At 38.1% G+C, this 144179-nt stretch overlaps 10 protein-coding genes across 11 annotated transcripts; 5 read left to right on the top strand and 5 right to left on the bottom strand.

The window, feature by feature from the left end:
* Positions 1-637: 637 nt before the first annotated feature.
* LOC145767492 (uncharacterized) lies at positions 638-6146 on the top strand. Its single transcript, XM_082579326.1, has 5 exons — positions 638-804; positions 2404-2468; positions 3196-3343; positions 4113-4300; positions 5667-6146. The coding sequence occupies exons 1-4, from the start codon at positions 738-740 to the stop codon at positions 4262-4264; spliced, it is 432 nt and encodes a 143-aa protein (XP_082435452.1). The 5' UTR covers positions 638-737; the 3' UTR covers positions 4265-4300; positions 5667-6146.
* A 3026-nt stretch (positions 6147-9172) lies between these two features.
* Positions 9173-15693, bottom strand: LOC145766392 (ras-related protein Rap-2c-like). The gene is made up of 4 exons (XM_082578100.1): positions 15464-15693; positions 13496-13724; positions 13033-13280; positions 9173-11287 (listed from the first exon to the last, which is right to left on the bottom strand). Exons 1-3 carry the CDS (start codon positions 15583-15585, stop codon positions 13089-13091), a joined length of 543 nt encoding a protein of 180 aa, XP_082434226.1. The 5' UTR covers positions 15586-15693; the 3' UTR covers positions 9173-11287; positions 13033-13088.
* An 8570-nt stretch (positions 15694-24263) lies between these two features.
* LOC145766094 (dolichol kinase-like) lies at positions 24264-27089 on the top strand. Its single transcript, XM_082577752.1, has 2 exons — positions 24264-24480; positions 25021-27089. The coding sequence occupies exons 1-2, from the start codon at positions 24264-24266 to the stop codon at positions 25728-25730; spliced, it is 927 nt and encodes a 308-aa protein (XP_082433878.1). The 3' UTR covers positions 25731-27089.
* Positions 27090-27157: 68 nt separating this feature from the next.
* LOC145765964 (DNA-directed RNA polymerases I, II, and III subunit RPABC5) lies at positions 27158-29507 on the top strand. The gene is made up of 2 exons (XM_082577619.1): positions 27158-27273; positions 27906-29507. Exons 1-2 carry the CDS (start codon positions 27179-27181, stop codon positions 28012-28014), a joined length of 204 nt encoding a protein of 67 aa, XP_082433745.1. The 5' UTR covers positions 27158-27178; the 3' UTR covers positions 28015-29507.
* Positions 29508-29611: 104 nt separating this feature from the next.
* On the bottom strand, positions 29612-37069 carry LOC145765963 (protein MON2 homolog). Its single transcript, XM_082577618.1, has one exon. The coding sequence runs from the start codon at positions 37067-37069 to the stop codon at positions 32168-32170; it is 4902 nt and encodes a 1633-aa protein (XP_082433744.1). The 3' UTR covers positions 29612-32167.
* A 12255-nt stretch (positions 37070-49324) lies between these two features.
* LOC145767039 (uncharacterized) lies at positions 49325-50156 on the top strand. The gene is made up of 2 exons (XM_082578773.1): positions 49325-49808; positions 49934-50156. Exons 1-2 carry the CDS (start codon positions 49589-49591, stop codon positions 50050-50052), a joined length of 339 nt encoding a protein of 112 aa, XP_082434899.1. The 5' UTR covers positions 49325-49588; the 3' UTR covers positions 50053-50156.
* A 7747-nt stretch (positions 50157-57903) lies between these two features.
* Positions 57904-82482, bottom strand: LOC145766462 (protein ECT2-like). Its single transcript, XM_082578178.1, has 21 exons — positions 82324-82482; positions 81445-81540; positions 78597-78779; positions 75553-75750; positions 75191-75356; positions 74534-74691; positions 73798-73912; positions 73128-73249; positions 70797-70935; positions 69978-70262; positions 69497-69775; positions 68886-68992; positions 67868-68056; positions 66775-66982; positions 66209-66401; positions 65885-65981; positions 65413-65563; positions 63984-64096; positions 62930-63126; positions 62458-62737; positions 57904-61262 (listed from the first exon to the last, which is right to left on the bottom strand). The coding sequence occupies exons 1-21, from the start codon at positions 82480-82482 to the stop codon at positions 61029-61031; spliced, it is 3669 nt and encodes a 1222-aa protein (XP_082434304.1). The 3' UTR covers positions 57904-61028.
* Positions 82483-95865: 13383 nt separating this feature from the next.
* On the bottom strand, positions 95866-98298 carry LOC145766090 (uncharacterized). Its single transcript, XM_082577748.1, has one exon. The coding sequence runs from the start codon at positions 98296-98298 to the stop codon at positions 95866-95868; it is 2433 nt and encodes an 810-aa protein (XP_082433874.1).
* Positions 98299-102734: 4436 nt separating this feature from the next.
* On the bottom strand, positions 102735-105443 carry LOC145766089 (uncharacterized). Its single transcript, XM_082577747.1, has one exon. It carries the CDS (start codon positions 105441-105443, stop codon positions 102735-102737), a length of 2709 nt encoding a protein of 902 aa, XP_082433873.1.
* Positions 105444-116519: 11076 nt separating this feature from the next.
* Positions 116520-135919, top strand: LOC145766269 (lysosome-associated membrane glycoprotein 1-like). Of its 2 annotated transcripts, none has more exons than XM_082577944.1 (5): positions 116520-116642; positions 125632-126017; positions 131111-131276; positions 131844-132005; positions 132520-135919. In XM_082577944.1, exons 1-5 carry the CDS (start codon positions 116600-116602, stop codon positions 132654-132656), a joined length of 894 nt encoding a protein of 297 aa, XP_082434070.1. In that variant the 5' UTR covers positions 116520-116599; the 3' UTR covers positions 132657-135919. The 2 variants fall into 2 exon arrangements, with proteins under 2 accessions (XP_082434070.1, XP_082434071.1); XM_082577945.1 differs by lacking the exon at positions 116520-116642 and adding an exon at positions 120747-120822.
* Positions 135920-144179: the final 8260 nt, after the last annotated feature.

Below are 144179 nucleotides of genomic sequence, written 5' to 3'. Positions count from 1 at the left end.
TACTACCACTTCACTGCAGAAAGCAATAAAAATGACATTCCTGTTCGGCGTGTTCGCACTGTTAAACAGTGAGTTTGTATTGTGAAGCAGTCTGCGCAGTTTGAAGCAAAAGATAACTAGCTAGAAATGTACGTTGGTGTAGCTGTTTTTGTGTAGCTTAATTAGCCTACCTGCAGTTGGTAGGCAAAGAAATGCTTTTCAAAAATGCTAACACAGAAAGTAACATCGATTGAGTTGAAAGGTTTTGCTACTCGTCTTAAAACTTTATTGTGGAGCTATATTCGAATGTGTGACTTAGAGGCCAATGAAGTTGTGCCATGGATCACTGAATTAGATTCAGTGATCCGAACTCTAATTCAGTGATCCATGGTTGTACACACAGCGACAATGACCATTTTCCACTTGTCAATGAAAATAAACAAAAGTTACAAATGAGGAGGGGGGAAGAAGGGACTTCCTCTGCACTTCTTTTGTGCTTATATATTGTTAAAAATATTCCTTTTTGCATCATAATGTGTAGGCCACAATAAGGTCCTTTTTAATATGTTCTTGACATTGGTACCGGTACTAACCTAGTTACACTGCTGCTTACAAACGAGACTGCATAGATTGTTCTTTGTTGTTAGTGTGTGTATTGTAGTCTATCAGTGATTAAAATACCTGCGTAGTGACTTGTATTGTTGGATACACCTATAGCCAACCTGTGCGAGATAAGCTTTTAATAGGCTTACTCTGAAATGGAATATAATAACTCAAGAAGACACAGTTCGACTGCAGCAACTTTGCATCATGAAAGAGACCGAGGTAAGAGAAAGACCTAAACTAAAAGTCGCTATCATTGAATGCAAAAATTACAAACATAAACCAATGCAAGAGATATGGAAATCTCAAAGCCAGAGAATTGGAGTCGGAGGAATTTTATGCTTTTGCAGTAGGCTAACAGTCGTTTTACTAAACCTGTAAATTTGGATATTTTGGTCCCTACTCTACAACCATCTTTGACACTGTGCGTCACATGCCACTTATAAAAACCATAATGATTTCAAAATTCAGTTGAAATGGCGTGGTATGTAAACAAAGTTTAGATCACGGAAATGCGAAGCTACATTCGCTTTTGACTTATTCGCAGCAATAGAAGAGTTACGTTTTTTTCTAATATACAAAATAAAGTAGCCTACTTTTTATGAGTTATATAAGAGTGGAGTTGATTTTAATTAAAGTAATTCAAGGTTTTCAGTTGAAAGCATGCTAATAGCGAGGAGTAAAATTATCAAATTGGCAATTGACCCACCTAATGTTGCCAGAAAAGCGGAGCTGCGCATCTCGTAGACATGGTAGTGTGAAAAAAACACTTTTGAGTTGCTGTTTTCAGCTTTTGGTTTTAGTAGCCTATGAGGAGAAAGTTTTGTCATATTTTAGATGTTTTTTGTGAAGTGTGTCTAGTTGATATGTTTGCTGATGTGGTTTGTTGACTTTGCGGTGCAATAAACATTTCGAAACGTTGTCGTAAACCATCAATCAATCGTAAACGTGCAAACGATTTAACATTGCACCACATTTCAATCTTTAACTTATCAAGTAAATAAGCTAGGTAATAGTTTCTCTTTGATGACCTAAATTTGAATCACAACCATTTGAAATGTCATAGCTTGTTTAAAACTATTAAAAAAGTTGCTGAAGCTAGTTTCATAGGACAAGAAGTAAAATAGCAGCCTACATAAAATAACTAAAAAGCATAACTAAATAAAAACTAAACAGCAGGAGTTAGAAAATAGACTAACTCCTTGCTACAATAACTCGCAGATACAGTATATTGATTCTGCTCTGACAAATATCTTGAATTAATTTAAATAAAATTACGCCGGTTAGCTCAATGGTTAAGCGCCCATCTCAAGACCAAGCGCGCTGGTTCAGCTCTACTGCTAATAACAGAGAACAGCTTTTGTGACACACGGATCATCACCGTTTTGTTTAGTCGGCTGCATGGCCGAGTGGTAAGAGCGCTGGAACAGCAATCGAAAGGGCCCCGGTTCGACACCGCTCAAGAGCACGCGGCTGTGTCTTTGGCAGGACACTTAAAGGCATGCCTGAAGGTGGACATGAAGATTGGCTTCCTTTCCTTCCCTATCCACTTAATCTAAATCCTTAACCACCAGATGTAAGCCTGAACACGACCAACAAACCGTTTGCTGTTTTTCTCGAACCACAGCAGAATAACACTGAATAGCACTTTAAATAATATTTAGAATAACACTTTAAATAATATTTAAGGCAGAATTACCTAGTCTTACCATTGCTTTGTTGCTAATGATCGCTAAGCTTATGCATTAACAAGTCTCCAGCAACTGTTGAGTGGCTCAATAAAAGCTTTCATAACCTCACTAAAGTTTGATGTCAATTTAGACACTTCAGAAACCCAATCAACAAGACGGATGTCTTATGCTGCACCAAGTCATTATCACAAAGTGGTAAGCACAATCTGGCAACAGTTATTGTACAGAAGAATAGTAGATTGTATATTATACAGTAATTCCCACTTCTGAAGCCCACCGCGGGCCCCCGGGCCCGGATGATGTAGGGTTTATTAAGCGAGGGATGAATTCTATTACAGGAATGAATGGGAGTAATGCCGAACCAGACCAAATTGAGATTAATAAGCTGGTGGGATCATTAACCGTGGCTTAGCAAGCGGGGATTACCATAAATGAAAATCATTGCTAAGTCTATACAATTACACCAATAACAACAGTCATAAGTTAGCTAATCCCATCAGCAATTCTAAACTATTTATATCGTTATTTCTTTCTTCACAAGACAACTCAATGCGATGGCTGCATTTAAATTAAACACTTTGCCGGTACCGCATTTCTATTGCACCGATAAGCTTATAGGCTATAGGCTACCACACATTTTAACTCTAACTCTAAGGTTCTCTTCCAAAGTTTGATATAATGTTTTAAAGGGGTCCATAAATGCATAATTTTAGAAAAAAAGTGCTTAAACACTAGAATTTATATATTTATCATTTAATTTTATTTGCTACACGCCACTCTAAAATGTTCACTGCTTTTTAGTTTAATTTACTGTTAACTGTTCCCCACGCTTGATAATAAAATGAATCCTTTGAAAATGGTTCGTGATAAAACAATAGTTCGGGAGTTGTGATGTAACTATTCTCGCTATTATCTTACGCAGAAAGTCTCCGGCGGGTCATCACAGACAACCTGGTGCAGCAGTTCGGACAAGCCTCCCGCCTTCATTGTGAACAGACCAAACAGCTGGAAGCCACAACCAATCATCTCTAACAGCAACTTTCAACACAAGTGTTTGGAGAAAAGTAAAGGTAGAAAGTTTGCAACTGTCATCGTTTGATACTTCACCCTTAAACTGTGACTCTTGAGCTCGTTCAAGCTTTAAACTTTATAAATTTGTATTATAAAGTGTATATAATCTTTGGTCGTTTTATCAGAGGTGGTAGTGTGTAGTGTAGTGTTTTTGGGAATGAACTTATTGTCACTTTCACCTCCAAACTATTATCACCTTTACATCTGACTGACATCTTTAAAGCAAAATAAAACCTTCTGGTAACATTGAGGCCATATGCAAAGTAGTGCTTTTGTGAACTGGGCAGACATTTTCTTGTTCCTGTACCTCCATGATTACTACTGCACTTACAGTACGTTGCGGAGTTATTTACCCTTGAAGCCAAAACGTTTTGTTATTGAAAGATCTCAGTAAAATTTGCGGTTTCTACAATGATTCAGTATCTGCAACGTTGAGGATTGATTACTGTCACCATTCATGCTCGACTGTCTACTAATTTCATTACCGGTAGAGGGCGTTAAATCCATGCATATCGTTTTTTCGACGTAGTTATAAGTAGCTCAAAAGTTTCCACAAAAATAAACAATTTATTCAAAGCAATGTTGCCAAACATTCCCAAGAAGGTCAGCTCAGACTCAATTAGTTTTTAAGGGTATTTTACTGGAGTTGCCTTAATTTAGTTAATCGATTGCCATACCATGTCAAAATAAAATGATATGAAGATGTCTACAGTTAATCAATGCGATGCCAAAAGCTTTATGAATAACACATGCTCTTGTCCAATTTAGATTCACAAGGCCATAAGCAAAGTATGGAAACTCGGAGAAAGAAAGAGACTTTTAATTCTACAAATCGCGATGAATCTGAATCACAAGTTATTCCAGAATGGAAACGAAAATTAATTGCAAGAAACACTAATGCGAAATCTGCTCACCCGTAGTACATCAGCGTCCATAACAAGAAATCCGTATTCTAGGCAGGGGCGCCGGAAGCGGGGGGGCAGGGGGGGCGGATGCCCCCCCTGCCCTCAATTTTTCTGCAGATGGAGGGGCAGGGGGGGCAATGATGCTCTTTTAAAGTCATGTAAGCTATTGCACATTTTGCAATATAACAATTTCTGCTGTTCGCTTTTAGCCTATTTATAATCTTTCATTTTTGCCTTAAAATAATATTTACGGCACAAAATTTTGCAACTGCAACACAGTAGGCCTACAGGCCTTAAAACTCGTTTTTTTTTTTCGGCAGCCATTGTGGCCTACCGGGAGCTCCTTCTCGGCGGCCAAATCTGCGTGCTTGGAGGCCAAAATACAAACTAAAAATAACGATAGCACAAGTAAATAAAATTAAACTTGCAACAATGCTTAAATGATCACTTAGCGTTGTTGAAGTCTGGGCCTGGGCGACGTCCTACAATAGAATCGTTGCATCACGCAGTAACTGCTTTATCGGGATTGTAATCCAGTAGTGAGGGACCACCTAACGACACTCGCACGAGTGTCTCCAATGTGGCTGATTTTAAAGAAGTTCGCCACTCCCCTAGAATTCTTTTTAGCAACGAAAAACAACGTTCGACATGTGTTGACGATGACGGCAAGGTAATAAAATAAGTATTTCAATGATGTGAAGGACATTACTAAACAAAGCATAATTTTTGCAAAATAACTTATGATCAAAAATTGTTTCCCCTTGGATGTCAACTAACCTAGTTCTCCTTTTTAACAACGATTCAATGTCCGACAACATCGAATCGACATAAAAACGACAATATTGCCAGTCGATGTAAATTAGCACTTCGGATTAAGACTTTGTTAAAATAAACGTCGGGAATTACAAACAAGACTTACAGCGCTGGTGATCGCAGATGGATATATTTCATCAATAACAAATATGAAATATTCCCGCACAATGCAACAGTGGCGATTATGACGCGCTGACCTAATTCTGCGTCACTCTTTGATACTACATATTTTCGAAAGTTAATCCACGATCATTCTATTGCGAAATTAAATAATTGGCTAAAAGAGACCGGCGGCCAAACTTGACCGATTGAGAAGGTAGCACCGGCGGTCATTCAAGCACTACTTAGCGGCCATGGCCACAGGCTGCTTTAAGGCTTAACAGTAGGTTACATCATTATAACATGGCATGATGCCTTTTTTTTATACCGGACACTTGTAGGCTATTATTACTCAATAGCCTACATAGTGAGCTGATAGATTAGCATTATCGCTATAGCTTATTTTAAAACTTGAAAAAAAAATTGGCCTTTTAGTAAACAAAAGTGCCCTTTTTTGTAAGTTTGCCCCCCCAGTCAAAAATCGTTTCGGCGCCCCTGATTCTAGGTCTTCTGCCGGGCTATTCAGAGCAATTTTTCGGTAGTAGCCTAGGCCTAACCAGTTTTTACTGTATCAAAATAACCAAAGGATGTACTAACTAACGTGATTTAACTGGGTCGGAGAAAACTTCAAAAACACGTTTCGAGCAGCCCTATTGTCAATGCATGTAGGCTACGATGACTGTCTCAAGAAATTCTTTGGTAATTTTTCCCACTGTTTTAGACTAAATGCTAAACTTCCAGCTGTATTTTTTTCATGCTCTTTTGTTCTGTCCTGTTAGCCACGTTTTTACATTGTTGCATCTGCTGAGCATTTACCGAAATGGAAAATACAGAAGTGCTCAATGAATTAGCCAGCCGAATGATCACGTGATCAGATAGCAGGCTATTGGAGGTCATAGTTAGCAATTCGTTTTTGCGTGGTTTGCTAAAGTTTTCCGACAGGCGTTGGTTAAACGTATGATAATGTTGAATCAATACATGTGCAATGCGTCATTTTACACCGCGAGTATTTTAAGCGTTTGTTATGCCTTGAGAAAACTAGCTGAGTGGCCGAGTGTTCCGCCTTTGCTTTGGTGCAGGTAGATCTGAGATCGATTCCAGGTCGAGTCAAACCAAAGACTTAAAAAAGATACCGATTGCGTTCTTTCTTGCATGACGCAATGAAAATCAGTCGGGTAATAATGTGATGACATCGTAAACCTGATACAAAATGAAAAATGAGCCTTGTCGCTAAAAGGCCTTTGCTGTTGTGGAGCAATAATGATTAAAACCATAGCATTATTGTCATGAGAGCTTTGATAGAGGAAATATTTCTGCAAATTTCAACTAACAAATAAATATTAATTGAAATGCTTGGTCTACCTGATAAAAAGTAGGACTGTAGAGTCGCGGGGTTTTAGCGTGTCCGGAACTGAAGTTGTTGAAAAAGGCAGACCCCGACTTGTTACAAATACCGATGAATAATAAAATTTTTGTTGGCAATCTTTCTTCAAAATAGTGTTTCTTGTTCTTGATATTGTGCTCTAAACTTTACCAGAAAACAAAAGTGTTTGTTCATGTCAGCTTTTGTGAAAGCCGCCGTTTCAATTTTGATCACAGCTTAAGTGAAATTAGATTTAAACAAAAAAAAGTCAAATTTATGACAAATCTGGTAACCCTACAAAACCTAACAACTCTAAAGCAGTAGTCTAAACACTAGAACATGGCCATAGAATCGACAAGTAAAAAAAATTAATTTCCAGTTTATGAAATCTATAGGCTACCTTTTTTCTTATAATTCATGCTTTTCTTTCTTTTTTGTTAATTTTGTAATGGTTTATCTTTGCAAAACCCACAATTTTTTTCTCACAACTCATGCTTCTCTTTCTTCCTTGTCAATTCTATGGTCATGTTCTAGTGTTTATCTCCTGAAAGCTGGAGTCGGCCAATTGTAAACCGAAAAGTCAGAGTTGTAGGCCTATATTTTTTGCCCGACTCCACAGCCCTCAGTAAAAGTACAAAGCCCAAAAACTAAACTTATGTTCAGAAAATGTTTTTGAAAACTACTGGTTACTGTTTTCGTCTTCATTGCTACAAATCAAAACTCTACAATCAGCCTAAAGTAGGTTAATGGTTTATCATGTTAATTTACAATTTAAAACAAAACAACATAGCTTTCAAAAGGTTCATGGAGCATGAATTGTTTGTTTTTGTTTCGGGTCATGCACGTTTTAGTAAGATCAAAGATTCAAAGGCGACTCCCAAATTACGGACGAGATTCACGCCGAACAAAACAAAACTGTCTTCAGTATAGCCTACAACCATGAATACAATTTCTGGTGTAAGCTAACTTAATATTTCAACGTAATTTGCTGATGCTTCACATTTGTCACATTAATTATGAACAGGGAAGCAGTTGACTTGACGACTGATATAGTCTTTCGTTGTTCCCGGTCTGTTGTGATATCTAGATTATTATGGTGCTATTTTATTCGTACCGTAGCCAATTGTGTATAATTGTACCGTACTATTCTCACAACCGACGACATATATGTTTTCTCTCTCTCGATTAAAAAAATCTAGTTGCCCGAGACTTTCACCAAAGATTTAGTTAAATAACATGTGTTGCGTATCGAATCTCATAAACTTGATGCAACTTTCGAAAATTACTGTGGTACAAATTAGTCATGATGATGATGAAACCACATGAAACTTTGCTCGGAACGTCCTGTTTCTAGCCAGAACGCTGTCTCCGATGCATCACTACAAAAATAGGTGGTTGTAAACTCCAAACTCAACTAAGCTGCACATGTACAAGACCTTTGCAAAACAAACCCTTTTTTCCTGAACGTATAAGGCCAAATGTAGCAATCAAAACACTAACTCTAGATAGCAGGGTCTGATTTCCAAGCAATCTTTTAACTGCGCGCGGTACCTTCCTGGTGCGTTCTTGTGTAGACCTATTTGCCCTAAAATGACCTTTTTGGCTTACAAGAATTAGGAATCTTCATCTTATTTTCGACCTCAAAACATAATAGGCCACGTTCCAGACTGCAGAAGCTGGTAGTGTGACGTCAATAATTGTCACTGCACGTCAAATTGTGAAAGAGTGAGGTCACCAAACCAAAGTCCTCCAGCGATTACCAGACACGTCATATACATGAGCATCTCCGTAACGTAGGCCTACAGGCTACAGTACGTGTTGATATGTCAGTAGACTTTTACTACATCATTATGACATAGCTAGTGTTGTTTCCAGTAGCCATAACAGGGGGTCCAGGGGGTAATTTTGGACCCAGAACCGCGATAATTTAGGGGGTAGTAGCTTTTCTAAGGGGCCCGGAACCTAAAAGAAACTACGGTGTATTATTCTAATACAGTGCCTTGATTTGGGGCCAAAAGATCTTATTCGCACCGGCCCAATCTATCCTCTCAACGGCCCTGGTTGTTTCAAATGCAAAATTGTTTTGAAAATTGAATGAGGCTGTTTTCTGGAGAAGTCAGTCGTGTCTGATTGACGCAACGTCGGAATAAAAGCAGATTGTCACTTTACACATCGTGTGATAGTTTAGCTTAATTTTCGCCAGTACAATGCATCAAGTTATTTAGCAAGGTTGTTTTAATGATGGAACCTTGTTTGTATGTGGGCTACAGTTAGCGATGAATGTGTCAGTTTTCTATACTGTATTTAACGGGTCTGCTACTATTCGGTGAGTCCGATTCGGTGAGTCTGATTCGGTGAGTTCCTAACCTCTAACCCTAACCCCAAACCCCTAACCCTAAAACGGCAAAGATAATTAGGCTACGGTACCCGATAATTTAAAAAAAAAATTGAAAAAATCCCCTGTTAAGGGATCGGACTCACCGAATCGGACTCACCGAATCAGACTCACCGAATCGGACTCACCGAAACGGGCCATTCCGGTATTTAACAGCGTTGCCAGGTAGAATGGTGTTAATAGATCAAAAACCATTGCAGAAAAAAAACTGACTTTGTTTTCATTGTTATAAAAGTCAAACGCACAATTCCTCGTTGTCTTGATTTTGGTATTAAAATGATACAGCACAAGAGCTTGATAAGGCTGCGGTTGTACTAACAATGCACATTGCAGACAGCTACTAAGCAACAAAAACAATGATATAAATAATTGGTACATTCAAAAAAGTTAATAGTAAACAGAAAACAAAATAATCAAAAAGTCAACGGTAGATTATACAATAAGCAACGTTTTCCCAACAAATTTTAAAACATGATGGTTTCTACACTCCTGAAATAAAAAAAAATTAGCTAGAAATTACTTGTCTTAAAAACGAGTGCCAAACACGATTATAATCGAAAGGTAACGAAAATCTTCTTATTAAGCAACTGCAGAAGTCAAACGGGAGCCAGAAGCACAATAAGATAGGATTGACTATTTCCATGATACAGAAAAATCCGTCCTTTTTACATTGATTCAACGTCTGCAGACGTTGAAACAATGTAAAATGACCGATTTTGCTGCTTGGCTTAGTTCAACTGATCACCAAGAAAGAAACGACTTGCTTGAAAAACTTACTTAAAATGTGGAGATACTTTAAGTTCGCCAGGTAAAAAAACAGATGCAATAAACAGTAAAATGATTTCTGATGACAGTACAAAACCGTTCATTAAACGACGCCATATGTGGAAGCATGGAAGCAAAGTGAAGTATGTCATTACACGTTTCGATGAATAAATTGCTTTCATCATCAGTGCTATAAATCAAATAATGACTGGATTTGTAACACTAATGATGAAAACAGTTTAGTTTTCTTAACGTTTGCTAACATAGCTTGGTTTCTGTCTTTTGTGCTCTGCATTTTTACTTAAGTTAAAATATATTCTCATAGAATGCATTAACTTATCTTAACAGTGCTGAACACTTCAAACGTCTGTAGGCTACTACCGGTTACACAGCTCATTATGAATTTGTATAATTTCGTAACAATACAGTTTAAAAATTTGAAACATAGCAGCGCCATGTTTGTAAAGTGTGACGTCTATATTTGGCGACTGAACCACTGCCTTACCTATGGCAATACGAGAGGAAGTGTTTGTGTTTCGGGTTACAAACGAAAAAACAAAACAAAAACGTCAGCTACTTAGCAGTGTAGCCTAATACATTTAGAAAATCTATTTTTTAACATTAATTTAACGTCTATGGACGTTGAATCAACGTAAAAAAGATAAATTTTGCTACTTCGAAAATACGTCTGTTGCGCAGTCACAACGAAAAATACCTTCACCTCAAAGCGAAAGGCTTAAAAAAACTAAACAGCAAATTGTCAAATCAGTTTGCTGCCAACCGAAGCAGGAGTCCATGCTCGATTGCCTTTCCTGCTCACTGTCGATAATGTGCTAAATAGCTGTTGTGTTACTAAATTTATGATTTTCAATAATTTTATACAGTCAACAGCAAAACCATAATTGCATTTGATGACTTAAATCCTTTTAAATATTTGATAAAATGCAACTTGAATGGAATTTTTTTCCTAAAATTAATTTTTCGATTAACTGACAGCAAATCTCATTGATTTAGTCCATAGGCCTATACAGTTTTGCAATCACCTGACACAAAATCACATATAACAAACGTTACATTAAGTGAACCCAATTGACCAGCGAAGTTCACAAATGAAGATACTTCGCTAGAGCGAAAAACCTACAACTGTGGTCTTCCCTCAGTTATTTATCATTAATGCTGCCACATATCATCTAATCGGTGCAAGCACTCGCATTTCAGCCAGCAAAACCTGCCCTTTTTAATATTGATTCAAAGTCTACAGACGTTGAATCAATGTAAAAAGGCAAGGTTTGCTACTTGGGATGTCCATTGCAACATACCAGGTTGATCAACAGCAGCTGAACTTGAAGCTGACACAAACTTATAAAAAAGGCAGTCAGTGAAAAATGAAATACTCTTTTCAAAGTCAATTCAAAAGTTACTACTTTAAAATACTAATTTTTAATTCAGAATATTGCGATGACAGTTGTTACTCTTGTCTTGCTACCTCAGGGAGAATTTTCTTTTTTTTCATTCTACAAAAAGATTAGTGTACTTCTCGTTTGTTATACGCATACATACACGTAGTGGACTACTTGTACAAGATGTGTTGAAGTCTTCAAATCTGTAAAAAAGAATTGATTAGAACTGTATAATTTTGTTTCCAGGATTGCGTGGTATCAAGGTGTGATTCCATGAAAAAATAGGTTGAATAAAACAAAAAATAGAATAGTTTTGTAGAAACCGAACGTTGTTTCAATGTCAACAGGTTCTAATCGAGCCAAATAGGTTTGTTCACACTGGCAACATACGTATAATTAATGTTTGATGGTGAACAACGAAAAGTTAACATCCTGTCGTAGCTCCAAGCTGGGACTTTAGCGGTTTACTAATTAACCATAATTAACCAATTTACGCTATACACCGACAAACTATGAACTAAAGTGCCCTGGGGGTCTGGACATATGACCAGTGAATACCACCGGACGAGATCTTATTCTTTGATAACGAAGAAAAATTACTACTTTACACAATCTTGGCAATAATTATCAGCACAGGTTGATTGCCACACCAAGTTGAAGGTTTCAATTAACTGGCAATGCTACAAGAAGTGACTGTATCTTTTCAGCGCTGAGTACATGAATCTAATGTTACTGCATCAAAGCTAATCCCAATAACAATTGAAATTGTCTAAGTCTTATACATAGTTTATAGAAAGTAGCATAGCGTTTATCATAAAAACTAATCAACTTTGTTATGTTTATGGAGGATTTCATACGATGTATTGATTAACATAGTACGTAAAATGGGTTAAGCTTGACTTAAATCGGCATTACGTATAATTTTATTTTAGATAGCAATAAGAACGTGCATATGATGGTGTTTTTCCAAGCACTAGAAAACACTCACATAGTAAACGGAAACGAGACAACGTGCTTTAAAAGGTTAACCTAAAATACTGTTTCTCTGACATCAGATAAGCGGGATTGTGGTTGAATATAGTTGTGACAACAAACGCAAAAGTAACAACAGCCGAAGACGCGGTCGCCCAAGCACCTTATTTTGACCAAAAAACACATCGTTTTTTTGACAATAAAACGTTAAGTTAGGTTGAAAAATTCCGTCATATGACAAACGATTAACGAATATGACAGTAGATAGATACAAAGCAGAAATTTATTTCTCAAAATTTCAGAAACTAAAGCAAAATAGAATCATTTGATCCAAGTTTGACATGTTAAAGCTTTGGTAGAGAGTTCGCTTTGTCGAACCATAGACAGACAAAACAAAAACTGTTTATTTGACATGTTTTCACGAAAATAGTGGTGACCAACAAATGTTGCGCCATCAGTTGCAAACGATATGACGTATGTGGCAAGCGAAAATAGATTCGACTCAATTTTTTTATTCGGTTGAATCGGCCTTGCTAAGATGAACCTACTATTCCCTTCACACAGTTATGTTACACCAACATTATAGGTTCCAAAAGATATCCCTGAAAACAGATATTTCGAGTAGCATCTACATGAAAACCGTCACAAAGCGGAAATACGGTGCTTCCGACGCGTAAGTTCACTAATACTAAACTACAAATGTGGTGCAAGTGTCAATACATTGACCCTTAAGTGTAATACTGCAATATTAATTAGGACAAGATGACTTTTATTCCCCATGCAAGAGGATATTAAGTAGTTAATTTCCATGTGAAATTTACAGGTGAGTGGCCATTCATGAAGTTCAGCAGGTTAGCGCGAAGTGCTGGAATGATCCATCAATTCATCGATCCACAGCTGTGGTGTGGAAACAACTGAAAGTCTTACGACGGAGTGCAGTTTGAAAGTAGATGATAAACTTTACGTTAAGTCATACCTGCGGCACGGAGTCCTTCTTAACAAATCCCTGGTTCACGCCAGGGGACCGCTTAGCTATAAGATAGCACAGCATCCACCACCTGAACGGGGCTGTGACATAAAGTTTGTTTCTCGAACGATTTCAGCAAAAAGCTCGTCTACGTTGCGTTTGCTTTTGGCAGACGTTTCCAAGAATGGACAACCCCATGAATTAGCCAATGTTGCCCCGTCCACAGTACGAACCTCTCTTTCTGGTTCCAGGTCAACCTACACAAAAGAAATGAGCCTTGAAAGACAATGAGCGGAACCAGCAACAAGAATGTACTAAGAAAAAGTACTCTCTACATGGAGTGACAATATTGCTTGAATAAAGGTACCTGTGGCAAAGCAAATAATAAAAATATCTCAATAAGTTTATAAGTTCAATAAGAAACAATACAGCATATATTATGCAAATTAATAAAATCATTCATTAGGCTCACCTTGTTCCCAACTAAAACAATAGGAACTTTGTCAGTTCCTTTTAATCTGCATATTTGCTCACGCATGGGTTTAATATCATGAAAAGACTGTGCATTCACAAGTGAATAAACCAAAATAAATCCTTGGCCATTTTTTATGTACAAATCTCTCATTGATGCGAATTGCTCTGTGCCAGCAGTGTCCAAAATTTCCAATATCGATGGCGTCTGGTCAACTTCAATTTCCTTTCTGAAAATTGCAAAATTATATATATATAGTTGAGAATGTTTATTTGCCTTTCAAATTTCAATTAGTTCAAGCCAAATGATTTATGAGCAAATACAGGCAAGTTCAAGAAGTATTAACAAACTATATGGTTTTTTGAGTAAGTTGGTAATGCTTACGGTATCACATTATAGGCCTAACCACAGTTGTGCCCATGTTACAACATGCATTCTTCGTCATATCAAGCTTTATACTTTGAAATCGAGTATTTGTATCAAGTCCAAACCAAATACAGCAGACTTTACTGGCTCATAACCGATATACACTAAAATATCGGGTCCGCTACTATTCGGCGAGTCCGATTCGGCGAGTCCAATTCGGCTAGTCCAATTCGGCTAGTCCGATTCGGCGAGAGCCCTTTTCGACGAGTTCCCTATTGGGCAATTTTTTGATTTTTTTTTTAAAATTATCGGGTACCGTAGACTAATTATCATTGCCGTTTTTTACATCGTTTTAACATCGCTAAACGTTGAAATAAGACCCTAAGCCCAAACTCTAACCCCTAACACGTACCCCAACCACTAACCCCCAACTAGGTCTTCCCGAGGTCTTCCCGCTGTGAGACAATTATGATTCAACAGAACGCATTGTTTTCTTTGCAATGTGTGAGAATTAAATCAAAAACCGATAAAAGAAAAGGTGTTTAATGATCTTGGTCGCAGATATTGCCTGCATTAACAACGTCTCTCACCGCTATTATCACCTAGCTAACCTGACATCATTGTTTTATGCAGCCGCTAAGGTTTGACATCGACTTTAACAATCATGGAATATTGCATAATAATAAGAACGATTATATCCTACACGCAAAAATAAAAAAATGATCTCTTAAAACAGCTCTTTCTGTTTTGTCTCGTGAGCTTTGCATATTGCTCAACAAGTGCATAAAGTTTAGAATTGACAAGAAATCATTGAATTTGAAAATTAAGTTTGAATCACTGCAAATAAACGTATTCAAAACTTTTACTTAGGCCGACGCGATTTCACACTCCGTAATCTACGTCGACAATGATTTTTAGTGCGTTCATTTTGAAAACTGCCGAGCTGGAGACAACAGCATGTCCCGTGTTAGTTGAACTTGCCTTGTTGAGGTGAAAATTACTTGCGAACATCTCAAACTTTACTCACGTATATAGCCTACTGTATTCAATAAAAGACTACAAAAACTATCGATAAAAAACAGAAGAGAAAACACTTCGCCGTTGTCAAAGCTTTGAAAGTCAGTAATTAGCGAAACGAGGTTAACAAAACTTTTCACTCTGCTTGAGATCATGATTTTTTTCGTTTTATTTCGATAACTTCACTGTCTTGATCGTTGTTATTCACTCGCACGAAAAGGAAACGAATTGTCTTGTTTTCCAACTGTTCCAATTATGAGCTAATAATATCAAAATTTGTAAAACTAGGTGTACTGCATGCGTAAAACTAATCCTTTCAAGCAGCGGTTCTAATAAATTCGGTTTGCGACCTATTTGTCAATATAAACAAGACACTATTAAGCTTAATCAAAGACTATTTTAATTAAGTAAAATAGCGTTACGGTTATGACGTCATCACCTTTCTCGCCCCCCCCAAGGTTTTTTGAAAAGTTGGCGCCTATGTTACAAGTATTATATATATCATGTGAAATTGCCAGGATTAAGTTATCAAATTAAGCTTTCTTGATCCAAGGAAAATATTCCCACAAGCAATCAGAAACTTACCGATAAAAATCTTCTATAGTTGGATCATATTTTTCTGCAAATGTGCCAGTGACGAACTGAACTGTTAAAGCACTTTTTCCAACCCCACCAGAGCCAAGAACAACTACTTTGAATTCCTTCATCGTGTTTCAAGTTTAGTATAAACAAAACACAACTTTTCACAACTTGCAGTGTGCTTTTTAACAGAACATAACACTAATATATTTTTAAAGTTGATTAAAGCTTTTTAGCAAAATATCTACAAATCAGAAATATATGGAAACAGATGTACTGTGTCTACTTACAAACAAAAGAACTACATACAAAATTCAGTTGCTCAAAAAAAAAACATCAAATTATATTGCTGATTATTAGGAATTGATGTATTGTCAGAGATATGACTAGTTACATTGGTAAACAATATAATACTTTATCATTTTTTTAATGAGACAAACAAGTCAACTTGTCTTGACAAAGTTTTTGCACTAATTTCAAATTTCCAAGCGACATTTTTCTAGCACATTAGGTTTTAGAAACATTTGCACTTCATAGTTTCGAGAGAGAGTTTGCTTTTGTACCAAAGACAGGCAAGGCACAACAATACAATTACAACAGTTGAAAACATTCGATAGACTATGTATAAATAAGTATGTAAATATATCTTAATAATGCACAACCCTGTTGTGTTGTGCCTTGCCTGCCTATGTACTTTAATATTTTATGCATGACCTAAATAATATTTACAAATTTAGCAAAACTTTGTTTCATATGTTTTTTCCGAATATATTCCATATGAAATCTCATTTTATAGGTTCACAATACTTACAAGCTGAAGCAATGTTAAAAATGAAAAACTAATAATAAATTCCATGTAGCACAAGCTTTTATAGGTTTAACATACAAAACAATAAAAGTGAATATAGGGAATAGGGATGCTAAAAAAGTGATAATCTCAGAAACAGGTGAAGACATTTTTAAAATCAAGGCCAAAGCTACAAGCTACCGGTATTTAAGGACATGTAAGGTCTTCATTGACACAAATATTCTGTTAAATAAAGTTATCACACAATAAAACATGTTTTTATAAACACATCTTACCATTATACATTTTCATTACACTATGACATCTTTAATAGGCTAAAGGTTAATTTCAAAGATAAAAATTATTTTCAAAGTTAAAGGCTAATGCCTGGAACAGAGTGAATACAAAATGTGGATGTAGAATAGAACAAACCGAATTAAAATGGGACACATTTTACCCCGGTTTTCCCTAGTTTGTTCACTTTTTGCTTCTTTAAATAAGTGTAACTTCGTAAAGTAAAGACGCATAACTTCAAGAACGAAAACGCTTCAAGGGCAAGCAGGGCTGGTTCGACTTTCGGGATGTGTGCTTAAGCAACGCATTCTAAGGACTGCTGGTATCTAATGAATGGAATAATTCCCCGGCAACAGCACTTTAACAATCGGTAACTTCACTCTATCAATCTTGGTGACTAGACTTGCGTCAGTGATTCAAAGCCTCTACAAGTATGCGAAAATGCCGGGATTAAGCTCTCAAAGAAGCTTTCCCAGTCCAAGGATAAAAATTCAATCAAACAAACACTGTTTTTAGAACTTTATAAATCAGGTACCAGTAACTTAGTTGGAGCACAGCTGACTGACAATCTCATAGAGAGGCAGTCAAGCATGTTTCCATTAATTCAACTCTCTCAATGCACAGAAAGTGTTACAACTTAGTTGCTTCTACCTTTTTAAATACTTTTGCTCTGTATTGTTTTTGCTGTGATGATTATCAAAAAACAGGTAAAGCCTGAAGGTGGAAATGTGGAAAGGCAACTGATGATTGATGTAAAGCTACAGTAGCTTAAAAATGTTCAACGTAAAACAATTATGACCAGAGACTGCGTTAGGTAAGTTAGTTCATTAAAAGTACAGAGATTTCTCATTACAAGCTTGACTTGAACATGCCTAACTTCTTTGGTTATCAAGAAATTAAAACACTGGGTATAGCTAAAAACAAATTTTTATTCAATCATCAAAATTGGTTGCATTAGAGATATGCCTTTCAATGGTCCTATTCATTAAAAAATGTTAAGATGCTCAATGACTAATCTAAGTACAAATTGAAAAAGCTTTGAAAAGCTAAGTAAGAGCCCTTGGAGTGTGACAAAGACTAAAGTCTTGTTTCCCAAATCCTAACAATAGAGACGTGACGTAAGGGCGTCACCGTCATAACGGTTTCGCATCACTGCGTTTTTGAAGAAACGATGTTGCCAGGGTTAATCATTGTGGTGGAATGTTCAATTCAATTTTATTTTTCCTTGCTGGCGTGAACATGTAAAGAACGATAAAGTAAACACACGAATTTAACACCAACCAAAGGGAAACATGACAAAACCAAAAATTTTAAAATATGCGATAAAAAGCGTTTTGAAAACAATATCTTAAAGATCCACAGCCACCAAACCTAGAAAAAAAACCCAAAAAAGAAAACTTTTATTTCGACGATTGTAAAATAGGCGTACAATTAATACTTGCAATGGCATCATAGGACGATTACAAGCAAAAGAAATAAAAAAAAGTGACAAGTTTATGACGAAAAATAAATAATTGATTAATAAATAATTAAAAATGATTGATTGATTGTTTCCCGAAGTATTTACTTTGAGAGTCTTCTATTCAAAAACTTAGTTGTGATGTCATAAAAGACTCAGAAAGGTAAATATTGCAGGAAACCAGCTGAGTGCGACCGTGCAGATGCAGAAAAAAGTAAATAAAGATAGATACAATTAAATATAACAAAATACTGTCATACTACTTCTGTTCAAATAAACTTTGTTCTTCAATCAATTCTCGTTTCAATTTCTAAAGGCTTTACAAAAGTTACAAGTAAAATATTTTTCTGACAATTTAAATGCAAGTATTATTTCAGCAGACAACCAAAACGATGGCAAGATAACATTCAATCATGGACCGGACTCCACTTGACGACACTGGGCGAGTTGGCTCAAAATCGCCACTCTTGGAAGCAAATAAGCCACGTTGATGCGCAATCTGCCGCAGGCGGAGATAACGACTGATGATGATTATTTCATCAAAAAGGTTGCCAAAGTGATAAAAATGCGAAAAAATGTATTTAAAAGCAAATTAAAGATAAGGATTATAATTGTAACAATTTGTATAAAACACTAGTTTAAAGCTACAGAACTAAAGTAGTTTTGATAAGACGAATTTTAGTACAAAGAATATAAAAAGTATCTGGCATTACTGCTAATTACTAAAAATATAGTTAGGCTGCCAGTCAACTTATAATTTGATGAACAGATTGAAAATTTGTGCAAAGTAAGTTCATCAAAACAAAAATTTTCAAAGTTTATCTAATATTTATTATGTAAGAGTAGATTCAAATTCAAACAAAACCAGCCCACAACCATCAACTCCTCATATTTTCTCCCGACTGAAGCAAAGCTATGCCAATTTTGAGGAAAACCGCAGAACTGGCAACTTTCGTGAACGCTGTCAACAAAGTTGCCAAACAAAAATTTAATGGCCACACAATATCCAAATTAATACAAATTTGTTGTGCAGCATTTCAAAATTACTTCTAATTTTACTCTGCTCACAAATTTCTTCAAAATGAGATATTTTGGTCGAATTTACGAAAAATTTCTGAAAGATTCAATAAAATATTGACAAACGTGGAAAAAATCTGCCAAACATTCAAACTGCCATATTTGTCAAATTTGGAAACTGTTTAACTGGCAACTTTATTGACAAAAGTGTGCTTGTCTGCAGTTGGTTCTGAATTTGATCGCCTCTCAAAGTTTCAATTCATTCAATTCAATTTATTTTTTGCTGCTGGCGCAAACAGGTACAAAACGGCAAAGTAAACATACGAATTGACACCAACAAAAGGGAAAGATGGCAAAACCCAAAAGTTTAAAATATACATCGATAAAACAGTATTACCACTATCTTAAAATTGCACAGCCACCAAACCTAGAAGCGAAATATTCAGTTTCACCAGACTACAGTAGCCTAGATGACAAACTTATGTTTGTATTTCTGGGAGTGAGGGACTGAGGGGTAATGACAAAAGCATTATATACATGCCAGCCTAGCACAGGCCTAGGAAAGGGTAGAATTTGCCACAGCTGATACCAGTAGACTTAGATTGTATATGTACCCACTCATTATTCAGTAAGTATGAAAATGTCATGTGTCTGATTTGGTTAGTCTTATTCAGTGGGGTTTCCTGGTTGATCTTCCTAGGCAAGCTATGGGGGGAGGGTCATTCTTGGGGTATGCCCCGGTGCCCCCCCAGAAAAATTTTGCAAATTTGCCTTAGGTTTTATAGCTTTTCTAGCAATCTGAGTCTTACTTCAAAGCTGATAATTGTTGAGCTGTTTTGCAAAAAATGAGGTTTGAAAATTACTCAACAGCTGAATAATAATATCAATCATTTTATTTTTCGTCATTAACGCGTCCGGGACGAAAAAGATACTAACTACAAAAATCGATATAAACCTACCAGCACGTTAACGAACGGGAAAAGGTGGCAAAACCTTGAAAGGTTTAAAACGTGCCTGAATGAAAAATTATGTAGTAGGCTATATATCAGTAGTTAGCACGGCCACAAAACCCAAAAAAAACAAATAGCAAAAAATAAAACAAAAACAGAGAGAAGCACACATGTAGTAATGAATGACAGCCTAATGAAAAGTGTTGTGGATTAAATTTGCCAGTTCCAATATTGATGTGGAATTGTGGATGAGCAGTCATAATAATAATAGGATGGAGAAAGAAAACCGGACATAAAAGAAACCCATCCTCAGGCAAAAGCCCGTTTCAATGTGGCCCAAGAGAGCAGGTGTTGAGCTCTTTCTATGGTTAGCCTGCACATCACACAGTAGCGTAAGACGATTGAGGTTTGATATCCAATTATCCAGTTTAAGTTATTGTTTCTTGTCCTGGTGGGTGAAGGAATGGATGAGCTGGTAGATGATGATGTCCTGATGGTGTTGATGAAGCTCTCATCCCCTTTTGCGACGTGTCGTGTTAATTATGGAGTATTGCGTTTGCTGTTAATATCTACAAACATAAAAGTACAGCACAAGCAATCGATAGTATTGTTAGGTAAGCCTAATCTTTTGTAAATAATTTCAGATTTCTACTAAAAATCTTCACAAGAATGCAAGAAAGCCTTTCTACGTTGTCTTTCTATTGCGTGTCCGTTTTGCTTAAATGTTGTTTTAGTTTGTGAATAAAAAGTGGCTTTGTATCAGTCTTTCTAATTGAAGAAGGAAATTCGTTCCATGTTTTTGCACCTGTGAATTCTATTGAATGTTGAGTAAGCGTTTTTGAGAAGTATGGAATGTTTAGAGAATCATTATCATATCATTATCAATATATTGTGTGATGATTGTTAAAAATTTGAATTCTATGGACTTTGTGTCTGGTGCAAATAAATAATAATAATTGTTCATAGTAGGGTGGGCTGAAAAAACTTTTTTTTTGAAAATTACGAATGGGGGGTCCTTATTGTCAAATTTTTTCATTATTTTTCTGGATCTAATTTTTTGCTGTATACGCCCATCACGTCACTCAAATGTTACAACTGCTGTTGCTGCTTCACTGACAAGCTTAGTGTGGCGCTCAACTGCTTGATTGTGGTATAGATGTAGCAGCTTGTGAGGGTTGGTACGAATGTCATTTACTTCAGCAGAGGACTTCTTCCTAATTGCTGGTGGTTCAGTAACATCGCCCATGTTCATGTCCACAAGTTTGTAATAAACTTTGGTCTTTACATTAATTTTTGGGACTCTAAAACGGCGAAAGGTTTCAGAAGATACGTCTTCATCTGGTTCATTTTCTGGCCAATATCCTCCTTCATAACTTTCTGCTGAGATTTCAGCATCAGCACTTGCCTGCAGCTCACCGCGGATAGCCAGAAAGATGATGAAAAAATTTGACAATAAGTCTCATTTTGCCACAGATTAGCCAAAGTAATAACTGCAGTGTCACTTTTCTGTGGGCTGCATCCTGCATTATTTCACTGTTTTTTTTGTTTTTCACTGCAACTTTATATTACTCAAAACAAGATGCCAGTAGTGGTTTGATTGTGAAACGTCTTAGGGAAGGTTCAAATATTACATAACGCTGTTTTTCCGAATTTTTGACCCCCACCCTCCCCCATGTGACGCCAACGTAACGTTTTGTCAAGCCAGTTAGAATACAGGTAGGCTACAACATTTCAGTTATACACTGCAGAGTGCAGAACATTATACTGTACAGTGTACAGTGTACACTGCTATGATAACTTTGCAACTGAATGATCTTTCATGTGTGCAGGAGTGGAGACGATTTTATATTTATATTTTGCTAGTATATCGTTTTGCATTCGTCTTTAATGAACGCTCTTAAGACGTTCATTGGTCTAATTCTATGTCTACAGTAATTGTCTATTGCACACAATTCATCAAAAGAGATGCTTTGGTGACAAGTGCTGACTGCTGAAGTTTGCATGTCAGCAGTTTTAATAGCGCAAATCTAGAAAGGCTGATGTGATAAGCACATGCGAATGTACATAAGAACATGAAATACCAGTTTTTTCTAAATATCTCAATAAATATATTACTTACAAAGAAAAGTTGTTTTAGGACAGATAGAATTATGACTATTCTGCATCATTTGAGTGTAAGAACAGCTTTCTACCACAAGCGGTTCTCGAGTTACAGCATTTTCATGAAAGTTGACTCCCACATAACCTTGATGGGGGAGTTGGAGGCTGGTTTTTGCCCCAACTCCCCCAAAAAATTTTTGGGATGTTTTTGGATCATTTGCCAGGCATTAGGACCCCCATTCGTAATTTTCAAAAAAAAAGTTTTTTCAGCCCACCCTAGTTCATAGAATCACAGATTGCCTCTTAACACTTGAATATTAGTTTATCAGTAAATGAGATGAGCTGGAAGTTAACCATATCTACTTAGTTAATGCCACCTTTATCTGTTTTTTAATTATGACCTAATACTGGAATAGTCTAAAAAATAAAATTCATTGTCTAAAAGAACAAACACATTAGTAGTGTAGGTAATAACTTACAACTTTCATAATAGGAATATTCCCATACAGTATGGTGATTTTTGTTTTGCATCATGCAATTATAAATCAGCATGCCTTGGTCCCATTTACGCCAGGGTCTGCTACTATTCGGTGAGTTCCTAACCTCTAACCCAGTGGCTCCCAACCTTTTTGACCTTGCGGCACCCTATCAAAGAGATAAATAGTTTGCGGCACCCTGGTAAAACTGGATCAATTTTATGAGGTTTCTTTATTTCAAATAACTGTATGAAATAAACAGAATGAGTTGTACAGTATAGCGCGCATAAATAAATGTATTTATTCAAAAGTCAGTGTGAAATTTGGGCTTGACTTCCTGCACAAAGTCCCTTAATATGTGGGGGCACATTCGATAAAGCCATCCGCATTTCTTCCTCGACTATAAGCAGTCGTTCTCGTTTTTTAGTTTTTATGTCCATTAATACAGAAAATCCACTTTCTCATAGGTAGGCTATGATGTAAAAACTGCAGCAAAAGCACAATAGCTTTCTTTCCAACGCAAGGATATTCATTTTGAATTTTTATGCAGAACTCGTCGAGAGGCATCTGCTTGTACATAAGCTTAAAATTTCCATCGTTACGAATGTCAATTAATTCTTCTTCTTCTTTAAGATTCAAAACAATATGAGAGTCCAGTAAAAATCGATTTCTCGATTTCTTCGCAAAATAAAATCATGAAACCTGGCAATAATGATGCGTTTCAAACGTTTTTATGGAAAGAACAGCAACGAGTCAAAATCTTTTTCTTGCTGTTTTTCCTGGACGAGAAAACATTAGGCTACCGCAGATTATCAACTTACCGCCAGCGACTTCCCCACTAAGCGACTCTACATAAAGGAGCCGGGAATAAGTGCGAGATGCGAAACTTAATACGCACTGAAACTCGGTTAGAAATAAATAAATTCCACACTTAACGGGTTAAAGTTAAAATAAAGAATGGGCCGTAGTATTGCAATATCTCGCGGCACCCTTGAGCATTGCAATTGGCACCCCAGGGTGCCGCGGCACCCCGGTTGGGAACCACTGCTCTAACCCCTAACCCTAAAACGGCAATGATAATTAGGTTATGGTACCCAACAATTTAAAAAAAAATTGAAAAAATCCCCTGTTAAGAGATCGGACTCACCGAAACGGGCCTTTCCGTTTACGCCACACTGTAGTAAAAGAGCGGCGAATAGGCAAATTGTTTTATCAGCGCATGCTGAGCTCTCCTCAGCATGCAGGGTTGCCAGGGTCAGCAAAGTTGCCAAATTTTGAAAACTAATAGTTGTTTCGAATATTGAAATTAAAATAGCGAGGAGGTTCTGCTATTAACATTTTCAATTTCTATGCATATATAAATTCGTTGTTCCTGAAAGATTTCTGATTTCATCAGAATTGTAAGGCATGCAGTGCATGCCTTACATGCATGGAGAATATGCCACTGCTTTTACCCTGCTTGGTAGCTGTGGGTATATACACAAATCATGGAATAAAGATTCTAAATTCAAAACTATATATAACCAGTCATTTCTTCAATGAGCTCAGCACGTTGTGATAATTTTATAATAATTTATTTGATCACCAACAGCTTGGGCAATTTCCTAACCCATGCAATTAATCAGATTCTGCTTCACACTGTTCTTGTATCTTAGTATATTTATAAAACTTGATGATTTGATTTGTTAGGCAATAGGCATCTCAAAGTGCTATCCCCAAAATAATGGAAAGTATTTTTATTACTTTATCAAGTTTGTTAACAATTTTGACTTGGAAATCTATCCATGTGCATCACTTTTACACCCTCTTGTTAAATTGCCTGGTTTGTCTTGTATTATCAACTACTAAATTTGAGTCTTCATCCAACTGGCAAAGCCTGTCAAGACCGGGAAGTAAACTGACATTGTGTTATGGCTGTGTTGTTGTTCCTGCTATGTTAAGTTTTACTTGCTATGAAAACAAGTTATCTTGCCTTGACGTAAATGGAAGCCTTTTTATTGCTTCATTCATTTTTCTTCTAATTTTTAATACAGAAAGAAAATTAAACTATGGATATGCTGCTGCATTTTGTTTAATTGTCTATTTTTATTATCCACAATGGCAAATTCATGATATGCTATGGATAGGAATAAAACTGGTTATGTTTGCAGCTTTAATTTCTGCTTGCATGATCGGTTGTCCGTATAGTTTTTCTGTTGGTGAATGTGTTATAGTTTGTCAGCTGGTTACTTGCTTGTGTTCGGAATCCTCCCTTAAAATTTTTGAAATTTCAAACTTTGTAGCACGTGTCACAATTTTATTTGGGTTATTAATTTTACTACTAGTTCTAATAATTGCTTTTGATTTTTTATTTATTCTATCACATCATAATCGTGTGATGCACTTTTATTTTGTTGTTTTTGCTTTTTCATTGATGGTTTGTTTGATTATGGGGCAGCAACTAACTATCGAGATCCAAAATCTGCTTTATTTCTCATTAGACAATTACCCTTTACGCGGAATTTTGTTATTGTACTGGTTGTGTGTCATATTTTTGTGTTGGTTGTTTACTTTATTTAGTCAAAAGCAGCAAAAAGCATCCACTGTAGAAAGGAAAGTGTATCATATTTTCATATTATTAGTATATATTCCTGGTTTATTGTATGACATTTCACTTTTGGTATTATTGTCAGTGTTTATGTTTGGACTATTTGTAGTCATTGAGATTATCTATGCTTTCAAAATAGAGCCTTTTGGTGAAAAACTGCATGATGTCTTAAATTCTTTCACCAGTAAACAAGACACTGGGATACTTGTCCTCACTCCTGCATACTTACTTCTCGGCCTATCTTTGCCTGTTTGGTTGGGCTGCTTGCAAAACCCAGCTTTGCTTGCAAATACTGAAGCTGATATACCGATCAAATGCTTTAGTGGTATTTTGTCTGTTGGAATTGGTGATGCCTTTGCTTCTGTAGTAGGTTCAAGATACGGCAAGCTGAAAATACCTGGGACATATAAAACTCTTGAAGGGACGATTGCTTCGATATTTTCACAACTTTTATTTGTGTGTGTGCTAAGTTACTTGTCTTCAGTAGAAGTTTTGTTTACTCCTATAGCTATTGCGATTATAGTTGTTGCATTTGTTGAAGCATTTACAAGTGAAGTAGACAATCTTGTTCTTCCCATATTTATGTATTTCTTAATCATTTAACAAAAAGTAATATACAGTCAGGGTTGGAAGTTGTTTATCAAAAAGCAATGACTATTTCACAGTGAAATTTTCACTATTTGATAGTGCCCAAAAAAGCAATGAATAACAATTACTAAAATAATTAAAATGAAAATTTCAATGGAAATAATTACTAACAGCACAGATGAAACAAAACTGGCAGTTTAACTTTATTAAGAACAGAAATAATAAAAATATTACTTATTGGTTAATTCTTACTCATTTCCATACCCTTACTCTCACTGGCAGGGTTTTTCTAAACTGTGTTGCTGCAAAATTTTCCTTAATTTGTTAAAGTTTGAAAACTGAAACGGGACTAGGTCGGATAGTAATCCGAAAACTAAATCTCGTAAATTCGTTTTGACGACAAAGTAAGTGAACAACAAAAAATGATTCAGCAGTTCTCCTAAATATCGATTAGTGAAAAACTAATAATGATTTCGTTGCTTGCATAAAAAAGCAGTGAATAACACGCATTCAATAATTATTTCAAAGGAAATGGGTATAAGCATTCGATATTCAGAAAGTAACGAATAACGCTATCGAATAGTGACAACTAGTTACTTCCAACCCTGTATAGTGGATACAGTATAATCTTTTTTTCAAACAGGCTTCACCTTTTTAGTATATATTCAAGACCAACATGTTCAAAACACTGTCTTCCTTTCTTTGTAAGATGCTTTGCAAAAGTTGTCAATGTGTTATCACTGTAATAAAATTAGTTTGCGTTCTTCTGGTGACTATATACTAGGTTACCTCGTGATGTTAATGTTATCTCTCTCTGTTTTTGTTATCACTGTGTTCACTTTAAGTTATTTTGGAATGATGAGATTGAGATACGTATGAACTTTAAACAATAGTTCCAAATTTGGCTTTTGTTATTTGATTGACACCACCAGTGAAGATGTTTTTGCATTTTTAAATTATTACTGTAAATTGCATGTTGAAATTGGTGTTATTATCACTTAGCCAAAGTTTTAAAACTGAAGAACATATTAATTAAGTATAATACAGTATCTAATGCATAACTTATTATCAAAAACTTTTAAAAGCTTTGCGTGACTGCACTGTAGCACGATTGTTTTCCAACAACAAAAAATCACTTTGTAATTAATTTATTTTAACCAAGCTTGAATCAGGTCAATGATTTTTCATAAACTTGATTTTTTTGTAAACTCGCTAGGTATGCACTGTCACTATGTAATTAGGGTACACTATGCAATAGCATTGAAGCAACAGCACAATCATTATTTTTTCGTTAATTTTTAAAGTGGCTTTTGACAAATTGCTCACTTCTTAAAATTGGTTCTGCGCTGTGCCAAGAAAAATTCCTGGTTAGGACTACACTTATTCTTTAGTACAGTATATTTAATTTTGCTAATACTAAACTTGTAAATGATTTTAGACATTGTTTGAAACTCATAGCAAATATGATTATTCCAATTCGTTGCTTCACTTGTGGTAAGGTAGTTGGGAACAAGTGGGATGCTTATTTGGGCTTGCTGCAAGCTGAGTACACTGAAGGGTAAGATGAATTGCAAAGCAATGTTAAACCTTAATTGCGTACCTACCCCTAAGCAGCAAAAATATATCCGATGTGCGTTGTACAACATACATTGTCTCCTGACGCAGCCAATGTGCTGCTCGGGTCATTATAATTTGAAGATATTTACCTCCGTTAATTTTATGATATTGTCTAAATTGTCTCGTCCAACGTTCAGGGCCGGGGCACTTTTAGATCTGGGGGGGGGGCCTGTGCAAAAACCACCTCTACGTCTACAGTACCATTAATCCAGCACTGCACAGCATTTTGCAGAAACATCAAATGCTGAAAGTAAAAAAAATATTAACACAAAATCACATTTTTTCCATGTCGGAGAGCCCAGGGAACCTGCACCCTCTGCCCTCCTAAATCCGGGCCTGCCAACGTTAGATTTTTAATTAGGCTGTCGATTGTCTTCTAAATTTTTTGTGTAGTTTTGTTGTAGAGTTTCGCTGTCTACTTCACATTGAGCATGCCAGTTTAGTATGACAAGTGGGTAACACGTTTTTGTGGAACCTTTAGAATCGCGGGTTTACGTGCAATGCTCTCTGTTTGATTAATCCACTTTGATATTGCCTGCGAGTGGATTTAAACGTCGAATCACTATTTTTCAGAGATGCTCTTGATGCTTTGGGACTCAAGCGATATTGCTGCAGAAGAATGCTGTTGGCTCACGTCGATCTCATAGAAAAGCTTTTGAATTATGCCCCATTGGAGAAGTAGAACACGGATCATAATTGTTTCACAATGAATTTTCTTTGCGACACTATGCTTGATGATTGAGAGTAGTTATTTCAAGCAACTACCACAACACTCAAAATTCAATAATGTGTCATAACTGAACTGGACAGTCGTATTCAAAAAGACATGTTTGATCTCCAGCTGTTTTTTAATGGTGATTATTGTTTTTGTAATGATTTCCGCATTTGTTTAATATCGCTTGTTGCCTTGCTGTATTATTGTCACACGTAGCTACCCGTCAATGGTTGCTGTAACTTGCTGATCGAATAAGCGTGAGCTGTCCATCCAGCGCCACCTGACGGATCAATTTTTACAAGCACCACCACAACCTTGTTTTCAGTGCAGCCATCTTGTCTGCTCGAGACTTCCCGCTGCGTTTTTTCGTCATAAAGCTAACTGCGGTATCTTAAACACGGCTTGACGATTGACTACTTTCATAGCATGGTTGTATGCAGTTTAACGACTGCGCAGGTGGTTTGAGGAAAATGCTGAAAAGTTTGGGCGTCCTTCAGGATTATTTTCTTAGCAATAGTTGCAACGTTGTTCGTCCGATAACAGTAGAATGGTACGAGTTATTGCTTCGTTGACATTTCCCGCACTATCATAATGCGCATTCTCAAAGCAAACAGCGCAAAGACTAAAATGTCAAAATTACATGTAGTGTGTTTAAAGCAAGTGAAAAAAGTAGAAAAGATATACAAGAACGGTTATTTTATACGTTGGAATAACAGACAAACTTTCGAACAATTCAGTACAGACCGAAGCAGTTAATCCAAATAAAACATTCGAGACAAACTTAAATTGCGATGGTGTTCAATCCGTGTTAGAATAGGCGTGAAGCCCACTCATCAAGGTAATAAAGGCATACCGTAAGTTATATTTTTATACGATGTCGGTGACAGATTTCAATCCGTACGATTGAGTGCATTGTTTTGACGTAATGTAACTTCTTTTACTTTTGTATTCATCAGATGTACCTTGCAACTATTGCGAGAAAAGAAAATGTTTCAGCAGTTGTGGATTTCTTCACATGCTGCAGCAACACTGCAACAGGATTGTCCTGGAAGAGTGCCTGCGCAATACCCGATAGCTCAGTTGGTTACCGCGTGACTTTTTGTGAACTAAGAAGCTTTAAGATCAAGCAGCGCTGGTTCGACTCTCGCGGTGTGCGCTTGAGCAACCTATTCTAAGGACTGCCCTCCATTCAGCGGCTCCTAATAGAAGGAATAAATTCCCCGGAAACTTCACTCTGTCAAAGCTCGGTGACCGGGCTTGCGTCTGTGGTTCAAAGTCTCTACAACTATGCGAAACTGCCTGGATTAAGTTCCCAAACAAACTTTTTTGGTCCGAGGATAAAAATTCACACAATCTCTCAGGACGTTGTATGATATAGCGTTAAAGAGTTATTGCATGCATCTGCCAAACCACCGAAGCTGTTTTTTTTTTTCTACAATACAACACGTACAACTACTGTTTCTACTCGTCATGTTGTCAATATAATAGGAAGACAATAAGCTAATGCGGTTTTCATCAAACAGCGACGAAAGATACATATGCCGGTAATGCAAATGAAATACGTCAGTACATAAAATTTTATACATCTTGTAAAATGAAACGATATAAATTTCTCCAAACCGAGAGATGTTTTTTTGTTCAATGGATGGATACTTTTTTAACATGAGATTGTGTGCACAAAATACGCATGCTACTTTGATGGTAAGTGATGACAACCATAATTAAAATAATAATAACTAAACGTCAATGATAACATCAGTTATTTAGTGGGCAAACTGAAACGCTGAAAGAGTTGTGAAACTTGATGCCTCCTATGCTTTGTTGGCTTAAATCGTGTTTCCAAGAAAACTCACCAAAACGGTGGTCATTGACAACGTCATAGATCGCTGATGAAGCATTCTTATTGCACGAACCCATTGTGATATTTTTTGACGTCTTAAACACTGATGAATGATTGAGTAGATTGCCCAAATGTCACAGAGCTTTATATGGTACTGTAACATAGGCTATCCAATTATTTGCATCGCCTAGTAGGTATACTGGAGATCCAAATACAGCAGTGCACACCAGGCTACTTACGGTAATACAAATAGCCAAGGTTAGTTCAAAGAAAAGTGTTCTTATTCTTAACCATCAAAGACTTTGATAAGAAATTTTATACTATAGTGAAAAAGTGTTCACGCTAAAGGTACGGCTATGATAAAACAGCTTCAGCGGACACAGTGCCAGCCGTTGCTGAAGTATAAAATACAACACACCAAAATTTAACTACAATAATCAGATAATAAAACTGGAAACATTTCAAGACAAGTTAGGTTGGCAAAAGCAAATTTTTGACTTGGGGTTTCGAAAAGTGGCTGTTTTTTTTCTGCGTTGGCAAGTTGCACCCATTACTTGACTTTTATATACACAGATGCTTAACAAACTCATAAATTAAGATTTACTTTGAAACTTAAAACGGTTCAGCACAAAATAGGTTGCGTAGCATTTGGCACCTGTGGCAACTCAATTCCAACTAGGGTACCTTAATGTTATTTCCCTTAGACATCCATGTCGGCTAAATAGTTAGCAAAGTACTTCGGTGATGGTGATACTAAGCTTTACAAAATAATATGTAAAAAGGTCTAGCCATGACCTACTGGCCGTGGTCTAGCGTAAAAAATCTGCATACTAGCCTACTTCAAAGCAAGTAGTCATTCACGCATACTTTCGATAAAGTAGATTCTGTTTCGTCAGAAGTCATATTCAAATGAAAGAAAAACCAGCGTGCAAAAAAAGCTCTCCATTGCTTTAAGATTACGGTTATACATCTTTCGGATACTAGTGCAAGCTTCAACGTTCTTTACGAAATTACTGTAATTGCTATTTCTGGTGAAATTTGAAAAGTTCGTGCATGGTTATACAACATTAACACACATACTGTATATGACTAGGGCAACCTCGAATGACACAAAGCTACAACCCCCACAACCAGACTAATATGAAGTCGACTGCTGCTGTATTTTATCACTGAAGCTCTGAATTCCACACGGTGATTATTATACGAAATACCTGAAAAGTGTAAGACTGTAGTAAGGGTTGCCATACCGTCTTTGTCCTTATTTCTAAGAAATGTTTTTTTTTTTGAAGTAAGTCCTTGTTTTGCCTTATTTTCAACAATTACAAACTTCTAGAAACAGACTTCGTGAAATAACAGTCAAATCCCTGCTATACAATAAGTAAAGGTAAACCTAGCCATAAGGTGTTGTAAGATGCACAAAGTACTTTCTATGAACACGGAGTTGTTGGAACAGATTGTTTATGGCAAAAATATGGCATATGATAAGTCATAGCTCGTAGCCTATAAATGCAAAGATTTGTTAAAAATGTTTGTTTCGTATGAAAGTTTAAATTTTAGGTTGTCCTTATTTTGGGTCCATGTCGATGGCAACCCTGACTATAGGTGATGGGTTCATACAGCCAAATTGCATGTGCTGAACATCAAATACAAAAAAATCATCTGGTGAGCGAAGCCAACACTACTACACCAAAAACAGATCTTTTAACACAAAATTCATTTAATAATACAGCGTTTTGTTTGTTTTTTTTACACTCGGCAGTTGAGCGAAGTAAAGAAAGATACATATTTTTTTCTCATTTAGAACTATGCAATACATTATGCATTAAAATACAATCTTGCTGCAGTGGTGTAAACTCCACCTAACCAAACAAAAAATAACTTCATAAATTCTAGCACGGCTACAATTCATCAATAGTTGTAGGCTAAGTTGGCATAAATTTTCCACTCGACAAAACTAAGAAATGATAGGCTACAAACTATGCCATACCAAAATTGCCTGATGCTCTGGACATCGACCTTTTGACACACGAACAAACAGACAAAAAACCATACAAGAACGCTTCAACGAAATAAAGTAAAACGAGATGCAGTTGCCGATAGCTTGGCTGCACAATGTTCCCAATAAGCCAGGTATATATATTGTAAGTAAAAAATATTGCCATTACAGCATAGGACAATTTGCACAAAATTTCCTGGGCAAATGAAATGCAAGGTAAACTACAGACACGTTATGCCAGACATGACCTGGTACGATTCGCGTGTATGTCCGATACGATAAAGCTAAGCTGAGTACTTTAAATAGGATTGGAAGTGCCCTATGACTTGAGCAACACTTTTACGTACTTCTGCAGAGCTTGTGGGAATACATTCAACAAGAACGGGATATATGTCAACAATATGATTCCACAATGTTTGATCTACCTGCTTCTGCATTTTTTTCAAGCTTTGTAGCAGAGCATCCAAAGCCTTTAAAGCAAAGAGCACCTCATTTAATTGAGATTCAGGAAACGGAAAATGGGTTTTAAGCCTGTCGGCGCTAATGTATTGAGTGAGTGCGCTCCTACATCGTTGCACTAAACTAGTTACTGTTATCTCATTGATTTCTGACATTTTTTGATCGTCAGGCGCGGATGAATTTCCATTGACAGAAGGTAGCATGGAGAATTGAAACAGAGTGTTAAAACATTGTTTGCTCAGCTCTTCTCTCGAACGGCCCTTGCCAACCTGGACGTCTATGTCTCTTGTGGAAAGAGGAATAGATCCTTTGTTCATAATAGCTACCAAACGGGCGAGAAAAGATTTTGGCAGCATCGAGCTATAAGGAAGAATGTCTGTTCTAATTAACTCTATCAGAAGCACGTCATAAGACTCATGCTGGCGATGGTCTTCAACTGTTAAGGTAGACGGAGCAACAGTTGCAGGAAATAGGAAATCTTCCAAGCAACTGGCCAACTCATCCCACAGATTTTCAAAAAGAGAAACCTGGGAGTGTTGACGAACAACAGGCAGTCCAGCTTGAAGCACTTTCATAAACGCTTTCACAGCCAACTGCCACGTTGAAGTCGATCGTGATCCATACTTTCTTTTGATAGGCACATGCAACGTCTTGATGATGGATGTTAAAATGCCGTGCTGGATAACGGCTTTGTGACTAGCTGTTATCTGAAACAGTTCGACAACAACCTGCATGCAATACTCAGCAAAGTTAATATAATTGACGCACACCCATTTTTGCTTTTCACGGAGATTATCGTGACTTTTAATATCGCCATAGCTGGGTGGAGTTGAAGCAAAATCAACTACAGACAAAAGGAAGTCAAAGATAGCTGGATACATGGTGCTGTCAGATCGTGAGGAAACAGATTTTTGCACCATATCAACGGCATTAACAACAGATTCTTGTAAAGGAGTTAAAACTTCATTTGATGTTGGAAGGATAAAGGCAGTGGAATCTGACTTGACTGGAACACAAACGGTGCCTTTTAATACTTGAGCTAACTTCTGAAAATCGGAGGTTGAAAATTCGTCAGAAATATGTCCGTGCAACGTCGGAAACAATAAAATTAATGAAGTGAGATAAGTTTGCGAAAGCATATCCGCTGGAGATGTTTGACCTGGGGGTGGAGGCATGGTTGTCTTTAGCCCAATGTTGCACCATGCATTCCAAGCTTTTCTCCATAGTTCTACTTTATCCTTGTTGGAATCATTAGCATCTGTTGGATGCAAAACTTCTTCGAAACTACAAAGGGCCGAGCGAGAGACTTCAGTGCTGTCGCTTGTAGCAGCAGTTTGAATGTAGTCCAGAATTCTCTCCCAAGCGGAATCAAAATCAGACATATTCAGTAAAATAGAGCGTTTGAGTTTAAAGACTCTCGCAATCCCAGCTAAAGTCAGTACACTTGTTTCTTGCCACTGTTTTTCTTCTGTATCTCTGGAATGATGCATTAAAATATTTGCATGTTCTGTTTCACTTCGATCGGTTGGCGCAGTGCTGCAAGCCCTCTGAACGTCATCCATCAGACAAAACAAAACTTTCCATATAACCTCATGCCACGTAGATTTAGACATTGTTGACCAATGGGCAGAAATGGTTGAAAACAACGTTTGACCAGCACTTTTTCTAACGGCAGGTCTTGAATCCATGCATAGTTGGCCTATCTTGTGAAAGAGACACATCCACAAGACATCAGTAGGTGGGACAGCAGCATGCTCCTTGAAATATGCACTCTCACTCAACTTCACCAACTCAGGTTTAATTTTATCTTGATTTTGGTGCATGAAATCAGACATACTCCAAAGAAGCCCGATTGCAGTTAAGCTGATGTTAAAATCTTGAGTTTGCTGTGCGTACAAAGCAACAACTTCAATACACAATTTTAGAGAAGAAACAGGCAATGACAACATGTAATCCGATATCACCAGTTGAACACTGCGAAAACCAAGTCGCACTAATGTCTCTGTAGAGTCATTCGTAGCAGACCCAACAATTTCCAGTATATCAGGCCACCCAGCATTCAAGGACTCGCCACAGCTGTGTAGTATCTGCAATATTGTATCCAACTGCTTTTGGCGAACATCCAAAAACACGTTGGTGCATACTTCCTTCAATGGCATCAAAAACATGTGCAAAAGGCGGGAATTGTCAATTAATTTTTCACCATGATAATGTTTCAAAGCAGCTTTTACCAGAGCTGTTACACCTTCAGCTCCCCATTCTCTCAAAAGTGCATTTGGATGCTGACAAACTTCAAGCAAATGTCCTGTTACAGGTCTCCAAAGAATTTCAATCCGTTCCATGTTAACTAGACCTGTTTCCAAAAGCTTTGCCACAGCAAATAAACTTGGTTCTTTGATGCTAGTGTTGTAGGCGGTATCCATTGCCTTAACTGATAAAGAACAAAGAGCATTTATCAAGTGATGCAAGGCAACGTCATCTAAGTTTTGAGAAGCTTCAAAGAGACGAGTCAACATATTGGATAGTACAGGAAGGTCACTTAATACTGCGGTAGTTAAAACAGTACTTCCACCAGAGTTTCCACTATCCCCACTTGAACGAACGCTCGATTTGAATTGTCCACCTGCAGCAGGTTTTAAGCCAAGAATCCAAACTAAGTGCTGCAGTGTTGTAAGAAGCAACTGCCAAGCTGTGTTGATGTAAGCGCCGTAGCAGTGAGCAAGGTTTAAAATTGTCCTCATACACTGCATATTTTTGGCAGTTAAAGCAACTGACCCTACAGAAGATGGTTGGGAAGAATTTGTATTGGGCAATGACTGACCAACTGCTACAACGTGCTGTTGTTCTGAGTCACTCATTTCTTGATGATCATTCATATATATCTTTTGCGGAAGCCGTGGCATCGATGACACAAGAACAGGTATCATATAGTGCAATGGCAAAGATGCTTTGCACAACACAATGATGAATGCATCGCGTGCAGCATTCAGCTGCAACTGTCCACATATACCCGCAAAAGACTCTACACATTTCAGGATGTTTTCTGTGCAAGACTCATCTGTGCTGGCATCCAAAAGCAAGGAAAGAATTGACAAGATCCCACACCATGAAGAATTGACCATTTCCACCAGTACAGGCTTGACATCGGCAACAGGTAAAGGACTTTCAGACTTCTCTGTTTCTTTGGCTAAGTCAGTGTCAATAGTAGCAGTTAGACCACGAATCAGATCCAACATGGAATTGTATGCCATTGTTAAAATGTACCCATCTGGTACGGGTGGAGGGTCACTTTTATCAAGCATCTCAAGATACATATACTTAATGCAGTTTGAAGTATCTAATAATAAAGGCACCAATGGTATTATTACACCATGATACTCAAAGTTGTATTGTGAAGGTAGTGAGTTGTGCATTCCAGTGTGCATACCAGTTGTGCTTTCCAACATAGAATTTAAGGTAATTGCAGTTCCAGCATTAGCTTGGGCTTGAAAAAAAAGATTCTGTATAAACATACCCAATGATGATACCAAGTTATGAAATATTTTAGTACTGTGTGCTTGCATATCATAAGCAATGCAAAACGACTTTAGCAAGCGTGGTTGGGCACAGAGTTGGCAGATGACTTCAATAGCAAGTGCTCTTTGCCAGTTCGGCTTGTCTGTGTCCAGAAATTTTATGAGCAGTGACAGAAAAATTTCACTTTCGGTAACAAGAGTGTGATAATACTTTTTCAGCAAGATAGATACAACACGCAATAATCGCATTGATATTGGAAAGTATGGTTTTTCCTTGCTTGGAGTTAAAGAGACACCAGATGGTGGTGGTGGAGCACCTTGTCGGTGCTTAATATTTGGGGAAAACAGTCTAATGACTAGGGCACAAACTCTGTCTTTCAAAAGAAATTTAAATTCTGCATGTTTTTTAAATATCTCTTCATAGTCCAATAAAACACTTTCCAACAATTCCAAGCCAAAAGTTCTTGTCATTTCTGTAATTCCAGTAAGCCAGTGAGGGGAATCAGCATTGACAAGCTGACAAAGATCTTGAAACAAATTGTAAGCATCTTCAACAACTGGTGTGAGATCAGGCGGTGGGGAAAACTTATTGTTTCCAGATTTTGGGACATATTCATCTCCAGTCCAATCCCTGACATTGTTAGCTGCATCCTCTTCAATGACACGATCAAAAACAAGAGCTACAGCTTGCCGAACAGATGCTTCAGCTGTGTTGTTGGTAACCTCATTTTTAGTAAAATGCAGTCGAAAACACAAAACTATTGCACGAGCCAAAGAATGACCATGTAAGCCACTTGCTTTTGTAGTAATCAAGACAATGACTGTCTGCAAAAGTCGCAACTGTAGTTCATCTACATTTTGTTCAAACACTTGTTGCAAAATGTTCACCACATTTGTTGCTGTTGATTCGTCAACGATTCCATGGGTAACCATTCTTTGTATTGCTGTCATGCATAGCTGGACTATTTGTACACATCGAGTGTCACAACCCATGATGAAGGGCTGCATCAAATCACCACAAGATTCCCTCAACAAAAAGACAACCTTTGCTGAATTGAGAGCATGTCCCGATGGTAACATCGTTCGAATTTTCATAACAGCTGATTCTGCAGCTTCTTTCACAGGTGGATACCTACGTTTCGTTTCATTGGAAAGCTGCCGCAAGTCTGATTGTAAATCTTCAATCAAACGTTTTTCTCTGGCTACTGCCATGACTCAGAAGTTATTACCTGAGTATAATTCAAGTTTCAGAAGGGAAGGAATGGATTTCTTTATATAAACTTGTTGAACTGTAAAACAAAAGACATAAAACCACATGTCAGAAAACAAATACAATAGAGTTAAAAATAAAATACAAACAGTGCAAAATCCATATACAGTAGAACTTGGATAACTCGTCACCCTAGGGGGAATAGAAAAAGTGACGACTTACGCGAACTGACGACCAATGCAAACAGCTAAATTTTGCCATTGTTTCACGTCGCATTAATTTCATGGTGCTCCGTGACCTAATTAAATGCGATAGTGGTAAAGTGAGACGAAGAGGAAAGCGAGAAAAGAATTTAATTACGGTACACAATAAAGCAGGTTACAGTAGCCTACAGTAATAACGCACTTAACAGCTTAACTGAAGAACACAGATATTTTTGACTGCGTTTTGCTTGCAAGTGTCTTGTCAACCAAGTAGTCATGCATTTTTGATAGTGAGCTTGCGAATTCACCACTGTCTTCTTGGCATAATATATAGTGTTGGAGCTTTCCAACCATCTGCAAAGCTTCTTTTGTAGATGGAGGTGGCACAGGCTCTTCTTCCTCTTGAGCCACGCACGTGCTGAATAGCGCTTCTCTTATCGGCAACAGAGCACGTGCGTCGTGCGCGCACACCGCAATCGACCAGACCAACATACTCCATGCATGTGCGTCTGGCCCGATAAAGTGTGTGCGTGCACACGTCTTAACGCAGTAATTTCTTCTCGAAAGAGTCTGTAAATGCCACGTCAGCATTTGGGTGAATGACAACTTAGACGAATTTTACGTCCCAGGGGCAGAAAAACAGTGACGACATAATCGAATTGACGAATTATGCGATGACCACTTAACCGAACTTGATTGTGTACAAAAGATAGGCTTTCTGCCGGGACCTGGCAATCATTGACGACTTGGGCAAACTGACGAGTTTTCCAAAGACGAGTTATCCAAGTTCTACTGTACATAACAATTTTACATCATAAACTGTTGCCTTGCCTTTATTCTAACTCCAAATGCAAAATTTAATTAACCAGCCATTATCAAACAACAAGTACTGTCAGCAACATTATTATTTAACAATGATGAAAAGAAGTAATACAATTTGATACGTTGGCATTTAATAAGGCAGAGGCTATATTTATCATATATTGTGAAAATAACCTCTGAGGCTATATTTCCCAGTTATATCAAGCAAGACGATGACCTCAATAATGCACTCAGGCGTGTTGTTACGTAAGCACCGTATCTTTTTGCGCAACCATAGTGCCAAGTGCGAAACATAAAGTTGCACATGCTTTAATATACCGGTACGTATCAAGGCAGCAGCATTTAAGAAAATGGCAAAACTAAAATCCTTAAATAATACAGGTGATAAAACTATTTTCTTGAAATAAGTATCATATTGTTAATTTTTGCAACCACCAAACTTACTCATTGACAGTAAAATTAGAATGCATAAAATTATTCATTTTTGTGAACTTGGCTAGCAAATAACATAAAAAAAATTGACTCAGTGACCGGGAGCAAACAGATGTACAGTAAAAAGCACATGCAAATTCATTCAGCAAATGTGGTCAACCCCTTTTGTCAAACGAAAAATTTACCAAGAAAAATTCTCCAACTGCAACAAAATTAAAAAAATTCTAACAACTAAACTTGATTAGCCTACTTACAACAGGAAGCAGCAAAAAAGCACTATTATCAATCAACTTGTAAAAAAAAAATATTACTGGGCAGTATCAAACTGGTGCCCTTTGGAATCTGAGCTCGATGCAGTCGCTACGACCCACAGACATTCACACTAAACTCTTTCATGTTTAGTGGTTATAAATGTACCGTAAACCGGGTGGCTTTGGCCCTTGAGGGTGACTTTGGCCCAAAATTTATAAAATTATTTAAAATGATGTAATTTTCTAGTTAACATGTTCATTTTTATATTCAGTTTTGGTGTCAAATGAAAGATAATAATCTGTATTTTCAATTTCAGGTACCAGTACTATGAATACAACAAATATAGGAAACTTTTTAGGATATTATGTTAGGCAGGTTAATAAATATCAAACTTTTGACGAAGAAACATTCTCAAACTTCTCTGCCAAAGTATGGGAAACATAATTTTCTAATTATTTTTTTCCATTTAAAATGGGTTATTGGGATGTTGTGATGGGATGTATATAGGGGTGTTCAGTTTCGATTATTTGAATATTCGAAATTCAATTTATTTTCGATTTCCGAATTTCGATTTCGAATATCACAACTATTCACCACACTGCAAAATGTGATTTTATTGAAAGAAACGACATGAAAATTCGCTAGAAAACGCGAAAAAAAATCATAAAAATTTGCGAAAAAAGAACACAAAATAACGTCTACAGCTCCAGGCCCATGTTGGTGTTTATGAAAAGCTGATCGACATGGTCACCCGTCAGTCGGGATCTCAGCTTTGTGACGGTTAGGCCAGCTTTTGAAAACGATCGCTCCGCTGGAGCCAAGGTCGCTGGGTTCCCAAACACTTCAAGTTCATTTTCACTGCCGCGACATTTCACTGCAGAGTGCAGAGGTTTCGACTCGAAAGCGACATCGAGTATGTTTGCAAGCGCATAAAGCTAAATGCACGCTCCGTCTACGTAGCAAATTATGTTGTTTTTGGGTGCATTCAACATCTGATGACATTGAATCGACGCAAAATGGTAGATTTTTGCTATGTCCCAGGCAGCAAAATCAGTCATTTTTACATTGATTCAACGTCTGCAGACATTAAATCAATGTAAAAATGACAGATTTTGTTGTCTGGTGTTGGATTGTAGCATCGCAACTCGTTCTAGAGATTATTTATCGCGAAGCTGTTGCGATTTGCATTCAAAAAGTGTTTTCCTGCTGCCGATCGCTAGTTCATCTATTGTTTTATGTATCAATACAGCATAAAAAGTTGTCCCCACACAGAAATATGCGTGGGGGCCTGGCCCCCACGCAGGCCCGTAGCCAGCCGGGAGTCAGGGGGGCCTTGCCCCCCTCTTGACAAAATCTCAACATTCTCGAGCAACAGCTACAATTATAATGATTTTGCCCATTTAAATTTTTTTGGCCCCCTTTAAAAAAAGTTGCCCCCCCCTGCTCTGCGGTCTGGCTACGGCCCTGCCCTCACGGCTTAGGCGCCTATGGATTTGGTAAAAAATGGATAAAACTGCGACAAAGCTCAGCCTACACTTTCTGCTATTGCACAACCTAGCTATCTTCATTCTTGAGAGAAATTTGGCATTAAAAATGCCAACCTGGTATCCCTGGTGCGGGACTGGCCGTTGGACCCGCGAAAGCATGTGATGATCACGTGATCGACGATGCGCATGCGTCGAAGTCTTTTTTCGCTTGCAAAATGCGACAAGACAGATTTCGCGCCATTTGCGTTACTTTCAACCGCGTTCAGCCGAAAGGGCGGCTATAATTTCGAATATGTCCGATACGAAAAACGAATTTCGAAAATCACCTTAATCGAAATCGAATCAAATCGAACATCGAAATTGAACACCCCTAGATGTATATATATACTTTTTTTGTTTCCACAAATCTTTACATCTCAGATAAATGCCAAATTGTATAATAGTGTATAAAAATGGTGCTTTACATTTTCAACAACTTTACCACTGATGTTGTATAAGCTTAGACGAAGTATGATGAACTCAACAACAATAATCAGTGTATACCTATCCAATCCATGTGTACAATATTGTATATATATACATTACAATATATTATACATGCTGCTAATCAAATCATAATCAGATTAGGCTACATAGTAATTCATTCATAATTTCATAACTTTAAAAACACGTACTCACCCTACCTGAAAATCCATGAGAAAAATAAATGTATCTGTATGCCTAATTGTCAGTGTATTGTGACATGCTGTGTATTGCCTTTTAATTAAACACGTGTTAGGGTCAAAGCCACCCGTCCTGACTTTGTTACAACTTGTTTAAAATTAAATTTGGGTAGGATGGGAAGGCAAAAGCAGACATGGGCCAAAGTCACCCCAACCACGGGTGACTTCGGCCCATGTTTTATTTAAAAAAAAAACACATTAAATTGTAATAATTTGAGAATTCTTTTTGGGTTATGATAACACAAGAGCTCTGTCTGCAATATAATCATATAAAATAAACCCTAGGTCACTAGGAAATCAGAATATAACAGAAAACATAAAAAATAATAGTAAAATTGGGCCAAAGCCACTCTGGTTTACTAGCTTTGTTGTTGATAATAGAGACGTTGTTGTTGTAGTAGACGTTGTTGTACTGCCATTGAGGCTATATTCACAATACGAAGTGGCTATTCTTACAACATATTGTAAAACTAGCCTCTGAAGCTATTCTTACAAGCACCACTCAAGCAAGACGTTGTTTACTCGAGCAAGACCTTAATGCGCTCAGGCGTTTCATCCGACGACGCTCATACGTAATTTCGCGCGCATGCGTATTGGCTTGTGCTGCACACTTGATCGTAGAGTGAACCGCGGTAGTTGCTGATTTTGCTGATCGAAACTACACGTCAATGAATCCATCGTCATCATGATTACGAAGGGAGCATTATATTACAGTTTTGAGACACTTTCTTCGGCTATTAAGCAATGGGAAAAAGAAAACTTTGTCAATGTTTATGTGAGAAATTCCATAACAATTGAACGCGCAAAACGACGTCTAGCACTTACATCCACAAAAACCTGGAATGAACAGTTGAAGTATCGTACAATACAGTATGCTTGTGTGCATGGAGGAAGAACACCCAAATCATGTAGTCAAGGAAAAAGACCAAATCAAAGGTAAGTAATGATGGTTTTGTCCTTGGTGCCCATAGGTTGAGCTACTCATGTAGCCTATATGCATAAGTTTTGCTAATAGATTGAGTTTTGCATAAGTGCAAATTGCCTACATTCCTTATGAATGCTAAGAACTTAGCAAAATGCATATATTCTGCTGAACCATTCCCGCATGCTGTCTATTGTAATAAGTTTTGCTAATAGATTGAGTTTTGCATAAGTGCAAATTGCCTACATTCCTTATGAATGCTTAGAACTTAGCAAAATGCATATATTCTGCTGAACCATTCCTGCATGCTGTCTATTGTAATTTCCATTGAATTGTCATGCCCAGAATTATTCCTAAGTTGCATTGAATTACCCATTAGTTTTGTCAATTTACCCATATGTTACGTCGAATTGCTCATTAGCACAATTCGTCGAATTACCCGTAAGTCTCATGAAATTATCCATAAAGACATGCCTTATGGGTACTTCAACGCAGCTTTTTGGCAATTTGACGTCACTTATGGGTAAATCGACTAGATTTATGAGAATGCTCGGCTGAACTTGTGGTAATTCAACGTGACTTTATGGGTAATTCAGGTGGGCTTATAGGTAATTGGATGCAACTTATGGGCAATTTGACATGACTTGCAGGTAGGCTACTTTAACGTGAGTTATGGCTAATTCAGGTGTACTTATGGGTGATTCAACACGGCCTATGTCACCTCATCTTTGTTGTTTTTCAGTACTTTTATCAAAGGTTGTCCATTTGGAATCAAAGTAAATGCAACGTCAGATGGAAAAGCGCTATGCATCACTGAGATTAGTAATGTCAATGATCATAATCATGATTTCAATGAAGTAAGTGGAAATAACCCTTTGTAGTAGTCATAGCCTTTGAGCTATGGTCACACTAGCCCTGTATATGATAAGGAGGCTTTCATCAGAAATTATGTGAAGGATAAAAAAGAGCGATAACATTAGGGGGGGGGGTTAATCGGCTTTTTTTTCAAATTCAATTTTAACCCAGGTTTTAGGATACAACAGTACATTCTAAGACCACTAGTAAAAAAAATTGAAATTTCCGTCCAAAACCCCCTCTATCCAAAAAATTACTTTTCGTGTATAATTGCATTTTGATTATGACACTTGAAGTTCAGATATTGTTTGCTACTGTACTAAAACACGTTAAGAATGTTGCAAGACAGTTTTTTCTGATCTTGACTTCATCGTAAGACACGGTAAAGTGGTCATTTCACTTTGCGCGCATGACTACGCACATGCTGAATATGACCAGTTTGTGCGAAACTGGTCATATTCAAGCCGCCGATTCACCAAACCTGGTGATCTTGCCCATCTCTGTGGGTTGGACACCTGTCAAAAGATATGTCGTTTTCTTGATTATGTGCATATAAATTATTTTTCAGAATGCATTTAATTTGATGCCTAAACAACGAAGATTAAATGAAACAGAAAGCAGTGTGATCGGAGAAATGCTTGCCACCAAGGCAAATAAAAAGTTGGTACAAAAGCACATTGCAGCTTCTACAGGAAAAACAGTTATTCTTAAAGATCTGCATAATATTGCCGCAAAACAGAGACCTTTGTATGAAAACACCTATGATGAACTTATTAATGAAATGAACAAAGAAAAAGGTTAGTCGACAGACAAAACTTTTTTGTCTGTTATACAGTACAAGATATGTTCATGCTAAATAGTAGAGATGACTTTCTAATTTCTATGTGCAGTATGATAAGTAGTGATAGAATGAGCTCCGGTTCCGGTCAAATTCTGGCTCCGTACTGGAGGTGATGTGACTCCGGCCTAGAGCCGGATGTGTGTGTGCAAGCTGTGGTCAGGGTCATGACCTTGGAAAAATGTAATTTTTTGCATCATTGTAGTACTGCAGCAATGCAAGAATAGGCTACCAGGTTGCCTGTAACATTGGTCAACACCGTAGGCGTATTTGCAATCTACAGGTCGCTGCTGCAGATTGAGTGTCACATGATATTGTGAGCATTCTTCTTGAACCATTTCAGATATAATGTCAATTAATCAATTCGCGATTGACCTCTTGCCGTAATGGTTTAGACTGCAGATGAATTATTTCGATGACGTGGGTTCAATCTCACCATTGCCAGTTCAATTTAAAGTGTTGACCGCCTGGTTTATCGGTCAATAGACTCCGTCTACTGCAGCAAACTGCGGATTACCAGTACGCACATCATAGTAGGCTACACAAGAAAAATATCTAATTTTCAGACGTTTTTCTATTCAGAAAACGTTTGTCTAGTATAACCAACACAGAACATTAGCAGTAGATACAACGTGTGGAAAATTTGCAACATTGAGCTATAAAGGGTCAATTGAGAGTATTTTTTGCTTCATTTTCTTCACAAGAATTCATTCTACTTTCCCAAACTCATGCTCCAAAGATTTTTGTTGCAACATAAGGCGCTATGGGGATTGTAAGATTGAAAGCGGGATCAAGGAATTCAATCAAAGGTCTTCAATATCTTGAAACAATTCTACTTTGAGTGGATAGAAATAGAAAACATTGCTAAATTTGAAATCTACGTAAAAGTTTACTCCTAATGGATCCTTTTAACGGACCCTAAGCATTGCAATGTGGCATCTTTTAGAGAATGGGGTGAGAGTGGTATACAACCGCTCAGTTGGAACATTGATTATATGATGTAAATATTACCAAAGGCCTAAACATCCTTCCTCTGGCCAATAATTAAAATAACATAGAATAGAAAACAAATTTCACTAAAAGTTGATGTTTTTGCTTTTAAATCTGATGGAGTGCCTAATAGGCCTAATTGTTTTGCGCTATTTTAGTCTGGCCCAGGATTGTCAAGATTCTTGCTTTGTAGGGTATACTAATCCTCAGTTTATTTTCATTTTAGGTGCTGCAGTAGATGTGTTTGCAGATGATGACAAACAATTGCAGGCGATATACTTTCAAACGAAAGACATGCGGGAAACCTTTGCGGCATATCCCGAAATGCTGCTGATTGATGCAACCTACAAACTTAATGACTTGAGAATGCCATTATATGTGATGCTGAATGTTGATGGCTTAGGTCAGAGTGAAATTGTGTGTCTGTGGCTTGTAGCCACTGAAGACAAACTGACTATCAGCAAGCTGTTAACTCAGTTTAAACTCCACAATCCAGCTTGGGATAAAGTGGAGGTTGTAATGGCTGACAAAGACATGACAGAGCGGGATGCCATGATGAAAATGCTGCCTACTGCAGAAATTTTAATTTGCTATTTTCATACCCTTCGCACTTTTCGTAGAGAAGTTTCCATGGAAAAATTAGGCATTTCTTCAGCCCAAAGGCAGGTATCACTGGAAATTTTAGGAAAACTGGCAAATGCCAAAAATGAGTCAGCTTATAATTTACTGTATAACCAATTCGTTGACACAGTCCCAATTGCTGTCACAACATATTATAACGATAACTGGCATGCTATTCGACATCAATGGGTGGATGGACTGAGCAACTTGAAAGCTAATTTTTTGAACAGAACTAATAATCGACTGGAATCCATCAATGGAAAGTTGAAAAGTGTCATAACAAGATACTCAGGAATGACCATGTTTTTTAAAGATCTGATGGCATGTATCCAATCTCTTTCCACCGAACGTGACCACAAAGCGTCAAATGCTTTCCTTAAGGTTCCAATTGATGCGATTTCAAGTGTGGCGGAGAGACAATACCAACAGCTACTGACACCATTTGCATATATTCATGTGCAACAACAATTCAAGTTAGCGGAAAAGGTTGTCATGTCAGAGATTTTGAATGATTCTGCCATAGTAAAATCTCGTGTCCATGGGGAATTGGCAGTCACAACAACAGCATGTCCTTGTGGATTCACATCATCAATGCTGCTACCTTGTAGGCATGTCTTGGCAGTTAGAAGGCAGCTCCATATGTCAGAGTACAATCCCAATCTTTGTTCAGAACGGTGGACAATGCAATATTTTCTTAAATCCCATCGCCTGACAAGAAACTCACTGGACAACGGTCCTGCATCCACATTACCAGCTGTTGAGATTCTTAACAAGCCTCAAAGAAGATGTGTTTTATCAGAACAGCAAAAGTATTGCCGTGTTCAAGATATTTCCCAGAAGATTGCGTTAATGATATCTGAACAAGGAATGGATGAATTCCAATACAACCTGGATAATTTACGACAAATTGCAGAGTTCTTGCAGGAAGGAAAGAAATTCCAAGTTGTGAACTTTTTGGGTCAAACTCAGAAAGGTAGGCCTATATGCTAGCACTATTTACTAAATCAGAAAAACTAGCCTACTGTTTCAAATATCTGAAGAGATATGGGTTAGTTACTGCAACTTGCGTCGTGATTTTGCAGTCAATTTTTTTTTGAGCAATGATTTTTATGGCGTTGAGCTATCCAATATGTGGGCTAATATGTACTGCATGCGCAGTTGCGCACTAATTTACGATTATACAAGGTTGCAGATGCTCAGTAATTCTGCTTTTGTGAACAACTGCATGATCCTTTTCAGGCACTGATACTGGAAGTGCTGCTGCAACATCTTCCAGCAATGATCCTGGAATTGTATTTCCTACGGTCTCAAACAGTACTTTACAGCACACACCCGGTGACGTCTTGTCGACCGTTGATACCAGTGCGATTATGATGCAGACTCCGTCCAGTTCTGTTCAGTCTTTTAGAAGTATGCTGTTTCTGAAAGCTTCGTTTCTGATTAGTTTTTTTTTTTTTTCTTGCCTTGCATGCTGCGCTTACACTACGTTTCATGTTTCTTAAGATTATAGCACGGTCTGCATTATTTGATAAGTAATGAGTTTATTGGCAGGTGATGCAGCATTGTGCAAATAATCATCGAGAAACACCTAGCAGATTTTGATAGATACTGGATTGGTTGGCATTCGGTAACCACGCCAGAAGCATGTTTTGGCTGCAACAAAATCTTGTTTTCAAAAGGTTAATGTAGATTTGTTGACACCTCAAGTGCTCGCTTCCAACTCAAAATACGGTATATCACAATATCTACTGCCAGTGCACGTATTTACGATTATACGACATTATGTTCCGCCCAGGACCGTAACCTCGTCAGTTTGGCCCCCATTGCAACAGTGCAACACATCCAATAATTGTCCAGTAAAGACTCGTGCGACGCTTCTATTGTTTCTTCATTGCTCAGAGGTGATCCTTTTCAGGCACTGATACTGGAAGTGCTGCTGCAACATCTTCCAGCAATGATCCTGGAATTGCACTTCCTACAGTCTCAAGTAGTAGTTCACAGCACACACCCGGTGACGTCTTGTCGACCGTTGATACCAGTGCGATTATGATGCAGACACCGTCCAGTTCTATTCAGTCTTTTACAAGTATGTGCTGTTTCTGAAACATTCATTTCTGATTAGTTGTTTTTTCTTGCATTGCATAATGCATTATGTTTATTAATTTTTTAATAAAAACGTTGAAATAGTGATGTTTTCTACGTTGTAGCCTATATTCGATTCTCGTTGTGTTTATTAACAGATGATGCAGGATCAATCAAATTTCCACCGAAGATGATGAAACGTGGCAGGCCAAAAGGAGCTGGATTGACAGTCATTGGGTTACCACGCAAGAGACAAAAAAAGAGCGGACCAATTCCATTCAGACTGAAGTCGTCTTTTCAGAAAGAAGCAGGTTTGTTGCATTTATGTTTGTGTGACTTCATTTTTGTTATAGCCTACGTTAGTTTAAAAAACTACACTTTGACTTCTGTGGGTCTGCCTAGCCGATAGGCTACGTCAAAGCGTACGTAGGCTACATCAAACAAAGTCACCCATGGTCATATTTTTCAGCAATACTCAGTTGGTTTGTCGATTCTGAGGTAGTAGAAGAGGTCTTGCGTCCATTCAGCGATCGACTGATCGAAGAAAATGAAATTGAAACGTTGCCCGAAAGAATTCCAATGAAGTGTTTAGATGAAAACATTGCCATTGCTTCTGTGCGAAGACATTTTTCTTTTGACGGTTGGAAGTTGATGGAGAACCTACTGACCACTTTGCGAAATAAAGGCCGCTGGTTGTGCATCTCCTGTTATTTAGATCTTGATGCAGGCGACAGCATCATGTGCGACTCGTGTCTGGATTGGCACCATCTGAGATGTCTTGGTAGAACAATGCCGCCAAAAACGAAGTCTTGGTTCTGCAGGAAATGCAACCTTATGGAGAAGTGACATTGAATGTTCAGGTGATACTGCAATCTCGCTTTGTCAATTAAACCAAGGTTATGTAAACCGTGAACTACGAAAAGACTTATTGGCCTTGACGCGTTATGCTTGAAACTTGTAACATTTGATAAAAATCGTTTCTTCAATGGTCCTCACATAAAACGCTAACGATGTGTTCTTGAATGACTAATGAGTCCAATCCTGGCATTAAAAGTTCTGATGCATTTAGGACATTTAACATTCTTTGGGAGAGCTGGCTGAAAGTCATGGACTAGTACAGGTTTGTAATGTAGTTGCTGCAATATACTACGGTCCAACAAGACCTTCAACAGTTCATCAATATTCAACTATTTTACTGTTTCCAACTTAACACAATTAGTATACGTATGTTGAACTCTTTCATAGCAAATGGTGCTACAGAACTTGAAAATAGCAAGTAAAAGGTAGCTCGAAGCTGCAGTTTTTTTTTTGACTGACTCATCAGGAGCTGTCATCAAAATAAAACAAACCTAAATGTGGTGAAGTACTTATAGTAGAAGGAAAGAAGAAAAACTGGAGCTTCAAACTATCAGCTACCTTATACTCGCTAAATCCAGATTTGTTGCATGTGTGTAGTATTTACATTTCTTCACTGTAATCTTAGGCTATGGCATAAATGCTTTGATTTCTTATGGCAAAAAATGGGTGATGAAGATCCATAAGTTTATAACAGTAAAAAATCAATTGTTTATTGTTGAAAGTGGTTGGCTTCAGTTGAAGATGCCATGAGATCCATTGAAGAGTACGAAGCAAAAGCAGGAACGAAGCTTGTTGTTGTTCAGAAACGAGCATACGGTGCCATGTTAATGTTGATTTTTAACATCCTGTCATTGTAATTCACTAGTGTACTAAGTGTTGATATTCATACTACAATAATAAGCCTTTTCTTTGTTGACAAAGATTCTGAAAAGGTTTCTGCAAAGCACAGTGTTTTCACCAAAGTGGAGGTTAGGCATCATAAAAGAGGAAACGGTTTACTAACTGCAAAAAATGCTATAAACATATGTAAATGTGTTCTGTTTCATCAACTTTTCATCTCGTTTCTTAAAGACACTCAGTTTTCAGGTGTAAAAGCTTTGTTGATTCAAAGTAGCCTAGCCTACTTCACTGACCTCTTTTGTATTTTTTCCATCTAGTGTGCCAAATCCATACGCCTATGTGGTGTTATTGATTGGACCAAGTGACATGTCCAGCGGTAACCAAAGGCAGGGTTTGGGTCATAACCAATCTTTTTGAGACAATTTATTTTTTACCATATTTACGTAGTAGGCTTGGTGGTTTTCAATGTTACGTACAGTACCGTATATTATTTCTGTAGGCTACTATCATAAGATGAAAATTTAGTTGATTGTAACTCATCTTAGATGAAGATAATACGATTGTTGCATCGTTGCGGCCAAGGCATTTGCCTCTTGGATGCAACTTACAAGACGTCCAAGTATTCCCTTCCTCTATTTTTTCTTTGCGTCAGAACGAATGTTGGTTACCAGGTTGTTGCTACGTTTAAATGAACAAGCTTCGGACATAGCAGAAGCACTTTCTGTTGTAAAAGGGTGGTCAGAAAACTGGAACCCTTCGTTTTTCATGACCGATAAATGTGAGGCGGAAATCAAGGCCATCGAAAGCGTTTTTTCAAGTTAGTGAATTGCATTAACATTTTCGTTGCTTGTGTGCTGTCTCCATTGCTCATGCATTTGTGTCGTCACTGTTAAGTTGCTACTGTACTTTACCACTCAGTGCCCACGACTTCTTGTTCCGCAGATTGCTACGTGTTACTCTGTGCCTTTCATCGCGAACAAGCCTGGGAAAGGTGGATGAGGAAAAGTGACAATGGCGTTCGCGATGATAAAGCAATTGTGCTGACATACTGGACGCAATGAGGAAAGCAACTACATAGAACAGACTTGTTTGCAATCAAACCAGGCGACAATGAGCGAATGGCAAACGCGATACCCCCCTATTCAGGGATAATATGCGTGTCTGTGACCGCAGGGGACCTGGAGCCGAGTTGTTTTGCACGTTGATAGCACCATGCAGTTGCAAGCACAGTAATAGGCTACTGAGCTCACATTTTGAACAATTCTGTGATCTTCACACCAAGGCTTTTTTTCAGTTGCTAACACGGCCACAAATCGCAGCGCATATGCGTGCTTAGTGTTAAGTAACAGCCTAGTGGAAAGTGTTGTGGATTGAATTTGCTAGTTCAAATAAGTATATTAATTCCGGTACCCAAAGCCTCAAATGAATTCACGAATATCGCAATTGTTAACAATGGCATATAAATTAGGATGTTAGTGCACACAAAGTAGGGAAAGTATTGCTTGAAGAGTTGATTCCTGGGACAAAAATTGAACACTGTAGGCTATGTCGAGCAGAAACTGGTTTAGTGTTTTAAGGTGGTCAAAAATGTAAGCATGCGTCTATTTGCATCCAACAAATAACGAAACTCTAAACTTCTCAGTTTGGTCGGGAAACAAAAAGGGTTGCGAGGACAAATGGCAGGTCTCATCTAGGCAAGGAGAGGAGGGACACATGGGTGATGATCTGGCCTAACAGTTACTGTGCTGTGCTCAAAATATGTACAGTTTTTGTTTAACATGTGCGGTATTCACTTTTTGTAAATAGCCTAGCTTTTCGGAAATGCAACGAGTCATCTGGCGCTATTTGCTTGTGTTTGAAGCCCGGTTGCTCGCTTTGTGAAAAAGCTATCAACCTCAACTTTTGCTTGTCAATAGACAGAGATATGTTGTTTAGATTAGCGTTTATTAAATGCTGTTATCTTTAAAAATATTTGTGGGATAAATGGTTAAAGTCGGTCAAGTTCAACTCTTTACCTAAGAAATATTTTTAACTTTTAGAGTCTGGCTGACCTTAATTTGGATAGACGATAGCTTGTGCTTTCCAGCAATGGTTCAATTGTTAAAATCGAAGCAGAAACAAGCAACTTACAACTAATTTAATAAAGACATGTAATGATCGCAGACCGGGGAGACTTGTATACTTGCTTCGGTTGCTCGCTTTGTGAAAAAGCTATCAACCTCAACTTTTGCTTGTCAATAGACAGAGATATGTTCTTTAGATTAGCGTTTATTAAATGCTGGTATCTTTACAAGTATTTTTGGGATAAATGGTTAAAGTCGGTCAAGTTCAACTCTTTACCTAAGAAATATTTTTAACTTTTAGAGTCTGGCTGACCTTCATTTGGATAAACGATAGCTTGCGCTTTCCAGCAATGGTTCAATTGTAAAAATCGAAGCAGAAACGACAAAGATATATTATTGATTAAATGCTGGTATCTTTAGAAGTATTCTTCGGATAAATAGCTAAACTTTGTCAAGTTTAACTCTTTTCTAAGGAGATATGTGGTGTTTTTCGGGCCTGTGTTACATAGCTATTAGGTAAAAGCGGACACTTGCATGCTTTTTTTTGTCATGGTTGACTAATTTCACCCCACTTTTCCACCATTTTATGGTGGATTCCTCCTGTGTGACGTCATCGCCTTTTTAACCAGGGTGGCGACTTGTATACCAGTTCCTGATCACGCATGAGCGCATATTGATGTCAAACGTAATGCTTGAGTGGTGCTTGTAAGAATAGCCTCTGAGGCTATTTTTACAATATGTTGTAAGAATAGCCACAGCCTTCACAATATATCGTAAGAATAGCCAAGTTGCATATTAATAAACAACATGCACTTATTTCATTCTAGACAAACAATATTTGATCTATTTAGATATTTCAAAATACTATAACTAAGCTTTTAAAGCAACTATTTTTACAAAAAAAAAAACATTTAAAAGAATAATAAGAAAGACAGTACGGTTTATAGCCTAATAGATGAGTTTAAAAACTGCGCATCAGAAAAAATTCAGCCTTTTATTTGTAGCTTTCATGATTTTGCTATAGGACAGAAAATTGCAATCAGTGTAAAACTCTGTATAAAAAATTAACACTTTCATTCAATGCCAGGCTAAACTACGTCAAATTATGCTTACATGCTTTTTCAGTGCATGGTGTGCTTCCTTCCAGATTTACATAAAATATTTTCATGGATGTGTCCAAAACTCAACAAATGGATCTTTGCAGCGATTGTAGCATGTCAACAACATAAAGATAACAATATCTGTCATGAATACATATCATGCAAGTCAAAATCACGCAAACATTAACCTTATCTCAACACAAACATCCCTTGTTGAAGTCATTGTACTTATAGCAATATCAATCAGCGTTGCCAGATGCTGGAAGCTGCTTGGCACCAAATAGTAACTAAAATTTTACCAGATTGCATACAATTTCACCAGATATTTAAAACACCCTAAATAAAGCAATTTCGCCTAAAATACAATTATTTTTTGAGACATAAGACTAAAATGAAACGAATATGCAAAAACACATGTTTTGTCACACATTACATACACGGATTATAACTGTAGCAGTCATAATTATCAGTAAACACCAAAAGTTCTTAACCCAAAAAGTTGCTGTTTTTACTTTAAAAGCAGCAACTTTTACTGCCAGGGTTAAAATGCACTCAAAGATGCAACAACATCCCAATGAAAAAATTTGAAAGACTTTTGCATATCCTGCTCAGGATATCCATGAAAATGAAATAAGTGGCCACTGTACGCATGTAGCCTATGTAAGGTTACTGATGTTGATAAATTTCTAGTTTTTGGGCAAAATACAACCTTATTCACTAATTTCAAATATAAAACTTACCAATTTGGCCACTTTTTTGGTAAAAAAACTTTGCAAAAAGCAGGGGCTCGCCACTGTCTGCAAGTATGCAACCATGTCACTGGCAAAACCTATACGATTGCTGGTACAATGCTGCCATCAGATTCAAAAGATTGATTGAAGAGCACAAATTGGTCACTTTGAACTTGCAACACACTGCCATCACGCATGCGAATACCTCTTGCAAAACGTTTTCTGTACGAGCGGAGATTTTTTGATAAAAAGTTTTAAAAAATTTGGAAAAAGTTGAGTAGGGAAAATTTCACCAGACTTCACCAAAAAGTTGTCTGGTTCCAAGGTCAAAAAGCTTGGCACCAAAGACCTCTAAATTTCACCAGAATTTTTTTATTTGGTATCCTATTTCCCCATCTGGCAACGCTGTTTATCAATGTATTTATACAATCCAAATATCACAAAAGCTTCAAAATCAGCCTTCAACATAAATTTTGTTATGCCATTAAGTCTGGCATAGCCTAGTCTATTAATGCAGCAGTTTTGTGCCTTTCATGTGACTGAAAAATTCTTTCTGATGGCTTACTTTTTTAGGTATCCAAATTCAAAACGTAGGAAGTCATAAAATTAAAATCGAAAACCAAGTCCAGGAATTCTTGAGTTGTCAATAAAAATGTTGTGATAAAATGGCATCTCTGATGATGTGGCGTTTCCATTCTTGTAATTTAAAATATTCATAACCTGTCGACTATCAAATCGATGGATTCACTGTTAAACATGATTACATTTTTTTCTTTCATTGTAAAAGTACCAATTTCGACTACAACAGATTATGCTAGCTCCAACAGGCTGGCTCAGTGAGATCAGTAGATACTGATTTTGAGAACGGCTTTGAGAACAATAAGTCAAGAATCAATGGTACCGTAGTTCAACCGTTGGAGTTTGCCATAGGCAACAGATCTGAAAATCTCTTCTTTGAGCGGAAGTCTACTGAAGTGAGTTGAATAATTTACAAGCAACAGCATTTCAACAAGCGGAACCTTCGATTTGTCGACCGGGCCCGTGGTTCCAAGCCTTTATGAAAGATAGAAAGCAGATTTGGACTTGGCACAAAAAGTTCGAACAAGAAGGTTCCTGACCTGTACAGGTAGGCTAAAAGGACTAGCCCTTTTCTTCCAAATCTTTGCGCAAATGCACGCTGCACAGTAAGGCGATGTGAAAATCAAAAAATTTTGAAAAATCAAAAATCGAATTATCACACAGGGTGACTATTGCTATGTAGAGTATTTCTGTAAAATTTCACGCAAAAATATTCAGTAACCTTAAACATGTAGTCGATTTTGTCCTTGGCATTTGTTGCCAGCACAGAGTTGCCAGGTACAAATTTTTTGAAGAAAAAACTTTGTTTATTTTTTTTAAATTGTAAAAATTTCCAACTTTAACAACCACAACAACAATTACATATGATGCCACTGCTAGTTGCCCTTTTAGGTAAAGGCTGGCGGTGTACGGTAAGATATTAAACAATCACCTGGCAACCCTATTTTTGCTTGGTCAGCAAAAACTGATGATATTAAAGCCTTTTTCACTTCTATGGCAAGAGTAGGAATGCACTGTGCATAAGATGACACTTTGGTTTTGTTGTAGTAATATGTATTACATAATCACACAACGCACTGCATTAATATTCGATTGTTTTCGCCGATTTACATTTGTTTTTTGACAGATATAGTAACTGCAACTCTCCAATGGTAGCTTACACATCAACCAACCAACTTTATATGTGCTTGTAAAACGTGCACAAACGTATGAAGAATACAGCCAATGAACAAGAAACAATGGTGAATATCAAAACATTATAAGTCAGATTTCGTGTCTGCTTTCGGCAAGACCCTACGCGAAGCAATTCTCGCCCGAATGAAACCATCCAGTCGTTGAAGGCCAGCAACACTTCCACAGTCGTTAGTGACTTCCCAAATGAGACGCTGCACAGTCTGAGTATGGGCAGGAAAATGAGGGCATTCAAATTTTGTGTTTATCAAACCCTTTAGTTCATCTATGGTCAAGTGTGAAGCAAGGCTAGACTCAGTAAGCGTGGCATGGTCCCAATCAAAGAGCACAGTGAGTTGGCATCCAAATTTAATTTTGGTTGGGTAAAAATGCGGACAGAAACATCACAAGAGTTACTGCCTTTGCGAATATTTTCTAACATGTTCACAGAAAAAGATCACAGAGCAGGATCATCACTGGATACCGGGGCATTGTCACATTCAGATGTACCAGGTGCAGCTGGTTCGAAAGGAGTCAATTTCTTCATCAATTGCTGCAGAAAACTGCTGTTTTTCTCCAGTTCTCTTCCTCTATCACTTGTGACTTCTTTGCTGCAGCGAAATCATCTCCTCGCTGTTGTTTGAGGCTCTTGAAAAACAAGTTTTTTGTGTGAATGATAAATGTAAAGAACACAAAATAATCCATGTAAATCAGTTCAGTTTGTTTTTATTTCTGACTGTCACAACGAAAAACAATATATGCCAAACATAACAGATAATACTCTTTCGGACAAATGGCAGTAAAAAACAGTGATACGGTAGTCAAGAAAAATGTTCTCGCCATAGCACGACTAGCTTTAGTGAAAGCACATGCCTGCCTTTACAGACATAGAAATCAGAACATCTGAATCACTTTCCCACGAGGAAATGCTTTAGGAAAATGAAAAATCCTTAAACCACCTACTATCTAGAGTTGGTTGCACTACATCTGCAATGGTGAAGTGGGGTTGTAGAATTGGCAGTAACCCATTCTCCTTCTCATATGGCTCCATTCAACAAATGTTGTTAGAAGAGCCATGTCAATGACAACAACTGACCAACCCCAGTACACAACATGGGACATGTCTATGCATGACCCTGTTATCAAAGAATATACTTATAAAGCCTTAGCCTACACTTCATAGAAAATTACTAGCCAAAAAAGTTTGTAAAGATACCGTATGTAAGAACTTACCTTTTTGTTAACTCTCTTTTGAAGCGTTTTCGTTGTCCTTTTGTCAAGAAGCCCAATTTGGTATAACGGTGCTTCTACTCCACGATAACGTTGGGAGAGGAGAAACCTCAATTGTTTTAGGAATGCGATCTTCATTTGAAAAGAGAATAGTTAGCTTTTTTTCCAGCTTCCTGAAAAATTAATTCCTTGTGAGTGCTCTGTCTCTGTAAACGTGCAATTAATTATTTCAACACATTAAAGTTTTGAAGTGTCTGCTAGTTGGTTATTGTAGCCTACGTGTACTGTTCATTCATGCAAGCTACGGTATATGTTAGTATTTTTAACAACTACCCTTCATCCATACAAAGGTATACGAGTTGGTCTATGTTTTATGTCACTACCAAGCTTAGTTAAAACCTGTCAGAGAAAAAGTTGCAGTAATAAAGTACTTGAGTATCACCTTTAACAAAGTAGGCTGCAGAATGCAAGAACATATCGTAGTGTTGGTAAATCAGCAGTGGGAAGCTCCTTGGAGGGTCCAATGACAGAAGAGCTTTCCAAGCTTCTTACTCTCTTTTTAGAACTTTTAGGCATGATTTAACAGTAAACAATGCTACTCACAACAAGGTTAGCTTTATGAACTAAAGATAATATGTGAAGAGATTATTGTATTTTTTGAAAAAAAACATAGCCCACTTACAGTACACAGAACTAAGAATTTAAGTGCTGAAAACTTAGTTGTCTGAGCCTTCCGTAATACTATGAACTTTATTAGTGTCATTCTCAAAGCTACATATAAAAAATGCAGAACCACAAACAGCAACTTCACCTGAATAAGCAGTTCTTATTCCAGAAGACCTGATAATTACAGACACTGCCTCTTAGGCCTACTTTACACAATTTGGAAAACCTAGCCTAAACTGACTTTGAACCGAAGCCTGAATGATTTAACAACCAAGCATAAAATCATAGCAAACATTTCGGCTGAACACAACTTCTTATCTGAATTTTGCAGCCTTATCTTCAATAATATATAATCAGCAATTCAGCATCTCAAGTTATAAATCTCTCAGCAGCAGACAGCAATCGCTCGCGTGTGTGCGGCACACAACGCGTTTTCCCTAACTAGCCATTCAGAGCGCGCCATCTGGATCACGTGGATTGATGCGTTGTGATAGTATGTTTTGTGGAATCACCTTGCAAGAATTAGAAAATACTAACCTTAAAACGCTTACATGTTTACGGATACTGGATTTTATTGCATAAAACTTCACAAAAATACTCTACACAACAGTAGTCACCCTGTGTGATAATTCGATTTTGTCCATTCAAATTTCACATCGCCTTACTGCACAGTCTTATTCGACTGTGTTCTAGTATCTACTCCAGTAGCCTACACAAAATGCTTTTTCTACACTATTGTAGGCCTATAGCATTTCTACATCTAAAAAGTTACAAGGCTGTAGGCTACAATGATGTCAAATTTTCTGAAACACCCAGTATTTAGTATAATTAATATATCATTGCAAGTTTAATAACGTGGTGTTGAGATCGTGCCATATTTTGAACTGATTATTCTGCTCTAGTACCGTATCTTGCACGCAATAACGTCTGCGTTTTGTCGCTTCTACCCTTTTCTAGACCTCTGCTATGTTTAGCATATAGTTCTCGTTGGGATGGTAATAAAAACAAACTTAATATACATTTGCAATGGAGTTTCATATCTGCATGGGAGCGTACAAGCAGTAATTTTCTAGTAGCCTATTAAGTTTTTAGTGAAACTTCGAGCCACTGCTTATTTGCGTTACCTACTGAGCGTGCATTTTCCTATCTGGCCCTTGTGTTAAAAAGGTTTCCCGCCCCTTTTACAATATCTTTGAATTACTGACGCAAGGCTGATCACTTAGATTCTCAGCGTAAAGTTTTGCTGGTCAGTAATTTCATCTTCGAGATAGGCTACAACACCGTTTTAAACTTGACACAGAAATTAGTGTTACATAAAAAAAAGTAGCTCGAATCCTCTTAGAAAACTAACTGGACTGCACTCATTGGATGTAAAAATGTTGATGAAATGAAAATACAACACACAAACATAAGAAACGTACAAATACAATAATTATATTTGCAGCACTCCACGCTATTAAAAAGGTGAATACAGTAACAAGGCCAAATATGGAAAAGCGTGGGTTCAATACATAGTATTAGTAAACTATGGGTCAATATAAATAAATACGTTGTTTCAAAAAGGTACCCGGCGGCAATAAGTGTCATTGTTTCTCAGCAGACAAGGCAAAACCTTCAATAGATAAGCAATCTTTAGATTCAGTGGAATCATGCAAAATTTAATATTGAGTTTAAAGGCACAAAAACAATAGTGGTCTATTTTTTTAGCGCCATTGGTAAGTGTGAAAAATGATAACTGAATTTGCGATTTAAAAGCGGAAGTTTCCTTCAAAAGCACGGTAGCGAAAAATAAAGTCTGTTTTGCCAACTGAATGGCGGTGAACAATTTAGGCAAAATACAATGATTTCTGGCAGTGGCTTTACTTCTTTCGTCAAAAACAAGACATTGCTAGCATCCTAAATGATAGAGCGGGAGATTTCAGTTCTCCCTAAATTATGCTTTTATTTTAATGTCAATCTTTTATCTCAGGCGTTTAAAAAATACTTATATTTTAGCGCACAGAAAAGCGTGAATTGGTTTGAATTATGAGATATACAATCAAGACAAGAATACAACTTAGCCCAAGCTACAAACTGCAGTATCAAAATAAACGTCATTAGGTCGGTTTAGAAAATTGCGAAGTAAAACTGGCCTGTGACATTTGGGGCGATATTCTGAATCTAGTCCATCGGATATCACTTGTGATAAAATAGCTATGCCAAACTTTCAAAAAAATGAACGAAAACAATTTTCCTGTCGTATTTATTTCAAATGTTTCTACCAAGAACAGAAAGGTAAGAATAGCCTACTATGTAAGATGTTTCAAACATGGATGCGCTGTTCGTCAAAAAATTCTCAGGCAATTATAAACGTTGAAGCCTGCAAGATTCTCTTCCAGAATAAACCTTTCTCACACAAACTGGGATGTCTAAAGAACAATTCAGCTGTCATTGGCTACTGACTGCACGAATCAATGTGAAAATAAAAATAATTATACTAAAGCCGTATAGAACAAATGTAAAGGAGAGTATGTCACTGTTTGCGCTGCGGAGTCCAGGGTTGCCAGGTGGCCTAAAATTCAAACAAAAAATGATTAATTGGCCTAATCTTACGTACGGTGTCCGACGGCTAGCAAATCATTTTTGTTAAATTCTTTAGTTGTCCCAAAATGTCCGAATTTTTCCCAATTACCTGGCAACCCTACTGCGGACTATGATTGCGGACTAATACTTGAAATCACGCTAGAATGCGCTACAAGTACCTAATTAAATTTCAAGTTGGTTCTATGTGTTTGCACGGTAAAATCAATATTGTGCAGGTGGCGACATCCCCTCCTTACTGACCATGAGGCTTCTACAGCTACAACACAACATCAAAACACCAAGGAAAAGATATCAATGAAAGACAAACCACGGTGTTTGGTACAGTACTCGAAGTAGTGCACGAGCAATATGCGCAAAACACTCCCGTCAATTTATCGCTCAATGAAACACGTGCAAGTGCAAGACAACAAACGTACGTGGAGGAGCAGTGGAAGCTGTCGCTTTGACGTGTTCATGCATGGGTAGCAGCTACCTGATATCCATAGCGACCTAAATACACAGTCCTTGCCAAAGTGTGAAGCCATAGTAATGATTAGAGGCCGATGTAATTTGGATTTTGAACTCTAGGTTAAATATGACTTTGAATGTTTTATATCACTTCACTATGTTCTACAGTATATCACTTTGAAATGATAGTTGTGAGAACCCAAATCTCCAAAGTGTGTTAATAAAATCTCAAATCACTGCAAAACTCCTAATCTTACGCTAAAAAACAACTCTTTTCCTATTAACAGTGTTGCCAGATGCTTTTCGGATTTCCTACACAAGTGACAAAGTTTAATCCAATATTTAAATGGTAGAAATAGCGGAAAATCAGACAAAAATTAAATTTATTAACTACTACTCCAAATCAATTTCTGCTTGTGATCATGACAGCTATCAAACGTAGCAGATCGGCCTCCAGTCAATTCGAAGCTTGCACGTTGTCATGGCATGTCAAGCCTTGCTTCTGTCAATCTAGCTGGTGATTGAACGATCAAGCAGCAAGTCTCGATTCTACTGTACTGGGTCGACGCCTTGATACGTTCAATCAAACGAAGCAAATCCAGAGAGTAAAATTTGTCCTTTTTACATTCGATGTGAAAAGGACGAATTTTGCTTGGAAAACTACGTATCAAACGAAACTACAAGCTTGAATGTGCAAAAAAACAGCGAAGAATAGCTGGTTATTTCAGACCTTTAAAGAAGTCGCTAGATGAACCCAGGCAGCAAATCAACCGTTTTTACATTGATTTAACGTCTGCAGAGGTTGAATCAATTTAAAAAAGTGATTGATTACTGTCAGGAAGGTTTATCAACGAAAGCAACACAACAATACTTTAGTAATCACTTGCAAATTGAGCAGATGCACATCAAAACCAACCATTTCCGGGTAGCAAAAGATTCTCATTTTTCATCGTTTTAACGCTTGAGCGACGTTGAAACGATGTAATAATGCCAACTTTGATCAGCTGGGTTCTGATCAATTAATGTTTAACGTGATACAGAAGAGTATGAAGGAATAACAACGTGGTTCATCAAAGCCCGGTAGTTTGAAGTGAAAAGAACGCCACCTCAGTTATTTAGCTTAATTTTGCGTATCGTTTTATAGTTTTTTTAATGTTTCATTTTACATGAAAAAATAATAAATAAACGGCAGTGTAGGCTACAGCCTTGATTCACTTATTTTGCCTCCTTTTTGCCAAGGTTTTTGATATTAATTACATTTGAAAAGATATTGACAGTGAATGAGTTTCGTAAAAGTTTAAACACTCTTGTTCTTCACACCAGGAATTGCTTCTGCTACTGTTTAACGTAATAGAAACAGTTAGTAACGAACTACAGCACAAACAACAACAAATCCCATCTAGTGGGTGTGGCCGCAACAGAACGAATCGAAGAACAAAATTTGCCGTCAGTTAGTTCCAAATGTTCATCACAAGGCCGTCTCGTGTTTACGACGGTGCCTGAAAGAACCTGTCCGACCAAAGGCAATAGTCGCCGCTTTGATCGACGCTCCAACTTTTCTTCTGCGGGCGGGAGGTGTTGGAATTGCCGGAAAATCACTCAGATCGGCCGATGTCGGAGGTCGTGCAAGTGTCATCGTGCTAACCGATGGCTTCAAGGCCCCGGGCGGGGGATATTGCAACTCGGCAGACTCGTCAACACACTGTGTACGTGGCGCCATCACGCGGTGAAGAGAAAACGTGCCCGAAAAAATACAAAGTGGGTTTAGAAAAGTGCAAATGCAAACTGTATGTGAAATACTCCACAACTCTTATATTCTACTCAAACCAGAGATGTACAGGAGCCGGAGTTTTGGAGTATTTAAGAGGAGCCGAAGTTTGAAAGTCTTGGAAAAAAACAGGAGCCGGAGACTGGTCCTTTGCCAGTTGATAGTTTTTGCGTACAAATATTTGTCCCGGAGTCAGAGTGGAGTTTGGAGTCAATATTCTCAAAATATTTGGAGCAGGAGTGGAGTCACAAACTTCGGAGTCCGATTGGAGCAAGAGTCCAAACACTCTAACTCAGTACACCTCTGACTCAAACCTTAGGCTAGTGCAACATATTAAGTCAACAAAAACCAGTGAATGGCAATCAATCAATAGATTTATAATGTGAAATAATAATATATATATCAAAACTGCACCCAACTCGGTCAACCCATGTCTATGTGATAGCATCACGGTTGACAAAAGAATAAAACTAAACATCTTCAAACATTTTCTAACATGGTGAAAACAAAGACATTAGACAGAAGAAGGTTTCACATAACAGTTACGCCATCAACAAGCATCACACAAACCAAGTATTTGCAAGCAATCTTTGGAGATCAGTCTCACAGGGCTTTCAACCAAGATCACATTCACCAAGGATACTAGTTGAACTCCTCTATAAGCAACCCAGCTAGCAAAATCTCATCTTTTACGTTGATTCAACGTTTTAAAACGGAATACTGCTAGCTGGGAATGATCTTGGGCTGAGCAGTTGTTGCATTCTTGAAATTTTCTTGAGAAATTTGTTTATGTAACAAACGATAGTTTGGAAGTGGTTATCTATATCTAATCTATCCAGAAAACGGCTTCAGAAAATGCGGTATAAACTTAGTTGCTACTTTTCCTTTCAAATGGTTATTAATTTCTTGTGCTAGCTTACAGCTCGCTGCAATACTGGATGAATGGACTAACAGCGACTAGAAAACAAAATCGAATCACTAATGGTTATGTGGTAACGGTCAAGTCGTTAATTCTATTCGTCAGAAAGAGAATGGGTTACTTCTTGAGGGCTGGCGAACTGGTATTAGCAGGTGTCAGTTCAGAAAAACTACTGTCATTAACATGTATCGCTTCTTCAGATTCAAGCACCTGTAAGCTGGTCGTGCTGGGAACACGCTTGAGTCGTCTATCTCGCTGCGGGGTACACAAGCTAGCAACACTCATGCTTGGGGTAAGACCAGAACCCTGGCTCCCTCCGTCATCGGTGTCCATGTCTCGAGAAGCATTGCTGTCTGACCGTTTGAGATCGCCGGATGATTTGTTGGGTCCTGGGCTCAGCATGTTGGACACGGCTCGCTGCGCAGCACGGCGTGGGGTTCGAGAGAACGAAAACGCGCGAGTCAGTTTGAGACTCGATTTCTTGGCAGCCCTGAGAACAAAAAGCATGCAGTGAAAATGTGAAATAGGAAAGGATGAAATGATTTTTATATTCGTAAAAACTTGTGTCAAAGCCTGTGATAAATACAAAACTACACCCTTTAACATTACGTTTGAAGACTATAAAATAACGTACATTTATTGTACAAAGGTGTACTTTTGCCAGTTGAATATCACATCTCACCTTACTGCCCTTCCAAGCGTTGAGCCAAGATCAGACGTGGAAACATCCAACTCGTTCGAGTTGACCACACAAATGAAGTTGTCGTCGCTCGCTTTGCACATCGTGTTGGTTCTGTGCCTTGCTAGGAGATGCAACAGCTGCTGCTTGGGGCTGACGCCATTCGGAGCATTCTCTTTGTTGGAAGATGAAGAAAGATCCTGGTGACAAGTTTCAATCCGTTATTATACAATCGAACAGTGGTGCGCAACTGGGTTCTGTGAAAACTTTCAAGAGTTGGCTTTTATTGATTTAAAAAAACAGACTGAGATTCATACATTTTTGAGTCAATTTGAAACACTTTCGGTCACCATTTAATCCTAGGGTACATAGAACTGACAATACCTTAAAAGGGACTTGTGGCTACAAAATGGTTTAGAACCACTGCAGACTGCAGTGGCAAGATAAAACAACAAAAAAGACCTGATTACCAGTAATTACTTCAGCAAGCGTGGCAGTCACTTGGGCAATGCCTAAGTCCTTAGGACATTCGTAAATTTTCTTCAACGCATTAAGTATGAAATAAATCGCAAGATACGGGAACGCAACAGTTATACTTTATTTCTTTTATACTTTACTTGAATCTCTTTCAAATGCATAATCCAAAGACATATGCACAAAAATTTAGTACATTGCCTATTATGAGGTTAACCCAAGGTAAGCACATAAGCTTTTCCTGCAACAGATTAATCAGGTGGGGCCTATCTTATAAACTCCCTCAATTTTGTTTTATCTTTCATGCATGTTAATAATTCCGGCATGCTTGTCATCCCTGTAATTGCTTGATATTGTCAAAATATTTCAATTTTCGTCATCCTTCTGTGCGTTTGCCTTGCACCATCTCAATTAACATTACATTCTCTAAATAATCAGTCTAATGAGATTCAATGTGTCCCAAGCATCGTAGTCTATTTCGGTTAATAATGTGAATTAGATTCTAGTTACCATCTATTCGTTAGGCAACGAATTTATCATTGATTAATTTTTCTAAACTCTTGAGCGACGTAATTCTACATACTTTATCAGCTTGGCAGCCGCTGGTGTTGGTGCACGAAATGACCTTGAAGGTGTAGAGCCAGTCCTGTGTGTCAGTGGGCGTGCGACAGTACAGCGCCAATGCGTGCTCACAATCTGGACAAAATACATCAAAATAAGAATTATTCTTTGATTGGTAGCTACACGCCATCAATATGCTCCATGTTATTGAATAAAGTTTTGGATGAATGCAAATTTAAGAGCTAAGAAGAACTTATTGTACATTCAACTATTTACGCAATCATTATCACACATATGAGAAATTTTTTTCGAAAGTTGTTTCCAGAAAACCAAACAGGCAAAACCATGATGTCACTGTGGTGCCAATCAGAGTATGTGTTGCTTCTGCTGTTGCAACTTCTGCTTGATTTAATTGACAGGACGAGTCCTTGCTTGTGTCTGTGGGAAATGCAGTAAAGAAAGGAATGAAGTGGAAGGCCATGATGATGAGTTCTGCCATGGCATCGAAATAGTGACAGACTTCTGTTATCTGGGTGATCGGATAAATGGAAGTGGTGGATGTGAAGCAGCGGTGACAACAAGGGCAAAATTGGGCTGGGCAAAGTTCAGGGAATGTGGGGAAATGTTGCATGGCGGAAAATTTTCACTAAGGATGAAAGGAAAAGTATATCGGAGCTGTGTGCGGCCTGCAATGCTATATGGTAGCGAGACATGGGTATTGAGAGAGAGAGTGAACTGGCAATCCTGAGAAGAACGGAAAGGTCAATGGTGAGAGCAATGTGTGGGGTTAAAACGAGAAGGGAAAAAAGGACTGAAGAATTGTTGGATATGCTAGAGATGAGAGAGACCATAGACCAACTGGCAAGGGCAAATGGAGTAAGATGGTATGGACATGTGATGAGGAGGGAGGAAGGAAGTTTTCTTAGAAAGGCACTAGATCTAAAGGTGGATGGGAAGAGGAAACGCGGTTGTCCAAGAAGAACGTGGAAACAACAAGTGAAGGATGAATTTAAAAAAGTCGGACTGAAGGAGGAAGATGCAAGGGACAGGGTGAAATGGAGAAAAAGGATTAAAACAATTGCTGCGCGGAAACAATCGGCCACCCCCACTAGTGGGGAACAAACCGACGATGGATTATGATGATGATGATGAGTCCAAGATTCCTTCCCACTAAAAACCCAAATGGCAACACCCTTCTCTTTTGCACTGATTCAACGTCTGCAAGCGCTGCAACGTCTGCTACCAGAGATGAAATCAACGCACAGTTCTGGAGAGTCCCAAAAACAATAGCTGAAAATGACTCCACTTCTATATCAAACGAAACACAATGCCTATCCCAGACAGGAAAACCCGTCATTCTTACAATGATTTTACGTATGCAGACGTTGAATCAATGTAAAAATGACGGGTTTTGCTGTCTGGGAAAAGAAAAAATACCATTAGTTACAAACCTTCTGAATCATTGATGTTGACAACTTTTTTGATGTGCAGCAGTGACATCAGTTTGATGTGTTTGAGCGACTTGGCATTGGAAGGAGGCCTAGCGTGGACGTTGGGGCTTTTGAAACTACTGCTTTTGGCACCTCGGCGTCGCTTTGCGATCTGACCAATCAAATTGTGATCAGAGGAACTACGTCACATCAAAAGGTGTGCAACCATTGCAACCGATTAGTTTATTCACGTAAATAAAACTTAGAAAACATTAAAAAAGACACTTGCAATCAAACACAAGATTAAAGGAAGCATTGATACATAACTGTACAGTGTACAACAGCGTAGCCGTACGTACATGTGTACAGCGCACAGTACATGTGTGAAGAAAAAAAGTTATAATTTGTTTCAAAATCGCTGGAATCAAGATAACATACTTTTCGAGTTCCACTCACGGTCCATCAATTGAAATTTCAATAGTTAATTAGTTACCTCAACGCAATCAGAAAAGACAAACAGGCTAATGTGGTCTCCTTTTCCGCACAGGTTGCCGTCTACCGCTATCATCTCAGCTCGGCCGACAAAATGCCTGAAACGTATCAAACTGATGTGAAATCTCTCAAAAAAGAATCGTGGGTTTGGCAGTCAATTTCGGAAAGAAAACCCGTGGGGTACAGCTGTCCCCTGCACGCCACCATGTGGCAAGATTACTCTTTCGAGATCATTATATGAATAAGAGTCTAACGACCACAGTGTAAGCTGCACCGATACGATTAACAAAAGCTTACTGTACTGCTGAGTCTGCTTAAAACCAACCTGTGAGATGAAACAATGGTAGGCGGGCACCCGTCGACCTCGTACACGATGTCAAAGATGTGACGCTGGGATTCAGTCTTCCTTTTGTCTTCGTTGATGTGCGTCATAACCTCTTTCAAAGCATCTATGGAGGAGTTTATTTCGCTTATGTCTGGATGAGAAGCGTTCTCTCTTTCGGTGTGTTTTTTCACATCTGTAAAACATGGATCCCGTGCATGGATGCAAAATAACATGAAGTGATTGGAATGGACTGCGAATGAGCGAGGGAGAGGAATGATCCACTTAGTCTACCTCGACTGAGTGGGGTATGAAATTAATTGATTTGGGTCCGTTACAATATTTCCGTTCAAGATTCTTGAAGAAATCGGACACATGCCAAAAAATCAGTTCCCAGAGCATTAGAAACTAACTTGAATACAAGCGATGGAACATAAATATTTTCAGCACTCGAACAGGTAGTTGTCGACACATGTAAAATGTACTACAACATTTCTTTCAGAAACAAACACTTTCTTCTTGGCAAAAGCAGCGACCACTTCACTTCAATTACTACTGTAGACCTTTACCTTGTAAAAGCAATATAATCCTTGGAAGACGCTGCACTGGGTTGATCAGGAGCTCAGCCAGTGTCTGACGACCGCACTCCTTTTTGGCTTGGTTGATCTTGAGGAAGGCGTGAAATCGTGGTGACCTCGTTTCGCATCGAGAAATGGTCTCGACGCTGACTTCAAAGAAGTTGACAAATGACGGGTAGCAGCGACCGAAATCGTCAGCCTGCGGGTGGGAATAACATAAGAAATTTTGTAGCAAGAACTGACAGCGATAGACACCATGTAATTCGCACATGAGGCTGGACTCATCAGTATCGCATCACTAATCCATACTACACAATTCTTGACCACTGGTTTACCTCTCATGAGAGAGATTACCATTAAGCTTAATCGGCGAAAGAAGTTGACCCTGGATCAGTGTAAAAACGGTTTGTTAGTACTTTGAGCATCCCTCACTCCGCTATCTCAACTTTGTACAAATATCAGCAGATTGATTTTTTTTTCAAATTGTCAGCACTAGATTGAGCAGTGAGCAGCCATCAGTAGAGAAAGCATATTACGTTTCGCTTACCATGATGGTGTAGCATTGAAAAAATCGCATTAACAAAGTACAGCAATTGAGCGTGGCAGAACTCAGTCTCACAGTGGTTAACAGCTTCCCACCAAACAAAATTAGTAATTTGTACATTGATTCAACGTCTGCAAACGGTGAATCAATGTAAAAAGCACCAACTTTGATAGCTGGGTTTTCGGTCATTCAGCAGACATCGTTTGTTCCTCCCTCAAAGTTAATTACACGTTTTTGAAAGTGACACCGAAGCAGTGGTCGATGCCGTTGTATCCAGATTCAGTGACACACTGGACCATAGAACAGTCAGCTACTGATTGCAGTCCGAAATAAGATGAGGCAGATAAAGTGATGTAACAACACTGAACAATCAGAATTCACTGGTAACATATTGCACTATATGACGGTGAGGCTGAAAATTATACCTTACAAAAGTAAAATGAATCCAAAAATAACTTGTTTTTCACTTTTCTGATATCACTTCACTTAAAAAATTAAATTTTAACAACTGCTGCTTTGCTGGATAGCTTTTTGACTTACGTATTTTCGGACCAGTTTTCCAACGCAAGAAGAATCGTTCCAAGAGTTAAGAGCAGTTTGTAAATCATCTCTCATCGCTCTATGCACGGATTCAATCTCCGGAAGAGATCCAAATATCGCTTTGATGTCTTCGCTGGCCAGTATCTGACCACCTGCCTGACTGGGGTCATCCAGTTGTCTTTTAAACAGCTAAATACCAAAGTAATTGTATTAAAATATTGCTGCAGTTGCAATAGTCAAAATTGAGACAAAGAAGTAGCTTTAACTTTTATAACCAATATAAGCATTCCAGAGCTGAGCAGTAGAACGCTCCCTTTGTAGCGCTGCTATTTTTTGGTAGAAGCGCAGCTACATTTTTGTTGGAGCAGCGGTGCTACTTTTTTTACAATGTAGCGGTAGCGGAAAGGCGCTACATTTCTTTCAGTCGCACTCCCGCTACAGAAGCGAGTCCTTGAGCTTTTCTAGTGCCGATTTATAACGTCGCTTTATTAAATTTAGCACCCCGATTCCTTCCAGTGCTGCGGGGAAGAGATTTTTCTCCGTTGGAAAAGACGTGTTGAAGTCAAAGCGGGCAGGAGTCAGTGGCTCGTATTTTGAAATGCTTGTGCGTTTGAAAGATGAGTAACAAAAATTTCACCTAGAACGTATTTTCTATACCGACATCGAATGATATCATTTGTTTTCAACCACGATTTCCTTCATTTGAGACAAAGTTTCATCCACTTTTTTTTCAAGACTATGTTGCACAATTTTTTGGTTGCGTATAACTATGAACTTTTTGAGTATTGCTGAGCGCGGTGAACCAAGGACGTTCCGTCCCAGCGCCACCACGTGAACACTAAAACTGCGTCGAAGAACCACTGGGTGTTCCTTTCACAAAATATAGACGCGAAAGGTTTAAAACGGTTGAAAGCTTAAAAACCTCTTTAATTTTGCAACTTCTTTTACAAATAAGTTACAACAAAAAAAGCTTTAAAAGTTAAATTTTAAGGACAGCTAAATGTATTCAACGCCATACGTTGAGTATCGTCTGAAGGATGTCAACATAATTCTTTTCCGTTTGAAGAAATTCCATGGCGACTTGGTACCGGGCAGACAAGGCAGGTTTGAGGCTAGTAGCTTTATCTGAAAATCAATACGCATGTTTTGCCGAGCATTCGATTTAAAACATGACAAAACATATTGCAAGTGATTTCTGTATTATTCTAACATGACTAATTTGAAAATTGTGTAAGATTCGAATACTCACTGTTTGGTAAATACACGACAGAACACAGAAATACGTTGCAGTAAATAACTAAAAACTGCAACTTATTTTTAGTTTTTCGGAGTTTTTTCGTTGACAAGAAGCAATAATTCTCTTTTCCTAAGAAACGATAAAAGAAACAAAGGCAGACCAACAATGATTTCGGCAACAAACATCACTAAATGGACAAAATTAAATTTTGAAAGTGCAGTGCGAACAGCTCATGGTCGAGAACAATGGCGCATTGTATCCAACCATCAATACGAGGAAGAAACATTATGATAATGAGATTTGCAGTAAATGAAAAGCTGAAAATTATCTTCAAAAGACTTGGCAATGACGAAATTATCTCCTGCTACCAGCTTTTTCTTTCTAATACTGACCTAAGAGTTTGCAACTGTTATTCTCGACGTCATTTTCCATCATCACAGGCCCATTAAAAATACTTTCATCTGCTTCCCTATCCTCAGTAATAGTCTCATCTAAACCTCCAACATCATGCTCAGTAAGTGATGCTTGGCCACTTATTGGCATCAGACTCAACCTCCTACATATCTCTGGAGGAGCACTCAACGTAGGTGGAGGAAGAGGAGTTGTTGCTAAAGAAGCTCTGCGCTTTTGCTTAGACAGTGATCTTGCTGACAATTTTTGTGAATTTGTTTCTGAAAAAAATTACAAGCGATAGAAAACATATAACTTTTGTATACAGGGTTATAGCAGTGTTGCCGAAGCACTAATGTGAAAACTAATTCAACAGCTATTCAATACAACTTTGCTAACGACAATAACTGAATTGCCCTTTACGGCTAAACAACAGCTAACCTTTAGTTGCATAAGATGAGCCAATTTGACAAATCGCCAAACCTTTCTTTTGTTTTGTTAATTTCTTTGACCGCAGGTTCGAAGTTGCATCATCAACGTGTCCTGGCTTTGGTTGTGGGAAAAACGCATCTGTCACATTGTGCAAAGAACCTGGACTCCCGCCAGCAAGTTCTTTGAAATGCTCCAACAATGCTGGAGGCGTAGCAAAAATATCCGGTTCATGTTGGCTGTGGCAACCCTGATAGCTGCCACGGTTGGATGTGAAACTAGAATTGGAACCTCGTCCCATCTTCTGCCTGCTCCTCAACCTCGCTGATCTCCTCCTAGCTGTATAGGTGACGCAAAGATGAGACATTAGCTTCTCAAAACTACATTGCTGCTGCACAAGGATTAAAAGGATTTGAAAACCTTAAATATGGAGATAAATGAATTGACACCTGCTTAGAATTGTCTAAAAGCTTTACCGGCTGTCACTGTAAAATTCGTTGTCTAAACATGTCTAAACTGGCAAAATCACCATCGGATTAATAAAGTGTGTAAGAGATTGCATTTACCTGACTCTGACTATTTAGATGCCAGATCTAAAACAATTTCAGCTAACTCACATAAGTAAAAGAAAAAGCGCAGCTGCTATTTGTAGCCTTATCGAGTGGTTGAGAACGTAGGTAGCAAATGATTACAAGATGGCACTTTAACTTGCTAATCACTTTCTTCATGAAGCTTTTTCTACACTCTGGATACAGCATACGGTTTTCTTACAGGAATCTCAACAACCCGTTGCCCCATCACCTGTACCCGACAACGAAATTTGTAAATGAATGCTTTGAATACTTATGTAGCTGCCGATGGAATCCCACTTACGCTTAAAGATGTCGGGGGTGCTAGGAGACTTGCCACTGCTGTTTGTGTTGCCGGACAGATCCATCATGGAATCCGGCAGACATGCCGACGTGTCGGTGGATGGCCGTTTAGAAGGACGGGATTGGTCACCGTCACTGTACTAAAGACCAAAACATTTATCACTGTCACCACACTGAAGACAAAAAACGCTAATTCGACAGGGCAACGTGCATATAAATTATCTGAAGACGTAGTTTAATGTGGAAGTTGGACGATGTTTGTCAGTGATTGCAAAACCAGTGATACCATTGTACGTTTTGCAGGTATTCGATTGTCTCGCACTCAAGAATTACAAGTCTGTAGAAAGTTGAGTAATGAGTACCACTACATAGCTAGTCAGTAAAGCCGTCCTTTTTTCACATCAACTCAACGTCTGCGGTTGTTAAAGCCATAGGCGCCGACTTTTATTTTTGCACGGGGTGGCGGATAGCACAATATGGCAATCTAAAAACTTTCAAACTGCATGTTTTTGTTTGATTTTTACTAAGCGTGTTTCGTAGATGCAATTGTCTTTTCACACCTGATTTGTAGCTCGATAATTTACAAAGCAACTTTAAAACAAAGCACAGGAGGTATGTCGTGAATTTTATTGTTACGTTGCTGCTCTGACACTTAACATTTGGCAAAAGTATTTTTGCGAACAGCAGCTCTGTCAATCCAACTGTTAATCAACTGGTCAAGTTGTAACCGTGAAGCTTCAGCTTGATAAACATTTAAAATTAGGACGTGGTTCAATCGCTGTTGCGTCATGGTAGATCGCAAGTAGGTTTTTATGCGCCTCGCCCTGAGTGCACTAAACGATCGCCTCGCAGGTGGTGGAAGGCAACGATAAGTATATTTTCACAATGCAGACCACGTTTGGAAGCATTAATGAAATTGTTTCATTGCTTGCAAATAGATCAAGCAGTTGCGACATAGTTGCAAATCGGACAGAATGCTCTATCTTTGCATCTATCGTATTCTAGCCACAGGAATTCGCTCTCCTACGATTTTTGATATAGCTCCTCCCTTCAACAGCGATTCTCGTGCTCGGTTCTTCCACCTCCCTGATAATGCTAACGCCTTTTGGCAGTGGCACACTTTCGTTTCGTTCAGGCGTTTGGTCACTTTCATGCTGGCTGAAATCCTGACTAGACGGTAGACGCAACAAAAAATGACTCAATGGAGGGCTGCAATTTTGAACGCTTTTTCGGTGGCATCTTTAAGCTGAATAAAACTGGAATGTCGGCGAAAACTTTTACTGGACGACTTTTCGTAATTTTTTCTATGATGTAACAAGCAACTCCTGTGTCAGACCAATAAATTCCCGCCTCACAGTTTGTCACGCATTGACACGGTGACGCAATATTACTGCATGAAGTAGATAACAAACTAGAAATTAAAGCATGAAGTAGATGACAGTACACTCCAATTGAAATCGGAAAATAATTCAAAATGCAAAATGTTGAGTAATTGAAAAAGGTTGCTTTTATTATTGGGAATTGGCAGGGGGTGTAGCTTTCCTCGAATAGAATCATGTAAACGTGTAAATTTGCAGAACGTTAAAACTGCTACGGTACTTTACTAAGTGTAATACTTTTTAAATATGCTAAAACTCAAAAAGTTTCAAAAATTGCATTTTTTTAATGAAATTTGAAAATAGATATTCATTTTGGGGGTGGAGCTATCAATCATCGAGATAATTTTATTTCCAAGTATTTTATAGCTGGCATAATTTATAGCGAAATTATGAGCAGTTTAAAAATTTTCAAAAAATATTTTTGAGGGAGGCAAGGGAAAGGTCGTATTTTATTGATTGATAAATCACATTGTAAACCTAACAAATGTAACAATGACTTATGACAAGTAACAAATAAAACGATCGCAACAACCACAAGGAAAAAACTCGTAGCCACGTGTTGCGTAATCTTCACGTAGCTTGCTTGATGTTACGCGAGTATCATGCTTGTGACAAAAACAATCATTTTCTTCGCAATACTGTATTGGTTCACCACTTGCTTTACGTTGACTTGAAGAGAAAACCAATGATCAAAAAAAGATTTAAACGTCCGTTCAAATTACATGTATTTGCAGTAAGTAATGTAACCTAAACGGGGTGGCTGCCACCCCGCCACAGCGGTTACGGGGTGGCGTGGCCACCCCGTAACCCCGTAAGTCGGCGCCAGTGGTTAAAGCGATGTAAAAAAAAAATGATAAAGTTAAGCAATTGGAAATCAACGAAGTTTCCTCGTATGAAGCCAGTCAGCAACACGTTGATCTAACGTCCGCAGACATTCAATGGCTGTATGGTACCTGGGCAAGCCTGGCAAGGGTTTCTTCCCGCAATCGAGAACGCTTCCGAGAGAATGATCTTCCGGCAGATGCTCTGGTGGTGGTGGATATTCCGCTGGAGGAGCCTTTCCATCTTGGTGTTCCTTAAATTTAACAAGAGGATGATGTTGATGATAACAGAAAGGGCAAACACTCGATTTCAGCGATAACTACAAAGTAACTGTACATAGAGTGGCAAGAATTGATGGCAACAAGAGATAAAGTTTTATTGGTACATACAGCAGGGGGTCTTTTATCAAAAACATAACTTATATATAACTGTTTTCTCAGCAACATTTAACTTAAAGAATTGACGTGCAGTGAAAGCTTGAACGTGCAGTTCAGCAGGCCATAGCCTTGAAAAGGACCGTAGGCATTTCTCTCTAGAGCAGCATGCAGTTTATAATCATGAGAGAATTAAGGGCTACAGTCGAAGGGGCACCAGTCTGCAATCGACGGCATGGCTTCAAGTGTCTTGCCAAAGGCACAGCCACATGCTCTTGAGTGGTGTCAAACCTGCGCCCTTTCGAACGTCAAACCATGGCTCCGGCTATGCAGCACACGAGTCTTGATTGATTACATGTACTTTAAAAATTTTAATATTTATTTCCAAAAACCAACACACATTTATAAATGTAATGAACCACGTTACCTAATAATGATGAAGTGGTAGAGCTTCTGGTTAACATCTTCGGATATTCAACCAACTCGAAAAGGTACATGGCCTCAGATGCCTTTGCTTCTATCTGGATGCTGCCCCAGAACCACTAAAGAATGTAAAACGAATTAGTTAGTACCTCCAAACATAACCTCAGGATTTCTCAATAAATTTTGAAGTTACACTCGGAATTGTTTATCTATCAAGAAAACAGAATTAGAAAAGGTCGATTGAATGACCAATGCCGCCCCAAGACAAATGGAAAAGGTGAATTTACAAATTTAAAGCCTGTGTGTGACTGTGTATCCAGCATACAAAGAAAGCAAGAAACGGATGCTTTGGTACAATCTCCTGTCGGCGAAAGTAAACACAGCACCAAGAACGGGTCTGCTACTATTCGGTGAGTCCGATTCAATGAGTCCGATTCGGTGAGTTCCTAACCTCTAACCCTAAAACGGCAATGATAATTAGGCTACGGTACCCAATAATTTAAAAAAAAAATTGAAAAAATCACCGGATAGAGATCGGACTCACCGAAACGGGCCATTCCGCCAAGAACAACATGCAGACAGCAAAAATTAAAAATACAATATTAAAGTCTTTGAATTTGTTTTGTTTGCTTCTGATGGCAAATGATATAGTTTTCCAAAATTTTCCTACTTTCACAAGAAACGTCCGATGGCAGTAAAAAGTGTTTTTAGCTTTTCACAAAAAACCCATCCTATGTTACCTCCTGCACAACAATGTATATTCGTCCTTCAGGTTCAAATGGGAGGGACTTGACAGTGGCTTCTTCCACGACAAGGTGAGAGCATAATGGGCTCCCGACCTCACACACAGACCCACCTTGCTGGTTGGCTTGCTCCTCCATGTGCTGTTTTTCTTCCTCTATTGGTGTTTTATGAAAGCGTGTCAATTAACGATAAATAGACGTACAAGCAAAACTTACGACACATGAACTCACTAAGATAAATAGAGAAAATCGTGCTTGTTCACACTGTTCAGTGTTCACTGAGATTGACATAAAAAGATATACAGCCAATGCGTGTAAATTTAGTAGTATCATCATTCATCAACATTTGGTTGGAATCTTTATCCTCAGACTGACAGAGCCTCTGATTTAATACTGGTAGTTTCGTATACTCGTAGAGGCTTTGAACCACGGATGCAGGCCCACGGCCCAGTCACTTGACAGAGTTTCCTGTTGCCACTGAGTGCTGAAGTGTTGTTATCTTTGAATTAATCCATCCACTAGGTGCCGCTGAATGGAGAGAAATCTTAAAATACGTTGCTCAGGCGCACATCTCGAGAGCCAGAAATAAGTTGGCGCAGTCGAGTAAATACACTTGAAAAAAATGGATCCATGCAGTTTCCACTCGCGACTAACTTGAAAATCCTAAGAAGCTCAAGGTGCACCCTTCAAATGGCTTTGATTTACAGGGTGTCAAAAACTCATCATCAGTAGCTTTGTACAAGTTCTCTCGTTGCCGTGCGGCCCAGCATCTATGGATCCACTCTTCCTTCATAACAGGAGTTCCCAAGCTCACAGCAGTCTAAAGTGATGCAAGACAGTGGGAAGAAAAATATGTTGACATCAACAAAATTGTGAAACTTTTAATACAATAGCCTAGCGCGATTGCTTAATAGTTTGACTGTGTTACGGGATTGTTAGCCTTTTTCAAAATCAAGCATAATTTACGAATATCAAAGATATATACAACATTCAGTTAGCATAATTTCAAGACTCACCCTGTATTTTGGCCCATGCAGACTGTTGGTGATGAGAAAGTCAATTTTAGAACTCATCTCTTTTCGAATGCTGGCACCCATGTAATGACACAGGGTCACCAAATTTGCTAAATGTTCTTTTGTTTGGAAATTTGTAAAGCACAAATTGATGCCTTGCATACACGTGCAATACAATGGTCGGGAGTTGTACGGCAGAGGCTGAAAAGTTGCACATGCGTCATGAGTAATGGAGGACAAACGACAAGAGATGCTTTTTTAGGCTACACAAGTAATACAAAAATTATGAACAGGTTGGTGGGTCATTCCATTATATTTCAGGTCAAAATTAGAGGAAATGCCACCCACCCTCTCCGATTTGGTTGATTTTGACATATGTGAGAGATGGCAACCCACTGAGCTCAACAAAAAAAAATTTCAAGATTGGTCAAGGGGTTTTAAAGTCACACTATTTTCAATTTTAACCGCATGGTGGCAGTATTTCAGCTCCAAAGAGTAAAAATGCCCCAATATTTGTTATACTGAAGCTAGGAAGTTGATGAAAATATGTAGAATACCATTTTGGGGGATGAGGAATCCAAATTTGCAAACAGAATATAAGAAAAACATGTAGTTTTGGAGTAATTTGATTATAAATATTTTTTGAGGTATATATTTTGGGGAGAAATTTGCCCATGTAGCCGAAGAAAAAAAAAAACATTTTTTTGGGGGCGATGTTAAGTTGGACTTATATTTTGATAAACACACTCCAATTTTGTTGTTCCATATTGTTCCTTGCTTGGACTGGTGGTCAAAATTCTTTATAAAATTTTGCAAATTCTAAATGCCTTTTTAACATTGTACAGTGGGGCATTCCATTTATAATCATCCGATTTTTTCAAATTTTGTAACCACTAGTCACAAATTTTGCGTATTTTGTACATACATACTAAAAAATGATGACAATAGCAAAAAAAAGTTTTGAAGTATCTTAATTGAGGCCGAGATAGAGCACTTTGAATTTTCGGCCACTAGTAGGATTTTTGAAGCTGAGCACAGCCATTTTTTTCATTTTGCACCTTGATTTTTTGACAATCACTCTGTACCTTGAACGATTTTCGCACTGAAAACATACATTTTACCAATTTAAGATCCAAGGAATTCATTTAAATTGCAATTAAAAATATGCCAAGATGAACATTTCAAATGATAATTTAGTTATTTAGGTTTAAAGTTTTTCTTAATTTATTTTTGATACGCTAAGTTTGGGGAAATATTTCGGAGCGTTGAGAAAAAGATCGCAAAAAAATTTCTTTTTCTAACAAAGCAATTAAGTATAATATTTTCACGAAATTTGATTGATGTAAGTTTTGCATAAACCAAAATATTCAACTTAGAAAATATCAACCCATACATATCAAAAAAATGAAAATAATTGAAACATAATTGATGCTTTGTCACAATATTTGCAGGGTTCAGCCATATTATGGTCCATTTTTTTAAGAATTGTTTTATGTGTCAAACTACCAATGTTTTATTATTCAGCTGATATCACACAGCTAGTCTGATCAAGATTTTGCTACCGTACCGTTTCTTATCAAACCAGCACATGCACCCTTATCATTTCTGAACTAACTTTTCATTGAAGTAGAAAACTGCCTGGCTATGATGTTTTTATTATTCAGCAGGAAAGGAGTTGTTAAACAGTTTGGTTTGGAAAAGACCGTATATGCTGGATGCCACCCACTTCTGCACTTTTGAAACTAACTCCACCTTCTACATCCAATGGTAGAAAAGTTACACTTTTAGCTCAGAACTGAACAAACTTGAAAAACTTTTTAACTAGACTGATGTGCAATTTGGTGTATTTTTTATAACTTGATGCTCACTCAATAATTTCTAAACTGTACCTATGGGATTTAATAATAATTTTAACTTTTTTGATCATATGGATTGAAACAAATCACTGTCAGATGACAGACATTGCAATTTGCTGTTTCAAAAATGCCAAAACTTCATGTCAAATAAATTGGAATTTTGCCAAACTGAGTATCAGTTTTAAACTGCAGTCCCTCTCAAAAAACACATGAAACAACTAAAATAACTCATCATAAAGACATAACATGAACAGGTAAATAATTTCAGGAAAAAAAATTTTGAGTTTGGTCATGGCTACATGGCCAAAGCACCCCCCAAAGTTATTCCCCCCCAAATTTTTGAAACGTTGTTTTCATCTATAAATGATATCTTTTCACCAATTTTGACTGGAAATTCAGATTCCTTGCCCCCAAAAATGGTATTCTACATATTTTGGTTGTTTTTTTAGCTATAAATTAGGAGATATTAGCAAAATTTGAATTTTGGGGGGGCACAATGCCTGGTCGAGTGGTGAATTTCAAACCCCCACAACTTCTAAACCACTTGGTCAATTTCAAAAATTTTTTTTTGGTGTGCTCAGTTAATGATTGTGAACTAACTGCCAAAGTATGAAACATTTCCAAGAGTATTGGTTTTTTCATGACCTGAAATATAATGGAATGACCCTGGTCGCAGTGTGTGAATTGCTTTCACAGGAATTCAACTTATTTTTACTGCATTTAAACACAATTATCAGTAACAATGCTTTGAATATAAATGGAACGAAACCTTTCCAGTATTTTTGTTAAAACTATTTTGACAACAAGTAAACTAGATTATTTCCAGCACTGACATTCGGTGGTTCAACTTAGTATTGGCGTTGACATACAGTGAGGAAATTTTAAAATAGAGCAACTTAAGCTGCCCCAACCAACGTGGAGTTACCGAACATTGTTTGTTTCAATTTCGGTATTCTATGACACACAACAACACTTAACAGCCAATAAACGACAAGCACAAAACAGGAACATCACAGTTCGTTACCCATAAACGACGAAACATGAACTGGGATAGTTGTCAACTTGCCAACCACCATTAAGGGCAATAAAAAGTAAACTAGCTAAACAAGAGCGCTGAATGAGGTCTTCACTTATGAGATCAATTACCGTACCGGTAATTGAATGTCAATTTCATGTTTTAAAGTCTCTCACCTTATTAGTCTCTGCAACTGAAAAAATGACAGGAGGGCCTAAAATTCTGATATTTCTTGGTTTTAAACATTCAAATAATTCTCCTTCAAAATCTTCTACAATAAAAACAGTTTCATAATAAGGATCATCCTCTTCCATGTAATCAGTTCCATCTTCTGAAGATATGTGTGGAATATTAATATCCTGTAAAAACAGTTTAAAGATAAATAACTCAATACAAATGATTATTCTAACAGCAACGCCTGTTAATGCAAAAATGACAAAATTTGCTGTCTGGGACATAAATATATATTTGAATAAGATTTTGTTGTGGAAATTGTAATCCTTGAACAAAGCAAACTTCTTGGTAAGTTTAACCCCGACAGCGTCTTGTACTCGCAAAGGCTTTCAACCACAGGCCCAGTCACCGAAATTGACAGAGTGAAGTTTTGCTTATATTGTTGAAATGTTGTCTGTTGTCGTCGAATGTTGTCGAATCGTTCCAACTCCTAGGTGTCACATTGTCACAAGATGTTAACACAGAATAAAACAAATATATATATATGATTGTTTAGCACACATCTCAAGAAAGTTTGAATATATATACAAAACTTTAAAACATTTGCAAAGCATTAGAGATATTAAATAATATGATGACAGAGTGTGTGAAAAACTTATAAAAAGGTGCAAACATAATTTGCTAAAATCATGGCACACAATAGGTTATTATACTCACACAAATTTAAATTAACTAAAGCAACAAAGTAGAGTAATATATATATACATAATACATTACATACATGTCATAAAAATTACAAGTGTTTAGCAAACACTTATTATTATCATCACTGTAGAGCAGTAGTTCTCAAACTGCGCGTCGCTACGCCCTGGTGCGTCGTTTCACTTTTCCAAGGGCGTCACAGAATAGTTCAGTTTCTTGGCCAAACTCAGTTTAAGATTATAAAAATGAGGTTAACCCTTTGAGGACCGCTGGGACACATGTGTCCCATGCACTTAGCCAATTCAGGGATTCATAGTATAGGGATCGCCAAATAGGCTGGATTTCTGACAAGCGGAGTGTAAAAGTGTTGTCAGATATTTTTTAAATTTTTAGAAAAACTAATTTTTTGGTATTTTTAAAGAGTAGTGGTCGCCCAAAGCTTGTCTATCTAAAAATTAAAACTAACCTGAAGTTTAAAGTTGCACAAGATCGAGTTAAAGTAGTTTGTAGTTGTGTTACTTTGCAATAAGAATGTAAATTTATGCACAAAATTTAAATAAAACTTAAAAAGAGAGGTTAAATTTGCAAAAAATATGATAGTTTAGTTACAAGTGAATAATAAATTTTCTTTAGAATGATTTTAAAATAGTTATTCACGGGCAAGTTTTGGGCGATTATTACTTTAAAAATACCAAAATAATATTTTTTCGAAAAATTAAAAAAAATATCTGGCAACACTTTTACACTCCGCTTGTCAGAAATTCAGCCGAGTTGGCGATCCCTAGACTATGAATCCCTGAGCCGATTACACTGCAATTAACTAAAAAAAATTGCCACTGCTGATACCCTAACGCAGTATTGGATGTCTAATTGTCTATCCTTCAAAAAAAAAATTGGAAACTCTGAATCATTTTTCTTGGTGTTATTTCAGTTTGAAAACAGTGAAGAGTAGAGGTTACAAGTGCATTTTTTCCCTTCAAATTTGCGAAGCATAGACCTATTGATTTACATTTGTCCGAGCTCGAGTCGAAATTTGAAATATACTTCCCGGAAAATTTTTTAAACTACGAATGGATTCGTGATCCTTTCGTGGTAGGAAATCCGGCAAATTTTTGGATTCAATAAATGACGATTATCCAGGTTTGGTGAAAAAAAGCACTGCAAAATATTATCCCATTCGTCACGTCGTAGGCTATTTATGTGAAGCAGGATTTTCTGCTTTGGCGGTGATAAAACCAAATATCGATCACGAATAAACAGTGAAAGAATAATGCGGGTGGTTATTTCAAAAATTCTCCCAAGATTCAATGAACTTTGTAAAAACAAACTAGCCTAGCCCACACCCACACGTCACATTAAATAATACGCATTGTATTTTGTTGTTGTATCAATAAACAAACTTTATTAATAAGTTTCTTCATTTACTTTTATTTGCTGGTGCATCGCAAGTCCAGAAAACTTTTTCAAAGGCATCGCAACAAAAAAAAGTTTCAGAACCACCGCTGTAGAGGATAATCTCATTCTTAATGTATGTATATATATACTTCAAATTAGACAATGAATATAAACAAGGCAATAATTCCATAAATCAAAGATGGTAAAATAACCGCGAGTGTGCAAGATACCTTTGAGCATTGAACATGCAGTTTAAAACTGTTTTGGAGCCAGACAAGGTTAAATCAGCACCAAGATGAATCCTAATACTATTAATACAATCCGGCAGAACTGACAAATTTTTAAATCATTTACAACACACTTGTAATCAGGAATGGCCTGTTTCGATGAGTCCGATTTGGTGAATTCGATCCCTATTCGGTGATTTTTTCAATTTTTTTTTAAATTAATGGGTACCTACCGTAGCCTAAATATCATTGCCGTTTTAGGGTTAGGGGTTAGAGGTTAGGAACTCACCGAATCGGACTCACGGAATAGTAGCAGACCCCTTGTAATCATAGGAAACAAAACAACCATACTGTTAATTAGCCATTGCCTTCAGACAACTATATTATACATACTACAATGTGTTGACAGTATAGTGCAACAATTAGTTTGCAATTATTTCCAACTAGATTAGATGGGCCATGCAAAGCAGAATGAGTTGACTAATTATTAGGAAGGTGGACCACAAGCCATTCTTTTAAAACATACCATCTGGATGAGGAAGCGTTGGTACTTTTTCTTACCACTTTTACCTCGACAATGTTTTGCAACAGAAACCACTAGAACCTCCATTTGCTTTATAAGCTAATTCAAAAGGAAATGAAACATGACAAAGCATTCTTCAATGATGGGTTAAAGGTGAATATGAAATAGGCTATATATGCTAAATTTAATGGATGGTTGATACCAAATAAAGTTTTTAAAACTACAATTCCCAATTGAAATACATCGATAAGTATTTAACAAAAAGACATTGTCAGAAGACACTGGTCAAAACAGACAAAATTTACATATACATATATACCAAGAAAAATATGAGAAATATTATCCTGCTGATGCATAGCAACCTATGATGACAATAGGCTACTGCATTTTGCTAAAAACAAGTAACATGAAATTTAGGCTAATAGGCTACTTCTACAATAACTTACCAGTAATGAGACAGAAACACAGTTAACAGTATAAAAACTAACATAAATTTTGTACAGTACCGTACATAGCATACAGGTCTCAAGTTGATACATGGGAATTTTTACTCTTTGTACTGAAGTTTCAATTAAACAATTCAAACTCTTCAAAATAGAATTAAAAATTATTCCACAAAATGCTCATGTAACAACGTAACACTTTCTATTGTTTTGTATTTCTTGATGTTAAAACTTGTTCAACATTCAAGCATGCATCTATTTAACCCTCACATTCACAACAACTACACTTTATAATATATGTCAAATAATGATTTTGAAATCTCAAAAGCTATAGAAAACGTGTCCAAATATAGCCTACAATAGTAAAAGCAACTTGCTACTCTTTATATAAGTAGTGTTTATGATTCATGGCAATGATAGAACAATCAAGTGCACAAACCTTTAATTTGTCTTTTAATTTTTGATTGTTGCTTGTTGTACCAATTAAGCATACTCTTGTTTCAATAGAAGGGTGGCGATCTGTTTCATTGCTGGTGTCAGAAGCTATAGTTGAAGACAACTTAATACTTTGTATCGATGGTGCTCGATTTAATGCCATGCCAAATAACGTTAAACATTTCACAGTAAATCTGAAATCATACCGAGTATATATACTACAGTATATACCGTATAATATATACCGTAGCCTATGAGAATGATAGCCTAACCTTTCTAATATTGGCTGTCAGCCTTTTTATTATATTAGGGAACGTTCAAATATTACGTAACGCTTTTTTTTCCGAATTTTTGACCTCCCCCATGTAACGCCAACGTAACGCTTTTTTCAATCCCCGTAACGCTTTTTCACTACGAATTCAGCATAAAAAACTACCATTCCGTACTCCAAAGCGTTACGTAACGTTTTGCTTGAACCCCCTCCCCCCGATGTGACACTAACGTAACGCTTTGCATAAACCCCCCCTCGAAGGCGTTACGTAATATTTGAACGTTCCCTTAGCTTGCTCACTGTTCAGGCCTAACAAACACAAGTGTATCTTTAGCAAAATGTAAATAGACAAATGATAATGAAAATAAAACTAGGCATACGCAGATTATATACAATTATAAATGTTATGGTTAATCGTTATTAATTAGCTGCAGTAGTGAAAATTGTAAATCAAAACTCCAGAACTCGTAGCAAATATCCATAATTCATGTTGGTGTAAACATAGTAAAGCATTAAAAATATCATGAAATTTTAACATATTTGAATGGTTGAAGTGTGTGACATGCTGTTCAAAGCATGCAGTCTCAGTGGAATACCGAGCTTATCCGCAGGTGTGGTACCGTACCCTAAACTGCAAGTAGGCTAAGCTATTCCAAAAACGTTTCTTCGCTATATTTCAGCAGTCAACTCGCAGTAGTTAAAGAATATCTTCTGAACGCCATATTGTTTAGTTTTCGAAACTTTTACAAATGATACCGTCTAATTTGCGCCTGAACGTTTCAGCATGAGGGGAATTAAATCATGATATGTTCAATTTCAACTTTCAAATCTCGAACCTAAATTATCTCGCATACAGATTTTGGATTGGTGAATTTAGTCACGTGAGCTAAATCAACTGAGACTTTAAAACAGTGGTCCCCGACTAATTTTTGAAGTTTTTCTCAAGATGAATTAGCTCAGATTGTTTTTATTTCTGACCATCACAAAAAACAATATGTGACAAACATAGCAGAGGTCTAGAAAAAGGTAGAAGCGACAAAATGCGAACGTTATAACGTGCATGATACCAAACCATGACAATCACTTTTAAATATGGCAAGGTCGCAACGCCTTTTGATCGCTGATAAAATAATTATAAAATATATGATTAAATTCTTATTTTTAGTCAAAAATAAAAATAACGGAAATTCAACTTTTTGAAGGTTGACAAAAAAAATCAGTAAAACTTGCTAATATTCTCAATTGCGCAGCAATAATCGCCCACTGGCTGCGCTAACATTGTCTGCTCTGTAAATCCCTGAGAACAATAATACAGATTTGCGATGGTTAGAAGGCTGTATAAAAACGCATTATTTTTATGATTGGTTTAATTGTGCTGAAAGTTGTTTACTAAATTGTGACAAATCCGTTTCAGGGGAATAAAAAGTTACTGCCTCAACAAACCATTTCTATATAGCCTACTACCTATCTGTGCCCACTTTGTAGAGAAAAGCTTAACCAGGAGTGAGTTGAAATACCTACAGTAGCCTAATAGGCCTATCAGGTATATCTAAAGAAGGGGATACGAAGGCTTTTATTACATTAGACAATAAAAAAGCTTCAGTATGTATACTATAAATAATCTCTGTTTTTGGTAAAATGATAATTGACACCAGTAATAGTTTAATCAGGGATCTCTGAAGGTATTCTGAGGTCCCAGAGTTTAATGAACCTTGTTACAATAACTTGCATTGAGCTATTATAGCATCAGGCCTGGATAGTAGATATTCAAGGCAAGCACATGGTTACTTGTTAATTCAACTACTCGCCCACTTGGATTAGGCTACTTGTTTTACATCTAGCCTACTACAAAGATTTTGTCAAAAAAAACCGGCTTACTGGTAACTTTTTAACTGTCTTTCCAAAGATTATTTTTAAATATGCTCTATCCGCTCTACTTAACATTTAATAACTGTCTTCAGTGGGTGTTACGGACAATTTTCACCAAATCAAACGTCATATAAAACCGTTATGGTCTACTTAACCTAGCTGGCATCTTACGTCATGAAAATTGCTAGAAAATGTCATGAAAATTGCTGAAAATTGCATGAAAATTGCTACGTCATGAAAATTGCTAGAAAATGTCCAAATATTGCACCATCGTTCGTAAGACCTGATGAAACATTGCATCATCGCCTTTGAACACCTGTTTGAATTGTGTGACAATGTCTTTCATTATTGCGTCACAGTTACTGTTTACGTGAGTTTGAGATATCGCAAATTATTCTAGTCATTCTTAAAATTGTTACTTGGAAGTTGGTCGCGTATTTAACTGTTTTGATTAGTGCTTGTCAGCTGGACGAAAGTTCCGTCGTTTATCTAATTCTAAGTAGTTTGTATCGTAGTGACAAGTTTTAGTGGTGTACGGTGTTGCATTCCAATTTCGACAGCCAGGTGGCTAGTTTTACAGAAATACAATTCTTGAAAAGACGTTTTGGAAGAGTGTTTCTTTTTCGGTCATTACATACAGACGAACGGATGCGGGAATCTTATGTTACAATTTTCCCACGAAGAGATTATGGTTTACCGCTGTGACCATAAATAATAAAAGACGTTACTCTAGTTGGTGTTTGTACGGAAGCACATGCAGCATAAATAATAAAAGACGAGTTCTTGTCAGTTGGTAGGCTGCAGAAGCAAAATAATAAAAGACGATCTTGTTGGTTGGTAGTCTACAGAAGCAAAAGATTAAAGCCGTTTTCTTCTCAGTTGGTGCAGAAGAACTAAAAGCACAAGAAAATTAAAGACTTTTCTTCTCAGTTGGTACTGAAGAACTTCAACCAAAAAAAATTAAAGAAAAAACAACATTGACATTCATTTGAAGAAAAAAGATTAAAGACAATCGATCTGTGCTTGAAAATTCAAGTGAACGAATCCAAGCAAGTTTTGTGGAACTTTAGGACTTCAAGCGACTATACCCGTACAACTACGGTATTGTGCATTTAAATTCTTTTTGTATTTTTACGGTTTTTGCAGTTAAGTTTTTTATAACTACTGTAATAATAATTTGTGTGTTTGTGTAACTTAATTTTTTAATTGTTAAATTAATAAGCCACAATATCTAATATGTCTACACTCGGTGGCGACAGGGACTCGACCGCCGTAGACTCGACTGAGTTTAAGCCTGATGATGTTCTTTGCGGTCGGGCAGGCCATTCTGGGGAGGGACCCAGTAACGATGAGGCTAAGTCAGTTCGAGAGGCCCGGCATCTTAGAAGGGATATTTTGACTCAAATTGGGGAACTTTCTGTGGCCCTAGGTTCTTTGAATGATAAGCAGGAACTGTTAATTTTTCGATCTAACTTATCTACTTTAGAAGAGGAATTACGGCATTTCCATGCTCTTTTGAGTAAAATTTTTAATTCTGCAATTTTGGCAGAACTTCGTGATAGGGTAGATCCCGAATTTAACTCGTTAAAAAATAACTTCAAACAAAAAGAAAGTGAGTTCTCAGATATGTTGGATGCTGACATACATCCTGAGGATAGCGCCTCAAATGTAAGCACTAGGATGTCTAGGAGCTCGTCACGAATAATTGCACAAATTAACCTACAGCTAAGACGAGAGGAGCTCCAGATACAAGCCGAGGCCGAAGCGAGAGCTGCTGAGGCCGCCGCCAGAGCTGAGGCCATACGAGCTGAGGCCGCCGCGAGAGCTGAGGCCGACGCGAGAACTGCTGAGGCCGCCGCGAGAGCTGAGTCCATACGAGCTGAGGCTGCCGCGAGAGCTGAGGCCGAAGCCAGAGCTGCTGAGTTCGCATTCAAAGACGCTCAGTTGAGGGCTGAACAACGTAAAGAAGTAGTTTTAGCTGAATATCGTTCAGAGTTGGGCTCCCGGCGTAGTTCTAAAAAGGGCTCTTCTGGCCATTCCAGAAGTGAACATCCATCGCAGTTTAATTTACATAACCTTTTCCAGGCGCCTGTTCAGTCCGTGAGTGGACCAGTGCAATCCACACGTTTTCCAGCGGTTTCAGGAGGTCTCGGGGCCGCAGCTAAGGGTGTTACGAAGGCTGTAGAGCCAAGGCCTGTGAATTATGACCTAACTCCTCCCCCAGAGCGTACAGGTCACGGGGTCGCCAATTAGCAGTAATGTTTTGCCCTCTTCACAGTTTTCTGCGCCGCTAGTTTTTGATCGCCCAGCTTCATGTAATTTGGGTGGCTGTGAGAGGCGTATCGCGTCTCCTGATTTTAACGTGTGTGAGGATCGTGATCGGGCTGTGCATGTGACTGAGCCCACTCAGCCCCTTAAGGGATACAGCTTGTCTTTTCCCGCTAAATCGAGTTCTCAACAGCAGGATTGCTTTTTTGAATACCAAAATAGTAGGACGTTTTTCGATAAGGCGGCCTTGATTGGTTACGATGGTAATAATATGCCATTTATCTTCTTTAAAAATCGTATTACGGCCTTAATGGCAGCTTCGCCCTTTAAAGAAACTCGTTTGACTTTGTTACAAGCAGCTTGTGTTAGAACAGCTGCGCAAACGATTGCTAATTTGGTTTCCGACACTCCTGGCTTGTCAGAAGAAGACAGAATAGAAATATCGTTGGCTCGCTTGTCCCAGCGTTTTGGGGTTCGTTGAGGTCTTTTTGCCGAACCAGAAATTAGAAAGTATCGCTATGGTAACAAATTGACTTCGATCTCTTCCAGTGATTTGAAAGAGTTTAAAGATGAATTGTCGCAGTGTCTGCTTTACGCGCAAGCTTATGGTCAGCGCGACAAATTGGAAGGACGTTTTGTTTTGGATTTGGCTAAGCGACTCCCGTTTGACGCTAAGCAGCGTTATCTTGACTTTTTAGGTGATCAGTATGGTGGCACTGATGAGCCTACTTTTCAGAGTTTGTTTGAATTTGTAGTACGGGAGGAAACGCGCAAGTCGACTGATTTTAGCATTTTGCTAATGGGCGATTCTGGTGAGTTGCAGCATTTTAAAAAGTCTGGCAAAGGAAAATTGCCTTCATGTCCGGTTAGGCAGACGTCGGTAAAACCCCATGATAATGTGATTTCAAGGAGTTCGCAGTACTCGACTACTGTTGGCGCACCGCGTGGTGGTGTGGCCAGACGTAGTGACATACCGGCATGTTTTCATTGTTTGTCACGTGGTCAAGTTGAATATCATTTTTTGTTTAATTGTAAAGAATTTTTGCGCTTGACAACTAAAGATCGGAGAGATGTTATTGCAAAAGCTGGCAAATGCTTGAATTGTTTGCGCCAGCATATGGTTAGGGATTGCGTTCATGCAAACAACTGTCGTAAGTGTGGGCCTAACAACGATAGGAAACACTATTTTCTTCTGCATGATTTTTATGTGACGTCACGTGATTATCTGGATTCGATTGGCAAAGATGATGCTGGTACCAGAGTTCCAGTGCGAATGTTAAGATTGGAAATGTTAAAGCAGCCTTTAACCGCATTACTGCTGCTCGTGTTTTGAATCCAATGACTGGCAAATCGAAGTTGGTGTATTGTCAGCATGATCCTGGTTCGCAGTTGACTTTTGTTTCGAGTGATTTGGTCTGCGAACTTGGCCTTAGACCGTACGATAAAGCGTCGTTTAAGATGGATACCCTGGTTGGTCAGAAAGCCACTTGTGCTGACCTTGTTCAACTCAACATCAAGTCGTTAGAGACGGATGAATTGTTTTGTGATATAACCTCGGTGGTTAACCCAGCTTGGGCTGACGATGTTAAAACTTTACCGCATAAGCAAGATTTAAATGGTTTCCGTCATTTTCATGACGTCAATATGTTTCATTTGAACGATTGTAGTACTGTAGATATACTGATTGGCAAGGACAACACTTATTTGATGTGGGCTAAAGAAGAGTGTGCTGGTGAAAATCGTAGTGAACCGCATGCTTTACTCACTCCTCTCAGTTGGTTGGCTTGTGGTGGTAAGTCACCTTTAGATGAATACGTTGCTAATGTGTGCAGAGTGCAGACGTCTTCAGAGTCAGATGTCATCTCTGGCTTTCAGCGTAAAATTGAGTCTCGTGATATGGAAATAGCAGACCTGAATAAAGTCATTCAGGATTTGACGTTGCAAAATGAAACCTGTGAAGTGTCTCGCAATGACATTTTGGCTAGAGAACTTGTTGAACCGAATATTGAGTTGAAAGATGGTCGATTTGAGATACCTGTACCGTTGAAGGAAGATATTGATTTACCTAACAATTTTGTGTTGGCGTCAGATAGAGCTGTTGCTTTAAGAAAGAAATCTTTAAAAGAACCTGAACTTCGTGATTTTCTTACTGACACCATGAAAGATCTTAAATCTAATGGTTATATTTTGTGTGATGGTGAAGCAGGAAATGTAAAGGGATTTGAATGGTATTTACCATACTTTGTGACGTCACAATTAAAAAGCGTATTGTTTACGATGGCAAGTCTGAATTCCGAGGAACTTGTGTTAATGATGTAATGTTTTCGTGTCCTGATTTGTTAAACCCTCTGGCAGATGTCTTGGCCAGATTTCGGCTTGGTGGATTTGGTTTCGTGGCCTATATGACTAAGTACTTTTTTCACATTTTGGACACTTCAATACGTAAGCCCAATTTTATTGAACTGCTTACGTACACAGGCAGTGCCGTTCGGATCGTGAACGAACGCCCTTTGGTACCTTTGAGTGACGACCCTAGGGATTGTACTGTCATCACCCCTGCCTCACTTTTGACCGCATACTTAGACCCATACTGTGCTGTTGGGAAATCACATGATCGTGACCAATTAAGAAGGGATTATCGGTTCAATCTGTCATTTTCTCAGCAGTTTTGGAGCAAATGGATAGATTTTTACTTGCCAGGGCTTCAGGGCCGGAAAAAATGGTTAAAAATGGCCGAGAATTTGGAGCCTGGTCAACTTGTAGTGGTGGGTTCTCTCCAAGACATTGGTAAACGTGGGAAGTATTAACTTGGGAGGGTGCATGAGGTAGTTCCACAAATTAGGAAAGGGAAGCCTGTGGTTCGTAGAGCTAAAGTTGCTGTCTGCAACTATGATGAGAGTACGGAGAAAGTGAAAGTGGATTACGTGTTGAGGGATATTTCGTGCCTCGCCCCCGTAAAGAACACTTAAGTGTTAGGGTTTGAGCCTAGTTTTGTCTGCGGTGGCCGACCCTTGTCTGAGCCCGGAACAGTCGGTTATTATCGCAACCATTGTATATAGCGTCATTTTAGCGCGTACCTATGGTACCTATTTCATGTATTGTCGTGTATTATTCTTATTGTTCATTCTTTGCATGCCCTTTGTATTTACGTATTAACTTAAACGTGAGTGATTCAAACAATTTGTGTATATATCGTGTGTTTTTATTCATTGGCTCAAAATTGTCCTTAAATTCTTTTTTAGTTATGCCATGTCAGACTGTCATAACTAGGGGCCGCTATGTTACGGACAATTTTCACCAAATCAAACGTCATATAAAACCGTTATGGTCTACTTAACCTAGCTGGCATCTTACGTCATGGAAATTGCTAGAAAATGTCCAAATATTGTACCATCGTTCGTAAGACCTGATGAAACATTGCATCACCACCTTTGAACACCTGTTTGAATTGCGTGACAATGTCTTTCATTATTACGTCAAAGTTACTGTTTAAGTGAGTTTGAGATATCGCAAATTATTCTAGTCATTCTTAAAATTGTTACTTGGAAGTTGGTCGCGTATTTAACTGTTTTGCTTAGTGCTTGACAGCTGGACGAAAGTTCCGTCTTTTAGGCTATCTAAGTAGTTTGTATCGTAGTGACAAGTTTTAGTGGTGTACGGTGTTGCATCCCAATTTCGACAGCCAGGTGGCTAATTTTACAGAAATACAATTCTTGAAAAGACGTTTTGGAAGAGTGTTTCTTTTTCGGTCATTACATACAGACGAACGAATGCGGGAATCTTATGTTACAATTTTCCCACGAAGAGATTATGGCTTACCGCTGTGACCAGTGGGTGACTTTACCAACTAGGCCTTCAATACAAAATTTTCGGCAATTTAAAAAAAAGAACCGTAGGCCTATGTTACTAAGTTACAAATTACTGCCCTGTTAGTGTCGTGAGAAAAAGGCAATCGTAACCAGCCTTCCTGTTCCTATCACCTTTTTTAGATATCCCTGGATTCGATATATCTGATTTTGCTTGCCAGCTGGTATAAGCTAAGCATTAAGTAGGTCTAACTATTGATTTTCTCTGATCATTGGGCCTAAGCCTACATGCTCAAGGTTGATTGATTGAATTTTTATCCTCGAACTGAGAAAGCTTCTTTAAGAGCTTTGGCAGTTTCGTCTTAATTTTACTTAATTTTAAATTTAAAAAATGGTCTTTTGCGTTAATCAGAAGCAGTTTTGAAGTAACATTTTGGGAAGCATCCAGGGTTGGAAGTAACGACTAGTTGTCACTATTCGATAGCATTATTCGTTGCTTTCTGAATATCGAATGCTTATACCCATTCCTTTTAAAAATAAATATCGAATGCGCGTTATTCACTGCTTTTTTACGTAAGCAACGAAATCATTATTAGTTTTTCACTAATCGATATTTAGGAGCACTGCTGAATCATTTTTTGTTGTTCACTTACTTCGTCGTCAAAACGAACTTACGAGATTTAGTTTTTGGATTACTATTCGACCTAACCCCCTTCCGGTTTTCGAACTTTAAAGGATTAAGGAAAATTTTGCGGCAACACAGTTTCGTTTTTTTCGAATTTTCGTATTTTTTTTACTTTGCAGATTGCTTGTTTTTGGCCTTGTTTTTTGGCCAATCATTTTTTAGTAATTGCTATTCATTGCTTTTTTTAAGTATCGATAGCGGAAAGTCATTGCTTTTTTGGGCACTATCGAATAACGAAATAGTCATTGCTTTTTACTAACGACTTCCAACCCTGGAAGCATCTAATAAGATTCAAAATAACAATTGAAAATATCATATTGACAGGAAAACAATAAGATGACCATACTATCTACCAGTGAACTGGTGAGTTGTTACTTAATCTCATGTTGATTTGGGTTTGAAGACATTTCAGACCAAACAAGAACAGCTTTACGAGCAGTGGCAGAACCAGCATGTAGCCTCAGTGTGGACGATTTCAACAAAATAGTAAAGCATTGGTCACAGCGGAAAATCATAATATCTCCGTGGAAAAGTTGTAAGATAAAATTCCCGAATTCTTTCGTCTATATGCGATGACACCGAGCGAAACACACGTCTTAAGCCTCCTTCACGAATTGTATTTCAAGACGCAGGACAGCTACACGGAAGGTTACAAAGGGATAACGCAACACATATGCATTACGTAGGGATGGCATTACGCAATAATAAAAACTTGACATCGCAGGACAGATTTCTGGGATAAAGGATGGAAATTAATATTTCAACAACTCGTAACTGGCATCTATTACGTAACAGTGATCATATTGTCCCATAATTCCAAACGGGGTAAATCGGAATGATGCAACATTCCATTTTTGGTAAGCGCGTGACTTCTGGAACGAAGAAGCTTCAAAATCAAGCGGCGCTGGTTCGAATCTCGAGGTGTGTGCTTGAACAACGCACGTTAAGGACTGCTCTCCATTCAGCGGCATCTAATAGATGGAACAGTTCCCCGGCAACAAGACTTCAACAAGCGGAAACTGCACTCTGCCAATCTTGGTGACCGCCGACCGGGCCTGCGTCAGTGATTCAAAGCCTCTACCGTACGTCTACAAGTATGCGAAACTGCCAGGATTAAGCTTTGCAAGAAGCTTTCCCAGTCCGAGGATAAAGATTCAATCAATCAATTAATGTTCTATGACAGTGGTTCTTAACCAGGGTTTGATCGAACCCCTGGGGTTTGGCGAAGCTGTTTCAGGGGTTCGGCGAGAACGCCCGAATTTTTGGAAACATTTTTGAACCACACTGAAGTAGCCTACGATGGCTATCGAGGGAGAAAGTGATGAATCGCGTTTTTACTTTGCGCACAGAATTATTGGAGTTCTTGAAAGGTCTCAACTATCGGCATTTAAAAAACTTTGAGGACAAGTTTTATCCTTATTTTGGCTTAGGCTATTTGGCTGACATCTTTGGTGCTCTCAATCAGCTAGAAACTTTAACACAACAAATCTAGATCTTCTATTAGAATCTGGGGTACGCCTATCTGCTTGACTCGAAGACCCATGGTCGCTTCGCAGATTCCCGTTGCTGGGAATTCCTTTTTTATTGCTGTATTTATTGTACCATATTTACCTACAACGAAATAAACCAATCAATCAATCAATCAATCAGTCTTCAAACATTTTGGTGCCAACAAATGGAAAATTATCCTCTTGTTACAAAAACTGCCCTTGAAGTTCTCATGCCATTCATAACTACTTATTTATGCCAGCATGCGTTTTCTATTCTGGTGGATGTTAAAGCAAAAAAAAACGAAACCGGCTTGCATGCGAAAATGCCATGAGAAAAGCTGTCTCCGAGACAAAGCCACGAATCTCACTATTGGTCTCAGAAAAACAACATGTAAACAACATAGGTCTCGCTGATAGCCTACACTCATACAGTAATGTAGCTTATTACTACGGTAGGCTATATTAAATATGGTAGATTTTTGTTTTTGTGATTTTACAAAAACTTGGGGTTCAACGAAGGCTTGCAGATTAGCGTACGGTAAGGGTTAGTAAAGGTTAAGAACTACTTTTTTAGGACATGAATGATGCAACACTTTATCACTTCCAGCCAGGGAGTCGAACCGTTTGATTTTTCCGGTTCGGGTCCGGTTCTGGTTCAAAGATTGTTTCAAAATTTGGTTCAGTTCCGGTTCAGGTTCGAAGAAACTTAAAACCGGTTTTATAAGTTCCGGTTCGGGTCCGATAAAATTAGGCCTAGGCCTACTATTGCCCAACTACTAACTAGCCCAATTGGGCGTGAAAACCGCAAGGTTGGCAACACTGATCTCAACACTGCTTTGCTCAATTAACTTGCCTTTGTTGTTTGTTGCACAAGTTACAATCAAACTATATTGTCTATGATGTCACAGAACAGAAGTTGTTTACCTCAAAAAATTCCTCTCCAAAGCATTGATGATAGTGGATCTTGTGTTACGGAATAGGCTATAACTCATCCGTACAATGTGGTCTCCAAGATAACAACATGCTACGTACAACTTCACTTACCACAATGCGAACAATGACGTAATGCTGGAGCGAACCGCTTTTTTCAACCGGTTCGGGTTCGGTTAGGGTTTAAGCTAACTCAAATTTTCGGTTCAGTTCCGGTTAAGGTTCAGACAAAATCGCACCAAAACCGGTTTACAAAAATCCGGTTCGGGTTCGGTTCGACTCCCTGCTTCCAGCAATGTTCTATGACGTAAGATGCAGGTTAATTATTATTATTATTTATTTGGGTGAGACAAGTTGTTCATAACCAAAACAAAACAACGAAATAATACACAAACTGCAAATGCACAAAGGTCACAGAGAGCCACTTTGGATACCGTCGGTTTAAAAACTCACTAAATGGGCTATCTACTGTTACAAATTTACATACAATGAGCGTTGCTGGAAGAATTGAAAGGATTCAGAACGATAAAAACAATCAGATGACATCAGGTCTGACATAAAGCGATTTGAGGAGTGAATGCAACGGTTAATAAATGAAAACATGTTTTTCCTCAATAAAGCATCAAGCGTTGTTATATTATTCATTACTTGATATTCACGGGCACTGACATAACGAGGCAAGTTGTGCAATATTATAAAAGAATCATGGTAAGCAACACGTAATCGTTTTATGCTGGAAGATCTAAACTTGTTCCGCAACTGGGATGCGTAAAAGGACATGCAATAAGAGCAAAATACAATGTTTTTTTTTTACAGAGGGTAAGCATTTAGCAAAATGAGATTTTGCATTGTTTGCAGCACAATACTGAGAGCGTACCTGCCTTGAAATATCATAAATACAATAAATACACCCAGGTATTTTACAGAGTCTTTTAACACAATTTCAGATTTACCTAGATGTACGTAATATTTTACAAGCCGTGTACAGCTCGGCTTGGCTAAGCGTTCTCCTTATTACAGTGCAGTCAGGATACACCTAGCTGCGTCCGACAATATCTGCAACCTCCACTTGTGTTAACGCGCGTCTTTCTCCTCACTGTCCAACAGCAACAGACCAATTGTTCGGAGTTTTAGCGGTTTTCTATTAAAGAACGAAACACTTATAAATAGGCTATTGGCACAGAATACCGTACTAAAGTAAATAATTTTGGTGTAGTTAGTTTGACAATTATGGTAGGCTACTAGAATAAAGTTACAATGTTATTTACCAAACTATTTTGTGTCCCAGGTGCAGATCATCCAAAGTGACGCAATTAAGTAGTTGATTCCAATATACAGCGACAAACAAAACAATACCACAGCAAAGGGTCTAATACAAAGTTTTGCTGTGAAATAAAACAAATAACATAACTACATTACAACTATTGCTTTTCTCTGCGTTATGGCTAGGCCTCTAGCTCTGACATTGCAACTATACTCAACAAATCAAATACTGTACATAAAACTTGGTCAGTGAAAGGAGTTTACATCATACAAACGACGCTTTCGTTGGTGTTGTCCATTTGCCAATCTTCGCCACACTCGACCGCCCAGAGATAACAGTAAAATGAGGTCATTGTCTCTTCGTCGCCGAAGCGAAAGCAATCCAATTTACGCTTCATTTAACTGACCAGCGTGATGGCGTCGCATACAAATTACGGCACAAACAAAAAGGCATAAAATATTCTACACTCCACCCAAAATATGCTACTACGTCTAAACAACATATTTTACAAGCAAAATATTTTAACAATCATTCTCTTCATTTCTACACAACCACATGGGTGGCGCGCCTCTAAGTTGTTCGTCAGCAAGAATGATTAAACACAATTTGGTGATGGGACGTTTAATTTCGTTGTTTTTTGTTTTTACCAAAACCGACCGAACTACTTCATTTTTGTCTGGATATGTCTCTATTACACGCCCTAACAGCCATTGCGACCTCGGAACAGATTGATCAACTATCAAGACGATGTCATTTTGCACCAAATTTTGTCTTAACTTTTTCCACTTCTGACGATGGGCAATTGTTGGCAAATACTCCTTGATCCATCTTTTCCAAAAGACGTCAGCGAGGTATTGTACCTGTCTCCAACGATTAGACCAGTTTACATCCCTTTCCGTGGTCTCAGTCAAGGGCAAATTGTTACTTGGTTTTACCATTAGCAAATCGTTGGGTGATAACGGTTTATCGTTTTTTTTCTACAAAAGTAATGGGAGTCAAGGGCCGAGAGTTTACAATTGCTTCTACTTCCACAAACAGTGTGCTCAAATTCTCGTCCGTATATGTACTGTGTGGAGACAAAGACAACAAGATTTTTCGTACTGAGCGTATCAACCTTTCCCACGCTCCTCCGTGGTGACCGGCTGAAGGGGGATTGAAATGCCAGTCTATTTCCTTTTGAAGAAGGAAGTTTTCAATCTTTTGCTGATTCCAGGTGCGCATAGCACTTCTTATAACCTTTTCCGCTCCAACAAAATTCGTTCCATTGTCCGAATAAATGTGAGCTACCTCGCCTCTTCTGGCAATGAATCGTCTCAAGGCGCTGATGAAGGAATCAATATTCAATGAATGTGCAACCTCCAAATGAACTGCTCTTGTTGTTAGGCAGGTAAAGATACATCCATATCTCTTAACTAAACTCCTACCCTGTTTCACATTGATAGGACCGAAGTAATCAACACCCGTGGCAAAAAGGGGGGGTTGATTTGTTTGCATGCGACAAGTCGGTAAATCAGCCATCAGTTGCTCACCAGGTGTCGCATTCTGTTTCTTGCATACTGTACAGTCCTTTATCACTCCCCGAATTGCAGAGCTACCTTTCTCCACCCAGTATGCAGTCCGTAGCGCTGTGAAAGTATGGTTTATACTGGAATGACCAGCAGTCACGTGAAAGTGTTGAATTACCAGTTTAGTTAGCCATGAATTATGAGGCAAAATGACTGGATGCCTCAAATTGAAGTCTACTGGTGCCTCAGACAGACGTCCGCGAACTCTAAGGGTTTCTTCATGCAAAAAAGGGTTCAACTTAAGCATAGCATTAGGACAATTTTGTTTCGATGCATTTTTACCTTTGGACAAAAGTCGAAACAGTGCTGGGAAACCTTTCCTTTGCTCATGTTGTAGCAAACGTTTCTCGGCTACCTTCAGCTCATCTACAGATAGCCGCAGAGATGCATTTACGTTTCCAGAGGGCCTTGAACCTTTCGACTTAAGAAACTCAAAGTATCTCAGCCACCAGGCAGTTGCCTTTTTTAACCGATGTAGCGATGAAAAACTACTAATCAAACGGTCGGTAGGCGTTTCTGCATTGAAACGTGAAAGGACCTGACTGGTTAGAACAACTCGTCTTTCAAACATAGGAAATTCATCCGACAGTTCAGATAGTTTCTCCAGCTGATCCGGCCAATGTTCAGGGGACTCGACCAGAAATTGTGGACCCTTCAACCACCGAGAAGATTCGACTAGTACACAAGCAGACACACCACGAGACACATCGTCTGCCGGGTTGAGCTTTGTAGGCACATACCTCCAGTTCGCAATCTGACTGTGTCGCTCAATTTCCGCCAGTCGATTTGCTACAAACACAGGAAATCTCTTGCGGCTGTTATAAATACTTTGTAACACCGCGGTAGAATCAGACCAGAACACTGATTCGCAATCTTTCAACCTCAGCTCCTCCCGAAGCAGTACATCCAACCTCACAGCGGCAACTGCGGCAAGCAGTTCCAATCTTGGAATTGTAGTGGCGTTGGAAGGAGAAAGATGACATTTAGACATTAAAAACGTACAGTACACGTTTTTGTTTTGATCGACCATCCGAAGATATGATACGGCACCATATGCTACACTAGAAGCATCAGCAAAATGGTGTAGCTCATATTTTGTGATGACTCGGTCGCCGGGGGGTTTCAGACATCTTTGTACACGCATGTTCTCTAACAAAGGAAGACTGGCGAGCCACGTCCTCCAGCGGTTAGCATGCTCTTCAGCAATTGGCTCATCCCAGTCGTATTCATTCAAATTTCTCAAAATCAGTTTAGCTTTAAGCGACACCGGGGCGACGAATCCAAGTGGATCAAACAAAGAGTGAGACATAGACAAAATTCCTCTCCTCGTACATGGTTTTTCAGGAATTTCCACTTTCACTAAAAACTCGTCTCTTCGAACGTCCCAGTGGACCCCAAGGACACGCTCGTTAGCGCAACTGTCCATAGCTAAACTTTTGTGAAACTGAGAATGTTGGTCGTTGGGAACTTCGTCAAGCACCTCTTCACTGTTAGACAGCCACTTGGTCAAATTGAAACCGGCCATGCTTACAATCGATCGGAGTTCCTTTATTAAACACTTTGCCTCATCTACGGTTGCCACTGACAACAGACAGTCATCAACGTAGAAATCATTGTTCACAACCTCTGAAGTTTTTGCAGAAAACTCATTGCCGAACAGATGCGCGGCATACTTCAGACAAAAGGAGCAACAGCTAGGCGATGACGTTGCACCAAATAAATGCACAGTCATTCTGTACGGGACAGCAGGCTTCGCGACATCACCGTCAGGCCACCATAGAAAGCGAAGTGCGTCTCTGTCATCAGGCTTGACCTTGACCTGATGGAACATCGCTTCAATATCAGCAGTAATGGCTACCCGCACAGCAAACAATGTCGGCTGATCGTTGGCCAACGGTCGCGAACGTCGCGGTCGGCTTTTCGCCGCAAAACAACCATTTGCCAACTAACATTATTTCTTTAACTGGACAAAGAATCAGTAAAAAAGGGTACAACATGTTATAATTTGGTGATATAAACCACATAAAACATTTTTTTTACCAAATATATATTGTGTAAAACTTGGTTGTGGACACAATGCTAAGACAATGGTGGGCCAACGTCGCATTTGTCGTCGTGGGCATTCAGTTGAAAACCAACCTCCAGCCACCGATTGTTTATTTTGATATTCCGGGTGAAATAATCTTACATAATGAAAAGTACCCATTACAATTCTGTGAATTGAAGCTTTTATAAATTTTTATTTCAACAAACGTCAATATCATAAATAGGTTGTTAACACAACGTTGAACCAACGAAGAACCAACGTCACGTACGTCACCATGGGCATTCGGTTGTCAGCCAACCTTTTGAGAATAAATCTCAATTTTGGTGTTTCTGGCAAACGAATTAAGAGATATGGCAAGTATGTATTATAATTCTGTGAAATGAAGAATTTTTAAAGTTCATTTCAACAAAAATTTAATATGACTAATATAGTTGTTGACGCGACGTTGTGCCAATGGTGGACCCCACAGCGCGTTCGTCGCCGTGGGCATTCGGTTGTGAACCAACCTTTCTACAACAAATATCATTTTTCGTATTCACAACAAAATAATTCGAAGCATTGGCCAGTATATGTTACAATTTGACGAAATTAAAGTGAACAAAGGTTTATTCTAACAAAAACGCTATATAAAAAATATTTTGTTGAAGCGACGTTGAGCCAATGGTGGGCCCCACAGCGCGTTCGTCGCCGTGGGCATTCGGTTGTGAATCAACCTTTCTACAACAAATATCATTTTTCGTATTCACAACAAAATAATTCGAAGTATTGGCCAGTATATGCTACAATTTGACGAAATTAAAGTGAACAAAGGTTTATTCTAACAAAAACGCTATGTAAAAAATAGTTTGTTGACGCGACGTTGAGCCAATGGTGGCCCCACAGCGCGTTCGTCGCCGTGGGCATTCGGTTGTGAATCAACCTTTCTACAACAAATATCATTTTTCGTATTCACAACAAAATAATTCGAAGCATTGGCCAGTATATGCTACAATTTGACAAAATTAAAGTGAACAAAGGTTTATTCTAACAAAAACGCTATATAAAAAATAGTTTGTTGACGCGACGTTGAGCCAATGGTGGGCCCCACAGCGCGTTCGTCGCCGTGGGCATTCGGTTGTGAATCAACCTTTCTACAACAAATATCATTTTTCGTATTCACAACAAAATAATTCGAAGTATTGGCCAGTATATGCTACAATTTGACGAAATTAAAGTGAACAAAGGTTTATTCTAACAAAAACGCTATGTAAAAAATAGTTTGTTGACGCGACGTTGAGCCAATGGTGGCCCCACGGCGCGTTCGTCGCCGTGGGCATTCGGTTGTGAACCAACCTTTCTACAACAAATATCATTTTTCGTATTCACAACAAAATAATTCGAAGCATTGGCCAGTATATGCTACAATTTGACGAAATTAAAGTAAACAAAGGTTTATTCTAACAAAAACGCTATATAAAAATAGTTTGTTGACGCGGCGTTGAGCCAATGGTGGGCCCCACAGCGCGTTTGTCGCCGTGGGCATTCGGTTGTGAGCAAACCTTTTGCCAAAAAATCTTAATTTTATTTTATTTATTTATTTGCAATCAGACTCAAAGTCCATAGAATTCAAAATGCTTAGCCTACGCAATTGAATCAAATAGTTTTCAATTAGAGAAAACACAAGTCTCACGAAACAAAGTGTTACAATCACTCATACAAATAGCCTATATTAAAATGTTGCATGACCAAATGCTGCATAAATTTGATTAAAGAAATTCATCTTTTGATAAACGTTTTTACAGCTTTTCAATAGTTTATAAGTCAGTAAATCGGTTGGATATCGGAAATTTTTGAAAATGAAATATAAGCCGTCGCCAAAAATTCATATAAAAATAATATTTTGTTGAATATACAATCAAGAAAACTCAAAATGCAAAAATTTTGTCTTGTTTGAGGATAAGGATTTTCGTTAGCCTACATCTGCCGTATTTAACGTTTGACTAGAATTAACTACATCAAAATAAAATAATTTAATTTGGACCAAAAAAATGATTTCATCATGTTTTTACAGTAACCGCAAATATCTCCCATAAAGTAGCCTACAAATGATCATATGAATGTTTGTGGTGGGCAAAACTATTTCTCAACCATTCAGACTTTCGAGTGTTCAATACAAATTACTTTCTTTAGCCACAAAACTTGTTGTTCTCATCTCGTTTGCTTCGAATTTTCGAAGTATTGTCATAAATTACAAGATGTTGAAATCACAAGATGTTGAATCAATGTAAAATGCCTGATTTTGTTCGCCAGTGATTTAACCCAAATAGAATTGTGGTTTAATTAAATCCAAAGTTTGATTGAATTGAATTAAAGTGCCCCTGACAGGTTGGATCCAAGTATAGTAACTTTTTAAAGCATTTCCTTGCGCAGAATCATACTTAGCGAACTTTTTAACCATAACCTCCTAGCTCGACTGGTTAGGGCGTAATTTACATCAAACGACGGCTCCGCAGCGCCACCACAGGCGAAACTCCATATTTCACTGCTCTGGGACGACTTTGGTGGTATTACGTCATTGTAAGTCGGCGTTCTTAGCGACGGATGAAACATACGTTTCCTAGATGTGATTGCTGGATCACAGTTTAGTCGGAGTTGGTACAAGCGGTTGCTTTTTTCAAAGATCTATTGTTTTTTACAGTTTAATAAAACTGTACTGGATACGTTCCTACAAAACCTAAAATATACTTGAAGTGAAAAATGAAGAAATTGTACGAATCATCATTCATATTTAATTCATCATCACTATTCATAATAAATAAAAGTTCTCTCTCTCTCATAATGTGCCCTCAGTACGTACATAGCAGAGTCTATACATGTAAAAGCCTAGTTTACCTGTACAAGGGTACGTTTTTGTAAACGTTGTTGTTTAGAAGTGCTGAAATCATCATCAGCAACTGGTTGCATCTTTGCTGTTATAGATGGTAGCCTATGGCAGATTCCTTCAAAATGTAAAGTTTGCTCAAGCCCATTTTTACTTGAGTGGTATTAACAAAATCATCTTCAGTGAAGTGAAGAGAACAGATATGACTAGTTTTGTATGGCCCATCCTACTTTCGAACACTTGAAGAAAACTTGTACCATTTTCTTCTCAGCACCTTGTTTTGTGGGAAAGCGTAAAAAGAAACCACACGGTCTTTGTCACTGACACTGTCACATATTTATTTATTATTTATTTGCGTCAGACAAAGCTGTCCACATCGAAAACAAAACAACGAAATACTGTAATACACAAACTGAAAATGCACAAAGATCACAGAGAGCCACCTTGGATGCCGTCGGTTTAAAAGCTCACTACTGTCACAAATTTACATATAATGAGTTAAGAAACGTTTTCGGTTTGGTGAGGTCGTAATGTCTAACCCTTGTCAGAGCAAAACGTGAGCGTTTGGTCGTAGATTAGCAAATGATGGCCAACGCTAGGCCCACGAGTAACCAAATCGTTTTCGCCAGAGGGGATGATAGTAAATTGCGTCTTCCACGTCGACCCAACGAGAGCGTTTGGTCGTAGGTTGGCCAACAGTGCACTAACGTTGGTTCTACGATTAAACAACTCTTTTTTGCCACAGTGAGGATAGTTGTAGGCTAAATTGCGTCGTGGATCCCACGTCGAACCAACGAAAGCGTTTGGTCGTCAGGTTGGCCAACAGTGCACCAAAGTTGGGTCTACGATTAGCCAAGCATTTTTTTTGCCACAGTGAGGATAGTTGTAAATTGCATCATGGATTCCACGTCAAACCGACGAAAGCGTTTGATTGTAGGTGGCAAATGGTCGGGAAAGGGTTGGCCAACAGTGCATCAACGTTGGGTCTACGATTAGCCAAGCCTTTTTTCGCCACAGTGAGGATAGTTGTAAATTGCGTCGTGGATTCCACGTCGAACCGACGAAAGCGTTTGGTCGTCAGGTTGGTCGCAGGTGGAAAATGGTCGGGAAAGGGTTGGCCAACAGTGCATCAACGTTGGGTCTACGATTAGCCAAGCCTTTTTTCGCCACAGTGAGGACAGTTGTAAATTGCGTCGTGGATCCCACGTCGAACCGACGAAAGCGTTTGGTCGCAGGTTGGTCGCAGGTGGCAAATGGTCGGGAAAGGGTTGGCCAACAGTGTGCCACCGGGGGATCGACGTTTAACCAACCGATTTTTGTGACTGACGATTCGCCCAAGGTGGCCCGCTGGCCAAATTTGTTACGCGCCAACGTCGGAAACCAACGGAGGGCCCACGGGACGTTTCCGATGGTCTAACGTTGGACCAACGACACGTTGTTGTGCGGGTATGGGCTCCTTTCTGAATCTATTCAGAACACCAACCAAGCTATTGATTAAGTCAGGTTCCTGCATAAGGTTTTGATTAAGCGAATCTCCTCTGTACTTTGCCGCGCAATCAAAAACGATTCTCAATTTTTCAGGCTTTTTCGGATTAACAACGCCATGGTGGGGAAGGTACCAAAACAAATCGTTCAATATTTCGTGTTCAGGAACTCTTTCCGCATAGCCTCGCTCGACGTAACCTTGCATCACAGAAACGTACTTCTTATGATAAGTGTCATCGTTCATTAAACGTTTTTTCAATGTTTTCAACCTGCCTTCCGCCATGGAGCGATTGTTTGGTAACTGAATATCTTTATTTCTCCACAGTAAAGGAAGTTGGAAATGTCCGTCGATTAACTCAACAGACGTTTCCATCATACCCAAAGACACTCTATCCTCTCTAGAGTTAGGACAGTCCAACTTTCCAGGGTAAACATGTTCATGAGGTGGCAACAAGATCTCATCATCACGAGAAGCCGACAAGAACATACAGGAATAGTCGCACGTTTTCTCTAATGCGCCTGATTCTTTACAAATGGATGGGCCATACAACACCCAGCCGAGTGGAGTCTTCATAGCAGCAGGAGAGCCTCTTTTGCCGTAGCGACTATCCAACACAGACAGTAAGAATGGCGCATCGGCGCCGATTAAAAGGCCAACCGACTTGTCTTCCAATTCGGGAAACTTTATTCCCTTGAGGTGGCTAAGCTCCTCAATTGCTTCAAAGACCGGGACAGGTTTTGCTCTGACTGGTACCTTGTCAACAGTTAGGACTTGGGACAAACATTCCTCTGTTTCACCATTAAGTGGTTTCACAATCAGAGACAACATCATGCCCTTCATTGTCTCCCGTTTTGTTGCCATAGTCTGAATGGGTACTTTCCTTTCTTCCCCAGTAGCGTTTAATCTTTTGGCAACGCTGGCGTCACAAAACGACATTTCCGAACCTGTGTCAAGAAACGCGTAAGTGGTGACTTTCCTACCCTTGTAGCAAACCCTCACTGGAACAGTGAGGAGGAAAGGCTTTCCAGAAGACTTCTCACCGTTCACGTTATGGCACGCGTTTGCGCATACTGTGGCATCTTGACCGCCGTCATGTTTGTGCAGCAACGTATGATGGAGTCCCGTGCATCCTTCCACTGTACAGCTTTCCTTCGACTTGCAATCGGAGGCTACGTGCGATTTTGAAAGGCATCTAAAACACAAGCCTTCCCTTTTCAACATCGCAAAGCGCTGAAAGCGATTCAAGTCTAGAAACTTGCTGCACTTGTCCAATCTGTGCTGGCCCTTGCACAGACAGCATTGTCCAAATCTATTAACACTAGGAGAGGGGGAAAGACTTTCTGATCCAGTGTTGAAAACCCCAACTTTGTGACGTCGGACAGGCTTAGACTCCTTAGACTTCCTTCCGGGACCGAACACGTGACGACCAAATAGCGAGTCTGCAATTTCAGACTGCTCACGTACAAACGCCGCGAAGTCACAAAACTTTGCTTGATGACCCGTTTTTCTTTGGATCTGGACAGAGGTCTTTACCCATTCCACAGCCAAATCATGGGGCAACTTGTCCACTAAATGCAGCATGGTCCCTAATGAGTTGAGGCTCGCATACTCTCCAATGTCTCTGAGCGTTGTTAGAGACTTGTCCAGGACAACGCAGAATTTGGCCAACCCCTCTACATCTTCTGCTCGCAACTGCTTAAAAGCTTTCAGGGTCTCCTCACAGCAGTTCGCTATGATATGAGGCTGGCCATAATCATAGTACAATCTCTGTCGTGCAAACTTGTAGCCCTGAGTTGCATCGGCTGTATAGTGCTCAACCTTTTCTCGAACACGAGGAGAACATTGCTGAAGCAGGTATACCAGCCGCAACTCATCGCTTGGCAGTTTTGAGGCAATATGCGCTTCAAAGTTATGAACAAACGTTGAATACTGTAACGGGTCACCATCAAATTTTTGGATAATTGGCCTTGGCAAAAAGGAATCTTCTATTGGGCCTCCGCTATGACGACTAGCTCTCTTTTCATCAACTGGTTGCTGCGATTGCGAAAACCCTACCACAGTTGGCTTTTCACTTTCCTTTGTGTCATCAGCGGCGGGAACATAAACGGACTGTCCAATGTTTAAATCGACATTACCGTCCCAATTACCATCCGATTGTTGGAGATATTTCGACGGCAGTGAAGCAGGATTATCTCGCATCGAAATAGGTGGACTGCGCTCAGTGGTATTGCGATGCTGGTTGACACTTTCAAAACCAGTCTCATCCAAAACCGTAAATTGGCGGCCGCTATTAGATTCTTCTTCCCAAGCTTCGGCTTCCAATTCAGCCATTTCAATTTCTCTATCCGCCTCTCTCATGGCGGCTGCCCGTTTAGCAGCTTCTTGTCTTTCAGCTTCCAAAAATCGCTCTGCCGTCTGTGCCTTTGCGAGTTTGGCCAATTTCACTTTCACTCTACTTTCTCGTTGCTTGAAGCGTGTCAACGACGCTGCGGAGCTGCGGCTGCCTCGCGAAGAAACATTTGAAGCACTATCAAAAGCCGAAACTGAACTTTCGGGCAAAGGGGGAAAACCTTTAACTGACATTTTTAATTTAGGTCTGACAAACAACTTGAGATAAAGTGAATAACAAAACACATGCAATTTAAATCAAACTAGTCAAAAATAATCACAATCAGTAGGCTATGTAATAGCAAATACCAATTAAATCGAATTAGTCTACACAACAACAATAGACTAAACAGTAGCCACAGAATCTTACAACACTATAAAGTAAGAAAAAGCACAATTACAATCAGTAGGCTATGTATTAGCAGATGTCAATTAAATCAAATTAGTCTACAACAACAATAATATACTAAACAGTAGCCACAGAATCTTACAACACTATAAAGTAAGAAAGGCACAATTACACTAGTTTGAAAACTGATGTACGTAATATTTTACAAGCCGTGTACAGCTCGGCTTGGCTAAGCGTTCTCCTTATTACAGTGCAGTCAGGATACACCTAGCTGCGTCCGACAATATCTGCAACCTCCACTTGTGTTAACGCGCGTCTTTCTCCTCACTGTCCAACAGCAACAGACCAATTGTTCGGAGTTTTAGCGGTTTTCTATTAAAGAACGAAACACATATAAATAGGCTATTGGCACAGAATACTAAAGTTAATAATTTTGGTGTAGTTAGTTTGACAATTATGGTACCGTAGGCTACTAGAATAAAGTTACAATGTTATTTACCAAACTATTTTGTGTCCCAGGTGCAGATCATCCAAAGTGACGCAGTTAAGTAGTTGATTCCAATATACAGCGACAAACAAAACAATACCACAGCAAAGGGTCTAATACAAAGTTTTGCTGTGAAATAAAACAAATAACATAACTACATTACAACTATTGCTTTTCTCTGCGTTATGGCTAGGCCTCTAGCTCTGACATTGCAACTATACTCAACAAATCAAATACTGTACATAAAACTTGGTCAGTGAAAGGAGTTTACATCATACAAACGACGCTTTCGTTGGTGTTGTCCATTTGCCAATCTTCGCCACACTCGACCGCCCAGAGATAACAGTAAAATGAGGTCATTGTCTCTTCGTCGCCGAAGCGAAAGCAATCCAATTTACGCTTCATTTAACTGACCAGCGTGATGGCGTCGCATACAAATTACGGCACAAACAAAAAGGCATAAAATATTCTACACTAGATGTAGCAGAGGAGCACGTGAAAGATAAAAGTTTTTTGGGGAAAATAAAATACCAAATGACTTTTCAGAATTGAAAGTAATTTCATGTTCAACAGCATACTTGTGGCAAACATCTAACAAATTTTGTAAGCCACACAAACTAGGCGAGATGCAGCAAATGTCATCTGCAAACATAATATGATTTAGACAAGAGTTGCCAACATAGCAACCAACTTTTGTTTTATTGAGCTCATAAGAAAGCTGATCAATATATACTGCAAAAAGATAGGGGCTAAACACCCCCCCACCCAATTAGACCGGTTGAATGGTTTTATGTGACGTTTGGTTTGGGGAACCATTGTTCGCAACAAGCATATTTAGTTGTAGGTCTTCATAGACGGCATTGATCCGACCTTGCAAATACACCGTGAATAAAGTTACTTTTCTGTGTTTTAAGGGGTGATCGTTGCAATCGGCTCTCCCTGGATCCGCCATTGCTTGAGGCCAATCGAATTTGTCCTGTGAGGTTTGAATTGCCGCTATAACGGAAAGTTTTCTTGGCATTTTTTGATTTTACAATTCTTCTTTTTCCGCTTTATCCATGACAAAATAGAGATCTCGTGATTCCTACGTCATCCCGACCTTTCATCGTTTCTGGATTTGTTTGTCATCCTAAAAATTTCAGCTCCTCAGGTTTGTAGCGTTTCTTGAAATTGTGTTGTAGGACTGTAGGTGTGTGGTTTTCTTAAAATTTGCAATGGATTTAGTTAACGTCATCCATCTTGAACTCTGAGCGTTGCGCGAAAAAAAAAAAATTAGTTAACGTAACTATCATAAACTATGGCACCCACATCTCCAAGACAATGATATGTTCAACAAGGTATGAGTTATGGGTGCCGGTACCCTAGTTTAATTGTTTTGCTGTATTTGATCTAATTTAGAAACAAATATATGGTGAAGTGAAATATGCTTTGTTAGATGCTTCTAATAAAAACGATTAAAGGGACTGTGTAGTGTGTACTGTAGCATGGGTGCAACCTAATTCGTACCCTAAAAAGATCGAGAGAAAAATAGCACAAAGCCGAAGTCGCTGATCGCAACAAAGCCGAAGTTGCTAATCGCAGTTTCCTCAAAAGTTTTAAGGTTAAGGTTAAGCGTAAACTTCGATCCATGTGCTATTTTGGGTTTTTTAATTTTTTTCTCAATTTTTTCAGGGTACAAATTAGGTTGCATCCTGTAGCATTTCATACGGTAGCTGAATGAAAAAACATCAACCCCACTTTTATTGGTAATGGCAAGTTCTCTTTTTAAGCTGTGTTACTTTAGTCGCTTGAGATTAAAGTTTGTAAAATTGCGTTTTTTATCTATAGTACAGTCATCTGTTTGTTACCTATGTTGTGTGATTAATAGAATTGCTGTTATGACTGCTGTTGGTAAGCTGTGACCGTGGTTCAATATTACCGGTAGACGAAAGTAAAGTTTTTCGCCATTAAGTTGACATTTAAAATAGGCAGTGGCTATTTGACCGGCTCCGGTCTTTGAATCTGAAACACTATTTGACCGGTCATGACGTCACTGCATAAGCACTTTTTTCTTTTTCTCTTTCAAAGCAAAAGACGAGAAGCGCCGACATAACTTCTAAATTCAACACGTATTCTTCAACTCAGTCCGTGGCGCGTAGGGTTCGTCTCTGACTGTCAATCTAGAGGGGATGAGTTCGATACTATCCGGAAGCATTCTTTTTTTCATTTTTTTTTTATCTAAATTTTGACCCGAAGCGCATTTATGTGGTCAAGTTTTAATTTGAGTAGCCTACAGTCCAAGTTAGTTAATAGTTCTCAAGTATAGTTCTCAAGTTAGTTATATACAATACTTCTTTTAAAAGAAATGATAATGGTAAAACCATTTTTTAAAGAAGTATTGTATATAACTAACTTGAGAGAAAAATGTAGGGTCGTTTGGCAACACACGTTCACTTACGACGATCGGAAAATTACCAAGAGAAATTCTCAAATTCCAGCAAATTAAAAAAAACTCTAACATTATTACTCACATTTGAAAAGACATAAAAAATGGGCTGTAGGCTACTCAAATTAAAAATTGACCACAAAAATGCGCTTCGGGTCAAAATTTAGATAAAAAAAAAGAATGCTTCAGGATAGTATCGAACTCATCCCCTCTAGATTGGCAGCCGGAAACGTATCGCACGCGCCACGGACTATGTTGAAGAATACGTGTTGAAGTTAGAAGTTATATCGGCGCTTCTCGTCTGTTGCTTTGAAAGAGAAAAAGAAAAAAGCGCTTATGTAGTGACGTCATGACCGGTCAAATAGTGTTTCAGATTCAAAGACCGGAGCCGGTCAAATAGCCACTGCCTTTAAAATATGAGCAGCTCATACAATCATTGTATCTGTGTTCGAGGTCACAAATTGAAACTGAAAAACAATACCACCAAAACCACAAAGCAATTTATTTTCCAACTTGTATTGTTAATAGATGGAATAAGCAGAGTTGTCGGTGTTTTACCCGGATGCAACCTAGTGCGTACCCTCAGTTCGTACCCTAAAAAGATCGAGAGAAAAAAAATAAAAAAAAGCGGAAGTAGAGCTCGACCGATATCACTTTTTCAGGCCAATACCGATATTTATAAAAATTTTAGGCCGATACCGATATATATCGGCCGATATATATCAGCTACGAAAAATTTGTTACCAGCAAAGTTATTATGCAACAAATCAGTCCAAGAAAGTTTGTGCATTAGCTGCTGTAATGGAAAAATCATTCTTAACACTAATCACAAAAAATACCAAACAAAAAAGAAACAACCCAGGTCTCGAAATTCGTTTTTGCTGACGGCGGACAAACGTGTCTGGTCTGAATTCTTCGCCATTCATGAGCGGATGCAACCTAGTTCGTACCCTGAACAGTTCATACCCTGAAAAGATCGAGAGAAAACATTAAAAAAAGCCGAAGTCGCTGATCGCAGTTTCCGCTAACCTTAACAGTAACCATCACTCATCGCAGTTTCCGCAAACATTTTTCCGCAGTTTCCGCTAACCCTAACCATAGACTAATCTATGTTCTAACCCTAACCTTCGCTGATCGCAGTTTCGGCAAACATTTTTCCGTAGTTTCCGCTTACCCTAACTTTAAGTCTCTAACCATAGAGTAATCTATGCTCTAACCCTAATCCTCGCTGATCGCAGTTTCCGCAAACATTGTTTTGCAATTTCCGCTAACTGCAGTTTCCGCTAACCTTTACCTTAACCATAGAGTAATCTATGCTCTAACCCTAACCCTTGCTGATCGCAGTTTCCGCAAACATTTTTTCGTAGTTTTGCAGTTTCCGTTAACTGCTGTTCCCGGCAACCTTTACCCTAACCATAGAGTAATCTATGCTCTAACCCTCGCTGATCGCAGTTTCCGCAAATATTTTTCCGCTGTTTCATTTTTCCGCAGTTTCCGCTAACCCTAACCCTCGAGTTTGTTTGCGGAAGCTCCGATCAGCGAGTTCGGTTTTGTGCTATGAAACTGCGATCAGCGACTTCGGCTTTTTTTAATTTTTTCTCTCGATCTTTTCAGGGTACGAACTGAGGGTACGAACTGTTCAGGGTACGAACTAGGTTGCACCCTTCATGAGCTATGGCTACGGTTTGGAAGGCTTTTTAAAATTTCAGCAAAGGCTTTCATCACACCAACGAGGTGCGCTTGGAGAGTCAAAGCGCCGTGTAGCTGCAATACGCTTGGAGAGTCAAAGCGCCGTGTAGCTGCAATACGCCGCATAACTGATTAACTTCCACCGAACGAGGTCGTGTGGCTTCTTGCGTCACAATGCTCTGGGCACAGATCGGAAAACTTCTACAATGACGCTACTATTTTCTTCTGTGCAAAGTTTCACTAGGCTTTTTTCTTTGGGTTTACTTTTGCATGTCATGTGAGCGAAAGTTAATTTTCCCTGGGCCTTTTCTTTCTTACTGTAATACCAAAACTTGACAAATTTTGCTGCATCTTGCTGTGATAGCCTACTCGTATGATCTAATTTTGTAACGAATCTTGCCTTATCAATATCACTCGGAGATCAAAGCCAGACATTGTGATGTAAGACTTGAAATAAGTTGCGAGTGGTTAGTGTAGAAGTAGCCTACACCGGTACTCCCATCGATTCTTAGCGAAAAATTCACCTTTGTTACACTGATTCAATGTCATCAATCGTTGAAGCAACGTAAAACTCGAAAGTTTTCCTGCTTGAATGGAAGGTAAGGGGATACAGTATTAACATTTTCTAGATGTGCACACTAAAATGGGTGAGAAATTATATTCTCGCAACAATTGTTCGTGCTACGCAAGCACGTTTGAGCAACTTGTGTTTCTTCTAAAGGCATGTATGGCTGGTTTTGAGTGTGCTTTTGCTGGCCGATGTTTATCGGCGAAAAATAGCCGATACATATCGGCTGACCGATATATCGGTCGAGCTCTAAGCGGAAGTCAGCACAAAGCCGAAGTCGCTGATCGCAGTTTTTGCAAACATTTTTCTGTAGTTTCCGCTAACCCTTACCCTAACCTTAGAATAATCCATGCTCTAACCCTCGCTGATCGCAGTTTCCGCAAACATTTTTCCGCAGTTTCTGCTAACCGCAGTTTTCGCTTACCCTAACTCTAACCATCGAGTAATCTATGCTCTCTAACCCTAACCCTCGCTGATCGCAGTTTCCGCAAATATTTTTTCGCAGTTTTCGCTAACCCTAACCCTCGAGTTGTTTGCGGAAACTCTGATCAACGACTTCGGCTTTGTGCTATTAACCACTTCCGCTTGGCAAGCGTGTATAGACGCGCGCGCTTTTTGCTTGCGCCACCCGGCAAGCGTCTATAGACGCAAATTCTTGTTGCTTAACTTTGGAACAACGTGTACGCCGTACATTTGTATACAACTTGTATCGTTTCGGTGAATACCCTAAAGCTTCTGTTATCTATCAGAAATAGTTTGGCTTCAATAAATCATCGTTATAGTTTTGCTTCGTAAGGAAAAAGCTGGTCTGTTTACAAGCAGGTTTGAGAAATTCAGTTCAAAATGGCTATTCAATGAGTCTTTTCACGTTGATTCAAGGCCTGGACACGCCCAATGAATTGCCGAAGCTGAATACGTTTCGCATGAGTTCATTTGCCTTTTAAGGAGTTTCAAAAGCAGGTCAAGATTTGTTTCATCACAAGGGTTTTTGAACAAGTCATTTTACATTTATTGAAGGCCTGAATACGTTGAATCTATGTAAAAGAAGCTGATTTACGGTTTGAAGAAAAAGATATGCCATTTGGAGTAGTTTAAAATGAGTTAACAAGCCCATATTACAGCCGAAACGCCGGCGAAAAATTTTGCAAAAAAAAAAACAAAAAAAAAACGCCGTTCGGATGGCACCATGACGTAAGCGAAACCGCCGATGGGAAGTGGTTAAACTGTGATCATCGACTTCGGCTTTTTTTAATTTTTCACTCGATCTTTTCAGGGTACAAACGGAGGGTACAAACTGTTCAGGGTACAAACTAGGTTGCACCCATTTTACCCAACCCAAAAAAACCCACTTAAAAAAAACAAAAAAACTCATAGCATCATATTTATCCAATTTTTATCAGAAAATTGAAAAAATGAAACAAAGTACTACGGCGTATAATACTTTTTAAACAAACTTCAAATTAAGACTTAAGGATGTGATTGTGAAGGAAATTTCCAAGGATAAATTGAAAACACAGTGGATATTACTGTACACAAACATCAAGTAATGCCACTTTGTACTACACTAAAACTTATTTATGCAAGAAGGCCTCAAGCCGCCTCATAGTTAAACAGCCCTAGTGCTTTATTTTATTGAGTTATGCCAGCATGTACTGAGAGTGAGAGCAGTTCATTGGTAAAAAGTAGTATTTGAGGTGAAATAAGCATGAATCTACCTTTTTGCATCTTTTTTAAATAATATAGAAAAACCCAGGTTTTTCTCAACCCTGGAAATAAGTTACTGTACCTCAACAAATTGACTTGCCTAGTGTAAACTGTTTCAAAGCAAGTCTGGATCACCACTGGGATAATAGTAACATAAAATTTGACCCACTTAGATAGTGATATTTTGCTAGTATTGGCTAAATCCAATCAATATATTGTATCTACTTCACAGTGTAGATCAGTGGTTCCCAACCTTTTTGACCTTGCGGGACCCTATCAAAGAGATAAATAGTTTGCGGCACCCTGGCAAAACTGGATCAATTTTATGAGGTTTTTATAAATGTATTTATTCAAAATTAGTCAGTGTGAAATTTGGGCTTGACTTCTTGCAGAAAGTTCCTTAATATCTGGGGGCACTATTCGATAAAGCCACCCGCATATCTTCCTCGACTATAAGCACTAAGCAGTCGTTCTTTTTTTTTAGTTTTTATGTTCGTTTATACGGAAAAGGCACAATAGCTTTCTTTTCAACGCAAGGATATTCATTTGAATTTTTATCCAGAACTCGTCGAGAGGCATCTGCTTGTGCATAAGCTTAAAATTTCTATCGTAACAAATGTCGATTAATTCTTTAAGATTCAAAACAATACGAGAGTCCAGTAAAAGTCGATATCTCACCCATGCGTAATTTTCCGTGGACAAGCTGGGGAAATATTTTTAATTTTTTTCTTCCAATGATTTTAGGTGCTGAGTTATTAATGAGACAACTTCTTTGTTCTTCATTTCAGAGAAATGTGAAAGCATGTCAAAGTTTTCGTTCTCCACTTTTAAGGACCACATTTGCAGTTGTTCTCTCAGTGCTTTCTATTTATCGGTTGAAGTTAAGAGAGTTTCATTTTTGCCCTGCATTTTCACATTCACGTTATATAAATGGTTGAAGCTATCTACTAAATACGCTAATTTGGAGACCCATAATTGCAAAGCAATTCACAAAATTCTTTTTGCTTTTCAAGGCTGAAAAAAGAGAGCATTGCATCCTTCAACTCATATAGTCTAGTTGAGAAGGAGCGATTTTCCTGGCGTCAGCACTATCTGACTGCTCACTATAATAATAGAACAGCGAGCAATGTGTTTCGCTAACCATACCGGTGTAGCCTCCACCCTCCACACTAGCCATCAAGATTTTCCCAAAAACATGTGTTTCTCTGCAGTCGAGTGTAGCAAGAACTCAGCGATAGACACGTGTTTCGCCCATGAGGTTGGGCTCATCAGTACCGCACCACTTGTTCTTGCTACACTCGACTGCCGAGAAACTCATATATATAGCCTATTCGTGACAATGCTTTTCCTCGCGACAACCATCTTGCTTCGGACGGTATGTAACAGAAGATTAGCGTAGTTTGCTCGCATTTTCTTACAAAACTTGGCAAATAGACGTGATTTAAGTGGTCTACTTTTGATGTAGTTGACCATTTTGACAACTTTGTTTAACACTTTTTTAGGTCTGAACCTAATGTTTTTCCGACAAGAACTTTGCGATGAAGAAAACAGTGTGTTGTTATAATATCACTATTTTGCCTGTTTGCTAACGATACGAATCCTTCAATTGACCTTGACCCAACCATCGGTTTACAGTGGTTCGCAAACAATCGTGCAATTTTATAATCGTGCTGGGTCACATAATCCAATAAGCCATCACTGCAATTTGACTTTGTGCGCGTGAAACGCAAAATAAAATCATGAAACCTGGCAATAATGATGCCTTTCAAACGTTTTTTGGGAAAGAAAAGCAACGAGTCAAAATCTCTTTCACGCTGTTTTTCCTGGGCGAGAAAACGAAAGCTTACCGCCAGCCCAGCCCAGCGGCTTCCCCGCTAAGCGACTCTCCAGAAAGGAGCCGGGAATAACTGCGAGGCGCGAAACTTAATACGCACTGAAACTCGGTTAGAAATAAATAAATTCCGCACTTAACGAGTTAAAGTTAAAATAAAGAATGGGCCGCACTATTGCAATATCTCGCGGCACCCTTGAGCATTGCAATTGGCACCCCAGGGTGCCGCGGCACCCCGGTTGGGAACCACTGGTGTAGATTGTAGATTCTAACGATCTGTTTAAGCCTGATGCTGCGAGTTAGTTGCGGCTATATGGAATTACACGACCTTTCGGAACACAGTTCCCTAGTGCAAGAAACCTAGGGTACCCTAGGAAACTGTTTTCCAAAAGCTCGGGTAATTCGATAGCAGCGATCATGCTGCTAAAAGCAAAACTCAATCAATTGCAATGTATTGTATATTTTAGATTAGGGCTTTCCAAACTTGAGGTTGCGACCCCTTACGGGGTCACGTAACGAACTTCAGGGGTCGCAGAGCGTACCAGTATACCAATTTTACACGAATTACTGCATATACTATTGTTGCTTTGTGCAAAATATCATCCCAAACTGAGTTCAAGCCTTAAAGCAGCCGGCGGCCATGACCGCTAAGTAGGGCTTGAATGATCGCCTGTGCTACCTCCTCCGTCGGCCAAGTTTGGCCGCTGGTTTCTTCTAGCCAATTATTTAATTTCGCAATAGAATGATCGTGGATTAAACGTCTAAAATATGTAGTATCAAAGAGTGACGCAGAATTAGGTCAGCGCATCATAGTCACCACTGTTGTATTGAATATATCCAGCTGCGATCACCAGCGCTGTAAGTCTTGTTTGCAATTTCCGATGTTTATTTTAACGAAGTGTTAATCCGAAGTGCTAATTTACATCAGCTGGCAATATTGTCGTTTTTATATCGATTCAATCGTTGTTAAAAAGGAGAACTAGGTTAGTTGACATCCGTGGGTAAAACACGTGTCTTCATAGTTGAGAACGCTGTGGGTTAGTGACTTCACACCCTCAATGGTGACATCATAACGGAATAAATGGTCAGGTTTTATGAAAGGCGGTATGCTGTATGCAGTTGAAACAATTTACTGAGCAGCGAGCAGTTAAAACAATTTAGGGTCGTTAGATGGTCCCGCAATACCGGATTACAATCCCGATAAAGCATTTAATGCGTGGTACAACGATTCTATTGCAGGACGTCTCCCAGACTTCAACAACGCTAAGTGATCATTTTAACATTGTTGCAAGTTTAATGCTATTTACTTGTGCTATCGTTATTGTATTTTGGCCTCCAAGCACGCAGATTTGGCCGCCGAGAAGGAGCTCTCGGTAGGCCACGATGGCTGCCGGAAAAAAACACGAGTTTTAAGGCCTGGAGTTTTTACGTACAATACGATTTCACTTAAATAGGCCTTGCTCTAGTATCGGTACTATGGTAAATTGTAGGACTTCATTAATTGACAGTTGATGAACATTACCTCATTCGTATCACGTTGTACAGCGTCGCACAACTTTTTGTTTTTGCGCTTCGATTTATGACGCCTTAAAACTCTCTACCTATGAGAGTACGTACGAGAGCCTAATTGTCGAAAACACAGAGCTTAAGCTTAAGGAGTGCATGCTAGTAGTTAAATATTAAAAAAAGACTGATCGAATGGATGAGTGGTTAAAAAAAATTGAACAATAATGGTAATAAGCCTACTGCAGATCATGTTGAAGCTGAGGTAGAGGCAGATGCAGAAACAGCGTGCACATTGAAAAAAACGCAAGTGCATTGGAGAAAAGGCGGATAGTCATATTAAAAAGAGAAAATATAACAAAAGTTTTTTGCAGTATGATTTCACTTTTATATCGGAAAACAATGAACACTGTCCAGCGTCCACTTTGTTTGATCTGTGCATGACGATCGACGCTAAAACTGGTGTGTCCGCCGTGAGAGACTTGATATGTCTGCCGAGATAGCTGCTCGGACAGGACATGTTTGTCCGCCGTCAACAAAAACGAATTTCGAGGCCTGTATTATATATAAATTAGTAAAAATAGATCCTCCGCATCACAACCTATAGCAGCAACGACAAAATGTTAAGGCCTAAAATTTTAATTAAAATTTGTTTACTTAAAGAAAAATAATAATTTCTATGCTTTGAATTGATTTAAAGTAAAATTATTTTTGCAGACAATTTTTTTCATTTAGGTCTTAAAAGAGTTGGTTAAAATTAAGTTGAACTTTTGTAGTTTTGAAAACACAAGAAACATGGGAAAACTAGTCTTCTTTCTCTGCCTCTTGGCGTTGTTTGGTGAGTAAGCTTCCATACATGTTTTTAAAAGTTGTTTTACGTTTACTCTGCTAAGCATGAAAACATTTACTGCCATTTTTGTCAAACTTAATAATAGGCTATTCATTGTTTATTGTTGTCGTGTGTGATAAAGCTTTTTATATAAACATATGAATTGTAATTGCATTGAGACAAGGGTTAGTAATGGAAAGATGAACCCAAAACTTAAAATAGAAAGAAACTATACAGAAATGTTTTCGTTTGATCTAAATGAATATCATTGTACACAACAACCTTATAGCCTACTGTTCAGTGGAACATGTTTACAATAGGGTAAGTCTTTGTCAACTTGACCAGAAAAAAGGGAAAATGTAACCCATGGTGTCAGATTTTGATGAAACTTAGACACTTTGCAGAGCAAGTCATTCTGAGAAAAATGATACCAATCTCAGCAAAATCGGCTCAGCGGTTTTCGGGATATGGCCATTTGAAAATGAGGTGTTTTTGCGTTCGCTCAAGCATGAAATTAGTGAAAAGTTGGTACAACAAATTTTAAACGTAAATAAAACATACACCATTAATGTTACAAACTTCAAATTTTGTGAGAACTTAAGTTTGGTTGAAGTCAACACATTTACAAACTTTCAACAATTTTGGTCATGGTTGAATGATTTTGAAGACAAGTTAATATTGTTGTGGAATTGAAATCAATCAACCGTGACGTAACTTCCAAGCACTATACTGAAAAAGGCCTCTCTTCAATTTTTTCAAGTAATACATCATATGAAAGGTCTTAACTTCCCCTATACAGTGAAACAAAGATATCTTTGTGTATTTGAGAAAATCTAGGCGTAGTAAGTCGAAATGTACCATACACACAAAGTGGCTAAATTGATTGTTTTTATAATTGTTCAACAGTGCTTTGCTTCCCTTTTTTCCAATTATGCACAAAATATATACATTAGTAGACATAATAGGTAAGTTGAAAGCTTTGAATATCTTGCTTAGTCAATTAACCATACTATGACTACTGAAAATCAAAGCAAAGATTATTGAAATTCAATGTGTAAAATGTTTCACTTGAAATTGGTTTTTAATGATTGTATAGTTTAATGCTAGAAGGAAATAAAACCAAGAATACTAATAGAGAAGTGGCTTTTTTTACCTGGTCCAAACATGCAATTTAATCAACAAAAAAGGGGATCGTGCTTTGAGAAATTTTAAGAAAAACATAACGATATATCACAAAATTCGTCAGCAAAAGCCAAAGGATAATTATATTAAACTCTCATTGCAGTTTTGAACCATGATAACTTTTGGGCTGCTTTTCAATTTATATTCCCAATTTAAATAATTGGTTAAACTGGATATTAATGTATATCATATATAATATATTCCAAAGCATATGTGTGACAGAAATTAATTATTTATTAGCTGATCTCCAATGAGTTTGAATTTGTTGCTAACATTGCATGGAAAATTGATATTGGTCTCAAGTAGTTGCAAGGGTTGGATTGTCTACAACACACAAAACATGTTCAAAAGGAATCCAACATTCGTCTTTGGTTCTTGGCCAATGAAAAGATGGAGACGGTCCATTAGGGTGCAGAAAATTTACAAAGATGTCACCATTTTCTGTGTCAACTACCAAAGTTACTCCAACATAACCACTTTCCATCATACATGGCTGCTACAAAGTTTCCTTGATTGATGCTTTTGTTGCTGTACTTGGTATCAAAGTTGAAAGTGTAATTATATGTGAGTTCATTGCTTATTCTTTTGATGCCAATTTTAGACTTGTCAACTGGTTCAAAGTAATGAAATCCTCTGGTTCCTTTTATTGTACTTGCTAGCTTGTTGGCAAAGAAAATTTCATTTGTGCCTGCACAAACATGATTTTGGCCTGGAAACATCATGGTCTTTCTTTGCCACAAGTCATGGTAAGTCACCTTGCGATGGCACTGGGGGCACTGTGAAGCATTCAATAGCTATGGAAAGTTTACGAAGACCTCTACATCATCAAATTGGTACTTTAGATGAAATGATAGATCACTGCACTGAAAAGTTGCCTTCAATACATTTCATAAAACTTCTCAAGGAAGATTTGACAAATGAAAGAAAATGTCTGGAAGAAAGGTGGAAGCTAGCAAGTACAATAAAAGGAACCAGAGGATTTCATTACTTTGAACCAGTTGACAAGTCTAAAATTGGCATCAAAAGAATAAGCAATGAACTCACATATGATTACACTTTCAACTTTGATACCAAGTACAGCAACAAAAGCATCAATCAAGGTAACTTTGTAGCAGCCATGTATGATGGAAAGTGGTTATGTTGGAGTAACTTTGGTAGTTGACACAGAAAATGGTGACATCTTTGTAAATTTTCTGCACCCTAATGGACCGTTTCCATCTTTTCATTGGCCAAGAAACAAAGACGAATGTTGGATTCCTTTTGAACATGTTTTGTGTGTTGTAGACAGTCCAACCCTTGCAACTACTCAAGACCAATATCAATTTTCCATGCAATGTTTCCAACAAATTCAAACTCATTGGAGATCAGCTAATAAATAATTAATTTCTGTCACACATATGCTTTGGAATATATTATATATACATGAATATCCAGTTTGACCAATTCTTTAAATTGGGAATATGTATAAATTGAAAAGCAGCCCAAAAGTTATCATGGTTCAAAACTGCAATGAGAGTTCAATATAATTATCCTTTGGCTTTTGCTGACGAATTTTGTGATATATTGTTATGTTTTTCTTAAAATATCTCAAAGCACGATAACCTTTTTTGTTGATTAAATTGCATGTTTGGACCAGGTAAAAAAAGCCACTTCTCTATTAGTATTCTTGGTTTTATTTCCTTCTGGCATTAAACTATACAATCATTAAAAACCAATTTCAAGTAAAACATTTTACATATTGAATTTCAATAATCTTTGCTTTGATTTTCAGTAATCATAGTAATTAGTATGGTTAATTGACTAAGCAAGATATTCAAAGCTTTCAACTTACCTATTATGTCTACTAATGTATATATTTTGTGCATAATTGGAAAAAAGGGAAGCAAAGCACTGTTGAACAATTATAAAAACAATCAATTTAGCCACTTTGTGTATATGGTACATTTCGACTTACTACGCCTAGATTTTCTCAAATACACAAAGATATCTTTGTTTCACTGTATAGGGGAAGCCAAGACCTTTCAAATGATGTATTACTCGAAAAAATTGAAGAGGGGCCTTTTTCAGTATAGTGCTTGGAAGTTACGTCACGGTTGATTGATTTCAATTCCACAACAATATTAACTAGTCTTCAAAATCATTCAACCATGACCAAAATTGTTGAAAGTTTGTAAATGTGTTGACTTCAACCAAACTTAAGTTCTCACAAAATTTGAAGTTTGTAACATTAATGGTGTATGTTTTATTTACGTTTAAAATTTGTTGTACCAACTTTTCACTAATTTCATGCTTGAGCGAACGCGAAAACACCTCATTTTCAAATGGCCATATCCCGAAAACTGCTGAACCGATTTTGCTGAGATTGGTATCATTTTTCTCAGAATGACTTGCTCTGCAAAGTGTCTAAGTTTCATCAAAATCTGAGACCATGGGTTACATAGCTTGGTCAAGTTGACAAAGACTTACCCAATAATAAGTTCTCTAATTTGTCTACCGTAATTTTTTTCTATGTTAGCCCACAATGTTTTGTACGGTAGTTGTACCTCAAAAAAATTCTTAAGCTACAAGTTGTTTTTAAAAGTTAGTTTTTTTGCAAGTTTCTCTAGCCTAGTCAAAATAAAGTCAAAAGTTCTATAATGCATCTTGAATTTTAATGAACTGCGCCCACATTACTAATGTATGTTGTAATGTTGTATTCGCATTGAGCAATGTGTAAATATACACTACACACTGTTGCTTACTAATATTGAGAAAAAGATAGCTGCACTATGTGTGCTTAAACTCTAGGTAGAAAAAGTGCTTTTCTTTGTGTGATGGAATAAGTGTTACTAAACTGTTAGGAACAAAAGGTTAATTTCTGGAAAGAACAGATTTGTACTAAAGCCATAATGTGACGCTAGAACAAAGGGTAGAAAACAGCAGGGGGTTTAAAAGTTACACCATGGTCCATGGAAAGCAATTGAGGTGATGTGTTGATCCAAAGCATTTTCAAGTTCCATAGTCTTAGGTGGGTACTTTACATACTATTCATGGCAATCATGCAACAGAGTGCACAACATGCAATCAGCAAAAACTTGATTCTCTATTGATTTATTGTGATATCAAATGCTGTAATTGCTTTTTGACCATTTGAAATCTGGTCACATTTCATTCAATTTTATCCCATGTTTTTATAAGTTTGTATTAAAATGTGCAGTCAAACGTAATCATTTCAAGTACGGTAATTGTAATTCCAAAAACATTGCTCCTTGAATGAGAGGCAATAAGGCAAACTTCATAGTTTGTCCTATAATTGTCCTTCTGCTATTGAAACTTGTGCTCCGAGAACCCATTTTAGTCTGATTTGTTGAAACAAAATAGGGAGTTGTTTGCTTTATATGGCCAGGACTATTGAATAAGTTTCTACTTAAAAATGTGTCCATTTACTTGGGTAAACAAAAGTATGCATCTCTTGCTGAAACAGATTATAATAATTGTGGTTTAACTATGATATAGAAAACATCACAGTCTGAACATTTTAATTTTTTTTGCCTAATTCACAATTTTGCTCTATTCAATGTCATACTTGATACGATTACATTGAGTCAGTAACGGCAGCTTAACAGTTCACCTGGAAAGTCACTTGACCATTTCTTTTATAACAGAACAATATAATTTTTTTAGTATTTGTGACTACTTTGCAATACCGAAAATGTTTTTGTTATTTATTTTGTTGTTTGCCATGTAGCCGAGTGGTGAGATCCCTGGCTTGACTTTCAAAAGGGCACCACTCGAGAGCTTGTGACTGTGTCTTGGCAAGACATTAAAGAAGGGTTTGCTACTATTCGGTGAGTCCGACTCGGTGAGTCCGATTCGGTGAGTTTCTAACCTCTAACCCCTACCCTTTAACCCTAAAACGGCAATGATAATTAGGCTACGGTACCTGATAATTTAAAAAAAAAAATTGAAAAAATCACCGAATAGGGATCAGACTCACCGAAGCGGACTCACCGAAACGGGCCATTCCGCTTAATAAAGACGTGTTGTAGATTGTGGAGTGACACTCCTTCGACTAAAGCTTTTGGTTAGTCATGACTTTGAAAGTATGCTGCTTCAGAGAGAAATGCCTATGGCCCAGGCACGGCCATGCCTATTGCCTTACTGAACTATTTGTCAGTTAACCAAGATAAATGAACACTCCAAAGATGTGTTTTAAAAAGTTAGATTTTTTATTATGTACGGTAATATTTTTTTTGTTGGTGCAATGCATGAATTTCATTGACTGTGATGGCCAGAGAAGAAGTGTATACTGTATTATATATTTGTTTTGTCATTTGTTAATCTATGACATGGGTCATCTTGCTGGCCAATTAAAATGTGATAAAATTCAAGAGTTATTTCAGACTCACATGTAACTTACTATGTTTAAATCCAAGCCACAGATTTTACTGTATTGTTTGCTGGCCATTTGAGGATTATATGTGTGTTATGTTTGAGCTCATTAAGGTCGTAAATGTTTCTTGTTCGCTTTACTATATAGTCAATTGGGGTAATGCGCAGCCAATTTTAACAAACTTTGCTCTCATTTGGTCAAATTACACCTTAGACAAGCCAGTTTTAACTTTTTAAGTGCCTTGCTACTTGTAGATCAATTGTACTAAGAAGTAGGTCAAGTGCGCCTTTTGTTTGTTTTCGAGCGAATTTTCGGCATCGCTTGCGCAATAATCGCTTAATTACAAATGCGCAGTGCACGTTGGGCTAAAGCGCACTGCGCAATAGAATGCGCAGTTAGCCTGCATTATAACAGCTTTGTGCCCTTGCAGTGTACCACCAGGCAAAATCGGAAAAGGGAAATTTATCAGTGTTTAGTACACTACAGTACAAGCTTTACATGACAAGCACAGACCTCATTTATAGTACGAAAAGAGAAATGATTCCTCATACACAAAAAGGTACAAGCTGCTTTTGCCGGTGCAAGCTTGTAACTACGTTGATTCAATGTCAAGAAACACAGAGTCGACAAAATGTAAGATTTTGCTGCCGCATAAAATAAACGACTAAACGAAGCGGCGTTCACAAATAACAACACAACGGGCATTATGTATATAGCTACTTTAGCATCAAAACAAATCAGTCAGTTGCCTAAAAAACTCTGTTTATGGCACAAATTATCATTATCAAATAGCAGATAAAAATTATGGCTGTTTATGGCACAAATTATCAACAGGGGTTATTGTAACGTCCGCTTTGTCTATTTTATTGCAACGTTACAGTGACGTATTTTGTTTATCGTTGTTGACCTTTGCTCTATTTGAACTGTCTGGATTGCTAACAACAACACAACACATGAGTTTTAATTGAGTTTCTCGTGTTCTTATTGTGCGTTTTTAGACAATCTTTTAAACACAGGTAACTTTGAGAATTCTTAAATTTGCGACCATCAACACAGAAGCAATTTTGTCGAATGAAACAAAACGATTTACAGTACAATTACGAATTCCCTTTCTCAAGGATTGGCAATTATTGAAAAACGAATAGGTCATAATGGTTGTATAATTCGATGTAAACTGACGTTATATCGTTGACTAATAAGTTATTGATTTAACGAAAATAAACCACAGGTGCAAACACAAATGCGACAGAGGCCAAAACATTATAAAAGAAAAAACAAAAACAGGTGGCTTTTTTAGTACAGTAGACTTGCAAAGGAGAAAAAAGCCAAATAATTAACAAACCAGTCACAAATGAATGCAGAGGGATTAACTAAGAAATTTGGCAGTAACAGTTATCAATCAGTGGGGACATTCTCTTTAAATGCTCGAAACAGGAAATAATTTGTTTTCCTTGCTATGACTCGAACAGTGAACGTAACACAAACAATGTGATATTGTAGGAAGATTTAGATAGCCTGGAAAATATGAAGTTATACCTTCCGTAGTTCATCTTAATGCTGAATACCATACTAAACTGTTTTTTGTTTTCTTTAACATTTTTATCCTCTGGAGTGGGAAACCGAATTGTATCGTTATACTTCGCATTAAGCTGCACCCCCGTGGAGCCGCTGGGATCACTGTTTCCGGTTGATTTACGACTAATTTTTGCTGTAGTTGTTGTTGTCTAAAACTTCAACATCTTAATAACACCGGTAAATTTTTAATTTTGTGCTGTAACTGTCCAAGCCGAGATGCTCAGCTAAGCACGCTTTTACTGCACCGGACAGCAAATCATTCGGTGTTTATATTGATTCAACGTCAGCAAACGTTGAAGCAACGTCAAAATGACTTATTTGCTGCCTGGAGAAACACAACAGACCGAGCCGCCATTTTGTATCACTGTCTGGTTCTTAATTTCAAAGCCTCACGTGGTTGCCACGCATTCACCGCGTGACTGTTGTTGCGGCCAAATGCGTATTTTGTCCATTTTCTTAAAGAAACAAAATTACTTCTCTATCATCTTTTAGTTTAAATAAAGGCTTGTGTGTGCATGATCGCTACACGTTGGAGCCGTTTGGATACAAGCACTCTTCTCTTTGCAGCAGCGAAGTTAGAAATCCGACTTTCAAAGTTAAAATGAAGAGAAAATAGGTGACGTACGAAAAGAAAGATTTTAGCCTGGATGTCGTCGAATCCTTCTTTTAACTTGGTTTCCACTGAACAGCTGGGTAGTTTAGCAGTAAATAACCAACTTTTAAATATTAAATTTCTTTGTTTGTTTCTTATAAAGCGCACCGCTGCGCATTATCGCTATTTCTCCTGCGCTGCGCATTATCGCTATTTCTCCTGCGCTGCGCGTTACCCAGATTGACTATAACTCAAATCATTTGGATTACAAAAAAGCGCCTTCATTTATTTATGCAAATTTTAAAAAGTAGGTATAATATATAATAGATTTACAGAAATCTTTTGTCATACAGTATTCCCATTCAAAATAATGCGTTCTAAACAGCAATTTTCCAAACAATTTCAAAAGTTTTGAACTTTTTCAATGCATCATAGCTATCAATCATTGACTAAACAATAATTAAAGAATGTGGTACTGTACATAAACTGAATATAAAAGTCTTAACAAAAGTTAAAGCTAAGTTGTGAAGTTATATTATAATATATTTAACTTGGCTTTTTATTTTTGGAAAAGCCAATTTCTGAAACAGTAAGTATATATATGTGACTTTTGGCGTTGATGGTGTAATAATGAGTTTTGTCTCCACAATCTATTCAACTGCATTGACTGAAAGGATCAATTCTGGCATACACCTGTATCACATCCACTCTGTTGAATCACTACCACATGTAGCAAACTGTTTAACCAAATGGTTATCTGGCCCATGAGCAACTTTTTTTCACAGTCACCTGGCCATCAAAAACATTTGGTTACCTCTGCTGTAGAACGGTAACTGAGGCAAGACTGTATGTGATGTTGTGATAACATTATTCTATTGAATGGACAGCTATACTGAATATTATATTATTAAAAGTGAAATTGTAATGAATAATTGGCTATGTCTAGATTAAAAAATCAAAATTATTTTTTTTTTACTACAGATCTTATTGCACATTATTAATTAATGATATTTGAAAATATGATTTTGCTGAAATCGTTTAAAATTAATTAGTTTATGATTTTGACAGCTAAAATCCAGATGATGTCTGTGATACAAACAATGCACTTCATATAATCCTGAGCGCTATTACAGTGTGTTCTACAGTACTGGACTGGGCGCAATGCAAATAGCAAATAATTAGCTTCCATTGTGTGTGTGCATAATTTTGTATTTGGTTGTTCATTGATAAAATACTCTTTGAGTGAAAGGGTAAGATAAACTGGCTTTGCTTTTCAGGTGTGGTTTATGGCAAAGATACAACTATGAGTCCAACAACACTAAATCCTACAACTGAGTCGAAATCGACTGCAAATCCTACAACCCAACCTGAAACGACTGCAAAACCTACAACCCAACCTGAAACAACTGCAAAACCTACAACCCAACCTGAAACGACTGCAAAACCTACAACCCAACCTGAAACGACTGCAAAACCGGTTACTGCACCTACAACACATGCAAATGTTACCTCCAACCCAACAACACCCTCCACTGTGATGACAAGTGCCTCTCCAACTGCAAAACCAAGTCCCAGTACATATCCAGCTAAGAATCAATATATTGTCACAAATAATAACAAGACATGTCTTATCGCCAATATGACTGTTCAGTTTTACAATGAGGTAAGATTTCAGGTTAGTTTTTTATGAAAATTTGTGTGATGAAAAGATTTCTGAAAGTTTTTGCTATTTGAAAATTGTAGGTGGATAAACACTAAGTGAAGATAATTTAATCCAAAAACAGACAAAATGTTCAAGAGCAAATTTTTCTCCAGATTTCTCTCGTATAACAATTTCTCATTTTATGTCAGTTTGCCGTTAACCTTTCTTTTGCAACTATTGTTTCATGTGCTTTCGAATCCCATGATCATGACATGATATAGATTCAATCGCCATCTCCGCTTGCAGCAGATTGCGCATCTATAGACATGAGTTACCGGTTTCCATGAGTCACGGTTTTGAGCTCGCTCGTCCAGTGCCGTCAAATTGAGTTCAGTCCATGTCTGGATGTTGTCACTCATACCATCACCTTGGTGGCTGCCTCTTCTAACTAACCGTCAGTCCGTCACCCAATAACTTTACCTTCCATTCAAATTTTGCTGACTTCATATTTTGTTCTTTTAGTAAGGCCGAAAAGTTTTAGAATTTTTGATATTATTGTTGCTGCAATTGGGTGTAGCTTCATTATAATCAATAGGTCTTCTATTTTCATGTGGTCAAGTAGTCTTTTGTTGGTCATGCTTCTCATGATGTGATTTTGGAAAGTTGTGAGTTGTTTCATTGTTGTGGAGGTTCAATTTACACATTCTACACTGTATATACCATATATATATACCATACACCATATATAGCACAACTGGTAAAATATAAGTGTTGAAAGTTTTTGATTTTAGTTTGATTGGGAGTCTATTGAAAATTATGATCTTTTTATTTGAGGTCAAGACATGATATAAAAATGGAAAATTCAGCCACAAACATCACTTTTAATTTCATTATAAATTGTGTAACAAACAACCATCATTCTATTTGAATAAGATACTGAAGAAGCCACCTTTACGATGGCGAAAGCTTTATCAATAAATTATACAAGTTTCCTAACCTAAATGATTTTGTTTGCTTATTATGTTTAATTGTTCGGTTGCGTCCTGATTGAAGGATCCTTGTATAACTTTTCATCCTCAATAACATCGAGGAACCAGAACGGAGGTTGGGAGACATCGGCATATATTTCTTTAATATTGAAACGTTTCTAAAGTTTGGCAGGTAGAATTCAAACTTTCCTAACCTTAGTAGAACAGAACAGCTCCAGTAGATTTTCTTGTTGTTGCATTTAGAACGTATCAACAAAACATGACTCAAAACTAATCGCTTAGAATGTGGAATAAAAGTGTGTCTTCTATCTACTGTATATATATATATTGTATTAACAAGGTTTGATTCTGAGCGTTTTGAAAAGTTTTGTATTGGAAAGTTAAGTTTAAAAACTCTGATACAGCTAAGTAGAGTCAGTTGCTATGAGTCAGTCACCATACTCACAACACCGCGTTTTTTACGTTGTTTGATTTCCTGTTAATTCCTTCTTGTCAGAACTGCTTCCTCTTCACAACACATCTATATATGTCTTTTCTTAATCCAAAATTTTGAACAAGTGGCTGTGCAAATGATGCAGCGCTATTGTCAGTCTTCTCGTGGTTTCGAACTAGCTTGCCTAGGTCTCACAGTCAATAGATTGAGAGCAAACCTCGCACTCCGAAAGAGCTTTAGCAATCACAATGTTATTCATTTGTATTTTGCCTTAGCCGCAAAATGGTTTACATGACGATCGAATACAAGGATATGCAAAGCCGACACCACATCAAAGAAGCTCTCACCAGACTTAGACTGACCTATGTAACCTTTTTTCTGCTGAGTTTTCAAACACCATATATTGCAAAGACAAAACTATGCAATTGTACGATATTATTATCAACTGTATAATATTGAAAGAATCTACTAGTAGACGAGTAGAGCATTAATAACTAGTATATAATAGGGTGCATCGTCTCCCGCTTTTTTTTGAAATTGGTTTCGTAACATTGAGAAGTGTGTTCCACTTCAGGAAAAACTCAGCCCAAAAAAATTTTTTTGTTTAGGGACCCCCCCTTCCACTCGCGCATGCCCCCCCAAATTTCGGACAGAAAAATCGCCATAACTCCAAAACTAAAATACTTAGACATAAAGTGTTTGGTATTAGATTTATTCTAACTATATGATTTGATTCAAATTTTGTGAATAAAACATATTTTACAAAGAAACAACTTTTTTTGCTCTTCAGGAGACACTGTTCACTCGAATACATCTAAAAAGAAATAGCTACGAAATGATAATGCACTGTTCGTTTTATGCATGTTCCCTTGCAAATATTATAATAATGTCACTGAATGAACTGAAAATATGAATAAGCCTAAAGTGATTTCTGTTTCATTACTGATAATATAATATTGAATAAAGCTTTAAAAAAATACAGATTCATAACTCTATATCTCATACAGCAGCCTTGAAAACGGCTTTAAAAGGGGAGTCCAACTCGAACGTTTTCGTCTAGCTCGCTAGAATAGATTCTTCAGGCAAACGGGGTGGTATTTGTAGTAAAGCTGTTGTAAATAATTACATTTCATGAGCACCTGGAAATTATGTGGCGATATAGTTACGCACAGAACTCCACTTCGGTCCCATTTCTAATAATTAAAGGCTACTTTTGAAAGTGGAGCTGCCGGTTTGTTAGATGGATGCAACAGTCTATGATTTTTTCCGCAAATTTGGTCTCTTAGATCTGCTTTGTTCAACTACCTGAAGAATGCTTTCAAAGTTTTGGATATTTTGAGCAGATGATCGAAAATCTGTGGCCAGCTTGACACCACGCTCGGAGCAGTCATTTACAACTGTTAACCTTTCTGCTTTTGATTTGGCCAGTTCATACTGACTATCTTCTTCCCACTCCCTAACATTTTTTTCAAAAAACGTTGGGCATACTTTTAAGAGCTTAAAGAGATACCAGGAATCTTTACCAATCAAATCAATCAGTGAAGTGTTGGCATCAATTGTGTCTGGAAAAACTGGCTTTCCTTTACCTTTTCTTTTCAGAGGTTCCTGAATTGAACCATCTGCTGCTTGCATTTTTAACAATGCATCAACAATTCCTCTTTTCGTTTCATCTGGAACATGGTAATCAAACAGAGAAAGAGGAATCATTTCCTCAGTTAAGTACCAGAGGTGGAGATTCAGCTTTTTCAAGCCACTAGAAGCTACAATGGGATCAATTTTCTCAAACAAATGTAAAGTTTTCATTAACTTCAGGTCTGCCCATGGTGCAGAAACTCCTGAACTGCAACGAAACCACCATGACACATACACATTTAGGAGGAATGTTGCAAACATTTTCAACTTATTAGTTTCCTTTGGCTGCGGAATCAGGTGTTCTTGGGATTAGTAGCATCCATTATTTCTTCACTTCAGCCCTTCCAGACAATAGTGATAACTTTATGACATAAATAACTTTAGCCAACTTCTGAGCTTTGTGAATAGCTCCTGGCTGTTTAAATTTAAATAGCTTCTTGCATGGCAATGGATAGTTGAAACTAAATAGACACAGCTCCAATAGTTCTCTGTAGTCTTCTCGAGGTAAATATCTTTTATCATTTTTTGTAAGCAACTGGGTTGCAAGAGCTACAGTATCTTCTTTCAAGGTTTCAAGGAAATTCATTTCACTGATTGACAAGCACTTGTATGTATCTAAATAAGGTGGGAAAGAGATGACGTCTTGAGAAATACTGTTGAAGTGAGTACGAAAGTGAACAAACATAGTTATTTCAGGCGATCGAGATGTTTCAATACTCAGTGCTTCAAACACATTACCTACGATTAGTTCTCCAACATGTTTTCTGCATGCACACCATAGCAATGATTTCTTCAATTTCTGTTGCAATTCAACACAACCTCCAGACCAAAGGCCAGTGTTTGTTGATGTAGTGTCAAATACCATGCTGATAGCACCATCAACAGAACAGTTCCATTTGGTATGAGTGGTATGTCTTATAGTTACTGCATTATCGAGTTACTCGTTACATTTGTAACGAGCTAATGGCAAAATGACCATCCATCCATCCTATCATTCAATCGCTATTTCTCTTTTAGATAATTATATATATACTATTATATTATAATAGTTGATTGATGATACTAAACTTGAACAAAGCTTTTAAAAGAGACGGATCCATAACTCTTTATCTCATAGAGTAGCCGTGAATAAGGCTTTAAAAGGGGAGTCCAACTTGAACGTTTTCAACAAACGTAGCAAAAAAATTTTGTTTCTTTGTAAAATATGTTTTATTCACCAAATTTGAATCAAATCACATAGTTACAATAAATCTAATACCAAACACTTTATGTCTAAGTATTTTAGTTTTGGAGTTATGGCGATTTTTCTTTTCGAAATTTGGGGGGGCATGCGCGAGTGGAAGGGGGGGTCCCTGAACAAAAAAAATTTTTTTGGGCTGAGTTTTTCCTGAAGTGGAACACACTTCTCAATGTTACGAAACCAATTTCAAAAAAAAGCGGGAGACGATGCACCCTAGTATATAACCTTGTGAAATTTTATTTTGTATGTTATTCGCTCTGAGGATGCGCATTGTCATGGTGCGCGAAACGTCAGTGAAGCAATAAATCAACCTGTTTGTTGTTACTGTTACTTTCAATTTCATCAGATGAACGTTGCAACTAGTGCTAGAAATGATAATTGTCCTGATGAACACCCAAACTTTTCAGTATTTAGAAGTAGAACGTGATAAAAGGGTTTTACTAATTTAGGAGAAAAATTTCCTTTGGCAAAAATATTTTGCTCAACTATTGTGTCTATTCACCTGCAATTTAAAAATTTACATACCATTACAAGCTTACTGTACACTGAACGGTAGTAAAAGAACATATCATACTTTTATCATGTCATAACATTGGCAAAGGTATTTTGCCTGGTGCGATCTGTATGTTTAGTTTCATCTTGTTGCTAAAGCCGAGAAAACTTAACCATGGCATGAAAGGCTTATCGCAGCACTTAAGTTCAGTTTAAAGATGCATCAAGACCGAAATCCGTTTAAAGACTTTTTAATTCTGCACAAGTAAAATATCTCCCCCTTCAAAATCAATTGGAATAACTTTTTACCATTTTGGCCATGTTTCAGTCTAATGGAGAAGAGTTCAACGTGACAGATCACGCCGAGGTGGACAAAGCCAGAAGTTCCTGCAATGTACTGGCAGTGAAATTTGGGAACAATTCCTTTACGTTAACTTTTGCAAATGACTCTTCATATTACTATCTAGATCAGGTGGAGGCTGATATCGACGGAGGTAGTTATTTTATTTTTGTTTGATTTTCTTGCTTAAATCATACTTTTTTCTTTATAACCTGTAGAGTAGATTGACCGTAGCAGAACTTTTTGGCCTACATCGTTAATCCGATATGGGTCTCATTTACAGCTGGTCAGTACTATCATTTACTAAATCATTAGGCAAAGATTTCAAAAAAGTATTCTAGCTTCAGTGTTCAGTTTTGCTAGGGCTCGGGCGAAAAATATATGACTCTCGATTTATAACTGACCGGCTTGAGGGTTGCCAGATTTTTATTCTTTCTCATTTTATAAAAATTTAATTTAAAGTTGTAATTTCACTTAAGTTGTGATCGAAATTTAAACGGTAACTTTCACAAAAACTGAGAACAAACACTTCTGTTTTGCGGTAAAGTTTTACAGCGTAATACGAAGAACAAGAAAATGTATTTTGAAACAACATTGCAAACGAAAATTTAATTTTGTTCATTGTTTTGTATCGAGCTGGCGTCGGTCTTTTTTTAACGACTTTGTACACGCCAAAATTCTCCCGACTCCACAGCCCTGAGTTTTGCACGCTTGTTAACAGATAAAGGAAATGCAACGAAACTCAAACGTGCGCAAGTGAAACTTATGAATTCGTACATCTGTGTGGACGGTGTCAATGTTACCATGAATAACAACGTCACTTTCATGGCAACTGACGTCCAATTCCAGGCTTTTGGCTCTAAAAATGGAACGTTTGGACCAGGTATGCTAAATTGGTGATTTTTATTCTTTGTGAGATATTTTTCTAATTTAAACAGCAAACCAACTTTCTAGATCAGGGGTGTGCACATGTGCTACCCGCAAGGAGGTGGGTGTAAGTTTTTATGAGTGTCGCTCTCGAAATGATTTTAGTGCTGCGCTTTTCACGTTTTCCAGCGCATTGCATAAATGCTCGTAAATCCTTGAATTCTACAGTCGTCTTGTTCGAAACTCTGAAGTTCAAGCTTTAATGCAGTGCAGTTATGAGTTTGATACCCTGTCTGGTCATACCGAAGACTTGTCAAAAGTGATACCGAGTCTTATTTCTATTTGCCATTCAGCTGACACTGTCTGCTTTGTAAAGTGCTGGGAGGAACGCGTATCCTTGATGGATGGATACAGCTCTGCATAAAAACACATTATGATTTGATAATTGATGGAAAGCATTTTTCTCGTTTTTTTAATTGACCTAGCGTTAGCAAGACCGAAGTTTAATGCACGCCGTTTTGTTTTTTCAGCGACAAACTGCAATTCCGACTTGAGCCCCATTATCCCCATTGTTGTCGGAGCGGTCCTGGCTGTACTTATTGTCATTGTCATAATTGCCTACTTGATAGGCCGTCGCAGAAGCCGCTCTGGTTATGAGGAGATTTAATCTTTGCAGATCAACCAACTTGGTGATGATTTACTGATCACTTGTGTCTGTTTTCCGTTTGTATTTTGTACTTTCTCTCCAATAACTACAAACGAGTGTTACTCTCAATGCAAATATTATTCGATTGTTCGCACTTTTGTTTTATGAACATCCACGTCATCCAGCCAATTATTTTTGTCTTGGAATCGACAAATAATTCCAAAATTGCTCTTTTACATTCCAAATGTCTTCTGACATTGAAACAATGTAAAAAGAACAACTTTTGGCAGCTGGGGCGTGGCGGTTTTTTCACACACGAATAGTATCGTCCCAATTTTTTATTGAAACTTTGGTTTACTGATGGAACTTTCATTAAAATAAAATTGTCTGCCGCATTACACGAAATTAATAGCTTTTGTTGATAATGCGGTTACTATTTCAAAGTTTGCTAAACACGACTTTTGTTGTTTGGGCACTGGAACTCCCATGATTAAGCTGACAACAACAATTTGATCGTTAATATTTGCTGAATATTGCTTTTTCAAGTTTAGTCAAACCGAACTTCTTTTACATTACGTAAAAACATTCCAGTAAACATGCGATTTTGTCATCATCATCATTCAACTCGAATGTACTTTCTCATGGGATTGTCGAAAACAACGTTTACTGTGTTTGGTTCGCTTAGTGACTTGTGAACCCTAATACAAAGCCTGAAAGGCTCAAGATTTCATTTCTTGCATGTTTTCTTTTGAGTTACTTTTTGTGGGATATCTGTATCTCGTCTTGCTGTAGCAATTCAAGCTTTCGAAAGTAAGCAATTTTGTGGTTCTGCGCAAATTGCTGGTATTGCTATTCTGGAACGGACTTGTTTTTGATTATAGTTTTGCTTTGCTGTCAGTTTCTTGAGAATTGCTAATGGTTTGGAAGGTTAATTATAAATGAACCGGCTAGCCTCTACAAACATTATCAGAACGCTTTCATCCTAACATGATCATCCCAGACGGCAACATCTGTTGTTTTTGCATTGATTCAACGCCTGCAGACTTTGAATCACTGTAAAAACGACGGATTCTGCTGTCTGGTTAGAGATATGGTCCGCTTTGTCCCATTTTGATAGCTGTTGTGAATAATCTGATTGAATTGATTGCTCTGCAAAATTAGTTTTTGCGATCTTTAAAGAAGACAACAATATCATAAAAAACAATCAGATTTTTTTGCAACAGTCTGGGAATTATTGACAAGTCATGCCACATTTTAGGTAGCCTAGTCATGGTTCTGATTATTACGTAAGGTCTTATATTCATAGAAATGCAGCTTTATTTCTCATGTTAAATTGCTAGCATGCCTTCTGTGTGATAACCCAAATTGAGCCTTGTCATCAAAAAGTACAATTTGTACACTTTGTAGATATTGCGCTGCGAACACCGGTTGCAGTCGAAGCAGCATATGTTGTGCAACCTGTCCCATTACAGTCACGAGAAAACACTTTGCATTTTACGTCATCAATTCTTTCCGGGGCCAGGCACGTGATTTTACTCGAATTTATCTTGTGCACGCAAAAAACACTCAAGTCATCACGCTTGCAGTGGCCTATATCATGCAGTGGGCGGAATATTATGTGACAAGTTTTGAAAACTTTAAACACTTGAATTGATTTAAACTGACTAAATGCAACTCTATTATGTGTGAATGCGTGCAAAAGCTTTTGAGACCAAGCGAGTTGTAAATTTATACTTCCTGGTTTTCATAAAGATATCGCCCATAGCTCTGCGTTTATTATTATCTCTATTGTGTAGGAGCTGTCTCTCTTTGGCACATCACACACTGCGCGTGACCATTGGTTGCAAGTTAATATTTGTCCGCATTGTTTGTCACAATGCAACATTGACAGTTTTTGAAGCATTATATTTTCACTTTTGTAACGTTTACTCAACGCAAGATTCTACATTTTTTCGAGCTAGGTTTTATTCCACTGAATGTCTGCGGCAACTGTGGTTGTTTTGGAACACAATAAAGTGGTCTTCGTTGAAGCAGAAAAGTACCATATGATTTAGTCATTATCACGACGTTAAACACAAACCTAGCTAAAAAATCAATAAAAAATCAGCCAGGTTTGGTAACTACTTTTATTACTACTAGCTAAAAAAGTTTTGTTTTTTTACACAAATTTAACGTCTTCAGTCGTTGAATCAATAGCAAAAGAGATCAATTTGTATGTCTTATCTGCAGACGTCAGAGACGGATCCAGCAACTAAGGGAGTGACTTCGACAAAATACACTGCAAATAAAATTATTTTTCTGTGTTTTTTTTTTTTTGAAGGAGAAATGGCAACTTTTCCTCCCTCCTAGGTCCAATAGGCTAATGTACCTATTTGTTTACTGGAGCACAATAAACTCATATGAGACCAGTGAAACCGTATGATCTATTTCCGGTTTGGTAGATTTTAAAATAATAAAAAATGTGCATGATGTTTGCGTTGTACAACCGGTGAGAGTCGAGGCGGGGACCAGTCTTCGCCATACAAACGCTGCATGTCCTGTGCAGTGGTAGGTAGATGACGTGAATTCTGCTAATCTTTTGGAAGGTCTCGTTTTTGAATGATCTTGGCCTTAAGGTTTGGAATTGCGCACTAAGCGAGTCATACCCGCACTTCGTACAAGGTAGAAAAGTTTCGTTCATTTTCTCATTTAACTCTTTCAATACAGAAAGGGCCAAAGTTGCTTCATGATTCTAGTAGATAATTAACTTGGTTCTTGGTCAAATAGCATTTCATTTTCACAAGTTGCTGTTCTTTTTAACACCGTCAAAGAAATTGCTTTTCGTGTTTGTGCGTTGCGCAGTTGTTGAAATATATATCCAATAGCTACAGTGATATCTCAGCCTAAAAATCTAGTTTTCGCACAAAAAGTGCGTGTTATGTTACAACACTTGTCACTTCCAATGTGAATAAACATAACATCCATCTATTTTTACAACGGAGGCCTACCAGCATGAACCGAAGCGCACTACTGCATTCCCAAAGTAATTGTTGTATTCAGTTTGTTGTTTTTCTTTCAAGAAAAATGAAATAATTTTCGGCTTTAACCAATCCGTATTTTTAGCATACAATTGCACTACACAACACACCCCAGCCATTATTATCGGTGATCATCATTACAACAGTTTTGTGAATTGGTTTGTTCTTCTGTGTTTCATTGACACAATTCGCTATCAATTTACTTTTGTATGCGTTGTGTTTTGGTTAAGCTGCTCGATTCAATACAAAATACCATTTCTCATTCAACCTTTTCTTGCTTGGTGTGTGCGATTTCACTCCGATCGAACGTCAAGTCGCTTTGCATCCATGTGGATGTGACAACATCCATTGCAACACTGCAGACATCTAAAAGCAGCGAAACACTGTGCAGTACACCACGACCACGCAGTCATCGACTCTGGTGCTGTTAGTTTTGGTGGGCCTTTAGATGACTTACGCCTGCCCTAGAGCTGTGTCGAACCGACATCTTTTCAAACATCGTGTCTGCTCTCTCAATACTCGGCTTCGGAATCGACAAATGCGGCTTTTCCAGCATGTCGATTTTTGGTCAACTTTTTTAGTGACATTGCGTAATCACTTCACGAAGTAAACGTTTTCGACTTATCTTGCGTAAGTATTCTGAACCAGGGATGGAGGAACCACGTGAGCCTAGGCCCACCTACTTTATATTCTGGGTGGGCCTAGCCCACCCACTTTTGAAAGCCAAATATTTTTGAAAAGGTAGCGAAAGATTTGACCAAGGTAACCTGCAATTTTTTGTGATATAGAGAAAGTAATTTTAGCTGCAGCAAAGGTAGAGAATGCAGCAACTTTGTCTCTAAAAGAAGGCACTTAAACCAGGCTAGATGGGGATAATGATAATTCTCTCGAAAACGAACTTAAGGTGTTAAAATAGATAAAACATTTACATAAATCTATCAAAACTGATACAGTTTTACCTGGAAATCCCTATGTTTATTGTTTAATGCTACTGCAAAAAGGTCTTTTTCGTGCCACAGACTGATAAAAATTACTTAAAAAGCAGATTAACCCAAGAGCACTTGAACCATAGGATAAACAGTTGAACACATTCACAAAAATTTGATCTCACCTCAATTTGCCAAGAATTTATTGCTTTTATTGATCGTATTAACTTTTTTAGGAAAAAATTTCAAGTATAATTCAATAGCAGTCACCTACTGTATATACTATAGTGACAGTTGAAGGAACGTTGTTGTTTGATACCAGTAGGCCTATTATATTGGTGGTGCAGCTGTTGTGTATGCACATAATACTGCAGGCTGTTACTCCCGGATAACTTTGCTAACTGTTAAATATGTGTATACTGATATAGGCTACCAGTACCGGTACTCCTGGTATTGAAACTTTGTGGTAATTAGCTGTGCATTGTTGATGCCAGTATTATATTTGCATATTGGTGCTGCGGCTGTTGCATATGCGCACAGCCTACTGTATAATGCTGCAGATTATTTATCCCAGATGGTATTATAACTGTGTGTGTATTGCTTCTTTTTTATTTGTGTGTTCATCGCCATATTTTGTACAGCGCTATAAAGCATAGAGAAATGAAACATAGTTACCTTAGCGGGTTTAACATACTTTATTACACACAAAAAATATAACATAATTAAAATAAACTCAAACGTTTTCGACACGTACGTGCAGGCCCGCAACCAGCAAATATTTTCGCGGGGGGGGCATTTAATTTTTATCAAAGAACAAACATTAAAATGATGCATTGTGACATTTTTATGTTAATGTCCACGCCCATTGATAGAGTGTGCGGCACTACCATGTTACGGTTCAGTGGTCATAACTTATGTCAATCACGTTTTTGTTTAGTACAGCATTAAAGGAAACTAGCCTTTGTAATCTTTTCTCAGTTAGCTATTTTGTTTGTTTGTTTGTTTATCTTTATCCTGCATTGCGGGAAAGCGGACTTGAACGCTATGCATCGGTGTACGCCTTCCGACATACACCTGACCCACGCTGCAGCCGACGGCAATGTCAGTTTCCGGTTGTCTACTCTACTTATGACTTAAATTTGGTACTACCCATTACTCGAAATCGATCACTAGGTAGAGGCAATTATCGTTAAGTTTCTTGCCCAGAGAAACAACAGCAAGTGCGGGTGGCTGGAGTCGAACATGCAGGCTCTCGACTGCGAGCCCAACGCGCTAACCACTCGGCCACGGCCATGAATACCCGAGGAAGAAAATTACGATAATACAGTAATGTGTTCAGTCGATTACTAATAAAATACAACATCTGTAGGCTACGAACTGCATTGGCACGACAGGAGTCATAAATTAATCAATAACATATATTTACATCAACATAAACAAACAGATACATATGAATAAACTCAACACGGTAATTACAAATTACAATCCTGAAACATTTTGTTGGCTCAACAAGTTTTTATGTTTGTAGGCCCAAAGAAGTTGACTTTGCAATGCATAATGACATTTTAATTTAGAGCATAATGTCTAACTTTCTACTTGATTTGGCAAGTTCGTTTAACACCAATTCCGCGATTGGAATTTGAGTACGATGGATTTGCATGAGAGCTAGTCCAGAAAGCCTGTCTTTCAGTGTCTTGCCCCATAGTGCTTCTAAGGTAACTTTTCAAGCGTCGTAGACAGCTAAATGTTCTTTCTGCAGAAGCAGTTGTGACTGGAAGTGTAGCCAAAATTATCAAGAGTTTGTAAATGTTTGGATAAAACTCTTTTTGGGATTCTATTGCTGACACCGCATCAATCGCACTTGCTGGCCTTTCACTTTCAAGAATTCGTTCCCACTTAATTTTCCACCTGGCAAGTTCATCTATCATGGCTTCGCAATCAATGTCTTCTTTGTAAAATTGTACTGTATTGTCAATGTCACTATACCTCGTTGAAGCGACATTTCTAGGCACAATGAGTTGAATTTGGGGAGCTGTTTTAAAATGCTCATGAAATCTTCCTTGCAATTCTCGTAGAAGGCCATCTACATACGGTATGTAGCCTACACAGATTGACGATAGAAATCTTCCGAATCATTTGTCTCGTAGTTTGCTCTCATTGATTGGCGACCAGCTTTCCTAGGTATTGTTATTGCATCTAGAGACAGCTCTTGGGCCTTAGAATATATTGTTTTGAAATCAGCAACTGCATTTTCTCTGCAATCAAACGTCTATTCATAGTAGCCTACATTTCATACTGCATAGAACGCTTAAAAAATTTTCAAAAAATTTCGGGGGGGCAAATGCCCCCAATGCCCCCCCCCCTGGTTGCGGGCTTGCGTACGTGTGTCCTCATCAGGAATTAAATCTGCAATATACATAAAATGTAAAATCGTAAGATAAATTTGACTATGCACTGTAACGACACTCTGGACTGAAAAGCAAACTGAACAAATGATACGAGAATGATTACGAGTAAATTATGCGGTGGGAAACAGATCACATGAGGTGTAGACTACAGGCGTTGGACAAACAATTAGAACACACACAAAAGGAACGATGAGCCACAGGCGAATAACTGCCGGTTGAGAGATGGATTGTTACGTTTGATTCTTAAGGCTTCCATGATCTTAGTCTGAAAATCAGATCTGCCTCGAGAGATAATTTTAAATTGGCCGATCGAGACATTGTCAGTGCACGTTTCACATGAGGCAATGTGCTCTTTAATTGCACTTTTAGTTGTTAGGTTTGGGTTTAAGTGCTCCCCGGCCATTGTCAACAAATGTCTGGTTGACATACCAATGTATGTGTTGTTTTCTGATGAGAACACACGTATACCTATGTGTCGAAAACGTTTGAGTTTATTTTAATTATGTTATATTTTTTGTGTGTAATAAAGTATGTTGAACCCACTAAAGTTACTATGTTTTATTTCTCTATGGTTCAACAAAGCAAACTCTCTACCAAAGCTTTATCACTATAAAGCAATTTAACAATTTTGTAAATGTTTTGCTCAAATTGGGCGCAAAAATAGAAACTTTTTGCCTGTTGGTACGAAAGGCAATCATGAAAACTCAATGTACGGAATAAATGATAAAAAGTATTTGGAATGCAGCAATGCCAAGGGGGGTCTGGGGGCTTCGCCCCCTAGAAGTTGGATTGACTTTGACTGCTGCGCCTCTGGGCCCACCTACTTTTAAAATGGTTCTTCCATCCCTGTCCTGAACTGCAGATAAAAGTCGACTGCCTGTTGCGTATGTTTTGAGTGGAATTTTGCCTGTATCGGTAGAAGATGAAGCTAAAACTATCGGTATGGGTGAACTTTTTATTTTTGCTACAAGTCGCACACTGCATGATTGTTGCTTCATATGTGTAAGAGGGGCAATCGGTAGCGTTGACTGGGGGGGGACGTTTGGACCCCGGATGATTTTGTAACAGAGATGAGGATAGACGTAGTTGAGATGGTTTCCCATAAACTATTGACACGAGGCAGCGGAAGACAATTGGTGGACATCTTCTGCTGACCAACTAAATTGCGTCAACACGTGTTGCAGCGCAATGGAGATTTCTAGCTGTCTGACCATTGTGGAATGCGAGTGGCCTTTCTGATTAAAGGGGAGATCAAAAACCCCTTTTGTATTGTTGCCACGTGTTGAAATAGGCAACGCTAGAAGTGGCGCAGCCTCCGTCGGAAATACAATTGAACAAAAAAGAGTATTTTAGGATATGCGAATCAATTTTTATCAGCTTAAGCGATTGTGATGTCAGAATGGCAATAGGAATGCGAAACCGCACTCGGCCCCAGTCAAAGCAAAGTTAACACGTAGGAAAACTTCGTGAATGACGAACAATTAAGTTATGAGTTTAGGGGATGAGTAGGCTAGGTCTATACTGTATATCGACGACAGTTGCTGACGGGTTGCTGAGTTGACTGAAATTGAATATTAGAGAACAACTGTAAAATCAACCAGGAGAGTAAAAATTGCAAGTGGTAACAATGAAGTAGGCTATACAATAGGGCTACCATATGTCCTCTTTTAAGAGGATTTGTCCTCTTTTTTCAAGAAACATGAGTTGTCCTCCGAGGACACTAAAAAATGCTCAAATGTCCTCTTTTTTGACAGATTGAGTTTTCATGCTTATGTGCTTAATATATTTTCAACGTGATTATATTGCTTGATGACGTTTCAGCGACGGCTTGTAGGCTATGTGTATAGGCCTACCAATGTAGCATGCTGATTTATAAATTCTACAAGAAATTGGCGCATGATGTTGATCTTGAGCCCGGCACGCAACCACTGAGCTAACGGGGCGTCAGCTCTTGTACTCCGAGTACTTCACATGGTTCTCTGTAGCCTATATGCTTCAGCAAAACGTTCAGGTCGTTGCGGTCATGGTCGAGAACGCTCTGAAGAAAAGTAATCAGGCTTTTCAAGCAAAGCCGAAATGTGCCTTAAAAATACTTCGTTCATTTGTTTTTACAAAATTTATGGGTGTTTTTCAATGTGTCTAAAACAAGTTTTGGGGGTGTTAATTGCCAGATATCTTGAAAAACGATATGATTTCCTACAAATTTTATCATATTTTTAATAAAAGGCCCAACATGGCCCCTTTCGATTGATTGATTGATTGAATCTTTATCCTCGGACTGGGAAAGCTTCTTGAAGAGCTTAATCCTGGCAGTTTCGCATACTTGTAGAGGCTTTAAATCACTGACGCAGGCCCGGTCACCGAGATTGACAGAGTGAAGTTTCCGATTGTTGAAGTCTTGTTGCCGAGGAATTATTTCATCCATTAGATACCGCTGAATGGAGAGCAGTCCTTAACGTGCGTTGCTCAAGCGCACACCCCGAGAGTCGAACCAGTGCCCCCCCCCCCCCCCGGTTACGCCTATGGACTACAGCTTACTGTTTTAACCATATTTCTAGCCAATAATTAAAAAATTTCAAAGGCTTGGCTATCTGGAGATCATGCCTGATTCGTCACATTTTGCAGATTTTTGAAATCATTGCTGTGACTGAAACTGTCCAAAAATTAGGTATTTTTTTTACTTGTTTGCTGACTCTTAATAATATAAAATCATTTGTTGTCTTAAGGAAGCACTAAAAATGAGAAAGAATGAGTTAAACGTTCTGTCAATCTGTTTTCTTGTCTTTTTTTGGTAACTTTAGCTGCGTAGGCCTATACTGCAATGATCTAAAAAGATGTAGGGCCTAGTAGATTTTTCAAGCTTAAAATTCTACTTGTTGGCAAAACGTGTCCTCTTTTAAGGCGATGAAAATATGGTAGGCCTACTATACAATTATGTAGGGGAGACCGGGGATAGCTCGGACGATTTTTTGAAAACAACCCATATTTTTTTTAAATTACGCAGCAAGTTCGTAAATGTTATTTTGTTGTAAACCTTAACGCTTTGCCAAAAAAGGGTAGGAGTATTGTTTGTTTCAGCAAACCGGAAATGCTTGTAAAAAGCATAATTTTTACGGTCCTCAAATGTCCGAAGTCACCCCGGTACCGGGGTAATTTCGGACATGCCTGGGGTCATCTCGGACAGCAATTTTATGCAGACGTTTTGAATTGATTTGACAGTTAATACAGAATAAGGCAAACCCGGGCGTGTTGTCACAGCAATTTTTTTTGTACTTGCACTGACTGCTTCGAGTCTATATTTGTAGCACGTGCTTTGTTAAGAGTCATCTTCATTTTGAGGTTAGCAAAGTCAAGAAAAAACAGCAGGTTTAGCTTAAATTAAATTATTATCAAACATTTTCATCGATGTAAATTTCACTAACTTTTCAAATTGTGTGACGCTTTCGTAAGAGCAGTCTGACCGCAAGTATGAAATCAGTTTTATAGCTTATCATGTTAGGAGTTAAGCTGACACTTTTGAAGTTAATAGCGTGCGTTTTCTAGCCACCATTAAAAGTTTTGTCTGACTGCATACGTCGGGGCTAGTTGTCACAGCTGTGACAACACGCCCCGACGTACAAGTTTAATACAAGAATATTAATAAATTTCATTGAAACATTCCAAACAATTTCAAAAACTTGGGACTTCACCCCCATCAACACAAGCCTTGTTTAATTTACGGATTTTTCTATTAACTTTAGTGAAAACGTAACGCCAAAGTGTTAAGAAGTACATTTTAGGATTTCAAACCATAAATATTATTAACACAATTTTAAGAGGGCCCTTTTTACTAGAATTTAGGCGGAGGCCCCACATGGACTTGATGCGGCACTGGTTAGCAGGTTTTGTCACAATTTTTTTTTTTTTTTTACAAAAATTTGATTTTCTTGAAATCCTTTTGCGGTTAAAAAGTTTAACTAGTAACAAAAGGAAGTATAATTGGACAGTGTACGAATGATATAACCAAATCACTTGCATTGTACCGTATATAGCAAATGCACAAATCGAAAAAACCCAAACCTGTGACAACACGCCCCGGTTTGCCTTATTTGTTTTTCTTTCATATGCCCAAACCATTATCTTTAAAATCCAATAAATTATTCAAAAGGACTGAAAATAAGATTTTGTTTAAGTTTGATTTTTTCCACGGGGATACTTCGGCCATTGTGTCCGAAGTATCCCCGTGGAACTTTCTAAGAAAATCAGACATACTTGCAAACTTTATCCTGATTTGTAATGGAGCCACAAAGCTTTGGTAAACGTGATTTAACAATAGGCTACTGTGACGTCAAATGCCTTATCCGAGGTATCCGCGCGTCCGAACTATCCCCGGTCTCCCCTAGGCTACAAACAGAAGGGGAACATGACATACCTATTAAAATCCAATGTGTAAAACTATGCGCAGTAAAATAAAGGTTATTCAAAGTAGGCTACAATGTAAAACGACATAGGCTACTCGCCTACTAGATTTGTTGGACATGTGGCAACATAGTCAGAAATTTTCTGAGAAATATCTGGTCTGTCAGCTACTATCTCAGCCAGCAAGTCTGTTCAGTTTTGCGTTTATAGAATCTATAGAGGTATTGAATCAATGTAAAAAGAGTCTATTCACTGGCTTAGGTGTAGCCTAATACTTTCTTGGTCGTATTAGCCTAATACTTTAGTGGTCGCATGCGCAAATCCGCGAAGTAGGCTATGTAGTTTTAAAGCTGCTTTTAACTGAAATCAAACTGGCACGATCGCAACACCTTCAGAAAAATTTAAGATTTAAAGGGAAAAAATATATTACAAAAAATAAAAATAAACAACATATATTTTGGTGATAGCTTTATTAGCCCACATAGCTTTAGCTGATATATTTAAGATTTGTATGGACAGTTGCTATGAAGATCGGCTTTGTTTACTCCACGCACAAATAGGCTACTACCAGCTTGGCTTTAGGCCTGTCTGTCGTGTCTGTGAGTGTGCTCTCATTTATTGCCATTGAGAAGAGCTGTAAATCTACAATAACTTTTTTGCTAGATTTTACGTTCTCAGAGATCTCTTCTCGTTGAGTTGCTGTTTTTTCTGAAAGACTTAGCCTGTATCTGAAAAATCGTTTTTTTTTTCTCTGGACATACGTTTAACATCCATCATAGCCTATAGGCCTACACA

This window comes from Aplidium turbinatum, chromosome 3 (genome assembly GCF_918807975.1).
Source record: "Aplidium turbinatum chromosome 3, kaAplTurb1.1, whole genome shotgun sequence".
In the NCBI taxonomy this organism is placed as follows: domain Eukaryota; kingdom Metazoa; phylum Chordata; class Ascidiacea; order Aplousobranchia; family Polyclinidae; genus Aplidium; species Aplidium turbinatum.
This window is presented reverse-complemented; position numbering and strand designations above follow the sequence as displayed.

Excerpts from the sequence above, each read along its gene's own strand:
- LOC145766094 (XM_082577752.1), top strand. The coding sequence starts at position 24,264 with ATGGAAAGTATTTTTATTACTTTATCAAGTTTGTTAACAATTTTGACT. Across the intron at positions 24,481-25,020 it reads TGTTGTTCCTGCTATGTTAA|ACAATTACCCTTTACGCGGA; the intron begins GTTTTACTTGCT and ends ATTTCTCATTAG.
- LOC145767492 (XM_082579326.1), top strand. The coding sequence starts at position 738 with ATGGAATATAATAACTCAAGAAGACACAGTTCGACTGCAGCAACTTTG. Across the intron at positions 805-2,403 it reads GCATCATGAAAGAGACCGAG|ACACTTCAGAAACCCAATCA; the intron begins GTAAGAGAAAGA and ends ATGTCAATTTAG. Across the intron at positions 3,344-4,112 it reads GTGTTTGGAGAAAAGTAAAG|ATTCACAAGGCCATAAGCAA; the intron begins GTAGAAAGTTTG and ends TGTCCAATTTAG.
- LOC145765963 (XM_082577618.1), bottom strand. The coding sequence starts at position 37,069 with ATGGCAGTAGCCAGAGAAAAACGTTTGATTGAAGATTTACAATCAGAC.
- LOC145766269 (XM_082577944.1), top strand. The coding sequence starts at position 116,600 with ATGGGAAAACTAGTCTTCTTTCTCTGCCTCTTGGCGTTGTTTG. Across the intron at positions 126,018-131,110 it reads CTGTTCAGTTTTACAATGAG|TCTAATGGAGAAGAGTTCAA; the intron begins GTAAGATTTCAG and ends GCCATGTTTCAG. Across the intron at positions 132,006-132,519 it reads AAATGGAACGTTTGGACCAG|CGACAAACTGCAATTCCGAC; the intron begins GTATGCTAAATT and ends TTGTTTTTTCAG.
- LOC145766462 (XM_082578178.1), bottom strand. The coding sequence starts at position 82,482 with ATGGCATTAAATCGAGCACCATCGATACAAAGTATTAAGTTGTCTTCA. Across the intron at positions 75,357-75,552 it reads TGCATGGGCCAAAATACAGG|ACTGCTGTGAGCTTGGGAAC; the intron begins GTGAGTCTTGAA and ends GCATCACTTTAG. Across the intron at positions 73,250-73,797 it reads TACCACTTCATCATTATTAG|GAACACCAAGATGGAAAGGC; the intron begins GTAACGTGGTTC and ends GTTAAATTTAAG.
- LOC145766089 (XM_082577747.1), bottom strand. The coding sequence starts at position 105,443 with ATGTCAGTTAAAGGTTTTCCCCCTTTGCCCGAAAGTTCAGTTTCGGCT.
- LOC145767039 (XM_082578773.1), top strand. The coding sequence starts at position 49,589 with ATGCAACTTACAAGACGTCCAAGTATTCCCTTCCTCTATTTTTTCTTT. Across the intron at positions 49,809-49,933 it reads CATCGAAAGCGTTTTTTCAA|ATTGCTACGTGTTACTCTGT; the intron begins GTTAGTGAATTG and ends CTTGTTCCGCAG.
- LOC145766090 (XM_082577748.1), bottom strand. The coding sequence starts at position 98,298 with ATGTTCCATCAGGTCAAGGTCAAGCCTGATGACAGAGACGCACTTCGC.
- LOC145766392 (XM_082578100.1), bottom strand. The coding sequence starts at position 15,585 with ATGAAGGAATTCAAAGTAGTTGTTCTTGGCTCTGGTGGGGTTGGAAAA. Across the intron at positions 13,725-15,463 it reads ACTATAGAAGATTTTTATCG|AAAGGAAATTGAAGTTGACC; the intron begins GTAAGTTTCTGA and ends TGCAATTTTCAG. Across the intron at positions 13,281-13,495 it reads TTGTTTTAGTTGGGAACAAG|GTTGACCTGGAACCAGAAAG; the intron begins GTGAGCCTAATG and ends TCTTTTGTGTAG.
- LOC145765964 (XM_082577619.1), top strand. The coding sequence starts at position 27,179 with ATGATTATTCCAATTCGTTGCTTCACTTGTGGTAAGGTAGTTGGGAAC. Across the intron at positions 27,274-27,905 it reads CAAGCTGAGTACACTGAAGG|AGATGCTCTTGATGCTTTGG; the intron begins GTAAGATGAATT and ends ACTATTTTTCAG.